At 48.7% G+C, this 143,801-nt stretch overlaps 2 protein-coding genes across 2 annotated transcripts; one reads left to right on the top strand and one right to left on the bottom strand.

Moving 5' to 3' along the window:
- The first annotated feature begins 13,798 nt into the window (after nucleotides 1–13,798).
- Pomc (proopiomelanocortin) lies at nucleotides 13,799–16,515 on the top strand. The gene is made up of 2 exons (XM_059248576.1): nucleotides 13,799–13,930; nucleotides 15,874–16,515. Exons 1-2 carry the CDS (start codon nucleotides 13,799–13,801, stop codon nucleotides 16,513–16,515), a joined length of 774 nt encoding a protein of 257 aa, XP_059104559.1.
- A 5,030-nt stretch (nucleotides 16,516–21,545) lies between these two features.
- On the bottom strand, nucleotides 21,546–62,214 carry Efr3b (EFR3 homolog B). The gene is made up of 21 exons (XM_059248424.1): nucleotides 62,094–62,214; nucleotides 55,361–55,511; nucleotides 43,937–44,058; nucleotides 42,699–42,848; nucleotides 41,374–41,508; nucleotides 40,934–41,012; nucleotides 39,995–40,130; nucleotides 39,687–39,848; nucleotides 38,436–38,547; nucleotides 38,073–38,124; nucleotides 35,377–35,549; nucleotides 34,476–34,551; nucleotides 34,041–34,202; nucleotides 32,742–32,873; nucleotides 30,407–30,474; nucleotides 29,554–29,681; nucleotides 28,691–28,782; nucleotides 26,193–26,241; nucleotides 24,932–25,038; nucleotides 23,359–23,408; nucleotides 21,546–22,546 (listed from the first exon to the last, which is right to left on the bottom strand). Exons 1-21 carry the CDS (start codon nucleotides 62,198–62,200, stop codon nucleotides 22,441–22,443), a joined length of 2,349 nt encoding a protein of 782 aa, XP_059104407.1. The 5' UTR covers nucleotides 62,201–62,214; the 3' UTR covers nucleotides 21,546–22,440.
- Nucleotides 62,215–143,801: the final 81,587 nt, after the last annotated feature.

Below are 143,801 nucleotides of genomic sequence, written 5' to 3' on the forward strand. Positions count from 1 at the left end.
TGCCTCTCTCCCCTGAATGCTGCGATCAAAGGTGTGCGCCACCACGACCCAGCTCTTAACTTCTAAACCCTCTCTCCAGCCCTGAAAGTTTTCCTTTTAAGAGCAAATAAGTTATAAGATCTTATTTACTATATCCTGTTTGTTTTTTGGAGTCCTGGCTGGTGTAGAACTTGCTATGTAGACCAGGCTGGCCCCTAACTCAGTGATCCACCCACCTCTGCCTCCTGAGTGCTGGGATTAAAGGTGTGGGCCACCATGCCTATCTGATGTTGTTTTTGAGATAGGATCACATTACATAGTCCAGGCTGATCTGGAACTGGCTGTGTAGCAAAGGCTTCCCAAGTAGTGACAATCTTCCTACCTCAGCTGTCCAGGTCCTGGGACTATAGGCATTTGCCCCCTTGTCTAGCCTTATTGACTACCTTGGAATGAAAACCATTGTACCTATAATGAAAGAAGCAATTCAGCAGAAGGATTATAACTGATACCCGGAAAAAAAAAAAAGTGACTTTGGAGTCAACTGGCCTTTTCAAGTAAGGAGTCCTCTCAAGGACCAAGGACAGCTGCCCAGGGAGCTGGTGTAGAGACTTGCTTTCCATTCTCAACAAGGTTTTGAGACACACACACACACACACACACACACACAGTAACGGACTCTTGGTTGTGTCGTGGAGCAGGTCACCCTGAGCTGCCTCTGCTAGGGCCTGGTGTTACTCATCCGGGACAGCAGGACTGAGTGAGGCTCAGTTGGGTAGCTTGATTGGAAGTCCAGGCTGCTCCGTTCCCTTGAGCAGCAGGCATGAAAAGCAGAGGACGCCAGCCGGCGGAAGCGGGGACAGGGGCCGAGCTGAGTGCCTGTAAAAAGGCCACTTCAAGCCCCATTGTGGGGACAGCAGCAGGTGGGCATGTCTGCGCTTTGAATGCCTCTTCCCGTGATGCGCTGCGCTAATGGATGTGCATTAACAGCGTCCCTTCCTCAGTCCCCGCTGGAGAACTCTGAATTCCTGAGGAAGGGCAGCAGTCAATGCCTGAGGCCCCCACAAAGGGGCCATTGTGGTCATCGCTGAGTCAGACTGGTGACTGTTGGCACCTGAGCTCAGTCAGTCTGGAGTAAGTGGTTGGCAGGGACGTCATCCGGGAGAGTGGGTTTGAGTGTAACGTCCAGGACATCTTTAGCAAAGACCTCGCCTCCAGGAAGTTCATTCTGACTGCCCAGAAACAGACCCTCGTTTTGAAAAGAGGGTTTGGGCTAAGGCAAGCTTGGGAAAGGGCACAAGAAGCTCTGCAGCGGAAAACGCCCACGCTCCGCGCAATGGAACGAGAGCGAGACGTTCTAACGTGGGCATCCTGCGTCACTGCATCACACCATCACATCATCGAGATGAAATGAATGATACAGAGACGGTGACCCGGGCTGGCTGGTCATCCACAGATGGGTTTGCCAGAAGGCCTGGTACTTAGCAAGAGATCCACCTTGCCTCCTGGCCCTAGCTTTCTCCGGGACTGAGAATGGGCAGAAAGAGCGGTTGGCCATCCCATAGAGGAGCCTTGAGTAGGTACAAAGGAGACCAGAGAGACCGGTGGACACGTGTCTAGCTCCTTGGCTCAAAGTTCAGAGGGCTTTGTTGTGTCTATTGACACGTTCCGTTTTCCTTTCTTTCCTTCCTTCCTTTGAGAGAGGGTCTCATGTAGGCCAAGGTGACCTTGAAGTCACTATATAGTTGAAGAAGATGACCTTGAACTCTTCAGTCCTCCAGTTCCCATCTCAAGAGTGCTAGAGTTTCAGGTGTGCACCACCTCACCTGGTTTTATGCAGTGCCGAGGACTGAACCCGGGACCCTGTGAGTGCTAGGCAAGAAGTGCCAGCTGGACCATATGCCCAGTCGTTTCTCTTTTTTCTCCCTACCCCCCTTCTTCTCTTTTGGTAAGGCCTTGCTATGTAGCTCAGGTTGGCCTTGAACTCATAGCAACCCTCCTACCCCGAGCCTCTCAAGGGCTGGGGTTAGAGGCATGAGCCTCCACATTCAGCTGCTCTCATTTCTTCACAGAGTTCCATTCTAGACCTGATTTGAATCCACGGAACAACTTGCCTGGAAGGGACCAAGGGCCATGGAACCCTGTCACTGTTTAGATAACAGGGGGTACAAGGCAGGGCAAGAGCCCAGGTTACCTTGTCCCTCACTGCTTCTCCCTCCAACACTCTGACTCCACTTGGGCCCCAGGGGGCTGAAAGCCAATCCAGGGGAAGAGGCTTTGCCTTGGCTGTGGGCCACTGGCCTGGACCCTTCTGCTCTGTGGGACATGCAATCCTTGCAGGCTGTGGTGGGCTCCTGCGCTAGCTAACACATGCATTAGTGGATGAAAGCCGTCTCCAGGGGCTCTTCACCAGGGCCCTTTGGCTGTAATAAAGCAAATTAAAACCCCATTCAAAGGTCAATTGAAATCTCTTTCATGCCACGTTTCCACACAAATTGATTCCTCTTTGCCCTTGGGGTCGCAGTGAATGCCATAAAGGGGCCCAGCTGTAGCTAGATGGGAACAACTTGAAAAATTGCCTCCCCTAGGGCTTTGGCAGAGTTGAGGGGGCAGTGGACCCTCCCCTTTCCCAGGACCATCTGGGGCACCAAGGGCCCTCTTCTCCAGTTTGCTCCTGGCTTTGGAACCCATCTATGGAGCTCAAATCCACTTCTTCCTCCATTCCAGCAGGCTGCCTTCAGAGGAGTCAGGATTCCCTTTAACTAAACTGCCCAGCCTGACCTCAATCTTGAGAGGCCCTTGCCCCAGCATCCTGAGTGCCTGGATGACAGACGTGAATTGTGTGTTCAGCAGATGGACCCAGTGTTTGCACTGACAATCTTTGTTTGTTTGTTTGTTTTGTTTCTCTGTGTAGCCCTGGTTGTCCTGGAACTCCCTCTGTAGAACTCAAGAGATCTACCTGCCTCTGCTTCCCAAGTGCTGCCATTAAAGGTGTGCGCTGACAATCTTAATAGCAATTGGAATGTTTCCAATCTGCTTGAACCCTGGCCAGCCCCCATGAGGTGGGCCTTTGAGAAGATCAGAGAGGTTAAGTAACTCTTCAGGGTCACAGAGCTCATGATTTTCTTCCTCACACCATTCCCCTGCTGTCTTCCCACATCCCAGAATGATGCAGTGTCTTGAGTCCCTGCCTCTGCGTCACTTTCAAATCTGACCTCCACCCTGGCTTCTACGCTTGTGACTCCCTGACAACCTTGGCTTATCTGTCCCCCTAGTGACCCTGCAGAAATGGCCAGAGGCATCATTCAAGGAGGCTTTCGGGATCTTGTCTCTGGCTTGCACCCAGTGTGGCTCTTTTCTGCACTTGGCGTTGTAAGGGAGGAGGAATCTTTGTGATCAACTTCAACAGGTTCATTTGAGACAGATCCTTGGGCTAGGAGGAGAGAAAAGCAGGTCCCGGGGTGTGGCTCGGTGGCAGAGTACTTGGTTAGTATGTGTGAGGGCCTGGATTTGACCCCTAATGAGAGAGAGAGAGAGAGAGAGAGAGAGAGAGAGAGAGAGAGAGAGAGAGAGAGAGAGAGAGGAGAGAGAAGAGAGAGTTTATTAACATGTGTTGGACTTCTGAGTGATTGTGAGAAAACTCCAAGAAAACAAGAGTTTTGTGACCTCAGTTTCTTCAAAACACAAATTATTCTTGGAATGTTATTTCAGGTTCTTCTCAGGTGTTGCGGATAGATGTGAGTTTACTTCAGATTATTCATTACACCTGGCTGTTACTTGTTTGTATGCCTCTGTGGGAAAGCATGCTTTACCACAAGCGGTTCACCTGTCCCCTGGGGCTCGCCCGCCCATGCAGTTTGACCATCACACATGCGGCTTGTCCTTGTGATTGGACACTTTACTCACGTGACTCCTCTTAACCCTCAGATCATAAACTGTCTGATGCTCTGAATAAAGTTGCCTATTGCACGAGACTTTTGTCTGCCTCATTTATCAGCTCCCTTCTCCCAGGTCCCACCACCTCTAGGTGACAACATGTATATTCTGTGTTCAGGGAATAAGAAGTGCTCATAATGGTGGCTTTGGTTCCAGTTTATATATAAAATCTTCACCTTTTTCTTTTTTCTTTTTTTTTTTTAACTCAGTTTGGCCTAGAACTTCATATATACACCAGGCTAGACTCCAACTCACAGCTCTGTCTCTGCCTCTCAAGTGCTGGGACTGAGCACATCTGGTACCCTAGCTCCACTCTAAAATGCTGGCCAGCTTTCCCCCATCCCACACCCACACCCAGAATCCAGCTTATTGCAAGGTCTGGTCCAGGCTGTTTTCTTTCTTTCTTTCTTTCTTTCTTTCTTTCTTTCTTTCTTTCTTTCTTTCTTTCTTTCTTTCTTTTTTTGGTTTTTCGAGACAGGGTTTCTCTGTGTAGCTTTGTGCCTTTCCTGGAACTCACTTGGTAGCCCAGGCTGGCCTCGAACTCACAGAGATCCGCCTGGCTCTGCCTCCCGAGCTAGGCTGTTTTCTAACCTTTCCTATCCAGGGCCCCAGGATGTATCTTTGGTCCTGGGCTGGGTAGCACACATTCTGCTTCCCATGACCTACATCCTACATCTCACATCCTGTGCCCAATACATGGGCTTCTTCCTTCCTTCCTTCCTAAGCATCAAGACACTCAGCCCATGGGTTACTTCCCAGATGGACCCTAAGTAGGTAGAAAAGCCATCCTCTGCTCCAGGCTCCTTGGTCCCCAAGGGAAGCATAGAAAGGATATTTTAGAGCTAGGGCGAAAGGCGGCACTTTGCCTCTCATTCTCTTCTCTGTACTCTCCCAGATAGCCAGGAACTTGTCATTTCCTACGTCCCTGCCAACAGTGGCACCAGTCCAGTATTTAGCACACATACACCCCTAAAACAGCAATGTGATGTCTCTCTGTCAGGGGGCCCAGAGACGGGCATAAGTGCTTCTACCCTAGGGCAGCTACTTCGGCTTTTCCATGGGGACCATGGGTCACGGCTGAGCTGGGACTTCCTTGCTTCCCGCCAAGAGTGGAGTTGGTGCTGGCTACAGCCCAGTCTCCCAAACACAGCTGGGAGAGTAGTCTCATCCCCAAGACTTTTCTCCCAGTGAGATGGCCCTAGTGCTTGGCGCCACTGGGGAGGCTGAGAGTTAGACCATCTGGTGCTCCTTCTAGCCCTTTCTTCCCAATGAGGAGGTTGCCTCTGCACCTGCTTTTGTAAACGTTCTTACACCCTGGTGCCATCTCTTTTCCAATTAAAAACCCGCAGAGGTGAAAAGCTGGATGACGAAAGTGTCTCAGCCCTGTGCCCACAGCCACCTGGTAGGACTGGAGGCAGGTGTAAGACTCCCAGGAGCCTTCACCACGCAGGAGTCACACGGCTCAGCCGGAGCCCCCTTGCGACTTGCGACTTCTCCTTCCCTGTTCCCCTCTTCCTCCTGCCCTCCTGCCAGCATTCCCATGGCATCTGGGGCAGAGCTTCCACTTGCTGCAGGCCCCGCACTGAGAACTCTCTAAACACATGACGGGCAGCGGGTGAGCCGGACAAACTGTGAAACGCCGTAGGCAGCAAGCAAGGAGAGCGGTCGGCTGTCCTTCAAGCTGTTTAGAGAAATGAAAACTAATACAGAGAAGGACCAGGATCCCCAGGGATGAGCGTTAGGGGCTCATGCCAGGCAGAGCTGCACCCTGAAGGTTCTGGGACACAGGCCAGGCTGTGTCCCAACATTTCCTCTGACTGGGAACCCCTGCATCGTTTCTGATCCCCTTTCTGAGCAGGATGGTCTCTATTTATTCCTCACCTGTGCAGTGAATGTGTGTGGGGTGTTTGTGAAGGGAAACTGTCTCTTCGATGTTATAGTTCTTTAGTTTTAGGAACACGTACACGGCCCTGGCTCTGAGGCCGCCCCCACCCACCCCCACAAACACCCCCCAAGCCAGTAAAACTGTCCGTGAGTTCTGGGGACTTGAAGTTGAGCCCATAAGGAGTGTGAAGTGAAGGTCTGGAGGGAGGGGACGAACTCCCTTTGCATTTAAAGTGGAAAGATTGGATTTTCGCAAGAGCTGCAGCCCACCCACCTGCTTCCTTGCCTCCTTCCCTTCCTTCCTTCTCCTCGTCTCTGCCCCTCCCCCACCCCTTCTTCCACAAGGTCTCACTATGGAATTCACACTGTAGATCAGGCTGGCTTCAAACTCGGAGATCCCCCTGCCTCTGTCTCTCTAATGCTGGGATCAAAGGCGTGTGCCACCACGCTCTCCAACCACGTATCCTTTTGATGTGCCGCCAATGTGCCCTCCTAGAAAGCTGGAGTCATTTTTCCTTTCCCTTATAGCTGAGTGGGATGTGTGATAACCTCAACCAATAAAGGGCAAGAGTGCTTCTGTGAAACTCCCAAGGCTAGACAGACCATAAGGCTAGGCAACCATGACCTCTACCTGGCTCCCAAACCCATGCTCAGGAGGCCTGGGCCTAGACGTGAGAAGCCCAGCTGTTCTTCAGCTACTGAGAACCCCATGCCCAAGTTCCATAGAGATGGAAGTGGGGGGGGGATCCCAGAAGCCTTAACACTCCCCCCATCCCTGCTCCCCCTGATTTGAGCATTCTCAGCCCAGGAGCCAGAGCTGTGAGCAAGCAGCTTCTGGAGCTATAGACCTCAGGCTCCAAGCTGCCCCACAGTGGAGCAGGGCCCTGATGGTCCTGCTGAACCCTACTTGTCGTGCGAGTACCCGAGCAAATTAAACACTGTTGCTGCAAACCATTTACCATCGGGTGGGCTGTGACTCACCTAGACAACCAGAGCAACCTTCATTAACACTTGGTCCATTTTCCTCCCCGTCTCTGCTTCTGTCCACGCCTTTACCTATATCTATATATCTTTTATTTCCCCCACTTAATATCCAATGGTGATGATGATGATGATGATTAATGGTTTTTTCGAGACAGGGTTTCTCTATGTAGCTTTGGAGCCTGTCCTGGAACTCACTCTAGAGACCAGGCTGGCCTGGAACTCACAGAGATCTACCTGCTTCTGCCTCACAAGGTGCAGGTATTAAAGGTGTGCGCCACCACCCCCCCTCCCCCCGGCCCAAAGATTATTTTTATGTTGAGGAATAGCCCCATTTAAAAAAAAAGATTTATTCTTATAACTTTTAATGTGTGTGTATCTCTGTTTAAGAACGTGCACATGAGTGCAGGTGTCTACAGAGGCCAGGAGTATTGGGTCCCTTGGAGCTGGAATTATAGGCAGTTATGAACTGACCAACACAGGTGCTTGGGTCTCTATAAGAACAGTACATGATCTTATCTACCAAGCCATCTTTTTTTTATGTTAGTACTTTTTTTTTTTAAGATTTATTTATTTATTATGTATACAGTGTTCTGTATACAGTGTTCTGCCTGCACATATCCCTTCAGGCCAGAAGAAGGCACCAGATCTCATTACAGATGGTTGTGAACCACCATGTGGTTGCTGGGAATTGAACTCAGTACCTTTGAAAGAACAAGCAGTGCTCTTAACCTCTGAGCCATCTCTCCAGGCCCTGCCAAGCCATCTTTCCAGCCCCCCACTGTTATTTTAAATAGTCACAGACTATTCCACTGTATGACGTCACTATAATTCTTATAACTGCATCTTTAGCATTGGTTTTTATTTTATTGTTGTGATAACTGATATAGAAATGGTCTTGAAGAAAATTTAGTAGAACTGCTAGACCGTTTCTTGGGATAAGTCTTAAGAAATGCTGAGTCACAAGGTTAAAGACCTGATATCTAGAAAACCCATTCATCTCCCTCTGGTTTAGCCTACCAGTCCACTTGTATCTTATATCTCCTCCTCCTCCTCCCCCTTCTTTTTTATCCTGTTATAGCAGAGAAAGCACCCCCCCACCCCACCCCCACCCCCGACACACACACATACTCCAGCTGTGTTCAATGATTAGCTTCATTTTCTAGATTCCATCTCTGGTTTGCTTAAGACATATAGTACTTGCTTTTCTCATTAGCAACAATAACGTTCCCCTGCTCCTGGGTTTTTTCCCCTCAGAAAACAAAAACAAACAAACAAACAAAAAAAGCAAGCCGTACAAGGGATACTCATCATCATTAAATTGGACTTCTTTGAAAGCACAGTACATTCAACATTGGAAAAGCAATCAACAATGTGATAAGAATTCACTACCGTATTAGACTAAAAGAGGGAAACTGTGTTGTTTTTGAGACCTTCAGAGGCACTTGCTCCAGGCTTTCAAAGAGGAACTATTGATATTAAGATGTAAAACAATGGTGATTTTTTTTTTTTCTGGTGACACTCATGTTCAATGCCTGTCTGATGATGGTGTCCTCTTGACCCTGGTTCTGTTCTGGGTTTTTCTAAAGCTTTTTCCAGAAAATGTATTTTTATTTTATATATATTGGTGTTTTGCCTGCATATGTATGTATGTATGAGGGTGTCAAATCCCCTGGAGCTGGAGTTACAGACAGTTGTGAGCTGCCATGTAGGTGCTGAGAATTGAAACATGGGACCTCTGGAAGAGCAGCCAGTGCTCTTAACCACTGAGCCATCTCCCCAGCCCCGGTTTTCTTTCTTTACTGGATCAAGTGGCCTGATTTTGGCCATGATTCCAGCCACCCTTTTCTCCTGCTTTTTTTTTTTTTTTTTTTAACATCCTATAATTAAACCAGTGTTTCCTAATATGGTTCAATGACTTTTCAGTTCACATTGACTAAAGTAAGTTCTTCTATACATAATTAGGAACTCAAATGATTGGCCAATCCAAATTTATCTTGGTTTGACTTTTTTTTTTTTTTTTTTTTTTTTTGAGACAGGGTTTCCCTGTGTCACAGTCCCAGTTGTCCTGGAACTTGCTTTGTAGACAAGGCTGGTCTCGAACTCACAGAGATCCACCTGCTCTGCCTCCCAAGTGCTGGGATTCAAGGCCAGCACCACCACCTGGTCCTGGTTTGACTCTGATGCCACCACCAGCGGCCTCCTAAAGTTACAACAGTAATGCGAAGGGAAATAAGACAAAGTCGCCATCCCATCAAAAGGCGTCGACAGGCCTGGCGGCGGGAAGGGCAGAGGTGGATGGAAGGGAGGACAGAAGACAGAAGGGAACTGGATCAAGCACGATAAGCCACTTATCCAGGTGAGACAGGGATGGGATTCCCTGCAGAGCAGACATCATCTCTCAGGCTCCTGGCAGAAACAACAGCCAAAAGGAGCTAAATGGGAACTGGGTGATGACGGAGAGCTAGATCTTTCTTTTTCTTTTATTTTTTTGAGAGCTAGATCTTAATATGAATCTGAGTTACCTCACTGGAGGGAGGAAGGGTGCTTAGCTTGCGGGGAACACTGGGGGAAGTAGAGGCAGAAAGTAGCGTTTATGGAGTATGAATGTTTGGGAATGGGTGAAGTCCAGGATACAAGATGGACAGCAGGTTACAACCCTGCAAAGAGGCCAAAGCCTGGTGCCACACGTCTTGTTCTCCGTTAGGGAGCTCAGTGCTCTACTGTGGCACAAAAGGAAAGGAGCTTTGGATGCAGAGTTGGTGCTGCCAATCAGAAAGGCTGAACTCTCAAGGAAGTCCTGGGGTCTGCCCCCTCCCCCAAAGGGCATCTAACTGGGGGGATAAAGTTCCTCCCATTGGCAGATTAAGCAGGCACCCTGATTCTGCCAGCCACACCTCTCCTCACAAGTTTGTTTTGCTTTGTCCAGGGTCAGGTAGATGCCACTGCAGGTCTCTCTGTCCTGGTCTGGCCTGGCCTGTGAGAGCTTACAGCTAAGCCAGAATGCCTGGGCCTGGCCACATGGTGAAGGCTGGCCCACAGTCCCCAGACCATCCTGCCAGCTCTCAGCCCAGAGAGGAGCCTGTTTCGGTAGACCTCCTCAGAACACTGCACCTCCTGGTTAATAGTCTGAGGCTGGGAGTCTTCCTTGGAGTTTGGGCACAGAAGCGCATCTGTCCTGGCCTAGGCCTTGGGGACCGAGGCAGGCTGTCCAACTCACTTGCACCCTCCCCAACCCCAAGAGGTAGCCTGCCTTGGGTTGCTGTGGGTGACCCCCGACAGCCTGTCGGCTGCCTTTCCAAAATGGAACAGGTAGATTTTGATCCCACACGACCATCACACTTCCCCAACATTGGGGAAAATCTGAGGCATAAGAGACTCACTCCTCCTTAGTGATATTTACTTCCAAATGCCAGGAAGGCAGTTGGACGCACACAGGTAATTTCACTCCGATCTGCGTGACCTCAGAGCTAGGCCTGCCTCGCACCAGGATGCTAAGCCTCTGCCCTGTCCGAAGTGGAGATCCAACACCATGCTTAATTAAGTTCTTCCTGACCACCGGCCGCAGGTGTGCGCTTCTGCGGGTCTGTGCTAATGCCAGCCTCCTCCGCGCTTTCCAGGCACATCTGCCCTGAGCTCAGCCTCCACCGGGAAGCCTCCCCTCCCGCGGCCCGCCCCCCCCCCCCCTTCACGTGGCCCGGGATTCGCCTGTTGCGCGCTGCAGAAGCGCTGCCAGGAAGGTCACGTCCAACGCTCACCCACCCAGCCCCGCAAGTATAAAAGGAGGGAGGAGAGCGACAGGATCCAAACCGGCGGCGAAGGAGGAGAAGGAGGTTAAAGAGCAGTGACCAAGAGAGGCCACCAAACATCTTTGTCCCCGGAGAGCTGCCTTTCCGCGACAGGTAAGGGTGCCACAGCTCGGGACAGCTCTTCCACACTGAGCTCTGCCCCTGGGCCTTGGGATGCTCCGCAGGCGGGAATGCAGACTGGCGCTCTAGCTTGTCGGGGACCTGAGCTCTTCGCAAACTTTTTGAGAGAGAGAGAGAGAGAGAACTGAGCCGGCACGATGGGGTGACAGGCTGTAACGCTCCAGAAAGCAGGTGGTTTGGAGATTCCGGGGATCGCTGCCGTCGGGGAAGGGGGTAGTCTTGGGGTCTGCACGGAGAAACGAAGCATTGGGATGCTTAGGATCATCTTAGAGTTCGACCAGCTCCTGGGGAGATCTTGGGAGAATTCCCCTGTTTCTCTTCCCGATTGTTCGGACTGGTGTATATATTTGTATTGAATATAAATACACGTTGGAAAGGCAGTGGGAGAGAAGGCCAAGTCACAATAAGCTCCTAAGAGTGGGGCTCTTTTGTTGTTGCTGCTGCAGACCCCAAATCCTGCTTTCCCCGCGCATCTTAGTGGATCGGAGGCGGCTGCATTGCGGTAATTATGTGGGTTACGGGATAGGACAGTAGGCATTCCTTCCAAGATCCAGCCCCGGTTAAAATACCGAGAAGGGAGGGAACTGTCCAAGGTTCTGAGCTACCTGTCTAGTTTCGGAAGCCCTCAAAAGTACTGTAGGGAGGTGCGGCATTTGAAAGGACCATGCTCGGGCACAGGACATTTCAAATGAAGGAGAGACGGATCCCCCAAATTCTCCATGTATAAATAAAGCAGGTGAGGTTTTCACAGAATGGCTGGGAGGAGTCAAGGAAAATGAAAGTAAGCAGTATATGTTTGTGTTTTTCAGTTTGTGAAGTATGCGCAGATCATGGCTAATTCAATGGCTTGTTTCCTTTGAGTATTATAGAAGCTGAGGCATGTGCACGATGTATGGATGAAGTCGCATCTCCATGCCTCCCGGAGAGGGCTTTACAGAGAGAGGACTATGTCGGTGGCTCTCCTGAGTTCAGAGAACCCCCCTGTACATGGGGTCCTAATAGGTGTAGCTGTGTCAAATGAATAAATTGCAACTTTCTATCTTCCAGGGCTTTTAATGACTGGAATCCTACGCTCTCCCACCTATGAGAAGCACAGAGTTTGACACTTCCCCCACTACTTTTAGTTTCTCAAAAAAAAAAAAAAAAAAAAAAAAAAGATACAAATAAGATATTTGTTTCACTGTGAGAAAAGGGGGAAATACATATGAGAAAACACATAGCAAGTTGCTCTCAGGAGCCATCTAACCGGGAGCTCCTGGAGGAGGAGGAGGAAGAGGAGGAGGAGGAGGAGGAGGAGGAGGAGGAGGAGGAGGAGGAGGATTTTAGTCCACAGCGGGTGGCTAGGAGGAGAGGGCAGGCTTTTGAAGGCCTGCCCTCTTTTGTGACTCCTTCAAATATAAACCTCATTCCACAGTCATCCAGCTTTGAGGACAGTTGAAACTTAGTTGAGATGACTATTAGATTTGTATGATCTTATTTTTCTTTACGGACATGTTTTCATGCTAGTTATCATTTTTCTGGGGGGAATTTGTGATCTCAGCATTTTGGGCTAATTGTGTGCCTGTCTGAGCCTGAGCACCGAGAAGGTGAATAAGGTTGCTTCTGGGCTGAGGTGTGGTCCCCACAGTTCAGTGGCTGCCAGCGCCCACTAATGGTGGCTCTGAAAAAAAAACAAAAAACCAAAAAACTCAAAGCTTGTACTACAATCAGCTCTTGCAGAATGGTACAGGGGTGGAGCAGACAGGGGAAGAGATTCTTGAAGGAAGACTTTCACTTCCAAATCATCTCTCTCAAAAATAAAGGCTAGGCTCATGTCTCTCCAAATGAGATTTTCTGCCACATTCATTTTAAAATGCAAATGTTTGTTAGGAGTGACAGACACTTTAGTTATTTAAATCTTTTTTAATTAACAATTTTTTGCTTTGTTTTTCAAGATGGGGTGTTTCTCTGTGTTGCTCAGGCTGTCCTGGAACTCACTCTGTAGACCAGGCTGGCCTCCAACTCAGAGATCCATCTGCGCTGCCTTCTGAGTGCTGGGATTAAAGGCGTGTGCCACTACCGCCTGGCTGTCCTTCACATCTTACTGTGAACTAATTTTTCTAATCTAGTGTCACCCTAACAGCTGGTAATCTGGAGTCCAGAATGGGTGTAGAGTTGGTGAGGAACATTAGATTGGGTGACATCAGGGATCCTTGGTGAGGGGGAGCAGGTGTAACATTCTAGAGCTAGCAGTGGAGCTGGGAAGAGCTGGACACCAGGGGGTCAAGGCAGTGTGAGTGTTCTCTTCTGCCTATTGGGCTCTTGACCTTGGCATGTGCCCAAAGGTGCTTTCTGCATTCTCCAACAGTGTCTCCAGCGGCTCCTCACTGCAGAGAAAGCTTCCTTTCAGCCTCCTGCCTTCCTTGTATCAACAGCCTCTAAGTTGGTATATTTCAGGCTATGAGAGGTATGGTGCATGGTATGTAAGTTTAGAAAACAGGACAGTTTAAGAGAACTGGGATCTGCTTTAAAAAGACATCTTCCCAGCCCTGGGTGTGGTGGCACACACCTTTTTACTCTTAGCACTTCGGGAGGCAGAGGCAGGTGGATCTCTCTGAGTTCGAGGCCTTTGTCTTCCTGTCGGATATGGAGTGTTGAACTGTAGCTTCACCCAGGCAGTAAACTTAGAAAGCTCTCTGGGAATGCAGGAGAACTTACCTTTACTTCATCATGAACACAAATGATTTTTTTCTTTGGCTTCAGCTTTCCCGCCTCTCCGATGAGCGATTGGACCACGTGATCACCAAATAGCCTCATCTCTAATTCCTCATTTCTTTAAGGGTCTGGTTTCAACAGGAAATGGGGGGGGCGGGGGAAAACTGCCCATAGCTGTGTTGAGCTCTTCTTCTCTTATCCTGCCCTTGATAGCTCCACGCACACCTTCCAACTTCTGAGCATTGCTCCTGTCCTCAGAAAGCCTTGGACGGCACAAGTGAGAGCTGTTAGTGTTGGCCCGGAGTCCTTCCTGGTGACCAGCCAACATTGTTCTGCTCCTTGCAGGGGTCCCACCAATCTCGTTTGCCTCTGCGGAGCCGCAGCCTGTCGCCTGGAAGATGCCGAGGTCCTGCGGCAGTCGCTCAGGGCTCCTGCTGCTGGCCTTGCTGCTTCAGACCTCCGTGGAAGTGTGGGGCTGGTGCCTGGACAGCAGGCAATGTCGGGACCTCACCACAGAAAGCAACCTGCTGGTATGTGGCCCACGGGATACCTCCTCGGTTTGGGTAGAAGACGGCCCTGGGCTTAGGACAGCTCCAGAGGAAGAGCAGTGTGGGGCTGGGGGACGTCATCTCCGTTGATTGGAGCGACCCAGAGCAGTTACAGAACTTTTCCCATAAGGTTGGAACTAGGCAAAGGTGACGGGGGAGGTGGCTTCAGAGAAGAAGGGGTCTGGTCCATGATTTGTGCTCTATTGTCCTCACTCTGTTTTCTGTGAAAAACCCCTTACCATATACTCAATTTAGACAGTGCCACATTAACCATGATTGCTCCCTTAACTGATCCTGTATCTCCAACCATTTACTTCCCAAATTAGCCCCCCTTTAGGAAGTGAAAACTTACAATTTCACTTCAAATGTCTTTATTTTCTTCCAGTTACAAGGCCATTGCCAGTTAGGCATTTCCATACAACATCTCCAGAAGGAGCAGGAAAGACCGAAGTACTGTGTGTGTGTGTGTGTGTGTGTGTGTGTGTGTGTGTGTGTAACTGGTGCCAAACATCTCATGCTGCTTCTAGAAGGCTTCCTGCCAAGTTCCTTTCTGGTCTTTCCAGAAGCATGTACAAGCCCTCTGGGACAGGCTGGAGCTCCGTCCAGGTCACCACATGTGTGCACACAAATGCCGGGTGCCTGCGGGTGCCTGTCCTGCTATCGACAGACAGCTGAGGCTAGATGATGGGAGAGACCTCCTCAAGACGTAAGAGCAAGGTTCATACATAGTGTGTTTTAGACTCAGAGGACCCAAGGAACCTTTGGGAGAATCCAGTTCGGAAAAACCTAAGACTGTTGATTTTTGAGACACATTGCATAGCTTCTCCTGAGGAGATCTCATCAGAAAGGTGTGTGTGTGTGTGTGTGTGTGTGTGTGTGTGCGCGTGCGCGCGTGCGCGTGCTAAATAAGGTCAGAGTCATAGGTTCTGTCCCCACCTCTGACACCAATGAGCAGGGGCACCTTGATCAGATATTTTTCTCTTTCTGAGCACTCCCACCCCATTTCATTATATGTCCTGGGGGAAAGGTACTTAAATTACATTGTTTTTATCATCCACTGTTAACATTCTGCAGTATTATAATTCTGAATCTCTGGTGTAGAAACCCCTCAACTGAAAAGAGTGGGTGAGAGCTTTCTGTCTTCTCCTCGGCAACTCCCAAGGATCTAAAAAAAAAACCTTAAGGATGCAGGCTATGGGTAAATAAAGCCCCCTAGTCGAATTCTCTAGGGCCAGAGTGCAGAGGCACAAGCATAGCATTCGTGGTGGAAATACACCTCCACCCCCACCCCGGCCTTCCAGCCTTCCTTCAAGTTAGAATAATGAGGCAGAGAAATGGATCAACTTGTCTCAAAATTCTGATGGAGACCATACGAGAGCAACACACAGAGTAAAGGAATTAGTGGACGCCAGGAAGTTTTGAGACTGGGGGCAACGGTACAGGGCTGGAGCAGGCATGAAACTGTAGATTACTGGGGTAAGATTGAGGCATTGTTGAAAATTTAGGCCCCAGAAGTCAGACATCTATAACTAGGAAAGATTCTCTCTCAAACTCCAGTCCCATGCCCCGTCTGTACTTAAACGGAGCCACACTTTGCCATCATTAAATGACAACACCCCCTTTTGGTGCACATAATAGCAAGGTCCTGATAGTAAGAGCTAAAGAAGACAAGTAGGCAAGGAATGGGTATGGGGTGCTTGCAGCCGTCTGGGCAGAATCATGCAAGGGCAAGAAGAGCTCTGTGCAAGACGTCGGCGGGACCTGGGAGACCGGGTGCCCACGTGCAGGTGTCCACGTGCTGGGGGTGCGATGGCCTCCAGGCTCCAAGTGGCTCTGCGTCCAGGGCAGGGGACGGTGGCCCGCAGGCCCTGGCCGGGCTCACGTGTGGGTGGGGCTCTCTCTTTCTCTCTCTCTCTCTCCAACAGGCTTGCATCCGAGCCTGCAAACCTGACCTCTCGGCGGAGACGCCCGTGTTCCCAGGCAACGGGGACGAGCAGCCGCTGACCGAGAACCCCCGGAAGTACGTCATGGGCCACTTCCGCTGGGATCGCTTCGGCCCCAGGAACGGCAGCGGCGCGGCGCAGAGGCGCGCGGAGGAGGAGGAGGAGGATGCAGCTGCAGCTGCAGCTGCAGCGGCTGCTGCGGCTGCGGCGGCGGCGGCGGCGGCGGCGGCGGGGGAAGCCGGTCGCTCGGAGCCCGGCCTGCGCGAGGGCAAGCGCTCCTACTCCATGGAGCACTTCCGCTGGGGCAAGCCGGTGGGCAAGAAGCGACGGCCAGTGAAGGTGTACCCCAACGTCGCCGAGAACGAGTCGGCGGAGGCCTTTCCCCTGGAGTTCAGGAGGGCGCTGGCGGGCGAGCGGCCCGACGGCTTGGAGCACGTCCTGCAGCCCGACGCCGACGCCGACGGCGCGGCAGACGGGCCCTATCGGATGGAGCGCTTCCGCTGGGGCAGCCCGCCCAAGGACAAGCGCTACGGCGGCTTCATGACCTCCGAGAAGAGCCAGACGCCCCTGGTGACCCTCTTTAAGAACGCCATCGTCAAGAACGCTCACAAGAAGGGCCAGTGAGGGCGCGCGCGCGCGGGGGGGGGGGTGTCTCCTCACCGCAAGCCTCCATCCCTGCATGGGCGAGCTGCTCGCCGCCGCAGACCTCAAGCCTCCTAGAGCTGCCTGTAGTTAGAGGAAATAAAACCTTTCAGATTTCACAGATGGCTCCGGCCTTCAATGCAGACCGCGTGAATAAAGTCAAAGCACACACAGCCATCCAATTACACCACCATGTGACCAGGTGGTAGCGTTAAGAAAACATATCTCTACCCATTTGCCCCCAGCAAACGACTCCGGGGTAGGGTGTGGGTGCAAAGAGTTTGGATTGGCTCAGGGTTGGTTCTCTAGCCAACATTCCTAGGATGTGCTTAGCTGTGAGCCTGTCCCCAAAGCATGAGTCCTACAAGAGTGATGACCTTAGGGGCTCGAAGCCGGGTGGCACCACCAAGGCCCACTCCCCATTGGAAAGGGCTTTGGGCTGTCACTCAGGAAGCTCCGGATATTCCTTGCTGTGTTGAGTCCTGATCTGTGACCTCAGGCAGGTCCCTGTACCCTCCCAGGATTTAGTTATCTCACCTGCCCCTTCCTTCTTGACCTAAGGACAAGGATAAGAGAAAAGAGACGTCATTATTTGATCAGGAACATGTAAGGGTTGACAGCGGTTTCAATTTGGTTATTCACATATACTCAAGGCACATGATCTTACCCTCTCCCGTACACACCACGGGGATAGATGCACCGTCCCTCCAGGCTCTAGTCTTGAGGGCTCTGGTTTCCTGCTTTGCTGTGTCTCCCCAGCTCTCCCTGTTGTCCGACTTCAGCCCTTCATTCTCAAGTTCTCCCTGAAGACCTCCACTATCCGAGTGCGTTAACCAGCCGGCCTCCAGTTGCTCCCTATGCCGATGATCCGAATTAATACAGATATTTAAAAAGAGCTTGTTGGTCTCATAGTCCCTGGCCCACCAACCAAAACAGCGCCCCCTACATCCCAATTTCCTTCCCATCAGGTGCAAACTTTTGGGGCAAAGTATGTAGAGCCCATGTTAGCCGTGTTCACTCTCCTACCAAGCTTTTCAGCTCGTGTTTCCTGGGATGAAGGTCCTGTTTCATGTCTGTTGGTCTCATTGCCGCCCTTCAGTTCTTCACGGCCTGGACCCCATCCCCAACGGCACCTTTGCCCACCTTACATCATCTTGCCTCTTTCAATGCAAGCCTAGGCTCGAGACCACCTCCTCCAGGCCAGTCATACTCTCATCCAGTGACTCTGCTCATTTTCAGGGCTCCGGTAGTCACCCCCCTCTGTGCTGGAGGGAATGCTGTCTGTCCAGGATGGCAAGCTACTTGCTGTGTGTCTGTTTTGTCCCCTCCTCTTAGAGAAACTCCAAGCTCTGCTGGCTGGCATTATATTTTCTGTCTCCTTGTGGGGTCAGAATGCTGGGGTCAGAGTTTTGCAGCCCCATGTCTACAATCTCAGGGGATGAACACAAACCTGTCATTTAGATTAGATGTCCATGGGCCACATACATCAAAGCCCGGTGTATTTGTTCATAACCCCTTATATTTGATAGATGTTCACAAAAACATGATGAGCCCTGGGAGTCCTGGTGTGAGGTGAGTCAGAAACCCCGACGAAGCTCTCCCTAATGTAGGTCATGGGAAATGAGCTACAACGAAGAACAGCCTGGCCCCTCCTGAGGATGCTCCCTCGCTGGGGATCCTCACTTAGTTCCATCTCTAACATCTTTCCCTGCCCCCTCAATTTCATTAGAACCAGGTAAAGCAAGGGTCAGTGGGGGTGGTTAAATGCCACTGGCACACTGTTGATATTTTCAGATTCCGATTTTATCTAAGGCAAAAACAAAAAAACCCCAGCCATTTCCTTTTAAGAATTCAAAGAGACAGCCATATGGTGACAACATTAACATTTATTTGAAAAGGGCATTGTGAAGTCTCATTGGGAAACCACGACTAATAGTCCTAAAGAATGACTTTGGAATAGTCCTTCCAACACCCCCTGCCTCCCCGGAAGGAAAACTAATTTGATTCAACAAGTTTAAAATACAGAGAACTGCCACAGGTGCCGATTCTGTACTCACAAATAAATAAGTCGGCTAGTATATACACAACGTTGGCAACTACTAACTACATTAAACACATGCATGGACATAGGCACATACACACTCAGCCAGGTCATGAAGGTCTAAAAGAACTCAGACACATTGAGATGGATGGGCTGCAGCATCTATGGGTGTTCAGTGCCCGCCTTTAATCCTAGCAGATCTCAGAGATCTCAAGGCCAGCCTGGTCTATAGAGTGAGTTCCAGGACAGCCAGGGCTGTTACACAGAGAAACTCTGTCTCAACCCCCCCCCCCCACCACCACCAAAGAAAGGGCAAGTGCTGGGCTCAGGAGACCCTATGCTCCCTGAAGGAGCCAGGCTGGTGCCAGGGGGCAGCCAACAGGACCATGAAGTTCTTCCCTCTTGCCCACGGCTTCTCCTTATCATTCCCCCACATATCCAGGATCAAGACCTCCCATGATTCCCCTTCTGCAGTCTTTAGCTGTAGACCCAGCTTGGGTTATGGAGCCATAGAAACCATATTAAAGAGATAGAAGCAACAGTTTTCCTTGAACCTTTCCCCCAGATTCCAGAGGACAGGACCCCTGTTGCCAGAGGTCAAGGGAAGCAGACGTAGCCTGCCTAATACGACTCTCTCCCACCTTCCAGCCTGCTTTTAAACAACATTCAGACCCACAGCTCAAGACGTCCCTTTCCCCCAGGCCCCCAAACACAGCCAGCCACTCATTCTCAGCAGCATCTCTGCAGCAGGTTGGGAGGCCTACGACAACAGGTCACTGGAAGGCACCATGCCCCAGGGATCCCCCCAACCCAAAGATATCTGGAGGAACCTTAGGGCTTTTCCAAATCCCATTCCAGCTGAACTGTGTCCTGTGGGCCCGGGAACAGCCTGTGCACAGGTAGTAAGTATACAGGACAGGGCTGCTCTTACCAGGGTCCTTGGCCCAGGCCTATGTTCCCCTGCACTGTGTAGGTTGGGGCCCAGTCACAGGACATTTTTAGGTTTTCTTATGTGGTCATTGAGGAGTCATGAAACCATTTATTTCTAGTCTTCAAAGTAAAGAAGAAACAGGCTCAGTGCAGGGGAAAGAGCAGCTGCTTCTGGGTCACAGGTATTTTCTGTCAATCCACTTCTTACACTTGTTTATGATCGACCAAACTAACTTCTGAACCTCAAACACACTCGTGCCCATTAGAGTCTGTCATCAGGAGGCCACCCTCTGGCCCTGGCCTATGAGGCCGGAGCCCTGGGTGGTGGTGGTGGTGGGCTGGGGGCCAGTTGGCCTTAAAGAGTTGGCTGGCTCCTTTTGGCTCTGGCTTACAGCAGAGAGAGGGTGTACAGAGAGTCCCACCGGGTTCCTCCCCAGCTCCCACCCACTCTGCTTTTGCCTCTCTTCCCCAGCCTTGTTTGGAGTGACAGACCCCTGTGATCACCATCTAGACTTCCTGACTCCGAGGCATACTCGGCCAGGATCGGATTTCGTTCCCTGTCAACAGGCACCCCAATATCTTCCTGAATATCAACTTAAATCTACCCAGAAGAGGGCACACCAATGGCCAGCTCTCTAGAAGCAGCATGTCCCCGCTAAGCAGCCTGGGTGTGGAGAAAAAGAGGATGTACAGAGAGAGGGACTGAGGAGGAGCAGATGAGTCCGCAGAATTGGAACTCGGTCCCCTTTCTCCTGTTGCCGGCCAGGGCTGAGGGACAGAAGTATCTGAGTGGGGCCTGTGTAGGCCCCTCATGCTCTAGGAAGTCTCCAAGGAAGTGGCTCTCACAACCCACAATCAGGGTCAAGATACCTCAGGGGTGGACACTGATGTCACTCAGGAACAAGAAAAAAACTGGTGAACTCTTATCCAAGCCAGGCCTGATATAAAGGATGTGGCAGGCAGGTGAAGGAAGGTGTTTTTAGCTCAAACCTTAGATTTTCTTAGTTTCTAAAGGGTTACTTGCCTTCGTGCTTTTTTTAAAATTTGACTTCTTACTAAAGAGATATTAAGGAAAAAAACCTAAGTCCATGCTTACAAAGTTGGATTGAGCAACAGCCACATGGCTCCAAAGTCACGGGCGGCCTCGTCCTCAGGGACCTGAGATCATGCAGGCCATGCAGGAGCCATGAGCCCAAGCTATGGGGACAGGGTCAGACGGGCCCCATCTGTGACATTTAGCACGTGTGCAACGGGGAGGTCCATGTGTTCCAGTTCTCCTAATTCTGGAAAATGTTCCCACTTGTCCTAGTGAGCGGACTGTCATCATGCGGGGTCATAGGCAGGGCTGTGATCTAGAGCGTCCCGAGAAGCCCTCAGCAGAAATGGCTCCTTTATGACCCCAGGTCACACTGCCTAAAATTACACCCTGGAAAGGACTCCTGCAGGTCACCAGATCTCCTCCCTCTTCCTAAGAAGCAACATCTCTCGAGGCAGTTTGAGAGGAAAACAGCTCAGCAAAACTTATGGGAAGTTTAAAAGGGAAAGAAAGGACTGTCCTGGACCATAGGGCTCCCACTGGAGGAGGCCTGGGGCGCTGCCAGAGGCCTCCTGGGAGGCACAAAGGCACCCAGAGGGGCATCAGGAAAGGGTCGAGTGGTCCTTTCTGTACCCACCCAGTCCTGGGTTAGCGGCTCCCGGCACACGAGTCACATAGGCACAGGTAGGTGGCACAGAGGGAAAACAGAGCCAAAGGGATTTCCACCACCTCTACCCAGGCCACAGCAAGGCCAATTAATTGTCCCCAATGTCTCAGACTTTGCCCAGAGAGGGAAAATATCATTTCAATCCTAGCTGTTAAATCTCTTTCCTTGAACCCCAAAGTGACATTTGCTCAATTGCTCCCTCCTTTGTCCCCAACCCCCCCCAACTCCCAACCTCCCAACCTCCCAACCAACACAGTCCTTCTGGGAGCATCTTCCAGGAAGCGATGTGAACCAGCCTCAGGGCCCCAGCATCCTTTCCCCTCTTTTCCAGTCCCCTAGAACCAGCTAGTTTGCTCAGCTTTCTCTCGAGCCAGAGGGTGTGGAAACACTGTGGGATATCTGGAAGAACGACATGACATCAGGGACCAAACTTAACTACCCGGGAAACCTCCCGAAGAGAGAGAACTGGAGAAGATCCGCCACAGGCTTCCTCTGGATAGAGGAGCTGAGAAGACACAACACCGCAGAGGCACAGACTGGTCACACTGTACCTTGCTGATGCTGCCACCCAGCCTAGGAGAAGCAGTCCCCCTCCGTGCCCAGCCTGTTGCTCTTCTGCCAGCATCTCTACCCCAGCATCTCTACCCCAGCATCTCTACCCCAGCTCCTGCTCTAAGTGCTCAGCGTTCATTGATAGTAGAAAAAAAGACACAGATAACTGGAGATTAAAGAAGAGGCCGGGCAGGACACCCGAGACTAAGAGGTGAGAGCAGACATCTCTCACACTGTCACTTCCTGATGAGGGGGGGCTTTCCTCAGCTTCCCCGAGTACCATCTATGGCTTCCTTAGACCAATCACATCTTCATCAGGCTCCTTCCCTTGGGGGTGGCTGACCCTCCCTCATAGACACATTCCCAATGGAAGCTTCCCAGGCCCCTCTGCTTCTTGGTGGAGACACCCTCATGATTCTCTGTCCCTGGCTGATACAAAAGGGAAGACAGGTGAGATGTGCATTAGCCCCAGGGGGCAGGTGGCTGGATATTCCTCATGGAAGACCAGGAGGAGGCAGGAGGGCCACAGAGGACCGGAGGCTCCGTCTTTGCTCAACTTGGGAAGAGCCACTGTCCAAGGTGACCATTTCTCAGCTCTCCCAGCTAGATTTCCAGATGGTGAGAGTGGACAGGAGGGCGGTCCTCCCACAGGGTCCTCTAAGGAGTTCCGTCTCCTGGGATTCAGTACACACACAGATCGGGAAACTTCATCTCATAGACGGGGATGGAATGGTTCTGTGGCTGGCCATAGGCTGCAGTGATGGTCCCTGAAGGGCTTGGAGGGGGCCTAGGGACACATGGAAGAGAAAGGTATGTATGAAACAGGAATTGGGGTCCTATCCTTGTGCAACTAAACCTAGCAGTCGGTTTCAGTCTCTCTCTCTCTCTCTCTCTCTCTCTCTCTCTCTCTCTCTCTCTCTCTCTCTTGTTTTTTTGAGACAAGGTTTCTCTGTGTAGCTTTGGTGCCTTTCCTGGATCTCGCTCTGTAGACCAGGCTGGCCTCGAACTCACAGAGATCCGCCTGGCTCTGCCTCCTAAGTGCTGGGATTAAAGGCATGCGCCACCGCTGCCTGGCTTTAGTTTCTCTTTAAAACTCATGCCATTCCATGAGTTCCAGATTTTCAAGATGTTCTAGAATCTTCAGTCTAGTCAAGACTATGGCAGTGGTTCTCAACCTTCCCAAAGCTGCAGCCCTTTAATACAGCTCCTCATGTTGTGGTGACTCCAACTATAAAATTATTTGGTTACTACTTCATAACTGTAATTTTGCTACTGTTATGAACCGTGATGTAAATACCTGATATGCAGGATATCTGATATGTGACCCCCCCAAAGGGGGCCGTGACCCACAGATTGAGAACCACGGCTCTATGGTGACACAGGTACTTTAGAAATCAAGTACTTGCCCGGGACACTAAGACTCCTGGCCTTCTCTAGGCCTTACTGAGCCAATCTCTTGCCCTCTTCATGGTGGCTGGGAATAGAGGTTGGGGGTGGAGGGAGGGATGTAAGCAGGTGTGAGAAGGGGTCTTAGGGTTCCGGCCCTCACCCCTGACGCTGGACACAGAGGTAGGGTCTCCCGCCCATGCTGCCACTTACCGGATGGTGATTTCAAAGATCTGGTTGAGCTTGCTCTGCAGCAGCGAGGCCTAGACACAGACAGAAGGGAAGTGAGCTTCAGGCTCCAAGAGGGTCAGCTGCCACCTCCCTGCCACCTCTAAGGACACCTGGAAGCTTCTGACTGTAGCAGCCGTGGGAGGGTAACCAGGTAGGTGTGCTCTTATCTCTGGCACCTGTCTGTTGGACTTGAACATTCAGATCAGGGACAACCACCCATCAAAGGCTGGCTGGGGACTCAAAGAGGGCCAGGAATACCAGGGAGCGTTTGGGCAGGCTTCTGCTCCTTGATACGGGGTAGCAGGGTCTGTTGGGCATGGGGTCAGGAGACCGGAGCTGACGTTACTCTTTCTTGACGTGTGTCCAGCACTTGGGCCTTCTCCAAGATCATAAAATGGGCAGTCCACCTCTCAAAGTGGGATGGGAATAACTTAGGACAGGGAGCACAGGCTTGGAAGATACGTGTTCTTACACAACTACAAAATATGTAGATCTTATATAGATAAAATTAAAGTATAAGCCACATGCCTGTAATCTCAGCACTCAGAAGTCTGAGGCAGGATGACTGAATGTTGTAACGTGAGCCTAGGTTACATAGCGAGTTCAAGGTCAGCCCCCCCCCCCCAAAAAAAACACTGGTACATCAAGACCCTCATTTAAAAGAACCTGGCTGGTAAGAGGGCTCCATGGGTAAAGTGCATGCTGCAAAAGCCTGATGGCTTGAATTCAATCCCTGGAACCCACATAACGGTGGAAAGAGAGACCAAAAGTCCTTTGATCTACATATACATACACACATACACACATAATAATAATAATATTAAAAAATTTTTGTTTTGTTGCCAGGGTACGACCCTGTCTGGCCTGGGATCATCTATGAAGACCTGTCTGGCCTTGAACTCAGATCTACTGCCTCTACCTTCTGAGTGATGGTTTAAAGGTGTGAGCCACCATAGCTAGCTGGCACCCACCTCCCTTACACCCCCCACCTCTCACCCCACCCCCACCCCCACCCCCACCCCCACTCCCTGCCTGCCTTTTTTTGAGGTCTCACTAGGTAGCTCTGGCTCTGGCCTGGGATTATCTATGTAGACCAAGCTGGCCTCGATTTTTTTGTTTGTTTGTTCTGTTTTTTTGTTCTTTCAAGACAAGGTTTCTCTGTGTAGTTTTGGTGCCTGTCCTGGAGCTCACTCTGTAGCCCAGGCTGGCCTCGAACTCACAGAGATCCGCCTGCCTCTGCCACCTCCCGAGTGCTTGGATTAAAGGCGTGTGCCACCAACACCCGGCGCTGGCCTCGATTTTACAGAGATTTGCCTGCTTCTGCCTCCTAAACGCTGGGATTAAAGGTCCAAGACAGTGAGTGCTACAGAGCAGTGCCTGGGCTCCGGGGAAGCAGTGTAGCGGAGAGCATTGGGGTAAACAGCAGTGTACTGTATACCGGAACCAAAACCCTAATTTCTGCAGGACAAAGAGCCAAGGTCTGAACCCAGCCCTGCCCTAGACCCAGGTCTGGTTTCCGATCGGTCAGGAAAGCACCCTATGGTATGCTACTCACCCGGGCCCCACAGTGGGCTGCAATCTCCTCGAAGGGCGCCTTCTGGAATTTCTCTACCACCTGTCGCCGCCGCTCACGCTCCTGTTCCTCAACTGCCACACTGTCCACTATAACACAGAGAACTGAGTTAGTGTTCAGGGATGAGTTAGGAGAAGGAGCTTGAGGGAGATGGACAGGGTGGACGCTTCAGACGAAAAGGGGGCGGAGCACGGAAAGGGGGTGGAGACCTCATGTGTCCGCATAGACCCAGATTCTTTCTGCTCGAGGCCCCGCCCTCTTGAGAATCAGTTCAAAGGACCTGCATCTGGGCTTTAAAGACCCGCGTGGCTGCGCTCCTGCTGGGGCTCTCAAGTGAGACCTCAGATAGTTGTCCCTTTTAGTACTGCCGGGGTAGTTTGAAAAAGGACCTGAACATGGCAAAGGCAGCTAGACGGTGAGAATCAACGCAGCCCCACAGCACAAGTCTGAGGAAGTTTCACTTAAGGCTTTATTCACACCACTTGCTATCCAAAGTGAGGTAGCACCAAATAAAGAAAAATAGGGAGTGGGTTTGGAGGTCAAATAATGATCACTCTGAGAGGGTTAGGGAGGCAGGCGGTGCGTACATTTAATTTTTTATTTTTATTTTTTATCTTTTCGAGACAAGCTCGCACTAGATAGCCCCGGCTATTCTGGAGCTTACTACGTAGTCAGGCTGGCTTCGAACTCACAGAGATCTGACTGCCTCTGCCTCCCAAGTGCTGGGATTAAAGGCACGCGTCACCACACCTACCTGAGTGCATCTAGAATAACAAAATACTGAAGAGTCTTCACGGAAAGCCCATTTAGCGGCTTAATCTGTCATCAGTTAGAAACAACCTCTTAATAGGAACACCTCACGGGCCAGTCATGCAGATAAAGTCTATCGCCCTCATTAAATGAACGCTAATATGACTTCTTCTCAATGTCTTTCCCTGGACATCCTGCCTTTTTGTGTCACCTTCACACACAAGGAGTTTTATTTGCACAGACCAGTCCCCTGGCTATAACCCTCGAGTGTTGGCTCTCAGAGGAAGTTGGCATTAGTAAGTGGGAAAGGGACTGCAGTGACAGGCCGTACCGACCCCCTCATCAGGGAGTGGGGACTTGCGGCTGCAGCTTTGGTGGCCGATGAGTTTACAAGAAACCCCCAGCCTCTGCCACCTGGTCCACGTCAGCCCCAGCCTCCCCCCCCACCCCCACTCCCCGCTTTCATCAGAGTTTCCCGGGGCCGCTGTCTTACCGATGGCCTTCTTCAGTGTCTCATAGGTGATCTCTTCGGCAGGCACTCGCTGAAGGAGAAGAGACAGACGTGTTCAGGAAGGTGTGGGAGAGAAGGCAACCCCTTTGCGTCTTAGGGGGATGTCCCTAGGACACCCCCATTCCCAGAGGTGTCTCTGAGCATGTATGGAGAAAAAGCAAAGGAGGCCAATTCCTCATGAGGGTCCCTCAGAATAGAATTCTATTCTTTTCCCCACCTAAGCCTGTCCTGTCAAGCTCCGTGGGAGGAAATCATCACGCGATTTAAAAAGAAATCCTCAGAGAAACAACTGGATGTAAGAGGTAGTTGAGAAATACAACCTCCAATATAAACTCCAAGAACTTCATAACATTTTGAGGGCTCATGATACTAAAGTATACCCCAAAGTGATGAATCTTAATACAGTAAGTCATAGGAGGTTAGAAATAATGGGACCTCTGCTAATGAGATTGGTCCTAAGACTGGAGGCAAAGGATCTCAACCTCTGCAGAACCTATAAAAGGAGGCAGGAAATAATGAAACCCAAAGAAGGGAATTCCGTGGATGCATGGCCTCAGGGAAGATGCCGAGGATAATAAAGTTTGGACCAGATTCCAAGAACTTCGAACCGACTATAAGCTTCTTGGTGTTAACACCCATGCTGAATCATGTGCCATTACAAGAAGTAAGGGAAAGATGTAGACGTAGACAAGAGAGAGAGATTTAACGATATAAAGTTCCAAAAGGGACACAGCTATGCTAAGTGGTTCTTTTGAGGGAGAGGAGCTTAGACAGGCCCCCCGGTGATGATTGTGTTTGGTCTCCTGATCTGAGGGTGAGGACATGGGTGCATTCACCTTGTGGATTCACAGACAGGACTGGGCTGGGCTTGTTTGCCATTTAGTAAATGTCTGTTTGACTGGAAAGGACAGATATGGGAGAAAGACATTCAGCAAATATTGCATGGACATCAATAGCATGCAGAACTCTCACTGCATCAAGAGAAGCTGCCAATTTGTTAATAGAAGAATTACATGCAAGAGAGTCTGAGGATTCAGCCTATGTACACCATCTATCATCTATCCATTCATCATCCATCCACCCATCATCCATCCACCCATCATCCATCCATCCATCATCCATCCATCATCCATTCATCCATCATCCATCCAACATCTATTCATCCATCCATTATCCATCCAACATCCACCCATCATCCATCCATCCACTCATCATCCATTCACCCACCCATCACCCATCCATCTATGTCAGTGAAGACCAATGTAGATGAACTACAGGCATTAAGGAACCTCAGGGTAAAGGAAAGTAAAAGCAAGTTCTCCAAATGAGAGCTGGTAGAGAGATGTGCATGAGGAAATGGGATCTGGCTGGGCTTCAAGGAACAAGCACTCCATAGGTCCAAAGGTCTAAGCACCTACACGAAGAAGAAGGCAGATTCTGGGAGGGTTTTTGCACCAGTATACTTGTGCAGATAGATGACTGAGTGTGGCACAGAGAAATGGAGCAGTGCCACCGTGCCACAAGAGGTGGTAAGGGAAATAAAATGAACCTGGCAGGGCACAGGGGCACAGGGATTAAGGTTTGACCACATCAGCATTGATTCATCACTCAGAGCACAGTCACCCGGCACAGGATCCTGAACCAGGACATCATGGGCTGAAACGGTGTTGTAGCGTGGCACGGGGAGGGCATAGCCCTGCATCAGTTACCAGGACACCCCTGGCTAAGCTGACTCAAGGAAAGAACCAATGTGAGTGTCCCAGGAGGCCACCAGTGAGTAGGGGGCACTAGCTTGGTAAGCATTTCTTCTCCTTAGCTTCACTTAACTACAAAAGGCCTCAGAACTTAGGATAGGAGACATCCCCTCTGCAGTGTGGGGAAGCAGTCAGCTAACTCCAAGACTATGACACGAGGTTCTCTCTTTCATGACTGGAAACGTCTGAGGGCCCCCACTTCCACGTCCTCACTTTGCTTGCCTAATTAGCCAGGGTCAGAGCTTCCTGCCTTCCACAGGAATGTTCCAGACCAGCTCTGAAGGTCCAGGTTTAAAGCTTGGCCCTGGTTACAGAGATCCTTAATCCCAGCCTGTAAGGGCTTGTCTATACTCTGATCACACTTTGGGAAAGATCCAGCGTCCTCCACAGCTGCCCTCAGATGCCCCCTGAGTTTTCTTGTCCCAGTCCCTGTCAGATGCGGCTCCTCTTTACTTTGTGTGAGTCTTGCCTCATGCCTGCCATTTCCCTAATTTGTATGAGGAGGAAACAGAGCAAGCCTTTCTAGAGTGATTTTTTTTTTTTTAAATGATAGTCTCATGGTAGAAGAAGCACATTACTCTCTTAGCTGGAAATACCACTAATGCACACATGAGCAGAGTCAGTAAGAAAATGGATGTACCGGAGAAACTAATTCCCACGGACACTTTGATGCACTGTAAAGAGCTTTGGAGCACTTAACATCCAGAGTAGTGACAAAACACTCACTTCCTCTTTCTCTGGGCTGTTCCTCGATTCCACCTCCACCTGAAGGGAAATGGTTTCTCCAATGCTCTTCCTCTTGGACAAGCGATCTTCATCTGGAAAAGAAGAGCCCAGAAGCTGTGATTCCCAGTCCTTGCTAAGCCACTGGTCCCACCCTCCTCTGTGCCTTGGTCCACAGTCCTCAATGGCTCAGTACATACGTAGGTTACACTTGGAGCTTCCAGAAGCTTCTATCTGCGGTGGGCTTTCTCCACCCATCTTAGGGCAGTCAGGTTGCCTCTTTGGATTAAGATTTTTGCAACCATGTGTGGAAACAAAGAAGCTGCTTAGGACCAGAAAGCATATCTCAACTAGCATAAGCTGGTTGCATTCACTATCAGTACCAGTAATGGTCATGTGTGCAGTGTTCCCTAAGAGCATTTGACTTCATTACACAACACACCTCCACTTAATTCCGGGAATATGTGGGATTAGGGAATAACTCCTCTAATCTGAGAATTTTGTAAATTTTGTAGTCAAGTAACTCTGAGATTTTCAGAGACTTGCCCAAGGTGTTTTCAGAGAAGTAAGTAGGACAGACATCTTGAAATGGGTCCCTGGTTCTGTAGCCCATGCATGCTCTTTCCAGTACTATGGACCAGCCCTCCACAAACCAGGTTATCTCATGGCCCAGTTACTTTCTGAGATTCCAAACCGAGGAAGAAGAGCATTGAAATAGGGATCGCATCATAAATTCTGCTTTCAGCTCTTATATAACTTCTAAGACGCCGCCACAAGTGATTCAGGTGTCCACACCCCCTTACTCTAGGGCTCTTATGTGGTAGGGAAGGCAGAGGTAAGTTGGAAGCCTTGCCCAGAGCTCATACCTGTCAGCTGAGGGATGTAGGGCAGGCAGAGCCTGTCTGAATTGTAACCGCTTCCTCCCAGGACTTCACTGATTTTACTCTGACGGAAGAGAAACTCTATCACCACGCCGTCTAAATTTTGAGACAGCCTGAGGAACAAAGAGGCAGAGCAGAACCGTGGGTAGCTATAACAATTCCTGGATGACGTTATCACAATAGCAATATCGTCACTGTGCAAAATGACAGAGAAATAGAAGAAAATCCCCCTAGTCCCTTTTCCAAGGGCACCCAATAGTCTACATTTTATGCAGAACCCTTTGGTTGCATACATTTGTGCCCACAGATAAATGCTCCCTTCCCTAACACACTGTTCTGTGACTAATTTTTGTGTGTGTGTGTGCACACACACAGGTGTACATGCATATGTGTGCATGCAGATATGTGGGGACCAGAGGTCAATGGAGAGGCCACAGTTTAGAAGGTTAAGTCCTGTTGCTGGACACCTGGTATTTCAGAGTATCTTCCCCTTGAGTTCCTCTCACGTGGAAGCCATACTGGTCCACAGCACTGTCTGAAGGCAGCTGAAGGCAGGATCCTGTCGGGGTGACTCCTCTAGGCTGCACTCCCCCCTGGGTTTGACCAAAGCTCCTGGAGACTGCATCACCTATGCGGGACAACACTCCCAGCTCATCACAGCCTGCCCGAGGCTTGATGGTAGGGCAGCCGTGGAAGGAGTACGGTAATGTGATGGGGGTCAAACTCTGCTCAGGGCTTGGCGATCTCAGGCAGGGTCTAAGTCTCCTGATGTGTGTCCTTGCCTGGCCTCATACTGCCCACTCTCCCGTTTTGACCGCACCCCCGGTACCGCCCTTACCTGGGCCTTTCCACAAACACGTCTTCGGGCAGCATGTATGGCGCTTCTTTCTTCCTGGTCTCTATGACCTGGAGGTCGGGAAGAAACAAATGATGAGATCCGGGTCCAGCAGGAGGAAGGAAGGGCTGCCGCCTCACTTTCAGGGTCCTCCCCCACCCAGCATCCTTGGAGATGCAACACACAGAGCATCTCCAGGGAGACTCGGAGATTCCCCAGTCGCCGTCAGAGCTGCCTGGGGAGGTGAGCTGCTGCTCAAGCTGTCGCCACTGATGACGCACATTGTGTCAAGTGTCCTCAGAGTGCAGGGTGCTTCATTCCTAAGAGACTGGGCTTTCTTAGTCCTGTGCTTTCGACTCATGCCGGGGAAAAGGGAATGGGGGTAGCACCACATGCCGAGTCTGGCTGAGGTAAAAATCTGGCTGATGGGCACTGACAGCTTGAGATCTCCCCCATAGCCTTCGTCAGTGTTTTTGGAAGAGCTGTGAAAGTCTCTGAAATGGTGAGAAGCTGGAGATGGACGGTATGCAGGTGTGTGACTGCGATGTGGCAACAGACAGCCCCACTCTTTCCAGCGAAGGGGACTTCTTGTACTTCCTTATCGGCCTGGAGCCCGTGAAAGTCCAACACTCTGGGGAAGTCTTTGGTACAGTGACACAGCACCTGCCCTCATGTCCCCAAGCCAGCTTAGGCCAGCAGAGACCTGGAATTTTAAAGTTAATCCTAGACATCATATGAGCCCACCTAAAATACTTAAAAATTTTAAGTCAGAAGAAAAAATCCTTATATATATGAATGTTTTGCCTGTACGCAAGTATATGTACTAGGCTCATATGTCCGGTATCTGTGAAGGCCAAAAGAGGGATAGCTCCAGGGAAATGGAGCTATAGACAGTTGTAAGCTACCAGGTGAGTACTGGGAATGGAACCCAGGTCCTCTGCAAGAGTGGTCAGTGTTCTTAACTGCTGAGTCATCATCTCTCCAGTCCCTTCAGGAGGTTTTAAAAGACCTTTATGCAACCGCTGAGATTGATGGACTAGATTGGCTACTAGGGAACAGCAAGGTAGGGAGAGATTCAAAATTAATTAGCTAAGTGACAATGTGGCAGCCTTGGAGGGAGACGCCACTGTTCCTTCTCTCTCTCTCCCGATTCATACTGACAGGTAGGTCAAAGTCACGCAGAGGGAGCTGGAATTTGCTTTAGAATATTTCAGCAAAGGAAAAGATGATCTTGATAAGCAAACGTGAGAAATCCTGACAAGTATTTAATTTGCATAACTGTGGCTCACAGTTCTACTTCTGCTGTTGTGGTACTGGAGGGTGTTCATGACAAAAACCTTGTCTTTTTTTGTGAGACAGGCTTCTTTGCTGTTTAAATTATTTGGTGTGTGTGCCATGCCTGTGTGTGTTCATGTGTCCGTGTGTCTGTGTGTGTGTGTGTTCATGTTCGTGTGCATTCATATGTGTGTCTGTGTGTCTGTGCCTGTGTCCATGTCCGTGTGTGTGTGTTCGTGTGTGTGTGTGTGTGTGTGTGTGTGTGTGTGTGTGTGTGTGTGTGTGTGTGTAGGGGCATGCACACACCACAGTTATGTGTGGAGGCTCTGGGAGTTGGTTCTTGCCTTCACCTTGTCGGGGCCGGGTCTCTCTGGCTTTTGCCACTGCACTGTATATTCCAGGCTAGCTGGCCCACGAGGTCATGTCTCATTTTTGTCTCTGACTCCCATTTTGCCATAGGAGTGAGTGCTGGGATTTAGGTGTGTACCACTGCATTTGGATTTCTTATATGAGTTCCAGGGTCACACTCAAGTCCATCAGGCTTGCTTGCCAAGGGCTTTTACCCTAAGACAGTTCCAGTGTTGTCCAGACTAGCCTGGACTAGATATCCTCTATCAACAGCTTCCTGAATGGCTGGAATTACAAGTCTCTATCACCATGTTCAACTTCTTAAAACTTTTTTTTGGTGGGGAGGAGGTCTCATGTAGCCTAGGTTTAGCCTTAGCTTGTTATGCCAAGGTCTCCTTACCTCTGAGACTTCTTGATTATAGGCTTATGTCACCATACCCAGATTCATGTGGTCTAGGAATTGAACCTAGGGATTTACGTATGCTATGCAAGCACTCTATGATCTGAGTCACATCTCCAGCCCTTCCCCAAACTCCTACCAAGTTGCTTCCATCCACATGGTTGGAGGAGTGTGTGCCATGTGCTTCCTTAGGACAGTGGGTAGGGGGCAGGTATAAGAGACCCCTTTACTCAGGAGGCTGAGGACTGAGGATCTTTAGGCCTACGTCTAATGCTCAAGGGCTCACTGAGTTCTCAGGATCACGAGGACACCAACCTCGTGGATGTGCTGGCAGAAGGCAGGCACCGTTGTGAGCTGGCTGATGAGGTTCAGGTAGGCTGCACCCAGAGCGTAGAGCGCACAGCGGTTATAGGTAGGCAGATTCTCTTCATTGACTTGGGCCACGTCCTGCGGTAACACAGACAGGCTTCCGGAGTTTTTCCCTGACAAACCACACCAAAGTCTACATACACCCTCCCACCTGACCTCTCCTCAGTCTTCCTAGAGATGGCTCATCTTTCTAGACTAAATCTTTGACCTAGAACCTTCTGGAGGCAGGAGTCATCCTTATAAAGCTAGAGAGAATGGTCCTGGGAATAACCCATGAGCTGGAGGCTCGTGAATCCCTACTAAGCATAGAGGCAACAACCTCTGGTCGCCACTTTGTGGTTTCAGCTGTGGTGACTGCCACTGCCCAAACCCTCCTCATTAGCACTAACGCCACCATTAGCTGCCATCTCCTTCAGCCAAGCTGAAGCTTAGACGATTGTCTTGTTAAACTGGGTCCATATGCTAAAAGTTATGGGAGTCACCAGGAGATTGGGACTCAAAGGAGTCCCAAATTCTACCTCTTGGGTAAACAAAGAAAATTATAACATCTAGGTTGGCCTGCAGGATCTAGCATGGTCACAAAGATGACCTAAGACACATGTCACTAAGTTCAAGAATATGATGCCAACTTGGCTTCAGGACCCTGGAGATTGAAGCCTTTGAGGTCTGAAGGACCCACCTCGACTTCTGTGGCAATGCATTAGTATCCAGGCAGGCCTTGAAGGTCTCAGGTCCTACCTAGTACCACACTGGCTGTCTGTAAATCCCAACAGAGGCTTGTTAAAGACACAGGTCCCAGCTTGGGACACAGGCTTTGTCCAGTATGGGTAATGTACATTTTTTTTTAACAAGCACCAGTGGCAATTCTGAACAAGTAAGTCTGAGAATGAGAGAATTTTTAGATGAATGCGTTTGTTTCAGGATCACTTGGGGGCTTCTGGATGCCCCCTTGGGAATTTTTGGTGTAGCACTCAGACCCCGTGAGGTGGTGATTCTGGGTGACCTTGTGTCCTCTTTACCTTAATGAAGAACAAGAGCCATGAATTTGTTTCTGGGGCTTCCCAGACAAGAACATGGTTTGGGGGTCTTCACGGAGGAATGACCAACCAGAGTACAATGTCCTCAGACAAAGAACTGCCAGGTAAGTGCAGCAGAGTATCTCTATCTGTGCCTGCTAGACAGGCCCCTCCCTGTGATGCTCTTCCGGCACTCCCCACATCCGGCACTCCCCACATCCGGCCCCACCTGAACGGCCAGCACGAGTCGGATGAGGTCCACCATCACCTCCTCATTGGCCAGCTCAATGCTGATGAGTGCCAGCAGGCCGTAGAGCGCCTCGTAGTGCTTCTGGATGTTCGTCTCCTCCTTACAGCTCAGGTAGATGTGCCTGTACAGCTGCTGGGAGTGCTGGGGACAGGAGCAGGGGCAGAGGACAGCCTCGGTCAGTGGGGTGGACCCAGGGTGGGGGTAAAAGAGAACTGGGGAGGAAGGCCATCTGAAGGGAGGTGATAGCTGTGTGTACCCCATCTCCATCCTCAGCAACTGGTTAATCTGGTCAATTGAAGAGGGGAGGAGGCAGGCTCTGGGACCAGTGGTCCAACAGTGGCTTAGATGCTGGAATACTGGGACTAATAAACCTGACCTCTGCTGGGGCTCTCTGTGTCTTCTGGTCATATTCACCTTCTTCATGAAGACAGTGTCCTGCCGGGAGCATTTGTCCACTTTCAACTTCAGGACTGAGATGTCACCGAGGGTGCTGTGAAGGGACAGAGGAGCCTCTTTTTTTTTTTTTTTTTAAAGATTTATTTATTATGTATACAGTGTTCTGCTTGCATGCCAGAAGAGGGTGTCAGATCTCATTACAGATGGTTGTGAGCCACCATGTGGTTGCTGGGAATTGAACTCAGGACCTCTGCAAGAACAGCCAGTGCTCTTAACCTCTGAGCCATCTCTCCAGCCCCCCAGAGGAGCCTCTTAACCCCTGTGTGAGGCCAACCTGAGTTCACATGGTGTCACCAAGCTTTTTTTTTTTTTTTTTTTTTTTTTTTTTTAAAGATTTATTTATTTATTATGTATACAGCATGTATGACTACAGGCCAGAAGAGGGCACCAGATCTCATTACGGATGGTTGTGAGCCACCATGTGATTGCTGGGAATTGAACTCAGGACCTCTGGAAGAGCAGTCAGTGCTCTTAACCTCTGAGCCATCTCTCCAGCCCCTTAAAAATATGTTTTAAAGATTTATTTTATATGTTTGGGGGTTTTGCCTCCAGCCCGGTGTCACCAAGCTTTATCCCCAGTGGTGTAGGCTGGCCTTGGCTCTTAACCCAGTCTCCATTTCCTCCAAAGCTCTCACATTCCTGTTTCTTTCTCTTGGGTGCACACTTTCCAGCCCCCAGCCCAGGCACAAGCACGCTCTGGCTCACGCTCTCCTTGACCAAAGCCAGGGATGAACTCTAGTGGGTCTCACTGCATCCAAATTGTCCTCCCACCTGGGTGCGAGGTTACTCGCCAAGAAGACAGGTCTCTTTGGGGGGCTCCCCCATCACACATCTACCGGAGGAGAGATGTTGAGCTCACCTGATGGTAGAGAATTTGTGGCGGTTGCCATGGCGATCAATGAAGCTGATGAGAATCTCTAGGACGAAGAGGCGGATTTCTGCATCTTCCATGAGGGCGGTGGAGAGAAGACGGTCAAGGAAGTTGCTGGGCAGGGCTGACATCATGTTGTTGCACTGGAATCCTGTGGATACCTGGGAGGAAGCCCGGGACAGGCGTACTTAGGAACACTGTCACTCTCGGTGTAGAGATGAGATGAAGGAGCAGCCAGAATTCTGGTGTAAAGTGTCCCGTCCTCTGCACGGAGTCCCCTGAATATCCGCCTGGAAAATCTACTCAGTTGACATGTATGGGGACAGTATGCAGGGACAGTAAGTGTTGAAAGTGAGTAAAAGATGAACACTAGAGAAAGGCAAGAGTCAGGGACTCCCTGAAAGTTCTAGCTGGCCAGGGGACAACTGGTGAACGGCCAGCTGCTTTGTTACAACGCTTTAAGACTGGGAGTCACAAGAACTTAGAGGGCAGAGGAACGCACAGCTGGGTGGCAGAGTCCGTTCGCGCACCTGCCAGTCAGCACAGCGCTGTGATAATGGCGCCTTCCGACTCAAATCAGTCGGCACAGGTAGGTACCTCATGCATGATGCCAGATGCTCAAGAGTAGCAACAGGGCACTTTCTGTTAAGTCCACACTGCACAATGGTGCCTCTGAGGATTCGGAAGGTTTCCATGGAGCCAGCCCAGCCCCAGAGCATCAAATGTTCTGTGAATGGGGCACGTGGGCATTCCCCAGACCGTCACATAAGACACTGGGTGCAAATTAACAAGGGTCAACTCGGCAAAACTGCGGGATTACAAAGACCAAGGAGAGAATAGACAACTAGATATGGGAGGTATAGGAGCAAAAGGGCTCTGGGAAAGGACCCTGAGTGGGGCGGGAAGTATACTCAGTGGAGGGGCGTTTGCCTAACGTGTGTGAGGTCCCGGGTTCAATTCCCAGTGCTACCAAAGCAAAGCAGCCAAACAAATGCAGTAGAGGATGAGGATAGGAGAAGAGGGAAGAGAAGGCATGCATGGGGTGAGGGGTCTGTACAGACTGGCGTGCTGGGAACAGAGACGGGAGCTGGTTGGTGCAACGAACAGTCTAGAGCAGTGATTCTCAATCTTCCTAACGCTGCGACCCTTTAATACAGTTCTTCATGTTGTGCTGACCCCCAACCATAAAATTATTTTCATTGCTACTTTATAGCTATAATCTTGCTTTTTTGTTTTTTTGTTTGTTTGTTTTTTGAGACAAGGTTTCTCTGTATAGTTTTGGTGCCTGTCCTGGATCTCGCTCTATAGACCAGGCTGGCCTCGAACTCACAGAGATCTGCCTGGTTTTGCCTCCCGAGTGCTGGGATTAAAGGCGTGCGCCACCACCGCCCGGCTAATCTTGCTAATGTTATGAACCGTAATGTAAATATCTGTGTTTTCCAGTGGTCTTAGGCGACCTCAGTGAAAGGGTCCTTCAACCCCCAAACGGGTCATGTCCTACAGGTTGAGAACTGCTGGTCTAGAGAGAGGAAGGACCCTGGGAACTTTGCTCGGAAAAGTGTGAAAGTTAGATGTTCATATTAGAAATTGAGATCTCCTCTGAAATAAGGAGAGAACTGGAAATGGTATTTCCAGAAAATTCACCTGGCATTCATGATGGTTGAAGGTGGACATAGAAACATTGAGGAGAATAACCTGGTCGTGAGATGTCCAAAGTTTAGGCTAGGGCAGGCAGCTTGTTACAAAAACAAATTTCAAAGCTGGGTATGGCAGTGCACGCATTTCTGTAATCCCAGCACTTCGTGGGTCGAGGCAGGAGGATTTTGAGTGTGATGCCAGCATAGGATAAAGTTCAAGGCCAGCCAGGGCCACAGAGGGAGGCCCTAAATCTCTCTCTCTCTCTCTCTCTCTCTCTCTCTCTCTCTCTCTCTCTCTCACACACACACACACACACACACACACACACACACAAATATAGGTTTCCAGAATCTCATGGTGGCTGACCTCTCACACTCCCTAGGGACCCTACATATTTAACCCGCTGGCTGAGGGAATGGTGTTTGTGAACAACAGAACTAGACTCCAGCAACGAAGGCTGAGATGCAAAGAGGCACGTAGAAAACACAGAGGAAGAAGGTGGTGTCTGGAAGGTGACAGAGACATGAATGTCAATGGTGGAGTGGGGGGACCAGAGGGACAGGACCTAGGGAAGGGCACCAGGTGGGCAGTGGGGGAGGAGTCATCTCAAGACCCACAAGGTTATAGTGACAAGGCTACCAATCGGCACACGGAATCACCATTAAAAAAAAAAAAAAAGCATTAAGCCAGGCAAGGTGGCGCACACCTTTAACCCCAGCACTCAGGAGGCAGAGCCAGGCGGATCTCTGTGAGTTCGAGGCCAGCCTGGTCTACAGAGTGAGTTCCAGGACAGCCAGGGCTGTGACACAGAGAAACCCTGACTCAAAAAAACAAAACAAAACAAAACCAAAAGCATTCCGTTTCCACCCGGCTCCAAACAGCTCAGTGGAGGTCAGGCTGGGTTTCAGCCCCTTCCTTACCCTCTTTAATAGCGGGGCATCTGTGCAGTATGTAACACCCCTTACTGCCTTGGTTCCCTGAAAGGAGCCGTGTCCCACAGAGGCGGAGCTGGGATGGGTGTAGGGATGGGCATAGGAGGAGCTCACCTGAAGGAGAGATTTCAGCAGCATGATCTGGGTCAGCCGGTTCCTATTCTCCCTGTAGGCCAGAGATGAGCACTCTCAGCAGGATGGCAATAGGGTCCCCCCCCCCACACACACACACCACCTTCCCCATCACTTCTGCCTCCAATGAGTTTTCTCACCAGGAGGCTTATCTTGTTGGGTTACCCAGGAAGTCAAACCAGGGAACCCATGATTTCCCTGAAGTGAGGAGGGAGCCTGAGAAATTGCCATGGGACCTACAACCCCCACTGCTGAGGGGTTTTTGAGTCAAGAGCAGACCCACAGAAGTAAGGTGGGTAACCAAGAACCAGAGAGTCTAGGCTGGGAGAAAGGCAGTAGACTAACCCTGTCCTTCCAGTCTCCACTGGGTGGTGCAGGGACGGTATCGGGACTTTGCTCATGATAAAGAGGATCACCTCCGAGCGCTGATAGGTGGGCAGCGTGCTGGCAAAAGAGCCTGTGAGGGAGAGAACAGAGCATTAGACATCCCCCAGGCTCAGTATATTAGTTGAATGGGTAGAGAGTGAGGCTCACTGATGCCCAGGAGCAGTGCAGGCCCAGAGAGATCCGCCCAGGCAGACTGCTGTGAAATTGCCTCCTGGGGAAGGGAGCGTGGAGGATCCCAGAGGACTCTTCTAGACCCCACTTCTTCCCTTGTTACTGAGGCTGTGGTCACAGTTAGGGCTCCTTCACTGGAGGACAGGGACTGGGGTGCAGGGCACCTCTCTGGTTTCATTGCTCCTGCCCTGAATCTCCAGCAATGAGTCCCTGGCATAGGCACAAAGACCTCTGAGAGGAAGGAGTCCATGGTAATTGTGGTTTTATATTTCTCCAGGGCACAGATAGTCTCCATAGCTTTCTTCCTTTCCTCTTTGCTTCCTTAATCCCCACCTCCCCTCCAATGACCCCACCGTGGAAGCACTAGGCATGCCTCATGAGGACGGGGTCAACAGGAATTTGACCTTTGCAAGAAGGTCTGGTGGAGAAATCCAGGGCCAGTCAGGCATGTGTATCATAGGCTGCCTCCATTTCCCCCAATATCCCTAAATAACATAATAGCGCTAGACAGTCATACAGCAGATGCTACAATAGAGGTGTGGTCCTCTTCCTCTTACAAGGAGCATCTCTAGTCTAGGTTCCACTCCACTCTCCCAAGACCCCTTCCTTTCCTAAGTCCTTTTCCAAGGCCCCAAACTAACTCCTCCCCCTAGAATTCTTCCCCTCTCCAAGCTTGGCCAGGGTCCCTCCTTTCAGCACCGCCATATCTTGTACCACGTGCCCTGCTCGACTCAGGCCGGAGCCCTAGTGCCCTGGCAACCTCTTCCCAGACTTTCATTCCGCTCCAAGCCTCACCGGGCCCCGCCCCCTCTTAAGTCCCTCCCCCAGAGCCCCGCCCTTCCCCCCAGCCTCACCGGGTCCCTCCCCCAGAGTCCGGCCCCTTTCCAAGCCTCCCCCCACCATCTCCTCTGCCCGGGGCTGCCTTGGTTCCTAAGCTCCGCTCCCTTAGCTCCGCCTCCAGATCGTTGCTCGTCCCTCCTCTGAGCCCGCCCCCGGGCCTCCGTGGCCCCTCCCAGCCCCGCCCCACCCCCTCCCTACCGATGGTCTTGATGACCGCCTCCTGGAACATACGCTCCTCATGCTCCTTGATGATCTTGGTGCCCAGGCTCACAGCGCCGTCGTAGCTCCCGGTTAGCGCGTAGTCGATGCTGAGCCGCAGCTGCCGCAGCAACGTGTTGAACATCTCCAGCACCGTGGGCCCTGGGCGCCGGGAGGGAGGGACCCGCGAGTCAGGACGGGCATCCCTCCTGCTCTCCCTTAAACCCAAGCCGGCTCCGCCAGTCGGTCCTAAATCCAACGCCTGCTCCTCCCCGCTGCCCCTCGCCTTCTGCTCCGGACCCCCTTACCGACGGAGCCGGTGGCGGCGATAACCGCAGCTTCCGATAGGACCTCCACGATGCCGGCGCGCACGGTCGCCGCGCTGCGGCTGTTGGCGTCCAGGTGGCTCAGGAGCTGCTGGATAACCAGGTGGGAGTGCTGCGGCTGCGGGGGAAGGAAGACGTGATGGTCCCCAAATATCCACTCCAAAGGCAGCCTTCTGCGGGGACCCAGAGGCCGAGGGTGAACCAAAATGACATCCCACGGCCCGTGGACACTGAGGTGGCACCCAGACCGCGCACTCTTCTCTGTCTTGCGGCACTCCCCAACCCCCAACCCGGCCCACAAACACCGAGCCAAATCCCGGGAAATCTGTGTTTGCACACCCCCCCCCCCGCCCCCATTCCTTTTACTTCAAAGGGGGCCAGAAATCCATTTCAAAATACTGTCTTTCATTTCTCCTTGTCCCTAGGTCTCACTGGCAAGGACCCTGAGAAGCCCCATGGCTCAGCTCCGTGCTGCACAAAGTGTGGCTGGGGGTCCAGTGCCAATTCACGATCTGACTGATAGATAACACCGCTTGCTGCTGAGATGAGGGCGGGCCAGAAGGAAAGGAAGCCCGTAGTAGCCGGGAATGCTCAGCAAACCCGGGCATGCAGGCTGCTTGTCTTTGGGCGATTTAGTTTTTCTCTAGGAACTCATTTTCATTTTATTTCATAAAAATGCCGGCCTCGGATGTACTAAACATTAAACTGGCCTCCCTTTCACAGCCGGGTGATAACAGCAAGGTCTGCTGCAGCTAGGGTCTCTGGGGGAAGTCAGAGGACACGTGGTTTTCTACTTCGCGCACTGTCCCGCACCCGGAAGTGCCCTGGGGGCGGGGTACGGGAGGGGGAACGATGAGATGGGGATGGGGATACGGAGGGGTGGATGGGTGGGGACAAGCTGCATCAGGGAAGCTACCATACCTGAATTGAGTACATGACGATTTTGAAGCAACGGGTGGCGAACACCTTGGGTTCCCAAAGAGAATGGTTGTCCAGGTGGCTATGAGGGAGAAAACACGAGGGGGCCAGTGACACCTCCTGAGAGCCCCCTGGTAAGGGCTTACAGTATAGGGTCCATAGCTTGACGCAAGTAAGGAATGAAGAAGCTGGCACCTTCGTTCAGTTTGGGGTACCCTCCTGTTAATCACCACAAACTGCGGGTGGCCACTTGTGGTAGGTAGCCTTGTTGTTTGGTACAGGGTACCTTGCTTTTGGTACACCAAAAGAGGGCATCTGTGCCATCTCCTTTTCCTCTCACATTGGTAGAGGGGACCAGGGGCAGTTGGCAGGGAGATCGGGGGACCTGGACCAGTCATCTGGCAGTGGAACATTTCCAGGGTGGGGCGGGACACTCAACTCACATGAGAACAGGCTTGATGGCGTTTTTGATATTGCCGAAGGCTGCCCGGCCCAGTAGCTCCCGCAGGCACCTCTCAGCCAGCTCGGCTGGGTTCTCCTTTTCCTTCTCTGGTGCTTGGAGGGGCGAGGGAGACCGGCTGTGGAGAAGGACAAGCAGGAATTTGAGATAAGCTACACCAGGTCATAGCATAGTCATGGCTGTCAGCAATTCGACAGGGTAAGAGAGCTGGAGGTAGAAGATTGGGGGAGACAATAGAATTATTTTCATGGAGTGCCTCTGTTGGAGGCCTGCAGACCTCGAGGGTCTAAGGGTTGGGGGAGGGGGACGGAAAAGAGGAAAGACAGACAGGACGAAAGAGGGAGACGAAAGGAAAGGAACAGTGATTGGCTAGGGCGTGACCTAATGATACGCAAATCAGTGTACCTTCTCTGAACAGAACTCCCCTTCTAAGAGACCACAGCCCCAGATTGGTGAGCTGTTATATCAGAAACAGCCACCAGGGGACACACTTCCCCCTGCTGGTTTAACAGCCCAGACCCAAAGAAGTGCATTTTTACTAAGCATCTAAGCACAAAGCCAAGGTGGGGGACAGACAGCAAAGGGAACCTTTCCGTCCATTCCATTCTACAGGGGAAAGTAACGGTCAGGTAGCGGAATGAGTCTGATGCTTTTGGGGACTCTGAGATTAGAATCCAGTATCTGCAACTCCAGTGGCCATGGCTGGTCAAGCAGTCATGTTTTAAGGTCTAAAATAGCATCATGAAGGGAGACAGGAAGGTCCCCAGGGAGTCTTTAGCATTTGGAACCATAGGAGGCATTTAAACCTCCTTAGCTTGCCGCTTCCGGAGGAGCACAAGGGTGACTTGTCGCTTGTGTCCTGACCAGTTTACGAGTATACTCAGGTGGCACAGAATCATTGCTGCTCCTGCTTTTTTTTTTTTTTTTTTTTGGTTTTCCGAGACAGGGTTTCTCTGTGTAGCTTTGCGCCTTTCCTGGAACTCACTCTGTAGCCCAGGCTGGCCTCGAACTCACAGAGATCCGCCTGGCTCTGCCTCCCGAGTGCTGGGATTAAAGGCGTGTGCCACCACCACCCGGCTGCTCCTGCTTTCTTATTTGAGAACTGAAGGGGCTCAGAGGCTGGCAGAAGCCATTTCCAAAAGCGTCCAAGGAGCCAGCCTTGCACGATCGGAGAACAAGCCACAAAGCCAGGATTCCCGGCCTCGTAGCTGGGTTTTCCCCTTCCCGAAGCCCAAGCTTAGGCGTGTTCCCTCCCATAGCCTGGATGAGACCCCGGTGCTCAGAAAGGGGGGCCCCACCCCCACTCACCTCTCTGCCTCTTCCACGTGCTGCAGATTGAAGAGCAGCGACGGGACGATCTTGTCCATGTGCTGTGGGTCCCAGATGTTGGCCTGCAGCTCATCATTCACCGTCTTCCTCACGACCCCTTGCAGGCCTTTGATGCCCGACATTCGGATTCTGTAAGGAAAGAGACGGAGGGGTCTCCACACCCTGAGCATCTCTACAGCCAGGAGGGGAGCACAGTTCAAGATCTAGGGACATAACTGCCCACAGAGGCTCCTCCGTCTGCTCCTCCTCATGGGCTTTGACCTGACTGGGATACATTAATGAGCAACACGACCCTTGTCCTCCTATAGCTTAGGAGCTCGTGGGGGAGCGACAGGCAAGGGGTCAGAGACGTAAGAGGGGAGCAATGAAACTTGTTAAAGGGGATGCAAACCACGTTGGGGGGCCGGGCAGAGCAGGATACAGAAGGAATGGGATGAGTGTGGGGACAGCCAGGCAGATGTCACTGATGTGAGCAAAGCCACGGCAGAGGGGAAGCAGCGAGCTATGAGACCCATGGAAGAAGGCTTCCAACATGGCAGACTGTGCAAACGTTCTGGGGCAAGAGTATCCTGTGTGTCCTAGGCGGCATGGCAGAAGGTGAAGGAGTGGGTGGGAGCACCCGGAAGATGGAGTGAGGAAGAGTCAGCGTGAGGACTTGGACTCTATGGATGGGTGTAGACACTGGCAAGTAGGTTGTTTCTGCAAATGCACATTTTGTTAAAAATATATTTTATTTTATTTTTATGTGCATTTGTATTTTTGCCATGGGTGTCGGGGTCCCCTGAAACTGGAGTTTCAGACAGGTGTGAGCTGCCATGTGGGTGCTGGGAATTGAACTCAGGTCCTCTGGAAGAAGAGTCAGCACTCTTAACCCCTGAGCCATCTCTCCAGCCTGCAAAATGCACATTTTTAACAGAGTGCGTGGAAGGTTTGTGTGTATGCACACAGGTGTGTTTTGTTCCTGGCCCTCAAGTTCAGCTCAGGGAACCACCATTATCTTATATTTTGCCCTATTTTCTGGCTCCAAAGAGTTTTCCTTCAGAACCACCTGCCGGGAGCCCCATTCTGCTTCACACCCACCCATCCCTGGCAACGGCAGGCCAGAAGGAGAGTCAAGGAAGACAGACTGGTCAGCCAGCGCTGAAGCCCTTCAAGGCCCCTGGATGATTCTGCGGGGAGCCCCGTAGCGCCCACCCCCTCCGCTACCCGCTACTCACTTAGTCTTGATTTCCAAGTCATCATGGCTTGAGTGGCACATTTCACTGAATCGGGACACAAAGAAGTCATAGCTCCGGTGATACGACGGGGTGTCCTCTTCAATGTTGGCGAACTTCACAAACTATCAGGGCAGAGGGAGAGAATTTGCATGTGAGGCCGGCGCTCCGCCCCTGGATTCTGAGTGCCCCAAGCACCTGCGCAAAAAAAAAAAAAAAAAAAGCCACAGACCCAGGCACCTGGGGACCAGCTCCTGCCCATAACGGCACACTTAGGAGATCTGAGTTCAAATGCTGCTCAGCTTTCGTATACACAAAAGGCTGGGAACCATGACCTTTCCTGTTGCGGCAGGGCAGAGGAGGGAGGAGAAAGCAAATGATAGCTCCCCCGGCACTCTGCGGCACACACCCCTGGGGGATGAATGCACAGTGAATGAGGCACAATTCGGAGACTGAAGGAGAGCTGGGTCCACGCGTGGAGCACCTCCTTGACTGAATTCTGAGACAGGAGAGCAAATCCAAACATTTGACTTCCAAACTGTCGAGATTTTGAGTGTTTAAGGTTTGCCATTTTGGTAGCCTCCCTCCCATCCCCCGTCCTCCCTGTGTCTCTCTGTGGGACAAGATCTTATGTAGCAGATGTTGGCTTTGAACTTGAGCCCCCTACCTTTACCTCCCGAAGGTTGGGATTACAGCTGCTTGCCCCCATGCCTAGCTTTGGCTCTCATCTCCAGCAGTATTCTCAGCTGCTGGACTGTATTGCACTGTGCGTTTCCAGCTCTAAGGAGGAAATTCATTTCAATCACATCCCCCAGAGAGGCAAGCATTGCGCACAGAATAAACCGCTTGAAACTAATATAATTCGTTTTGCTTGATGTTACGTTAGTAGCCCCAAACAGCTCTAAAAGAAGATTAGATTAATGGGTTAGAGACAGCTTGATTGACAGAGTACTTATTTAGCATGCATAAGCCCCGAGCTCCACCCCCAGAACGGGATAAACTGAGTGGGGCAGCGCAGGTCTGCACTCATGGCACTCAGGAGGTGGAGGCAGGAAGGTCAGAAGTTCACAGACATCCTCGGCTACATAGCAGTTTGAGGCTAGCTTGGGCTACATAAGACCCTGTCTCAAAAAGAGAGCTTAGATTGACAATACATTATATAATTTCTCAATTATTGGTTTAATACACACACACACACACACACACACACACACTATCCTTTCTCAAGGTATCTAGTTGGTTTACTGTCATAGTATTTGATATTGATTGTTAATCTGTCTAGTTAACTACTTAAAACTTTACCATAGATGCAAACGAGCAGCTTCCAGTAGTCTTATTAGTTATTATAGTTTTACATTTTTTATTCTTTGAGAATTTCACATATGCATACACTATTTTATCCTATTAACCCCGACTCCTTCCCCCGGTTCTTCCCGGATCCACCCTCGACGCCTCCCCTCCGAACTTCATGACTGAATTATGCTGCTCATATACTCCTGGGTATGGGGCCATCCACAGGAGGATTGGATGGTCAACCTGCCAGGGCCCACACTCTTAAAAAACAAAAACAAAAACTTGACTATCCCTCCCTCAGAAGCAACCACCTAACAATAGTTCATTAGCTAGGGTTGGGCTGGTAGGCGTCTCCTGCCTCCATGCTGGAGTATGGACTGGCTTGATCATGTACAGGTCTTGAGTAGACAGCCACAGCTGCTGTGATTTGATGAACCCCATGGCCCTGTCATGCCCAGAATATGCTATTTTGCTCCAGTCCTCCCTAGCTACAGCTCTTACAATCTTCCTGTCCCCGGTTTTGAGATGCTTCCTGAGCCTTGGGGGAAGAGGGAATGATACAGACACTCCACTTGTGATTATGCGCACCGAAGATCCTTATTCTCTACCGGGATCCAGTGTGAGTTTCTGCCTTAACCACCATCCACTACACAGAGATGCTCCTCTGATGAGGACCGACAGCTGCACTAATTAATGGGTGGAGACGTAAACTTAGAGGGAGGTTTGATGCTATGTCCATTTAGCAAAACAGTCAGAGAAGGTCTGCCCCTGGGGATGGTGAGCTCCCCGGCCATAGGTTTTGAGCAAATCTACAGTAGCAGACATTGGTTTCTTCCCAATCAGAAGGCAGTGGGTTATTCCCACAACGTGTGTACCACTGTTGCACTTAGGGGCATATCTTGTAGCTCAGTCCCAGAGAATGAGCTGCTTACCACATCATCCCCACTGGGATGAACAAAACCTGAAACCACACACAAAACAACCCCTCTCCTTTAAACACGTCATGACAGACATTTTGTCACAGTGACACAGAAGTGACTAACACAAACCATAAATATGCAGCTGTTTTTCTGCTGACTGGTAGTAGTTCAACACCCAAAGTGGGTGAGGAGGTCTATCTTCCCAAGCCACAGCTGAAATACATGCACATGTACATCTGAGAATGTTCTAGTATTAGCAACAAGTAAAACTGGCATTGTTTGCATTATTGATGTGGTGATGTGGTGAGATATAGTAGGTTTGCATGTCATTCTGAGACAACTGATTCCACCCCAGTTCAGGAGTTCTGGAAACAAGGGTGAAGCAGGCCCTTGCTCTGTGGCCTTCCTAAGCCCCCCAGGTGTGCCTGTGGCCTTAGCTGAAGCATGGTTCCAGTGAAGTTCCATTTGGAGAAGGTTGCAAAGGATGCTCAGGTTCTTCAGCACTGACAGGATGTCCCCAAGTCACCTCCTCCACAACCCAAGGCCGCTGCCACCTCCTCCTCCTCTTCTCTGAGACAGGGTCTCATATGTAGGCCCGGCTGACCTGGAACATATTATGTAGATCAAGCTGGCCTGCCTCTGACTTTCAGTGCTGGGATTATGGAGTGCACCACCATGCCCAGCCTTTGAGTCTTTTTTTTTTTTCTCTAAATGCTGGCTTGTCCTAAAGTCCAGAAGAACAGACAGTGCTCTGCCTAGCATTGGTCACATCTCATTCTTGCTTTTTTTCGTGGAGCACAGGACAGGCTGTGTAACTTCTGAGTCTTTACTCCCTCAAGGCAGGCATAAGGAATATCTTAGCTACTTGGGACTCCCCTTGGCTTGGGCTATACACACACTCTCTTCAAGCTTCAAACAGTGGAAATAAATGACTCCCTCTAACATCCCCATGATAATGCCCCATTTTTATGGAGCTAGGGCCAATGGTCCCATTTGACCTAGACTACTTTTGAGGGATTGCAATAAAGCAGCCAAGCCCTCAAGAAAACTTCTAGGGTGAATCTCCCCCCCCTTTTTTTTTACCATCTTGTGCCTGTGAGTTATTGAGCATGCATAGGATTAAACTCAGATGTATTATGGTAAGGAACATGTACAAATGAGCAATGGCCTACCTAATCTAATCCTGTCAACCAAAATAGAGAAATATCCATACCGCACCCCCAAACTCCTCCAATTAAACTTAGTAAATGGACGCCCTAACATCCCTGGGCCCCAGCTCTCTTGCAGCGGATTCTAACCTATTCTACTGCTCTCCTTTAAATAGAATTTCTGGGCTACTCAGCAGTCTGTGTGGGCTTGTACTTTACTTCATTCTCAAATAAGACACCAAGACCTGGAAATACCCAGCCCAGACCCTAATGACTGGCAACACCCTTCTCTGTGAAGTGGATACAAGGCCCTACTTCATAAGGCAGTCACTAAGATGACTGAAGATACACGCAGACCAACCAGACCCGACCAGGAAACGACTCCACGGCCGTCATGGTGGTGTTTATACCCAGCTCCGTCAACTGTGGTGTAGGTTTGGATACACCGTCGCCTTTGTTATCTCCAAACCCTCGAGCCCAGAGCCTAGATAGGCAGCATGGACTGGAGTAAGCAACACCGAAATTCTGAGCTAGGAGCTGGGTGCAGTCACCCCGACCTGTCATCCCAACACTTGAGAAGTGAAAGTATGAAGGAACAGGACAAGTCCAAGGACAGTCCCCACCACAAAGTGAGTTGAGGCCATCCTTGACTACATGGGATCTCTGTCTCAAACACACATACACAAACCCCAAAACACAACAAAAATTGATACCCAGAAGGCACAGAGAAATGGAAAGGAGAGGCAGCTGCTTCTGCAGCGACGTCATACCCGAGGGTGAGTGTGAGCATGGAGCAAAGGGTGGGAGCAAGGGGTTCCATGGTGACAGCCAAGCCGCCTGGGTAGAGGTCACCTCATGCAGCAGGGCGGGGCTGAACCCAAGGGAATTCCAGGAGCCACAGCTGCACACCCCCCAGGAACTGGTTAAACCCTTGTTTTCCTCTCCTTCCATGGATCACTTCCTGGGAGAGTGAATGAAGTGGAGAAGGGTGGGATAAGAAAATCCAAGACTGTTTGAATGCAATGCATGTTATCACTTACTCTCAGGAACTTCAGCTTCCCCCGCCTCCACGAGATTCAGCTCTGCGGTCACAGGGAGTGACATTCACGGGGATGATATGATGCATACACACATTCCACGCACTACTAGGGAAACACTCCACACGCCACTCAGAAAACAGTACTCCACCCAGGCCGCCGTGCATTGCCCTACCCCACTTGATCAGTAAACCAAACTTCAGGTAGACACATCCTAATTGATGTTTGTTTGCTTTGGCTTAACTTACACCTTGCTCGGCTGAAAGCTTACAAGTATTCAAAAGACACCAAGTAAGAGTCCCTGAGGCAGCCGGGTGGTGGTGGAGCACACCTTTGATCCCAGCACTCAGGAGACAGAGGCAGGTGGATCTCTGTGAGTTCGAAGCCAGCCTGGTCTACAGAGTGAGATCCAGGATAGCCAGATCTACACAACTCTACACAACACATTGAAACCCTGTCTTGCGGGGGGAAAAAGTCCTTGAGGAAGCTGTTCAGACACAGGAGTTTCCATCACAAACAGCCAGGTCGGCCATGCCATCTTTTATTTTTTTCCAGAAGAGGTCTGGCTATATTGCCCAGGCTTACCTGGAACTCACAATCCTCCTGCTTCAGACTGTAAGTGCTGGGACTACAGGTTTGAACCGCTACACCTGCCTTCAATGCCTCCTCTAAAACGTCAGGTGTCCATGGAGCGGGAGGCGGGGCATAGGCAAAAGAGTGGTTGATGCCAATGTGCTCTGAGAGACACGTGAAATGCTCTGTGCACTTGTACTCACACACTGTGCTGTTTCTGAGGACCCGTTATGCCTGTCTTGCTCTGCCTCCTCCCATGTTACATCCCTCTACTTCTCTTATGAGACGCACAGGACAGCATTTAGAACCGCTCCAGCCCCCGAGCCCAGATAACTCAGCTCGCTCTCCAGACTCTTGAGTTACTCATGGCTGTAGACGCCCCATTCCCTCATAAAGTGACAGGTTCCAAGGCTCTGGCCACAGACATCCCGAGGGACACCATTTTCAGTCTGCTACCGACACCGTTATGTGATATTATATATATACATATATATTGGTTTTTCAAGACAAGGTTTCTCTGTGTAGCTTTGTGCCTTTCCTGGAACTCACTTTGGAGACCAGGCTGGCCTCGAACTCACAGAGATCCGCCTGGCTCTGCTTCCCGAGTGCTGGGATTAAAGGCGAGCGCCACCACCGCCCGGTGATATAATTTTCCATCAGTTAGTGAGTGTGGAAGGAGATACATACTTGCCCCATTACAAAGAAAAGGAAATCGAGGCCTTGGTGAGTGAATGGATGACTTTAGGTCAGCTCGCTTGTGACGGGTCCAACTGGGCCTCAAATTTGGGAATTCTGACTTTGCCCTCTGAATTTATAAAAACACCCTTAAAAAAAAAAAGATGAATTTTTAAATGGTGTGTGTGAGGGGGGGAGAGGGGAGAGAGAGAGCGTGAGTACACACACACACACACACACACACACACACACACACACACACACACACGTTCCCTGAATTTGTATTGAACCTACCTGGACAGCTTGTCAACTTCTGCTATCTCCCCTCCCAGGCCTACTGGATAATACCCAGGGATAGGGCTTAGGTACCTATATTTCCAGGAGCCCCTCCCCTCCACCTCCTACCCCAAGGAGTCTGGGCCAGGGACTCTACAGGCTCCGTATCCTTTGCACTAGAACGAACTTGTCCACAGCTATGGCATTGCTCAAGACTGACCACACGGATAGTTGGCCCACCTCTTCTAAAGGACGGAACTGGTATAGCTTTGAGTCGGACCAACGGTTGGATGGGTGATCCCACCATGGTTCCATCTCTGGAGGCCAGTCCTCAACCCTAAAGTCCAGGACTGCCCGGGAGGCTCCAGCCACAAGACTCAGCTGTACACCATCCCATTCTCACTCCTGCAGGGCTCCAGCTGTGACAGGGACTGGGGTGGTGTCCTTCACGCCAGTCCTGACCTCCCACACAGAGAGCACGTGCTCTCTTTCTAACATGAAGCCTGGCAAAAGGACTAGCTAAGACAGAGGCATCCTCTCCACACCGGGCTCTGCGAGCCGCATCCCTAAGACACTGTTTTGATAGTGTGGTAGAAGGCATTTCTTCTCAACCTGGAAGCCTGGTGGCTACAGGCATGGCAATCCAGTTACTCACATGACCTGGTCAGAGAGTGCCGGTCTGCGGTGTCCCTTTGGGGGGGGGCAGCTCTTAGCCCACTCCATGCTGCTCCTGAGTCCTCCAGGGGTTGATATGAGGAGCCAGAGAGGACATAATAAGGGTCTTGATTCAGGTCTCTTATGGGGTGCCTCATGGGGGCTATGGCCAAGAGGCCATACTCACGTCTAAGAGGGCCCAAACCACGCTGGGACATAGTTGGAACCTGTCTTTGCTAGAGTTTCTATTGCTGTGAAGGGACACCATGACAACTTTTTGCTTGTTTGTTTTTTTCAAGAAAGGGTTTCTCTGTGTAGCCCTGGCTGTCCTGGAACTTGCCCTATAGACCACGCTGGCCTCAAGATGAATTAAAGATGTTTGCCACCACTGCCTGGAGGACCATGGCAACTCTTAATAAGGAAAACATTTAACTGGGGCTGACTTATAGGTTCAGAAGTCTAGTCCATTATTGTCATGGCGGGAAGCATGGTGGTGAGCTGGCGGACATGGTGCTGGATCAGCAGGCAGCAGGAAGAGAGAGTGACACTGGGTCTGGCTGAAGCTTCTGAAACCTCAAAGCCCACCCCCAGTGACACACTTCCTCCAACAAGGCCACACCCCCTAATAGTGCCACTCCCTAGGAGCCTATGGGGGCCATTTTCAAACCACCACAAAATTTTATAGGGGGATTTTACCTCCTTTTCTCCTTCTTTGCTTTTTTGCAGTGCTGGGGAACAAACGCTGCTCCTTCTGCACACAAACAAGCTCTCTATCAGTGACCTGTAGCCCAGCCCTTTGTGGTTGGTTTTTTTGCTTATTTGTTTGGCTTTAAAAAACAAAAGCAAAAACAAGGTCTTGCTTTGCAGCTCAAGATGGCTTGGAATGAATGATTTTCTTGCCTCTACCTCCTAAGTGCAAAGAAATACAAGCATGGTACCACTGCAACTGGTACCCCCTATTAGTATTTTGAGGATGGGTTTGGAGCCCAACTATGCATTCAAATTCCAACTCCTCCAATTATCAGTAGGGTGACCTGCGGCAAGTTACTTATGCTTCCTTGGCCTCAACAGTCCCACCTATAAAATGGAGTTAATGAGTACTTGTCTTATAGGCACACTATGACCAGAATGACCACTCACCCTGACTGTCACTTAAAAAAAAAAGATTTATTTTTGTTCTTTATTTATGTGTTTACATGTGTCTGTGTGTGGGGATATGCACATGGATGCAGGTGCCTGAGGAGGCCAGCAGAGGGCATCAGATCTTCTCCTGGTGCTGAAGTTATAAGAGGTTGCGAGCAATCTAATGTGGGTCCTCCCAAAGAGCAATCAGTGCTCTTGACCATTGAGCCATCTTTCCAGCCTCAGACATTTTTTTTAAAGATTTATTTATTTATTATGCATACAATGTTCTGCCTGCATGTATGCCTGCAGGCCAGAAGAGGGCGCCAGATCTCATTACAGATGGTTGTGAGCCACCATGTGGTTGTTGGGAATTGAACTCAGGACCTCTGGAAGAGCAGCCAGTGCTCTTAACCTCTGAGCCATCTCTCCAGCCCTCAGACATGGTTTTTTATTAAAATACTAGTTACTTAATGTATGAAATCACCAGAGAATAAAGTCAAAATTTTGTTTCTTTTTCTTTTTTAAGACATAGCCATGATGAAGAAGGTCTCCATGACAACAAACTGACAATTCCAAACACAGGGCGTTTCAAAGGCCAGGAGCACACTGCCAGGGCCACCCTTTCAAGATCAAAGTTCTGGCTCTTTCCTTATAACAAAGGGCGCCAAGCTTGCTGGAGCAGATCACCAGTCCTCACAATGCCTCTCACAAATGTGTGGAAAGCAGAGGGTGATTAAGGGCTTGGGTAACAAAGAGCGAGTCTACTCCAGATAGTGACCCTGCACCAACAGCTCTCCCCTGGCCTGAAAAGGGAATCCGAGCCTTGCTGGGCTCACTTGGTACCAACAAAGTGTCTCCAAGCAGAGTTAGCCCTTCCCCTTTCTATAGAAGGCACTAAGTAAACTCTCTGTTGTCAAAAACAGGACAACAGAGAATCTGCGGGCAGAGGCAGGACCTCACCTCTCTTGCAGCCTGGGAGCTGCTGGGTCTTTTTCTGCGGTCCCTTCCTCTTTGCCTCGGCAAGACCATTCTAGCGCGCGCGCACGCGCGCGACAGCAGCTCTTAGAACCATTGCTGTTTTGACTTTCACGGTGTCTGCTCCTGTCGCCTTACTTTTTTTTTTGGTTGTTGAGATAAGCTCCTCCCGTGACCCTCTGAGTCCTGAGACTACAGGTGCATCCTACCACATCTGATTTCTCTTTTCTTCTCCTGGCAGCGAAATCTTCTTACTAAGTTAAAACGTGCTTCAGTGACTATACAATACACAGTTAAAAGGAGTTGGGTGCTGGGTAAAGAAGAAAGGAACCAGAACCTCTCCTTCCTCTCCCTCCATCCCCCTTAGCTCCCACAAAGCTTCAGATCCCTGTGAAGACCCTGTTGACTGACACTCCTGGGCTAAACGTCCCAAGGCAGAGCAAGGCGGACACTGGGGTCCCTGCAAATCTAAAATGATTCGAAGCTGGGCTCTTTTGGGGGTTCTTGGCGTAGATAACTGGCCACAGCATCCAAATGAAGGACAACCCTAGGAAGGGCTACCTCCAAGTAGGACTCCCAGCCCACTGCAGGTTCAGCTGAACTCTTTAGGGTTGCCACCCCCGCTCATCTCCATGGTCATAGCACAGTTATTCAGCAGCCTGCTCCCCAGCTAAGACGCTGAATCACCGGGATGTCGAATCCAGAGGAGGTGGCATTTTCAAGGCTGTAGATAATAAATACCTGCCCCTGGGCTAGGATTCCCTTTGAGAAAAACAAGAGCTGCCGGCCACCTGCTTCTGTGGCCCCCCGTGGATGCAGGGTGACTGGTTTATTTTCCATGCAGATGCTCTTTCCCAGACTGCGGTTATCTTAAACACGACAACTAAAACAGTACATGAAGCTGTTGCCCCGGCAACATGACAAAGGGCCTCGCCCTTAGCTGCTGTATATGTAATTTGTCAAAGGCAGCTGGTGGGAAGGGAAAGGCTGGCACATCGGGTCCTGCAAAGGACACTTAGGAGACGTTCTTCTAGTTAAAGCAACTCTGTCACAGAGCAGGAGAAAAGTCATGACCTATATGATTGAAAATTCAGAAATAGGGCTAGCAAGATGGTTCAGGAGGTACAGAGGCTTGCTGCCAAGCCTGACGACCTTGAGTTCAATCCCCAGGATCCAAAAGGTGTTAAGAAGAAAACTAACCTTTGTGACTTCTCCTCTGACTATGAGCTGCTCACTATGGCAAGTTCATGCCCACACACATACACCAAGGAAATCAGTAAACATTAAAAAAAAATTAAAGAAATAGTCAGAAACACCTAGCTGGGAACACAAAAGGAAAAACCTCCTACTTTTCTGTTCTCTCTGCAGAAAGATAAAGGACTCACCAAAGCCATAGAATAGTTGCATCTAAGCTTTTAAAGACCCGGAGCTTAAAGTATGCTCTAAAGGGGGTGGGGGTGGGGGGTAGGGGCTGGGACTAAGGCAAAAGGCAACAGGTAAAGAAAGCAGCCAGAACATTCGAGAACATTTAGGCACATACATTATAGTGGGACTTCTTAGCATGCCTATTACCGCTTCTCTCATAAATCATAACATGTCATGGTAGCATCCGCTTGTACTGTCACCAGCAACAGAGCCCAGGGGACCCACAGAGACCAAGTTCAACTCTCTCGAGATTTTGGTAGAAGCCCACATAAATCAGCCCGCTGGGAAGGGGCAGACCTAAACCCACAGCCCGTTTCTTGCTTCACCACAGTCTCCTCTCTTCTCTGGGGCCTTCATCTCTGTGCTCTTACCTCTATAGGACATATAACTGAGACCAGATTTCAAATGGTGACCCATGGAACACTGAGTCATAAGGGTCTTGGGCACCTCTACTCTCCACAGAATGACCCAGGTTCAGTCCTGCTTTTCTATTTCTTGGGCCCTCGTTGAAAATTATTTATGAGGACAATTTATTAGGAAAAAAAATCAGAAGTCATCAGTCTAAGGAGCAGGATCTTATTTATTATGAGATGTGGGTTTTGTTATGTAGCCTTCCCTGGCCTCGAACTCACAGAGATCCATCTGCCTTTGCCTCCCCAGTGCTGGGATGTAAAGATGTGTGCCATCCTACCCAGCCCACGAATTATATTTTATTTTTGAGATTCATTATATCGTATTTAATTACGTGCACATATGTGTGGGTCTGTGCACATGCGTGCAGATGCCTGAGGAATCCAGAGATGTCTGGAGTTACAGATGGTTGTGAGCAGCCCAAGATGGGTGTTGAGAATTAAACTCAGGTTCTCTGTAAGAGCGCTGTGTGCTCTTAACTACTGGGCCACTTCTCCAGCTCCAGCAAATTTTATTTTTAAGGACTATTTTATCATATGCTTATGCAAGTAGTATATTCACTGAAATTAAAACACAATGCCTCTTTGCTCACACAAAGAGAGACACTAAGACAAGACGTATACTGTGCATAGGGTAGCAGTTCTCAACCTGTGGGTGAGACCCCTTTGGGGGTCGCATATCAGATATCCTGCATATCAGATATTTACATTACGTTTCATAACAGCAGCAAAATTATAGCTATGAAGTAGCAATGAAATAACTTTACGGTTGGGGGTCACCACAACATGAGGACCTGTATTAAAGGGTCGCAGCGTTAGGAAGGTTGAGAACCACTTGTGTAGAATCAGAAATCGAGTGATGATGGAACAAACTGACCCAGAGGTCATCTAATCCGTCCCCAGCCCCACCCCTTACCGAGTTGGTGCCCAGGATTTGCAGGTTGGGTTTCTCCGACTCCAGCAGCTTGGCCACCATCTTAAGGAAGCTTTCCACGAAGAGGTTGATGCTCTGGCAGTGGCAGGCCATGAGCAGCTGGTCCAGCGCCTCCATGGCGATACACACGTACCTGAGGACAGAGGCAAGGTGGCTTCACTCGGTCTCGCTCTCGCCTACTATCCCACCGGGCGAGGGCCGTATCTGGGGGAGGAGATGCCTCTGTGGGCTGCCGGTGTCTGTGCCGTGCTTCTAACAAGTGCTCGCTCCAGCCCGGAACTGAGAATCAGGGTGAGACCGAGCTGCAAGGGTGCTTAAAAATGTTAAGGCTCCCTGGTCAAGTTCACGTGCTACATGTATAACTAAGAATGAGCCCAAAGACCAGTTCCTCCTCATCAATCCAGATCAAATGCATCTTTGAACCCGAGGAGGATATTTATAAACTCTTGATATTTTTGGTCTTAAAAAAAAAAAAAGTTCTGAGTCAATAAAACAAATGCCTAGGAGGAATCACCTGGCTTCCTCCAGGCCCTAACTGTACTTCTTGTGGCCGCCATCCAACCACAGAAAATTTGTAGTAAACTGCCTAAGCCCCAAACCAACTTGGCACATCCACACAAAGTCACAGAATCCATGGTGTTTTCTAAACCTGTGTTTTTTGGGTTTTGGTTTTTGTTTTTTTGTTTTTCGAGACAGGGGTTTCTCTGTGTAGCTTTGCGCCTGTCATGGAACATACTCTGTAGCCCAGGCTGGCCTCGAATTCACAGAGATCCGCCTGGCTCTGCCTCCCAAGTGCTGGGATTAAAGGTGTGTGCCACCACCACCCAGCCCTAAACCTGCCTTTAAAATTTTTTTATTTTTAAAGGTTTATTTATTTTATGCATATGAATGTTTTGCCCGCATGCATGTCTGTGCGCGGTGCCTTTGGAGGCTAGAAGAGGGCATTGGACCCCCTGGAACTGCAATTACAAATGGTTGTGAGCAGCCCTGTGGGTGCTGGAGCTCAAACCTGGGTCCTCTGGAAGAGCATCCAGTGCTCTTACCTACTGAGCCATGTCTCCAGACTCTAAATCTGTTTTTAAAAACAGCCATCGGACACCAACTACTAAAAACATCCATGCACTAACTTCTGTACAAAATAGTCATTTAAAAAAAAAAAGAAGGCTCTATACTTTGAAATCTTTTCCACTTTTATAAAATTTATTTCTTTAATCTCTATGAGCTTGAGCCAGATATTAAATCCTTGAATATTACTAAATTCAATTATTAAAGATTATGAAATAGTCATCTCTGGGTATACTAAAAAATGGATCATGTCATCCGTTTATCTATACAGTCCTTTTTCTTGAGGGGCTAGGGTGGAACCCAGGGCTTTGCACACACTTGTTAAGCACGCTAGCACTGAGCTACAGGCCCAGCACTCGGTGGTGGCTTTGGAACACAAAGGCAGCATTGCCTCTTAGAACTCATTTGGTGAGTGGGAGCCCTGGCTTGGCATTCCTCCTACCCAGGATAGGCATGCCTCACCCTCCATGACCTTGACCTCCCCAGATGGGCATAGTCAGTCACAGCTAAGACACCTCCTGCAGGCCTGGCATTTCAGAGAGTTCAAGTCACCCAAGCTGGAAAAGAAAACTGGCTGGGATCCCTGCCAGAAGGGACATGCCAGAGAGGACAGGCACGGGGCGGGGGGCGGGGTGGGGGGGTGGGGGGTGGGGGGGTGAGGGGGGTGGGGAGGCTTCCTTGTAGGGACACCTGGGCATGGCCAAGTCACCAAGCACAGTTAGAAAATAATGGTAGGCAAAGAGAAATTTCCCCCTTTTTTATGGGTCATGCCAGCGTTTTTCTACTGACATCTCACCTTTAATAGAGTTTAAACGAAATAAATAAAGGAAGGGGGTGGGGTGGGTGGCAAGAGAAGATTCCAGAAGGCCTCTCAAGTTCTCAAGCATTATTGTTTTTTTGGGGATGGAGGTGGCATCTAGATTGCCCTGATAAGAGAAAAAAGGAAAAAAGAAAAGAAAACCTATTCTTTATTAGAAAAAAACTTGGCTATTGACCGAAAGTGATTATCATAGTAGAATTGACATAGAAATGTAAAGAACATAGGGCTTAGTTCCCTAAACATGCCAACCCTCGATGCTCCATTTCTGATCCCAATGCCAAGAATGGCACGGTTTTAATTATGAACTTGAATTTGGACATCCCACCCCCCACCCCGACTACAACTGATGATCTCAGTGTTCATCCCATTTTATCACACTACCTTCCCCCATGTGCCCTGCCTGTCAGACTTACTCTCTTAGAACAGAGCATGGGACTTTCTGGGGTACTGTTCATCAACAGGATTCCCATGATGAGGTTACCATCACAGAGATCCGAGTTCAAGGGGTCCAAAGTAATAACAGGTCTGAGAGTCCAAACTGGCTTCTGTGGGTACTTGGGGCAGAGCAGACTAGGATGGAGCTGGGCCATGGGGGAAGGTATAGGCTGCTGCCGAAGCAAACATCAGCCCCAGATATGCCTTGTGGGCTTCCCACACGGAAGACGAAGAGGACAGGACACAAGTGACCAGGAATAGACTGGGAATCTCGGGCAGCAGAGGAGGATGCTGGGTAGGTTACAACCAGACGAAGTCAAGCTCAGGTACCAACACAGAAAGTGAATGACAGCCACAGAGGAAAATATCCAGAATGCCTGGTGCCTCCGTGGAGTTCCTGGGTAGGCTGGTTCTGCCTGGACACCTTGTTCCAGGTCAGAAGAAGCCAGAAAAACCAGAGAAAGGTCTGCAGCGCAAGAAGTGTGGAATGAGTAGGCTGGGAGCCCCACCCAGATGGAGAGGAAAGATGGACCTGGAGTCCCTGGATAAAGGGCCTCTTACTCCAGGCATTCTGTGTATTCTGTCTATTCTCAGCCCATTCCTGAATTCAACTTTCTGAGTTTTTTAAAAGCCCGAGAACCGGGAGACAGTTTTGGTCTCAGCTAAGGAAGAGCGAGCTGACCCTCCCCATCTAGCAGAGTCTGCAGCACACTCTTCTGAAGGGTCAAACCACTCCAAACCAGCTTCAGATCCCGCTAGAAACAATGTTGGGTCATCTTGGGCCAGGCTCCTCAACCTCCTTGTCTCCATCCTGGGTGCTGAGCCCTGGGCTGGGGCAGATCTGCAGACACTGGGGACCCCAGATACTGTCTAATAAGAAGATATCCCGCACACTGCGGTCCACGCTTGGTGCCCCCTGTGGACCTGTCTCACTCAGCACAGTCATCCCTTCCCTTGTGCCCCTGTGTCTAGGGACGCTGGGCTGATCTGGAAAGAGAATGAAAGGAAGGAGGGAAGCGTAAGAAACGCTGGGGTTTGGCTCCTTTGCCTATCACCACCCTTTATACCAACACCTTGAAGTTCGCCCATCTTCTCCCTGCTCACAGCTGACATCCTTCTGGGGCCAGACAGTCAGGAATCGGCACCCCGGACGGCAGTGACAGAGTGACAGTGGAGAAAGGCCGTGGTCATGAGAAGGTGGTTCAAGGTTCATATCCATAGAACCAAACCATAAATAGCCACCCCTAGCCGCGGCGGTGACACACACCTTTAATCCCAGCACTCGGGAGGTAGAGCGAGGCGAGTCCCTGTGAATTCAAGGCCAGCCTGGTCTACAGAGCGAGATCCAGGACAGGCACCAAAACTACACAGAGAAACCCTGTCTCCAAAAACCAAGAAAAAAAAAAAATTAGCCGCCCCTATCATGCTAGGAAGACACAGATCCTGTCACTGATGTGAAAATGCTGTTCTTCCAAGGCCCCCACCCAGGACAAGGAAGAGGCCAGGGTGTTGGGCAGGGAGCCGCAGAAGGGCAAAGAGAAAAAGAGGATCCTAACAGGCATTTCTCCAAATGTTTATGATCAAAGTCCTCCTTCAGGCTTTAAATACCTAGACGCTGAGAGGGGCTATTTTTAACAGGATGATGCCAATTTTGAATCGTCATTCCAGGAGCAGAGGCAGGATTCGAAGAGGCTCTGTCAGCTATGGACATTTTTAATCACCAGAAACATCACTGCAGAGAGCTCGGGCAGAATCGGTATTAAATGTTTAATGCTACCGCTGGCATGGTAGCGTCTGGTTCAGTCTAGGCTAAAGCCATTTTTCCTTGCTTGAAATGTGCTCTATCTACGGTCCGTCAAGGCAATGAGTTATGTAACCCGTATGCACAAGGCGTTCATGCTCCTCCTCTGATTGAGTGGCAGCCTAATTTTATTATATAGAGCATGGTCTTGGAAACGTATTAGTTCGTGTTTTTGTCTTCACATCAGAGATAGCCTGGTTTAAGATTTGCCAGAGCTGGGGGGAGAGCACATCCTTAGTATACACAAAGCCTCGGTTTGATGCCCAGCCTCCTCCCTAACCCCAGCATTTCCTGATGATCCTTGGTTTCTCAACCTGAGGACTGTTCAGCCAGTCTGTCTGGTATTGGTTATATAATAGGTGTGGTGGGCATGGCTGGGCGGTAGAAGACACACTAGAAGTTGAGGACCCTGGAGGTGATTTTTTTTGTTTTTGTTTTTGTTTTGGTTTTTTTTCAAGACAGGGTCTCACTATGTAGTCCTGGCTGTCCTGGAACTCACTCTGTAGACCAGGCTGGCCTCAAACTAATAGAGATCTGCCTGCCTCTGCCTCCTGAGTACTGGGATTAAAGGCATGCACCACCACCACCTGGCTCTGGACTTGATTCTTTTTTTTTTTTTTTCCCCGAGACAGGGTTTCTCTGTGTAGTTTTGCGCCTTTCCTGGAATTCACTTGGTAGCCCCAGGCTGGCCTCGAACTTGGGTAGCCTTTTGGCCTATGAATTATGTGATCATGGCTGCAGGGCAGGAGCAAGCACAATGCACACTGAGGTCCACTCTTCTGTTGTGGAAGTAGCACATGCCCAACAGTCAATGTGTAGGGAATGGAAAACACAATGAGACAAACAAAGTCTTCCAACTGCGTCACTCACAGATGAATGCTCTGAATACGTCGGCATTTGGACTTCACTTCTTAGCCACTGAGATTTGTTGATATATGTATATATATACACTTTAAATACTTAGTACATGGCCATTAGAGTCTAAGGTTTCCTATTTTTAATATCATTAGATAGGGATCTTTATAAACTCCATTTCTATTATCTTATCATATGATACAAACCATAACTTACTGGAGTTCTCTCTTGCCAGACGCTTAGGCCATGTCCAGCTTTTCATTGTTATAAAAAGCACTACGGTCTGGGCATGGTGTCCCACATCTGTGCTCCGGTACTTATGAGAAGGAAGCAAGAGGATCCAGAGGTCCAGGTCATCCTCAGCTGCATAGCTAGTTCGAAGGCAGCCTGGACAACCTGAGACTCCGTTGGTTTGGTTTGGGTTTTTTGAGACAGACAGAAAACACTGCAAAAACCATCTCCGTGTATAAGGTAGAGGTATTGAGATGGTTTCCTTGGGAAGCCACGGGCGGAAACGGGCTATAGTTTTGAAGATCTAGACACATATTTCATGACCTAGAAAATTTTAACCGATTTGTTCTCTTTCCAGAAAAGTGTGAAAATGCCTCCTTTTTTTTTGCCATTTCCTGATTAGTACTGGAATATTTACTTTTAGAAAAAAGTATATTAATGTGATGGGACGGTCCAGGAGTTTGGGCATGGACTGTATTCTGACTTATCTAGGCGACGCTGGCTCTCCGATTGGACCCTTTATAATCTTTTCCCTATGATGTCACTAGTGTGCAACCTTGCATCCTTCATCTTATTTGTTGTTAATATTTATCTTTGATGTTCAGTTTTAAAAATCTGATGGTTTTGGCCGAGTGGTGGTGGCACACGCCTTTGATCCCTGCAGAGGCAGGTGGATCTCTGTAAGTTTGAGGCCAGCCTCGTTTACAAAGCAAGTTCCAGAACAGCCAGGGCTACACAGAGAAACTCTGTCTCAAAAAACCAAAAACCAACAAACAAATAAATAAATAAAATCGACATCAAGATTTAAATAGCTAAATGTACTGATCATTTTAAGATTTCTTCTCTCTTGGAAACACACATAGTCCTTTCCTCTCAGAAGATGAAGATGATAAATGTCTCACTGAAGTGTACTTTTGTCTTGTTTTGAGACGGCAGCTCACATTTCCTAAGCTAGCCTTGCTCTGATGCTGGGGATGACCTAGAACTTTGGCTCTTCCTGCCTCCACCTCCCGGGTGCTAGGATCACAGAGGTGCTCCACTAGAGATTGAAGCCAAGGCTCCTAGGACATGCCAGACACTAAGCCACATCCATCCCAGCCCTTTCTCTAAAGTGTGCTTTTTAGTGGACAAACCACCCCAACCTTGCCTTCTCAGAACATGGCTGGCTCCACCTCACTGCCTCAGACAGCAAGGGGAGCCAGGTTGGTGAGAAGAAGCACCCTGAGAGTCAGACTGATCATGTAAGCTCTACGTGGCCTCACGAGGACTCGCTGATGCCAAATGGCTACTCCTGCGGAGCTAGCATGTTCCCTTCCTGAATGTCCTCAGAATCATCCAAGTTCACCTGCCTCAGGAGGAGCATGTAAACCCACCCTCCTTGGTCCTGGTCTTGTCTTCCTGAGTCTATCCAATAGCTCACCCCATACTTTTTTTTTTCTTGAAATGTTATTACACTATCTTACCCTAAAAACGTAACGCAATTTCTGAAAATCCCTCCCTTGACTTACCCATAGCGATGGCGCCCCACGTCTCGGATGAGCCTCTCTGAGAGGTAGGCACCAATGCGATCCAGCTTTTCTGGAGCCGAGAGGGCATAGAAGGTCAGCTTCTCCATGTTGGTTTTCACCAAACCATCCTGCAGAAGACAGGCAGCTTAAGGTCACCATGGCCCCCCGTACGGCGGGAAGGCTCAAGTCTGGAGCAAATACCAATTCAACTGAGCTGACGTTTACAGGGTGTCTATTATACAGGGGCCGGGCATCAGGAACATTGAAAGGATGAAAACAGCATTTCTGTCCTCCAAGCATGGGGCTGGGAAGATACCATAACAGCATGATGCTTGCTGTGTGAGGACAAGGGTCTGAGTTCAAGTTCCCCAGAACCTGTAAAAGCTGCACACAGCAGCTCTTGTGCCTGTAACCTAAACACTTCCTAAGAGCTGGGTGGGCGTGGAAACAGGGGCTCCCTGAGGCTCACTGTCCCCAGTTTAACCACAACAGCAAGCTCTAGGTTCAGTGAGAGACTTGTCTCAAAACACATGGTGGAGTGTGATAAAGGAACTTGATGTCAGTCTCTGGCCTCATACATGCATGCACAGACAAGCGTACCTGCACACATTTGCACACAGGCATACACCCCATACATACAAATATGGACAGAGGTAGGTCTGTGTGCCTGTGTGTATATGCATTAATGTATATACATGTGGGTGTAGAGACACACACTGGTGTGGATAAAGGACAAGGCATCATTAAAGGTAACTCAGAATTAAGGTGTGTGGATAGTCACCACTAAGACACAAAGGAGGCAATTCCTCAGCTCCTAGGGAATTCTCCAGAGGATAATAGAAACAGGATCCTCCAGCTGCCCATGCAGGAGAGGCCGGTAATTCTCAAATATCACGGCCAATGCATCAAATCCTGACATCCTCAGACCACAATGCATAACACAGAGTGACACACAGAGTGACAGCTTGGAAGCCAAGCAGCCAGGCCTCCTGTGCAATGCACAGCCAGACACCTGACAGATGCCAGAGGGAGCTGGGGAGAGACACGGGCTCCCGAGCCAAATGCTAGACAGGGGCACGTCTTCCCTAAGTGACGGGAAAACATTTCCATCAGGAGAGTGAGCAACTGAGACAGGGTGAGAAAGATGTGTCAACCGTACAGCCACAGCCCAACACATTCCTAACAGCCCTTCTGCACACCCAGCCTTCAAAAGAGTCAAACGTCCTCATCCTCCATGGGACAGAGCCGCTCGCCATTCTCAGGCTGAGGGCCGGGAAGAGGCATTGCCCAAAGGCCTTCCCTAGTCATCAGGCCATGTAGCCCTTAATATGACCCACCTCAGGATCTTCAGGGAAGATGTTGTCCACCAGCCTCTTGTACCTGGGTCTAAGGGCTCCGCAGCAGCCGCACACACCTGGAATGGGCGAAAACAAAAAAACAAAAAACCACAAAACTAGGAATGAAGCCTTCTCATGGGGCTGCAGAGACCAGGGATCCAGGACCTATGAGGAAAGAAACCAGGACTGATGGGCCAAGGGCCTTGTTTTTCCCAGGGTGGAGGTCTCCCACTGATTCCCACATGCGAAGACATTGGTCTTTTGTTTGTGTCTTTGGTTTAGGGATTGGGCAGAGTGGGGTGTTCAGAGGAGGAAACCAGACCTCAGAAGAACACTTGGAGGATAAGACCTCATGGGTGGGAGCTCATGTGAAAGCCAGGTGCTGCCATGCCACCACCCTACCTTTCACACACACACACACACACACACACACACACACACACACCATGAATTTCTGGGATCAGACTGTAAAACCTACCCCTGCAGCCCATGACTCTAGAATGTCCTGGGAGGATGAAGGCCACATGGGGAGGGGGGTGACTGCTCCTCCTGCCCTCACTGGCTCCCAGCTCCCTATTTCCTGAGCCTCAGTCTCCTCCAGTGTCCTTTCCTGTCCACTCCCTCTGCTGAATGGTCACGACACGATGATGAATGGACAGGATCATTAACTATTAACAGACAGTGAATTTCTAAGGCTCTTGTCTGTGGTATTTGAAATTGTGTAGAAGAGCTGGGCTAGTTCTCCATGCCAGCCCTTCCCTGGTCCCCTGGCCAAACAGAAAAACCAAGAACAATGCAGCAGGGTTTCACCAAGTTAAAATTTATTCCACCGAGAAGCCCCAAATGACCCTGTTCAGGATCTCTGAGCCTGAGAAACCAGTGGTGTCCGGAAATCACCAATAAAACCAACTGGTAAAATAACTTAATGTATCAAATGGAAGCATCTAGAAACTGTTCTCTTTAGCCTTCTCCCAGGCAAGACTGTCCTCTGCTGCATCCCAGAGCCTTTGTGCCAAGAGAGTTGGGGGTGGGTAGAAAGTGGAGGGGTATCTGTATCATACTGGAGCCTGTCAGGGCTTGGGAAAGTCCACCCCGAAAAAATGCCCCCTCCACCCGCCAATTATAAATGAGTTGTGTTTGCTCATGCCTTCTACTTGAAATGCAAATGTTCACTGGGAAGATGAGGGGTGACCGAGAAAAGAATGAATTGCTTTAGTGGGAATTCCTTCACCACACAAAGAGCTCTGCATGGGCCAGTGGAAGACGCTGTGAGGGAGCTCTGGCTGGGAAGTCTGGGTGGCATCCAGCCAGGAGGAGGAGACAGCCATGGTTTGGGCTTCAGAGTTCATGATTTGGGTATGTGGGAATGGATGTGAACTTGAGGAAGTGCAAGGTAGCCAGGGGAGGGGTAGCAGGGAACTACCCTCTGTGAGCCTCACCCCTGTCTCACAAGGCAGCCCTCAGTCACCGCTACCCCAGGCTCTTCTGGTCACCAGACACTTCCTGGGTTTGTCTTGGTTTCTCCTCCTTGCTCCTTCCTGGGCAAAAGCATTTAGGGCCATGTCCCATTGGCACCCAGGATTATTTACGATAGGACATCTCCCAAGGGGACACATTCCCTCTCGGGGTCTCAAAGACCATGGTTTAAGGCTATAGGCTACACTGTCATCTGTCTGGCCCAACTTTTTGGACACTTTCTCCAGGTGCCCAGGTAGGACACATGGCAACTTATTAAATCTTTAGAATAACTCCATGGGTGTGTGTGTGTTTATTTATCCCTGCTTTACAAATAAGGAAACTGAGACATGAAGAGGTTAAATGACCCGTCTAGAGCTGTACAGTGGCCAACCGGGATTTAGTCTCCCCAAATCCAGCTTCAGAGACCAAGCAGGTAACCATTGTACCAGGGCTGGGTGGGTTACATAGTTACCAAGCTAGGAAAATTCAGAGCACATGTGCAAAAGGGAAATACAAATGGGGTTGGGAGCAGGAGAGTGCACATGAGCTTGGGGCGGGCCCCGAGAAGCTGCATTTCCACCCATGGTTAGGCAATACTGAGGCTCATTGGCATCTCTTGGAGTCTGCAAAGCGGCAGAGCATGGTGGCTAAAAGTAATTTAGGCTCGAGAGTCAGACAGAGATGCCTGGGTTGAAACCCCAGTTCTTCTGGTTACTTACTGCATGACCTTGAATAATTTAACCCAAATCCACAATTCCTTCCAGATCTATGGTAATAGTTCCCAGTTAGGGGGGCCGTGAGAGACACTGCATCTTTCTTAACATCCTAGAAGAGGAGACACAAAGACCAGGCAGGGCCAGACCGAGGACCGCTGTGCCCAAGCTAACAGGGATCTTTGAGCGTCATCTGAGTAACAGCGACAATAAAGACCCACCCTGATGTCATATGCAGGATGGTACAGGGATGTCTAATCAGGGAGCTGTGTGGGTGGGCCACCCAAGACTAGTGACACATCAAGACAGGACAAGTGAGGTCAGAGTCCAGCAAGACATGAGTACCTCCTAGAGGCGAGAGGATAAGGTAAGAATGTAGGGTTCAGATACACAAGCAAGAAACCCAGAGTACAGTAGCGTCTCACAGAATGGGAGGAAACAGGTGTCTGTGAGAGGCCTCTAGAATGGGCCACACCCGGAAAGGCTAGGGCTGAAGTCCTGGGGGTCATCTGCCTGTGCAGGACCACCGAAGCTGCACTGTAATGCCCTGAAGCACCATCAAGCTGCCGGAGATGGGGAGGGGGGGAGGTTTAGCAGAAACAACTGCTGGGGGTGGGTGGCCTGTCATCTCTACCAGTTTTCCATAAAGCATGTCACCTTCATCCTCCTTATTTCTCTGCCTCTTTCCTAGGGTCCTCCAAACCCAGACACCGCAGCCTTCGGGTGACTTGACGCTGGTCTCCGATGGATCTCATGAACGGCCCCCGAAAACTAAATTCCCATTCCCTGAGATCATCTAATTAACCAATTCACGAGCTGCTGGCGTCTGAGAAGCAGTCTTCTAGAAGGCACATGTTTTCGGTTCGGTTTTGTTTGTTTTGTTTTAAAGCCTGGAAGGCGAAGGAAATAATCCCTAACTGTAGAACCTTCTAGACATTTGGGTGTCGGGGTGTTTATACGGGGAAAAACCGGCTCACAGGTGTCTGAGACCCATTCTGTTCTGTTGGGCGCTGGAGTTTTGTTTGTTCTTAAACCTTTACATGGTTTAAAATAAGGTAGGGATGTGAAATGAAGAACCTGGTTTAGGAGGGAGGGAACACTCGGAAACAAAACAATGATTTGGTCAGCTATTCACCACACAGTTCACCGAGTGGTAAATATAAAGCTGTGTAGCTTGGCGCATCCCAACAGAAGAGTCGACTCAGCTCAGGGCTGGGATTGTATCGGCATCTTATCTGCGTCCTTTTAGAAACTGACCAGTCACGGTCATATAGCTAGAGTGAGTTTTTCTGGAATCTCAGTCACAGGGCAGTAGGTGCTGTATAGCCTCTGTATTTCCTGGGCAACCTGGAGGTAAGGGGAAGAGCGGGGATGGGAGGTTGGGGTGGGGAGTGGGGGGTGGTGCTGGGCTCAGGCCTGGCCTCTGGGACCCAAAGCAGTTAAGGGGGGTGCTGGGAAACCCACAAGCCTCTCCCTGAGTTTTCTGCCTGCCTCAGAGCAGGTGAATTTAAAGGAGACACAATCCTGCCAAGAAAGCATTAAGATACAACTGAGAACAGTTCATTGGTACGAGAATTCAATAGGCTTGTCTATTGTTTCTTTAATCTCGCTCCTGAGAGCACTGATTCTTAATGTTCGCACACTGAGGCGGTGGAGATCAGCTCGCGGCCACGTGCCTATACTGTCCCTTTTAATCCTCACCCATTTTATTTCCAGGAGGGAACTGTTCTCCACCAGGGTCATCGCTCACTCTCTGGAGATGCCTGGCAGATGCAATTTCCATGCACCAAAGGCGACTGTCTAAAGGATGTTCTTGTCACCAAGACCTCACCCGCCTAATCTTTTTTACCTATTTTAAGGAAAGTGAAGGGAAGGTGGCCTGACCAACTTCCTGTTTTATATATATAGTATCTCTGGACACTTGAAAATCAAGCGATGAACAGAGTTTAAGAGACTGTCCGGTTACAAGGTTTCACTGGCAGCCAACAACTTGAAAATCAAGCATGGTCAGACTGTCCTGATCCCCTCTCCTCCTTTTCCCCTAGGACTCCTCAACCCAGATGCAAGAACTCTTCACAATGACATTTGCATTGAAGATTCTCCCTTACAGAATGTTCTTCCCCTTATTTTTTGGGGGGAAGGGGAGCTTCGCTCATTTCTCAAGGGGGTTTCACACAACCTAACTGGGGGAGCTTCCCTCGACTCCGTTCCCTTTATATTTCCTGCACCAGTTCATCCATTTTCATAGCATGTTCCCCAAATGACTCCCTCCATCCGTGTCCACATCATGTCCCCTGCAGGTAAGCTGGTCAAGGGTGGGGACAGTGTCTGCTCTAGCCCAGGACCAGCACAGGTGGAGGTTGGTAGGAGGTGCAGGTACATACTTCATGAATGAAAGCCAGGGCTGTGACTGAGGAAAAGCCAATGGGGTTAAACTTGTAAGCCATCAAAGACGCATTAAAACACTCGGCAACAGTTCCATAAATGCCTGCCTTGGCCTTGGAGGCTCTGGGAAGGATCTTGGCCTTGAATCCCACAGGGCTGCCACTACCTCTGACGCTCCAGTTCCAGCTCACAGTTCACGGCTCTGGGGTCCCATCTTTCTACAAAACAGGGTCTTTGAAGCGGGCATGCTGGAGACGGGGAACCGGAGATCAGAGGGGTCTCCTACCTGCCCATGCCACATACCCTGGCCTTCCCCCTACCTTCTGGCCTCTGCGTGGCCCCAGTGACCCCATCAGATGACCCTTTCCCTCTGAGGATGGGCACAGGCTTTAAATGCTCCTCAGGGACTGGTGTGCAGCCATGGTGAGGGCACTGGCCCCACTCTGGGTGTTCTGGATCTGATGGCAAACAGCCCCGGCTGCTGGCAACATCATCTGGCCAACATTGTCAGCCTTGCCAACTCCTATCCACGGCAGCCTTTTCTCCTGGGCTCCGCCTGCCCCCATCCTGGGTTCTGGACCAATCTGTTCTTTTGGCCAGAACTGCCTGGGACAAGCAGGAGATGGGAACAAAAATCCCCAATATTAAACATGGCGAACTTTTCAAAATCTAGGCCTCCTCGGGTAACGTCTTCTCAGCCCATATGACCTGCAGGTCCAGGACACAGGAGAGCCGATCCCCTCTGTATTCCTCGCCCCCTCACCTCACTGCCTCTGGCTCCCTCAGGCTCATCTGTAATATTTCAAACCCCAGGGTTTACCACTGGCTTTGGGCCAAGTGCTTCGTAAGTATTTCACGTAGAACCTGGCATGATCCTGTAAGACAGAGGGAGGATCTGAGAGATTATCTTGCCCAAGATCTCACAGCACATGTCTCTTTGCCAGGAGGCTCCCTAATTCCCTCATTACTATAACTAAGATGCATCCCCAGCCACCCCCCCCCCCACCCCACGCTCATTCTGGATTGCTCTTTGTCCCTTGATTAGAAACCCCCTAGGCGCCTGACGCTATCCTATCAATCCGGCCATTGGCCAGTCTTCTTGTTTTCATCCGTTGCTGACATAGCCTTAAGGTGACTCTGGTTTAGTTTGCTTCCCAGCGGAAGAGTTAGCGGGGCTTCCATGTCTGCATCAACATCGCAACCCTCGCACGTAGCATTCACCCAGGGAAGCCCACTCAAGGTGGAGGTCACCCTGTCCTTTAGCCGTCCTCCATGATAGGTGCTTTGTTAATTCTCTGCCTCCCAAGGCTCAGAGGCCAGACAGAACGTCCTAACAGGAACAGGGAATGGGACATGCAGTAAGTAAATGAGGTGACAGGGATGCTGGGTACAAGCTAGGGTTGGGGGGTGACCCTGACTCAGGACCTGGACCTCCCTGGACACCTCCATCCCTCACACCTCTGCCAGCAGCCATCCCTCCCCGCCCCGCGCCCCCCCCCCCCCCACCAGCTGGAGTCTGCGCATGTGTGTACTTTGCACTGAGGCACACAGGCAGAGCCCGGCCGTTCAGAATGTTATTTCAGTGATTCATCTTTTCTTCCTCTAGAAAAACTGTAAACTGCCCAGGCCTTGGGTCCTGCAACCTTGACCTCTGTACAGTATCCTGAGCACAGCAGGCCCAGAGGAAGGCTGACGGGAGGGGGACTTCACCTGCCTTTGATCGGCGTGAGACCCAGGGAAGTCCTTCCTTTCCGCTTGGCTCTCATTTTCTGTCTTAAAAACATGAGCTTCATTATCCCCGTTCTCACACACACACACACACACACACACACACACACACACACACACACAAAGCCTTTTTTGTTCAAAATAGTCCATATTTATTTTCTTCTATAATCTCCCTGTAAAAACAAGGGCTAGACTTGGTCATCCCTACCGAAACAAATGGAATTAAACACACACACACACACACACACACACACACACACACACACACACACACAGCAATTCACAATAAAGTCTAAACCCAGGGCTAACGGCACAGACAGCCCTTTCAGATGAATTGGAGGAAATGGGACAAAGTTCAGAGAGAAAGGCGCGTCACCCCCATGTGGTACGTCCCATGAGGACCCAGCTTGTGTGAATGTTGATTAAAGCCCCGCAGCTGTGGGGCACTGGCTGGGCCATGTGGCCAGGAGAAGGAAGTTCAATATAAACACATGCAGCCACCAAGGGTCCCATCCTTTAGCTGGGGACATGAGGCCCCCACAGAGTTGGTGAGTCCAAGGGTCCAGCAAACTGAAGTTATCTCTGAGTTGGATGAATCCAGAAAACCACCTAGTGAGGCCAAAGTTGGATCCTTAGCGGTAGAGCATGCAATGAAAACTCAAGCTACCTCTGGGAGAGAAACGAACCAACTTCCCTTAGCCATGGTCCCCTTTTCCCTTGCTTGAAAAAGATATCACACTCTCGGGAACACATAAAGAAGTAAAAGTGAATGAAAACCCTGTAATCACATCACTCAGAGATGATGATTGACAAGGTGGGGCTTTGGCTCTAGATTTGTCTCTGTGTTTTCACGTATTTTTAAAACACATGCATGAAATTCGGGTCCCATGGGCTACTGCTTTCTCAATTAAGGTGGCAAAGCGTACTTTCTTCTTGTACCAGGAATACCGTGACCTTCTCACTAGATATTTTTGTTGTTGTTGTTCCAAACTTTAATGGCTGCTTTTATTATTCCGTCTTTTGCCCAGATGCCGATTTATTTATTTAATCATTCCCTGTTGTTCCTGATTTCTCATTACTCAGAGTGAGGCAGCCATTTGCCCTGGGTAATTAAAGCCAGGGAGCCACACAGGCAGAGCCTGGGTCTGCTCGGTTGGTGATAAGGACAGGACAGGTATACGGTTGGGAGGCAAAACAGCGGGGTGCCATCACCAGTCTTTCACCCAGGGAAGATTATGGATGGAGAAGAACAAGAGAAGGGTCAGGTGAAAATGAATTCGGGGAAGGAGTCAGGAACTGGTTTCTAGACAGACCTCACTGAAAGAAGAATTCTGCAGCAGCTGAATTCTCCCCAGGGAGGCAGCCGAGCCAGGAGCTGGCAGTAGCAGGCTGACCTTTCACGCTCCAGAGCCTCCAAGATGCTCCCCGCTTTCCCAGCCAATCTCGGTTAATCTGATTGCCACCTTAATTGAGAATGGAAATTTTAAAAGAAACGTGTCCGATTGATTTAATGTCAGGACTTCAATTCGTTACTACCTGTGGGCTTCCCCTGGGGGTTTTAGCACCACTTTCCAAACAGATAACAAATAAAACCAAACAGAATCTCTTCCAATTGTCTGACTCTTGGGACCACAGACAGTAGGAAACGTTTATCTCAGTCGTGTCCAGGGGGGCTTGATGGCATGGTTTTTGAACCCCAGTTCCAGCTCTGATAGCTGTACAAACCAAGGCAAGGTATCTAAGCCTTTGTGTGCCTTGGCCTATGCATCTGTGAAATGGGACTGAGGAAGTCTGTTTCTCAGGGCTACGAAACCAGAGAAGCCCCTAGCACAGTTTCTGCTACAAGATAAACACTCCATTGCTATCAGCCTTCATCATCTTTATCACCATCATCATCACCACCACCACCACCACCACCACGTGGTACTGCGACAACTGATTGTTATGATTTAGATTTTTGTTCTTGTTGTTTTTTGTTTTTCAAGATAGGGTTTCTCTGTGTGTACCCCTGGCTGTCCTGGAACTTGATCTGTAGAGCAGGCTGGCCTTGAACTCACAGAGATCCACGCACACACAGACACACAATAGACACACACGCACACACAGACACACAATAGACACACACGCACAATTTCTTTCCTAACTTAGGAGAAAGGTGTCAGGGTAGAAGGGAATAAAATAGCAGAAAATGACTGGCCACCACTGCTTCCTATCTTCATTTTTATTTTTATTTACTTTGTAAAGCTATATGTATTCTATAAGAATGAGTGTTTTGCTTGCATGTATGTATGTGTACCACAAGAGTGTCTGGTATCATGGAGTTCCGAAGAGGGCATGGAATCCCTTGAAACTGGAACTAGGGTGGTTGTGAGCTACCATGTGGGTGCTGGGAACCAAACCCAGGTCCTCTGAAAGAGCAACAAGTGCTCTGAGCCACTGAGCCACCTCTCCAGCCCCTCGATATTTTATGCTTGGCCTGTGTCTTAGTTAGGGTTCTGTTGCTGTGATGAAACACCAGGACCCAAAAACAAGTTGGGGAGGAAAGGGTTTATTTGGCTTACACTTCCACATCACTGTTCATCACTGAGGGAAGTCAGGGCAGGAACCTGGAGGCAGGAGCTGATGCAGAAGCCATGGAGGGATGCTGCTTACCGGCTTGCTCTTCATGACTTACTCAGTCTGCTTTCCTATAGGATCACCAGTTCAGGGATGGCCCCACCCACAACGGGCTGGGCCCTCGCCCACTAATCAGCAATTAAGAAAATGTCTTATAGGCTTGCCCACAGCCCGATCTTATGGAGGTGTTTCTTAAGTGACATTTCCTTCTCTCAGATGACTTCAACGTGTATCAAGTTGACATGAAACTAGCCAGCACAGAGTGAAGCACAAACAGCCACTAAGAAAGCCCACCCTAACCCAGATGACACTCCTGCTCTCAGATGCCCAAGGACAAAGCCCTGTGGGGAAACAGCAGAAGGGGCAACCACAGTAGCAGGCAGCGTGTTTCAAGCTCATCTACGCTAGACACTCTGTTTTCCTTCTTTCTTCTTTCTTTCTTTCTTTCTTTCTTTCTTTCTTTCTTTCTTTCTTTCTTTCTTTCTTTCTTCTTTCTTTCCTCCCTCCCTCCCTTCTTTTCTTTCTTTTCTTTGTTTTTCGAGACAGGGTTTCTCTGTGTAGTTTTGGTGCCTGTCTGTCCTGGATCTCGCTCTATAGACCAGGCTGGCCTCGAACTCACAGAGATCCACCTGGCTCTGCTTCTCGAGTGCTGGGATTAAAGGCGTGCGCCACCACCGCCCCACTCTGCTTTCTTTTAGTTCATCTTTACCCAGTCTCTGAGGCTGGTAAAATTATTCTTATGTTCCAGATGGTGGCAAACCCAGGCTGTTCTCCAATATGCTGACTTGTGGAAATGAAAGATTTGAGGTCTCTACTGCAAATACCTCATAGCGTTGCTAGGTAAAAAGCAGAAATGCGAATATGTTCGAAAGGAGTATGAAACACATTAAAGTCAGGTTCATACACATTCAGTGTTATGCACACATAGACCAGGTTGCTGAGGAGACTGGAGCTGGGATGGGAAAAGTGTCAGGGGAGAGTAATTTTGAACATTACTTAAGAGAAGAATTCCACTGTATTGTGAGAAAAAGGCAGCGGTTAATGTAGGAGAGGGTAGAGGAAAAACACACTTCCTGAGTGCACTTGCTTTTCATTCTGTGTGTGCATTCGTGTCTGTGTCCTCACACAAATACAGATGTACATGAGTACAGGTGTTCATAGAGGCCAGAAGAGGGCATCAGGTCTTTCAGAGCTGGAGTTACAGGTCACTGGGAGCCGCCCGACATAGGTGCTGGGAACTGAACTCTGGTCCTCTGCAGGAGTAGTAAGTATGCAAATGCACTCTTAACTGCTGAGCCATAGCTGAGTGTGTATTGTTTTATGTGTCTACCTAAAACATTTTGCATTAAAACCCAAAAGTCCCATGAGGTTGTTATGCCTCCTCTTCAAATGAGAAAACCAAAAGTCCCATGAGGTTGTTATGCCTCCTCTTCAAATGAGAAAACCAAAAGGGTTAATTCATTGGCCCAAGATCCCACGAGCAAGGAAAGGGATTGGATAGCTCTCAAACTTCAGAGCCATTGTGCACAGAAAGATCTGAAGTGAGGAAGGGGATGACACACAGGTGTGGAGGAAGCGTGTTCAAGTAGAAAAAAGACAAATTCTGGGATGGAATGTTTTTTAAAAAGTTGTCCACAGCCAGGCGGTGGTGGTACATGCTTTTAATCCCAGCACTGGGGAGGCAGAGGCAGGTTTCTGAGAGTTCCAGGACAGCCAAGACTGTTACACAGAGAAACCCCGTCACAAAAACAAAACAACAACAACAAAAGTTGTCCACAAAGCTGGTGAAATGGCTCAGTGGGTAAAGGCACTTGCCACCAAGCCTGATAACTTGAGTTTGATGCCCAGAACCCACACGGTGGAAGGAGAGAACCAGCTCCCACAGGTTGTCCTCGGATTTCCACTGCTATCTGTAGCATGCTTGCACATCCCTCCCGAGACTCCCATACACACAATAAATAAACGTTCAAAGTATCTTAAGATATAAAGTTATCTATAACTGATGAAACTGAAATCCGCTTTGTGGACGGGACCAATGTCAAGTTTCTTGTATTGAGACTGAACCATAGTGACACATCACGTCAGCGCTGGAGGATGCTGGGTGAAAGGGTACATGGGACTTTTCTATGTGTTTCTTTGCAACTACCTAGTAATCTACATTCCCAAATAAAATTTTTAAGTTTAATGTAAAAAAAGGTAGAGATGGTCTGCTGGTAGAGATGGGAGCTGCCAAGGAGACTGGATATAGAACCCTCATCTACACATTAGGGGCACAAGAACACATCCCCACATCACATCACATCTTCCCCTGCCTTCTCCTTTGTGTGACAATCTAGGTTGGCCACTAGTGGGGGGTGGGGAGAAGAGGATTTGCCAATATACTGACAGTACCATGGGTCTCCACAGTGACAAGGGTCACTTGGAGATATCAAGTAGTAACAAAACACAGGATGGTCTTTGTGCCTTTCTCCCCCCAGTGACTATAAGATCCAATCAGAAATAAAACAGTGGTGGGTGCGTGCTGATGCATCTTTGGGAAAGTCCCCTGTGTTAGAGGCTCCTCGGAGAGCTTGTGCTTCTCTGGCTGGGTGACTCTCAGGGGAGGCAGAAGCCAGGCCCCATCTTGAAGGAGGCAGGACTAGCTGTGAAGAGGGAAAAGGGGTCACCCAGGCTAGAGAGGCTGCTGAGCAAAGGGTCACATGGGCAAGTGGCCTAGGAACCCAAGCTGGCTTGGGAATCCTTGCAGACTCGAAGTCCTGAGGAAGAACACACACACATACACATACACACACACACACACACACACACAGAGTTATATATATATATATATATATATATATATATATATATATATATATATATATATATATATATGGTGTGTATATATATGGTATATGTGTGGGTGTGTATATATATGTGTATATATGTGTGTGTGTGGGTGTATATATATATATATATATATACACACATATATGGTTTTCACTATATATAAGAATAGTCTACAGGTTGGAGAGATGGCTCAGAGGTTAAGAGTACTAATTGCTCTTGCAGAAGACCCTGGTTCAATTCCCAGCATCCACATGTGGTTTACAACCATCTCTAACTCCAGTTCCAGGGGATCAGACACTCTTTTCTGGCCTTCGAAGGCATCGGGCGCATACATAGTACACACATATACACGCAGGCTAACATTATACAGTCAATAAATAAAAGCACACTCCATTAATCCCAGCACTTGGGAAGTAGAGGCAAGCAGATCTGAGTTCAAGGCCAGACAAGGCTACATTGCAAGACCTTGCCTAAAACAAAAACAAAACAACAATCTAAGAACGGTATACTACATAGCAAAGCATGCCTTGGAATTCACCAAACCAGGACAGAGCTACCTGACATCAGCTACATCATTCAAGCCCTCTGTTGGCTTCCTTGTCTCCAGGAGATGCTCAAAGTAACTCCCACAATTAGCTTCCAAACATGCGGGCTTCTTCCCATTTCATACGCGTTTCCCCCCATTGTCAAGGTAGCATTCTGAATGGGTGTTTCAAACTCCGGTGAGACCCACAAGAATTACTGCATCTTTTTCAAATCTTTGACATTTATCTTGTTTACATCTTCACGCAACCGCATGACAAAGTAACGTTGGAAAGAATGTATGCCTGTACCAGTTGTTCTCATTTTTCTAGAGTATTCCCTGAGGATGGATTTCCAGAGGCCAAAGATAGAAGCAGAAGTTAAGACTCAAGCATCTGAATTGTGTCTTCGGGGGCAGGACAGATCCCAACTGTAGCAGGAGAGGACCTGAGGACTGGGGCACTTTGTTGGGCTAAGGAGGGAGAGGAAGGCAGCCTTGGGCCCGATGACTGGTGACGGGGGTGGGGGGCTGGGGGGTGGGGGTGGGGGTGGTGATGGTGGTGGTGGTTACTTCTGGGCTCTCAGAAGAGAAACCTGGCTGGCTGGATTTGAGTTTAGAGTGACTAGAAGGAGCCAGAGCCAGGATGGAGGGCTAGAGGAACGCAATGGAAAGCCCAGAGGGCCAAACCCTGGCTGATGGCATAGAGAGGTAGAAGCCAAAAGCTTGGGGCTACTGGCAAAAATGTTGACTCTCCATTTCCAACGGTGCTTGGGAAGCCACCCTGGTCCTGAGAGAGCAGGATTAGAACCCATCCCACCCACGAAGGAATGACAATATATATTTTGAAAAATCCAGCGGGTTTCAACGTTTTCAATGCATTCTGTTTACGTCTATTGTGCGTGGGAGCAGGGGCACACACGTGGAGGCCAGAACAACCGTGGGCATCAGTTCTCTCCTTCCACCGTGTGAGTCCCAGGGATCAGGCTGACGTCAACCAAGCCTGCACAGCAAGTGCCTTTACTCACTGAGCCATCTCGACAGCCCGGAACGACAATATTAATACTCCCATAGGTTTGGGAAACAGGGAAGAGACACAAGGTGAGTTGGGTCCAGAGTCTGAAAACTACCACGTAATCTGCAGGGAAAACAATGGAGAAAGGCTTCCCACATCGGTAATCTATTTTGCTGGTTCCCACTAAACATAGGCACAGGACATGCTTTCCACCGTGATGTCTGCCAACAAAGGCATTCCCAGTGAAACTTGGCCAGATGGCTGAAATGTGTTTGCATAAATAATTTAAGTGCAAACTTCACTGGCATCATTTTGAAGACAAGGGGGACACCCGGGGAAATTTCCTAGGGGTGGGGATGTTTGATTAAAAAAAAAAAAAACCATACACAAGGGACCCTGGGTGTCTGCAGTTTCTCTTTCTGAGGTTTGTTACCCAGGGTCCACCTTGGTGCACAGATACTGAACGGAAAGGTGCAGAAACAAGTAAAACTCCTAAGTTCTAGATTGCATGCTATTCTGAGTAGCATAATGAAATCTCATGGGAGGTCTCATCCCACCCAGGCCAGAATGTGAATGACCTCTTTGCCCAGCGTATCCACACTGTATATGCTACCCTCCAGATAATCACACAGCAGACATCCTGGTTGTCAGACCGACTGCCGCAATACCGTCATGCGCGTGCGCTCTACTGACCCTTTTTACTTGATAATGGACCCCAAGTGGAAAGGTAGCAATGCTGGCAGCTTACACGGGATGGGATTAAAATTGCTCTATTTTATTGTTAGCATTCATTTCTCACTGTGCCTGGTTTATAAACTACACTTATCCAAAGCATGCATTATAGGAATAAGACACAGGCTACTTAAGATTCAGTGCCACCATCATGGTTTCAGATAGCCAGTGGGGTAGTGTTTGGGATAAAAGGAGGGCATTAGACTTTCTCACTGCCATGGTAAAATACGACAAAAACTGCCTAGGGATGATTTATTTGGGGTCATGGCTTCAGAGGGGCCAGTCCATAGTCCTGGGCGCTGTGGAGTCTGGACATTAATGAAGCAGACGTTATGGCGGCAGAAGTATGCGGCAGGCGCTCCTCACTTCATGGCACCCAGAAGCAAGAGAGAAACAGGCATAACGGGGCCTGAGACAATGAGGAACGTCCTCCAACTAGATCCAACCTCCGAAGTTTCCAGAGCCTCTCAAAAGAGCAGTAGCAGCTGGGGATGGAGCCTTTGAGTCTTCTGAAAGGGACATTTCATATCTAAATGATTAACTGTATCTAATTATTAAATTAGGATAGGCGGGGCGGTGGTGGCGCACGCCTTTAATCCCAGCACTTGGGAGGCAGAGCCAGGCGGATCTCTGTGAGTTCGAGGCCAGCCTGGTCTACAGAGTGAGATCCAGGACAGACACCAAAACTATACAGAGAAACCCTGTCTTGGAAAAAAAAGAAAGAAAGAAAGAAGTCCAGTAGGGTTAATAGCACTGGAGAAAGTGCCCTGTGTCCCTCAGAAGCAGGCAGTGACGTCTCATCTCAGTATAATTTATACTGGCTTCCTCATCGTGCCACACGCCTCTTTAGACCCATTTGGACAGTGATCCTGCACACAGCAGATGATGGAGCTTTGTTTTCTTCACAGCTCCACACCCAATACCCCAATGTTTGCAGTATGTGAGCCTTTAACCCCATTGTTTAATGCTTGCGCCCCAAAATGAGTGTCGTGAGTGAACTTGAGAAATCTAACTTAAAAACAAGACCCTCGCCAGCCAGGCGAGGCAGTGCACATCTGCAGTCCCAGCATGCAGGTAGCTGAGGCAGAAGGATTGCCATGAGTTTGAGCCATCCTGGGCTACACGAGAAGACGCTGTCTCAAAAACAAAATAAGGTGCTAAGAAGCATTCTGGATCTCCCCTGGAGTCTGAGCTTAGCTCGGCCGTCAGAGGAGTGCCGTCTGCACCTGTCATCTTGATTTGTGATTAATGTCTCAGTATTTTCAGACCTCATCACCATCCCTTTGACAGCATCTAGGTGTCAGCTTCTCAGCACGGCTCTCAGCACGGCGAGCGGCAAATGACCGGAGCAGGACACGGCTGCCAGCTTCTGACCATAAAATAAATGCTGCCTCTTTGGTGGCATCTCAGACTCTCAGGGCTGACCTCACACGGGCCCCGGCCCTGCCTAGGCCAAGCAATCGGGATGGGAGAACCCAGGGCACAATATGGACATCCCGTGTCTCCACATCTGTCCCTGCCCGCTTGCCAAAGAAGCAGGTCGGGAGTGGCTTCGTTGGCTTTGTTTGGAAACAAGGCAATGCTCCTCAGGAGAGGACTAGGTCACCTAACCAGGGGACATCCATTTGGCAGCTGAAACAAATGAGACTGAGCTGTGTTACCTCTGACAGCTCCGTAAACATCCTGGTGATTCAAAGGAAAGGTGCAGGATATGCATGATACCACGGGCGTGCAACAAACCTGGCAGGTGTGTAAGTGTGTGTGTAAAATGTGCTACAAATGCAGAAAGACCCATAAGGACCCAAGCACAGTGGCAATGTTGGCCACTGGCTGCAGCTAGGCGACCAACTGATGAAGGGGAGGGGGCGGGTCTTAGAGTGCATCGTGCAGTGTGATAGTCACTTAGGTTTTTAAGTTTTATTTTACGGCTATCTGTTTATTTTTTCAGATGGGGTCTCGCTAAGTTTCTCAGGCTGGTCTCAAATTTTCAACCTTCAACTCAGTCCCCCGAGTAGCTGGCTGTACAGGGAGATAGCATCTTGCCAAGCTTTGCGGCTTCTTAAACTGAAGTAAAAACCCTGAAGCCAGGCGGTGGTGGGCACGCCTTTAGTCCCAGCACTAAAGGAGGCAGAGGTGGGCAGATCTCTGTGAGTTCAAGGCCAGCCTGGTCTAGAGAATGAGTTCCAGGACAGCCGGGACTACACAGAGAGACCCTGTCTCAAAAAGCAAAAAACAAAACAAAACTCTGCCCCTTAAGTAGATGTTTCATTTGTGTGTCCAATAGCCAGAGACGGGATGGAGGACCTGAGGGAAGATGGGATGGGAGGATGGGATGGGAAGACGGGATGGAGGACCTGAGGGAAGATGGGATGGGAGGACCTGAGGGAGGACCTGAGGGAAGATGGGATGGGAGGACCTGAGGGAGGACCTGAGGGAAGATGGGATGGGAGGATCTGAGGGAGGACCTGAGGGAAGACGGGATGGGAAGTTAGTACTAAACTACAGTTAGACCAGAGGAAGAGGTCCTGGTGTGGTACTGCAATAGGGTAGTGACAGTTAGGTTCTTATATATGTTAAAAAGCCAGAGGAAGGAGCAGAGGCAGGCAGGTCTGTGTGAGTTCAAGGCCAGCTTCATCTATATAGTAAGTTTCAGGCCAGACAGGACTACATAGTGAGATTATTATTTTTTCCTAATTTCTCCACGAAGAAATGACAGGTCCTGGAGGGCTCAAGGGATGAATGGCTCAGTGGTTAAGAGCACTTGCTGCTCTTGCCCAGGTCCCAGGTTTGGTTCCCAGCATCCACACTAGGTGGCTTAAAACCCAGTATAACTCCAGTTTCAGGGATCCAAAGCCCTCTTTTGGCTTTTGAGGGTACTGCATGCACATGGTACATATACAGACAAACAGACACAGGCACACACACACATTTTAATTAAAAAAAAAAGACAAATATTTGAACTGATAGTTTAACCTGATTTAAACATTATACAGTGTATATGTATAATTACAATGGAAATGTTACATGGTACCCCATTTAGATGTATAATCCTATGCCTTTACATATCAATTAAAGAATAAATTAAAAGTATGTTTTGAACTAAAAAAGAAAGGAAGAAAGAAAAAAAAAAAAACAAAAGCCGGGCGGTGGTGGCGCACGCCTTTAGTCCCAGCACTGGGGAGGCAGAGGCAGGTGGATCTCTGTGAGTTTAAGGCCAACCTGGTCTACAGAGCGAGATCCAGGACAGGCACCAAAGCTACACAGAGAAAACCCTGTCTCAAACAAATAAACAAACAAACAAACCCAGCCATGCAAAGCTAGTGGCTACTGTATTGAACAGCAAAAACACGTAACATTTATGTCTTTCTAGTAAGTTCCCTCAGATAGCTCTGATTTGAGGCTTTAGTTTTTAGTTGTATTTCTTTCCTCAAAAGAAAATGTTCTATAGAGTATCCATCTAAATTTAAACAAGTTTAATATCTTGCTTAAGAAATAAATAAAGTTTAATATCTCTTGTTTTCTCTTAAAGTTAAATTGAAAATCTGATAATTTTTTGTTGTTGTTGTTCAAAGATTTGGACTTCTAGAGTTACACACCCACACACACACACACACACACACACACACACACACACACACACTCTTTCTGTACTTGCTCAGCTCTTTTTTTTTTTTCCGGAGCTGAGGACCGAACCCAGGGCCTTGCGCTTGCTAGGCAAGCACTCTACCACTGAGCTAAATCCCCAGCCCCTCAGCTCTTTTCTTACTGGAACTCTGGGTTGAAGGAGCTGATCTGTGACCCGGCAGTTATTTTATCTAGTCCTGTACACGTGCATGCCACCTAAAGGCATTACGTACATTAGACACTGGTGAGGGTGGAAAGAAACAGGAAACAGTTGTGTGGCCTTGGCGTGACAGCGTGTGCAGAAGCAGCCAGAGCAAAGGGCAGTGCAAGAGCCAGGTGTGTCAGGCGGCAGCCCGGCAGGACTTCCGAGGGCAGACGTGCTTTAGGTGTGTCAGGCAGATGTGCTTTAGGTGTGGCAGACAGCAGCCCGGCAGGACTTCCGAGGGCAGACGTGCTTTAGTTCAGACATTCCCCACAGACATGGGCGTCGGCAGTGTGCCACCAAAAGGGAAAGGAAGCCTTTTCTCCACGAAGGCTCCCTCTTCCCAAATGACCCTGCTGTGTCAGGCTGACAAGAAAACCGACCAGCACAGACGGAGATGAGTGAACAAGGCTTCCAGGGGAGGCATTTAGAGGCAGGACAGGGCAGGAGATTGCAGGCAGACCCTCAAGGCATTGTTCTGGTCCCTTAGTGTGTGACATGGATGAGCTGAGCCACACAGGAAGCAGAGGCCTTTTACACAGTGAGGACATGAGGGGCCACCATGTCCTGGTAGTTGGCGGGAAAGTGAATTTCTTTCTTTCTTTCTTTCTTTCTTTCTTTCTTTCTTTCTTTCTTTCTTTTTTTTTTTTTTTTTTTTTTTTTTCCGAGACAGGGTTTCTCTATGTAGCCCTGGCTGTCCCAGAACTCACTCTGTAGACCAGGCTGGCGCCTTGAACTCAGAGATCGCCTAGCCCTGCCTTCTTAAGTGCTGGGATTAAAGGTGTGCACCACCACCACCTGGCTAAATCATTCTTTAAATATTTATTTTTATTTTTTATTTTATTTATTTTATTGTTTTTGGTTTTTCGAGACAGGGTTCCTTTGTAACAGTCCTGGCTATCCTGGAACTCGCTTTGTAGACCAGGCTGGCCTCGAACTCACTGAGATCCTCCTGCCCCTGCTTCCCAAGTGCTGAGATTAAAGGCGTGCACCACCACCGCCCGGCTAAATATTTATTTTTCATTGTTTTAAATGATGTGTCTATGTCTGTGCATGGGTATGTGCACCTGAGGCTAGTACCAGCAGAGACCAGAGGGGTTGGACCCCTGGAGCCAGAGTTCACTAGTCATTGTGAGCCACTCAAGTGGGATCCTGGATTTGAGTCCTCTGGAAAAGCAGTCCAAGTTCTTAACCACTGAGCCATCTCGGGAAAGTGAATTTCAAGAAGGAACAATGGCCAGAGAGGAAGAGACAATAAGAACAGGGAAGGAGAAGAAGGCTCTGTAGAGCCTGGCTATCGAGCATGCGCACCGCCTTCTAGAGAGGCTCTTAGGAGGGAGTGACATTGGAACTTCCAAGAGAGAAAGTAAAGAAGGGCCGGGAAAGGAGGGGAGAGTGTCATCTCAGCGGCAGTGACTGTCAACTCAAGGGGCTCACTCAAACGTCACACAAATTCCAGATGTCACAACGGCTCTGCAGACCAGGCTCTGCACGCTTCTCCAAGCTCACCCCTGGCCAGCTGTGAGTCCCTGGGACTGTAGGTTGCTTCCAAAAGCAGCTGCGCAGACCCTCGGGGGCCTATCCGCCCTGGGCCAGGATGGACTTGAGACGTGGCCCAACATCTTCTGGCTTTAACTTATAGCCTTGCGACCCCTAGCTCCTCTGGTACTGTTATGTACCAAATTACCACAGGAGAGCTGGTGTTTTACTCAATAACTGATTGCTAATAAGCACTCACTTCATAAACAGTGTTTACCACGACAGGCAGTCTATCAGTTACATCTGTGGAAGTGTTTTGTGAGCTTCTTAAGCCCTAGGATTGTCAATAAATGAGAGCTCAGATTTAAGGAATTCCATACTTGTGTGCCTAGCTCTTTGTGAGGTGATCCGAGCCTTTCACGGGGATTCATTCATCCGAGTATGTCGATACATTGCAGTACTTTATTTGTTCCTTCCAGTTCATACAAACTGTGAGGTAAAAAGCATCCCAAAAATAACTCCTAAAGAGCTCGGCGGCACCAAAAATCTACCACAAGCACTAGAGCGTTAGTAATGTCACCAGTGATTTGGTTTAACGTTGGGAGCCAGAAATCGGGATTTGGAATGGACAACACATTTCTGCTTTCCTCTTTCCTAAAATATACCCAGTTTCCTACTGTGGTCAACAGGCAGCCTATAAAAAGCAGGGTTACTCACCTCCAGTTTCCAAATGAACACACGTTTATAAATATAGAAGCCAGAGGAAGCCTCATTGTCACGGTGCCAAGTTGATTGAGGGCAAGTATAAGCATTTTAACTGTGCAGACGGGTAACAGATTTGAGACAGGGACTCTTACAGGCAGGCTAAGAATCTGAGATCAATTATTCAGACATCCAAATATAAAATCAGAGAGTCTGTTGCATCATGTGTGAGTTGCCAGAATACAAAATAGGCATTGTGCCCAGGGCAGATAAAATGTAGAAAGTTGGGGCCCAGGGTGGTCTTGGTGCCAAAGGAGATTTCAAAAGCAATGCACTTGAAATGCAAAACTGAATGAGAAGCATCAGAATTCTAGGGGAGAAAATAAAAATACTAGGTTGAGCCCTACTAAAAATGCCCAGTAAGCGGAGGCCCAGCAGAGCCAAGACCCACTTTCAAGGAAGCCCTGGTGCGCATGGGCATTCCGTTACACCTGACTGAGGAGCGAAGTCTCAGCAGATGCTGCCTACCGTAAGTAGCAGCGAAAAGCAGACAGAGCGCAAAAACAGCTCCTTCGAAAGCTCTCCATGAGGCGAGGTGCATTCTCCCGCCCAAGCAGATCATCCAGTCTCCGGGGAGGGGGCCTCATTCCTGGGACCTTGTCATCGTAAAGGACTGGCGGCTGGGAAAATGTGTAGCGGCTTCTCCTATGAACATCGACACCGTCTACCACTCGTTATCCTGACACCGTGTGTCAGGGACTGTTACGCGGTTTGAATGCCTCTTTCTTTAACCCTCCCAACGCCATCGAGGTGGGGCTGTTGTCCCATTTGACAGATGGGGAAAACGAGACACAAAGCAGATAACACTTCCAAAGACACCCAGATGCTAAGTAAAGCAGCTGAGTTCAAACCCAAAGCAATGTGTCTCTTGGAGGTCTTTATACTTATGCTGTTGGCCGAAAGGGAGACATGGAGATGTATTCATTCCAATGTGTCATTAGAGAAAAATTCATCTTCTAGCCGTGGAGACGCAGCTGTATATGGAGAGATGTCACCAGCCAGCACATTATTAAGACATTAGGTGAATGGCAAGCCCATTAACGGCCGTGCATCCTTAGAGGGATGACATCACTCTGGGCTGAACCGGTCACAAAAGCCCCAAGGAGGAAATGGAAAAGCCAGTCCTTCACACAAGCTGGCTCTGTTTAGCCACGCCAGTGTTGGGCTGAGACCCTGCTAAGGGCCTGTTAGAGGCAGGCCTTGTCGCTTCTGGTCCTCTGAAAGTCACTGCTCCCAGGGCAGACCCTCCACCCAGATGGCCGTTTGTGGGCCCTCTGCCCACTTACCCTGCCTGCACCAGCAGCCTCCCAGCTGCCAACGGACCGAACTTCCAGGGTCAGCTTCCTCCGCTTGCTGCTCAGCATGTTATTGGCCTTGTATCATGGGCTCTGCCCAACAGTTCTCAATGAGTCCTTTGACCAGGGTGCCAGGGATCATCTTGGGCTATGGGTAAAAGTCATGGTGCAGGCTGGCACAGACCCTATTTCCTAGCATACCCACTGCCTGGGCTACAGAACAGCCTTGTGATTGTCTGCCTGGTTTTTGCTTTTCCTGGATTTCCCTACTCGTTAATTATGATATTATTAACATGCAAAAGATGCACCGATTTTTAAAAGTTCAATACCATACATTTTGGCAAGTTTTTTTTTTTTTTTTTTTAAGAACTGTATAACCAACCATCCAACAGATAAGACATCTCCCAGTCCCTAAAAAATTCACCTTCCCAACCAATGCCTACATCCAACTGATGTTTGAAGCCTATCAACATAGATTTGTTCTTGCATGAATCTTTGCATAATTACTTCTTAAACATAATTAGAAGACTCTAGATAACTACCCACAAGACTGTTGGTGATGAAAAATACTTTTAATTATATTTGTGCCCTGACATTAAAATGCTCAGAATGCAAACTATGAAAAAGAAATTTAAAGTAAATTAAAATCATCCACGGTCTTCTTAGCCACGGCTGGAGCTCCAGTGTGTTTCTGTCAAGGCTAGGACCTATGCATTTATCACAGTTCCTGGGTAGGGCATTCGTTTTGTCTTCTCTCCCGACTCCTCTCTCCTCCTCTTCTTCCTCCTGCTCTCCTGCTTCCTCCAAATCTGCCGCTCACTCCAGAGCAGGCATCTACAGTTGCCCTTGCAAAGCAGCTCAGTAAAAAAATCAACCCATAATTCAAGCACCGACCCTCCTGGCTGAGTTGAAGCTGAGATCCGAATTTACGTGGATCTTCTCTCGAGAATGCCTGGTTCACCTCCTTCCCCGACAGCAGCCATGTGGGCCTCTCCTAGCATCTCAGCTCTGCTGCTCAGGATAACGGCCAGCTTCCTAGAGACGACCCCCCAGGTGAAGAGTGCATTTACTGTGAAGGCCGTCCACCCCAACACATGCCTCAAATCCGATAATCTTCCCTCTACCCATTTGCAGAAAAAATGTAGCATCGGACATGCCCTTAATCTGATTTAGGTAAAATTTTCATTTCTTTGAAAATGGCACTTTAATGGCATGCTTGATGGGAGATGGAGTTTTCCAGAAATCCGAAGAATATGAGGATGCCTGTTTCTGAGCCTCGATTTATAGACACCCCTAAACAAGAGGTGATTGTTGCTAAGTCATCAGCATGGCCATTGGTGAGGGCGTGAGCAGATCTGAAAATGGTGCCATGTGCACGCGCACACATGCTCACAAAACTTTTGTAAAATGGCGGTAAAATTTATGTAAGCTGGGTACAATAGCTTACACCTGTAGCACCCGCTGTTACTTGGGGGGGGGTTGAGGGGGGAGTAGCCTGAGCCAAGGAGCTGGAGGTCGGCGTGAGCAACTGGTGTGACACTGTATCAAAGTGGGGAAGAGGCTGGATGGCCCAGCGGTTGAGAGCACTGGCTGCCCTTCCAAAGGACCCAAGTTCAATTCCAGCACACACACACAGTGCCTCACAATGTGTATTAACTCCAGTTCAGGGAGATCCAGTGTCTCCTTCTTGGCTCTGCAGCCACTGCACACACATGGTGCACAGACATACGTGTTGCAGGCAAAGCACCCAAACACACGGAGAAACATTTTAAATTTAAATTAGGCAATACCAAACTTTCTCATTTTAATTCTTTTAAAGTGTACTTCAGTGGTATTACATCTATTCACAGCCATCACCACATCCATCTTTGCTTTTCATTAAAACAAAAACAAAACCTGACACTCTACCCACTAAACACTCCCCATTCTCTCCGCTCACGAAACAATTCTCCATTCTCCCGCATCAGGTCCACCTGTGTGGGGCGTTTACCCACCAACCCCACAGTTCCCCAGAGTTTCTTTGAGTGTGAGCAGGAAATATTAGATAGAAGGATTTATTGCGGAGATAAACAGATAGAAAATAAAGGACAGCCTCGAGAGGACCTGGAACCTATTCCAACGGGCCCCGACTGTCTCTGCCCCAGGGTTTTTATAGAGACGCCAAGGGGTGGAGCAAAAGACCTCCTCCCCCAGCACAGCCAAGTGCAGACCATCCCAGACACCTGCACTCAGGCCCGTGGTCCTAATCATCCTCTATGCGGACCTGCTGGGTAAAGCCACGAGGACCCGAGAACGGGCTCCCACACACCTGTTTGTTTGAAACAGGTTTTCTCACTTTGGAACCCCAGGGATCTACCAGTCTCCACGTCTCAGCCCTGGGGTGACCAGGCGGGCCACACTAGCTTTTGTATGTGGTTTCTGAGATTCGAACCCAGGTCTTCGTGTTTCCATGGCAAGAACTTGCCAACTGAGCTTACCGCAGCCCCTGGATCCATTCTGTTTTCTGTCCCTGTGAATTGAACAACACTAGTAGTCTGATGGGGACTTACCAGTGAAAACATCTGTCCCTTTGTGAATGTCTGTTTCCCTTTGTAGAATGTCCTTAGGGTCAATCCATGTTGGAGAATGTCGGGGTTCTCTTTTTGCTTGTTCATTTTTGCTGGGGACTGAACCCAGGGCCTGATGACTGCTAGGCATATACTCTACCACTGAGCTATATCCCTAGGACTCTTTTTTTTTCAGAACTGAGTGGCATTCTATCATATGCAAACACCACATTTTCATCAGTCATTCACCTGTCTTTAGAGGCAAAAGTTCGAAACTAAATGCAATATTCCTATCAATATCAATACTTTATCAATGAGATCGTGACCATTTGGAGCCTGACTCTAGCTACCTAAGATGTCTTACACAAACACCTAAAGCCATGGCACTTTCCAGAAACAGCCAGTCTCACAAAAAACAGCTTATACTATAAATGTTACTCCTGTCGTTCCTCAGCAAGAGTGATGAGCCCAGCCACCCACCCGGGTGTGGACTCCACACAAGCGGCTTGCAGGAAAGGATCGAAGAGCTTCCCCTTAGCAGCTGGAAAAGAGCAGCTCCCCTCTTCCAGGAGTGAGATCCCCATCTGGGAGTTCTTCAGGAGCCTCCCATCTTGTTTCTTAAGCTGTGGTCCCTCACTGGGGCTTGGAGCTTGCTGATTGGCCTAGAGATCCCCAAGGATCTTCCCGTCCTGGGCCTGGCTTTTTACATGAGAACCAGGCAAGAACTCTACCAACGGAGCTACACTCCCACCCCACGCCACCCCACGCCACCCCACGCCACCCCACGCCCAGTCCTTTCCTGGATTTTTGGAGGCAGCCGCCCTAAGGGGTCTGAAACAGCATATGGCAATGGTTTTGAGTTTCATGCGTTTGTTGGCCTCTCGCATATGAGATGAAATACCTCTACTCCCCCAACTCTCACTTTTTTTTTCTTTTGGCCAGTATACAGCCTTTAACTCTCCATCCTCCTGCCTCAGCCTCCCAGCTGCTGCACTCCCTCCCCTAGCTTCTAGAGCACTTTTCTGGGACGTCGTACCAGGATCTCTATTGGGTTTTCAGTCCGTAAGTGTAGCTGATGAAGCTGTGTTTTCTTCCGTTGTTATTTTTGCAGCATGAGGGATCGAACACACTGGGCAAGCGCTGTACCCGCCCTCCCTAGTCAAGCCTCTTGTACATTTTAAAATCAAGGGTTTTTTGTGTGTGTCTGTTGAGCTTCCGACATTCCTTATAAATTCTCTAGCTTGTCCTTTATCTAGTGTATCACCTGCCAGGATCTTCTCCCGTTTATTTTTTCCTCCTGTTTCACTGTTAGGAGTGGCGGCCTTAGTGGCACAGAGTCTTGAATTCTGGTGTAGCCCAATTGGAAATGGTGTGTTCAAGCATCCATGTGGAAGATGGATCACCGTGAGATAAAAGGCACCTGTTTTCTCCCTAATCTATGCCACCAAGTTAAGCTGTATGACTTTGCACAAGACATCTAACTTCTGAGACCTTATTATCCTTGAGGGTGGGAAGAAACCAAGAAAGGATGACTCGGGCTGGAGAGGCGGCTCAGAGGTTAGGAGCACTGACTGCTCTTCCAGAGGTCCTGAGTTCAATTCCCAGCACCCATATGGTGGCTCACAACCATCTGTAATGAGATCTGGCGCCCTCTTCTCTGTACATAATAAATAAATAAATCTTAAAAAAAAAAAAGAAAAGAAAAGAAAAGAAAGGATCACACATCAAGCAGGATTCTGGATAAGACTTGAATGTACGTAAAACAAGAAAAGTGGCCCCAGACAACGGGGCCCAGCATATGGGTCAGCATGATCATCCCATTGGTCAGGGCCAAGGACAGACAATGGGTACAAAGGTCATTATTCCTAACTTGCCAGTGAGGAAGCTGATACCTAGCCAGGCTACAAAAAGTGGCTGGTTCCCACTAAGACCATTTGTTTACACCCCTCCATCCACCCCAACCCAGCTTTGCGTGCACACCAGCCTCAGAAGCCTGGGCCCGGGGATAAACCAACTTTGCCAACCACTTCACAAGCTGTAAGGGCTTGGAAACCCTTCGAGACCATCCAGCCCAGCTCTTCCTATGTACAGATGGTAAAAACTGAAGCTGAGGGAGGTAGAGAATCCTGCCCAGATTCACACAGCAACAGAGCCTGAATCGGCTCTGATGGCCAACTCCCCGCCCCCACGCACTCCAGAAATGTCCTTGATGAAGCAGAAGGACAGTGTGGCCGATGCCCGGCACCACCCACACTTTTCCAGAACACTCAGCTCTGTTCTCCAAGAGTGCTGTCTGGAGGAGACATTTCTAGCAGTTCTAACGAGCAGCTTCCGGATGGTCAGATGGGGTTTCCTGTCTTTACCAGCTGCCAGGGTTCAGGCCTGCTAGCCGGAGCTGCATGCTCTCCGGGGTTCAATGTCACCAGAAGATCCAGTTATCACACACAGTGCACTCTTCCCAGCTCCCAGACTGAAGGTGCATGGGCCTGTCGTTTATCAGGAACATTCTGGCCAGCGCTCCCCCCCAAACCCCACCCCCACCCCCCCCACCCCGCCCCCGCTTTGTTTTGTGACAGACTACACAAGCGACAGGAACAGAAATCACAATAAAGGCCACTAGATGATTCTCCTTTTTGAACAGAAAGATTGCGGCATTAACGTTGATCTCCACAAACCACCCGGGAGGAAATACTCGAAAATGTCTGGCCTCCTTGACCACATCTCACAGGTAACCAAGGGCTGTTTGCTAAGACTGAAACCTCAAACTGGAAGAGGAAGCCAGATGATTAGACCCTGGTCTGTTCTTATATGGACTTACCAGCGGTGTGGGAAAGCCCAATGGGGACGATAACACACTGTTGCTATCATTTTCGGGATTGTCTCTGATCTCAGCGGGACTCCCAGCCCACTGCTATTCATTTCCCGGAAGCATGGGCTCGTGGGTTGCTAGGCGTATTTGCTAGGCGGATGAATGATACACGGGATGGTTTTCAAGTTCAGTGCCAACCTGTGAGTTTTCACTGCGTGCCCTGGTTCTTCACCTGGGCAAACAGAACTGAAACACGCTGGAGACCATGTGCTCCATAGAGGCTGTATGTTCAAGAGGCTCCCAGATCTGTGGTGTGAGGAAATAATGACATTCACGGTGACAATAAATGACAGACATAACAATAAAGTATCCCCGGGGGGGGGGGGGGCGTGAAGAAGGCTTGGGGGTAGAGCTCTGGATTTTCCCAGCATCGTCTCCTCTGCTTCCATTCTAGAAGTTTCTTTCATGCACGGGCTGTGAGAAGGTAGGAGACGCTGGCATTGTGTCATTTTGAGAGATCTTAAGGCAAGGTCTGTGACAAGTGTTCTTGTAATTCAGGGATAAGCCTTCACACAAGTTATAAATGAGGAAAGCTGGGCCCGGCAGGCATGGCGGTGCCTGCCTGGAATCTCAGTCTCAGTACCCAGGATGCTAAGGCAGTGTGGGTCAGCCGAGGCTACCTCCCAAGACTGTCTCAGAAACATGAATTAAGTGTCCAGAGTCCTGTGACTTGACAACGCTACTCGGTTTGTCTCTTTCCTGGTCCCAGCCAGGCCCATATAGGACATAAGTATCCCCGGTCTATGCATGAGATCCACATAGGATACAGGCCTGCTCCACATAGCCTGCTTCAAGCCCGCCTCTGAGGTAGCACTAGCTAAATCGAGTCTGCTTAGACCTGAGGTTGGAGGGCAAGTTCTAGTTCACAGGCAAACTCTCAGGGAAACAGAAGCACCTCTTGTTCCAGAAGGTTCTCTGTCCAGGACAAACACTAGCCATGAGACTTTTTTTTTTTTTCCTTAAAGCAGGCTATCATATAGGCCAGGCTGGCTTCCAACTTGATCTGAAAAAGAGGATGACCTTGAACTCCTTCTGCCTCAAGTACTGGAATGACTGGCATGCACCCCCCAGGATAGGAGTCCCCTTTAAGGGCACTGCCATCCTAACACTGTCGTCTTGAAGGTGCCAGCCCCACTCTGCTCTGTCTGCCCGGGAAACACATGTGCCGCCTCTTGCCGGAGCTCCCCATCATGGCACATCTGTTTTTGTGTCTTTCTTACTTATTCTTTAGTCCTCTGAGGTTCTTCCCTGAGCCCTTTCTCTCTGACAAAGCAAAACAATGATGAGAACGGATTCCATCCAGAAGTGAGCGTCGTCTGTCGGTGGCCTGGAACCACAGAATGGTGGTGTGTCGCTTTCTGAAACATTGTCACCCTCCGTATTGGCCGGGTCTGGGGAAGTATGGTATAGTGAGCCCCACCACGGGAGGCCTCTATCCTCTGGAAGGTTTGCATCATCTGAGGTCAGTGTGATGGCATTTGGAGTCGGAAAGCCCAAGTTCAAATCTCACCCTTATCCCCAAAATAGGTGGCCCTGGCGAGTTTATTCAACTTCCTACGTCTCAGTTTTCTCACCTTGAAAATGGAAAAGCTAATCCCAGTTTGTAGAATTTAGGCAAGATAAGAGGGTCAGCACATAGAGTCTGCTCTTACAAGTCACTTCTACGTCAGGATATTGCTGGCAGACCACAGATGACCTTCCGTCCCACCTGGCTAGATAAACTCTGTGCCATTTGCTGAGCATATATCCACGTAAAACACGCAAAAAAAAAGAAAAGAAAAGAAAAAAGAAACAATACCTATTACGTCTATTTAGTGTGTTCGTGAAGTCAGAGGACAGATAGCGGAAGTTGGTCCTCTCCTTCTACCATGTGGGTCTTGGCCTTGAACTCAAGTTTCCAGGCACGGCGGCATGCACATTTACCTACAGAGCCATCTCACTAGTTCCTGAAGTCATGATCTTGATGCAAAAGACATGGATTTTTGTGTCCCCTTTGATGCCTGTGTTATATCATACATAGCCGGTATACCACAAATAATTGGTAGTTTTTGTCTATTTTCATTCAATGCAATGCCAAGAAAATGCGAATCGCGTGATAATATCCTTAATAAACACGGCACTCACAGTCTTACAATTCATTGAAACGTAAATGCTTAAAAACACAGGAAACGTTAGTAATAAAATACAAGTTAGGGGGCTTGAGAGATGGCTCAGAGGTTAAGAGCACCGACTGATCTTCCAGAGGTCCTGAGTTCAATTCCCAGCACCCACATGGTGGCTCACAACCATCTGTAATGAGATCTGGCGCCCTCTTCCATATACATAATAAATAAATAAATCTTAAAAAAAAAATACAAGTTAGGGGGGGAGGGAGATGGTTCAGTTGGTGAAGGGCTTGCCATGTAAACATGGGGACCTGACTTAGGGTTCTCAGCACCCACCTAAAAGCTGGGTATGGTAGATCGTGTCTGTAACCCCATCTCTAGGGAGGCAGTGACGGGAAGGGATCCCCTGAGCTCAATGGCAGGCAGCCTAACCAGATCAATGGACTTCAGGTTCCTGTCTCAAAAACCAAGGTGGAGGGTGACAGCGGACACTCCGTGTCAACCTGTGGCTTCTGCACACTTTTGTGCACACGTATACACACCCGATGCCTGCAGAGACTGCACACCCAGAATGCAAGTTAAAATGATACGAAGGCTTTGATCAGATTAACAAAGAAAGGAAGCGAGCCTCAGGAATGCTAAGCAATGTTCCATCAACCATATCCTTAGCCCTGAGCACTACCTGGAGCCTTAGCCTCTAGCATTAATGGGAGCCACACCCCTAATCCCTAGTATTTATTGCCTTTGAGGGTCCCAGAAGATAGGCACTCTGATAACTACCAGTAGGAGTCTTACCTACACAAACTGAAAACCACAGTTTTGACAATAGCAACAAGTCTCTAAAATGCGTATGAACTTACCTTCATTCCTTGACTATGGCCTAAGGGAAAATTCCAGAGTTCAGAAAAAAAAAAAAACTTTGGGTACCAAGTGTTTTTTCATTCCCTGTACCATACCATAGCCTTTAAAAATCAGCCTGGGAAGCCGGGCGGCAGTGGCACACGCCATTAATCCCAGCACTCGGGAGGCAGAGCCAGGTGAATCTCTGTGAGTTCGAGGCTAGCCTGGTCTACAGAGTGAGTTCCAGGCCCGCTAGGGTGTTGACACCCAGTTTAAAAAAAAAAAAAAAGCAAAGCTAGGGCTGGCAAACAGGCTCAGTGTGGGAAAGGCTCCCAGAGTTTGAGCCCCAGAATCCACGTAAACGTGGAAGGAGAGAGCCAACTCCACAGAGTAGTCCTCTGACCTCCACAAGTATGCCCTGGTACGTGTCCCCTCCTCCACATCATGTACAAACACTCAACAGTAATAACACACAAAAAATGAAAAAATGGCAGCTATCTGGTATAGGGTGACTACAGATAGTAATATTGGACCGTCTATTTCTTTAAGGTTTATTTTTTATTATTTTTACTTATATGTATGAATGTACATGCTTGTGGAGGCCAGAAAAGGGTGCTGGGTCCCCTGAAGGCCAGTGGTTCTCAACCTTCCCAATGCTATAACCCTTTAATACAGTTTCTTGTGTTGTGATGACTCCCCCAACCATAACATTATTTCGCTGTAATTTTGCTATTGTTATGAATCATAATGTAAATATTGTGCATGCAGGATATCTGATATGTGACCCCCGTGAAAGGGTCATTCGACCCCCAGGTTGAGAACAACTGTTATAGGCAGTTCTGTGTCACCTAATGTAAGTGCTGGGACTCAAACTTAGGACCTCTGGAAGAACAGCAAGTGCTCTTAACCTCTGAGCCATCTCTCCAGCCCCCAGTGTATATGAATGCATTTTAGCTAGAAGACAGGATTTTGAATGTTTTCATCACAAGGGAATGATAAGTGTTTAAGGAGCTAGACATACTTAGCCTTGAACATTATAATACACATATACTTATGTATATATCTTATGTATATATGTATGTGCGTGTAAATATCACACGGTACCCCATAAATATGTTCCTGTGTACACAGTGCTGGGGTCTGCTATACTTTAGATCTGGAATGTTCTACAAAGGCCCATAAACTGAAGGCTTGGTCCTCAGCTTGGTACTCTTGGGAAGTGTAAGCTCTGAGTCTGCCTGACGGAAGGGTCAGGCCAAGGGGGCATGACTTCCTCCTGAGAAGACACTGGCCCCTCCCATCTCTCTTGACTTCCTGGCCACTGTGGAGTTTGTGGCTTCCTTTCCAACTTCCACCATAGCAAGCTATCTCACGACAGACCCAGAAACAATGGGGCCAACTGACCACAAACTGTAACCTCTACAATTGGGTCAATAAACCTTTTCTTTTAAGTTGACTTATTACAGATTTTTCTCCACCCCCAAGACAGGGTTTCTCTGTGTAGCCCTGGCTGTCCTGGAACTCTCTGTGTAGACCAGGCCGGCCTCGAACTCAGAGATCCACCTGCTTCTGCCTCCCTGGTGCTGGGATTAGAGGTGTGGGCCACCACAACCCAGCTATCACAGATTTTTAATGTAGCAACAGGGAGCTAAGTAATAACTGAATGCAGGGCATCAGGACTTAACCACTGAGTTATAATAACCCATACTCAAATATCTATTTTAAGTGGCAACTGGCAAATTTTCATTAATTTGGGGCTGGGGAAGGATGCAAATATGCCATTTGGTTAAAAAAAACAGAACATGAAATTGTATAAAATGAGTAATCTAACCACGTAAACAAATGCATAGAACAAGTATCAAGACATTGGTTATAGCTAGCTGTATTTTCAGCTTTTCTAGAAAGATCATTGTTAATAGCAGTAATAAAGGAAAATAAAGGTCCTTTTAAGAAATTAAGTTTCCATTGTTTGAATTGGGGAATAACATAACAAGCATTGTTCTTAAGCTAAGAGGCTTAAGTTTTTGTTTGATTTGGTTCTATCTATCTATCTATCTATCTATCTATCTATCTATCTATCTGTCTGTCTGTCTGTCTGTCTGTCTGTCTGTCTCTATCTCTTTCCTTTGATATTTCAAGACAGGGTTTCTCTTGAAATCCCAGCCCTGTCTGCCCTGGAACTCACTCTGTAGAGCAACCTGGCCTTGAACTCAGAGATCCGCCTGCCTCTGCCTCCTAAGTTCTGGGATTAAAGATGTGCACCATGGCCTCCCAGCCCTCTTTTCTTAAATTAAGAAGCAAAGGAGTATAGGTAGGGAAACGGCTCAGAGGGTAAAACGCTTCTTGCCATGCACAGGGGAAGACCTGAGTTCAGATCTCCAGAACCTACAGCCAGGCATGGCAGCACACATCTGTAGTCCCAGCACTCTCACGGTGAGGTCTCAGTCAGAGACAGGATAGACTCTGGAAGCTCACAGGCCAGCTAGCCTGGCACACACAGCAAAGGGGTAAACAAGACAAGATGGGAGTCAAGGACTAATACCTGAGGCTACCTCCACACATGTGCCGTGGATGCCCCCCACCATATACACCTATACCATACATGCATACACACAAACAATAAAATTAAGAAGCAGAGAAGATTCGAGGAAAGGAGAAAAATGCAGGCAGCTCTCATTCAAATTAATTTCCATGGTGAGGTGGGCGTTCTTTTTAGAGCGTGTGTGTGTGTGTGTGTGTGTGTGTGTGTGTGTGTGTGTGTGTGTGCGCGTGCGTGCGCGCACGCCTGTGCCCTCCAGCGCACTAAGAGAAGCTCTAGTTCAAGGTTACCTGAGGGGAAGAGCTGGGGTCAGAGCTGGGGTAGGGGGTCCTCAGTGCTCTTTCTCTGTTGCTGGCTTAGAGTTAACAAACACAGCAGATCCAGAAGGAAAGGAAAGGGCAAAGGATTTGGGCGGGTGGCAAAATCATAGCATCCGTGTGCACTACAACCCAGCAACCGGAGGGCTTGGGGGGTTTTGTTCAGTCGTTCATTCTTTTTGTTGTTTTGTTTTTTTAGACAGGGTCTCCCTGTGTAACCCAGGCTGTCCTGGAACTCACTCTGTAGACCAGGCTGGCCTCGAACTGAGAGATGTGCCTGCCTCTGCCTCCGGAGTGCTGGGCTAAAGGACTGCGCCACCACCGCCCGGCTCAATAGTTTGTTCTTTAGGGTTTGTTTGTTTATTCTGTTTTGTCATGCTGGGAATCAAGCCTCAGACTCTACCACTGAGCTAGTCCCAAGCCCAAAAGATAGGTCTGAATGAGCAGCAGTGAAGGGATGATTCCCCCCCCCCCTTTCTCTCTTTTCCAGATCTTCTGGAAGGTGATATTAACTTCTTGTTTTTAATTGACACGAAAGAACAACACTGCAACAGGCTGAATGACTGAACCATGAGCTGCAAGGGACAGAAAACAGGCTGTACCCACGGGGCCTCTTCCGAAGGAGAGTAAAGACGGGGTATAGGTACACGGAGGGCATGCAGCTGAAGCCATGTGTGGTACCACGAGCTGCAGGAGGCTCAAGGTTTGCAGCGGAGGTCAGTGTCGCCGTGTGTGTGAGTGTGTGTGTGTGTGTGTGTGTGTGTGTGTGTGTGTGTGTGTAAGAGAGAGAGAGAGAGAAACAGAAACAGAGACAGACAGGCAGGCAGATTTCTGCAAAGGTGAGTCTGCACCTCAGAGAGAATCAGCCTGCTTGGTCCTGTGGTTTCTCTGCTCCATTTACGACAGCTATATGGAGTATGTTGGATGCGCTGAGCACCGTTCTAAAACCCAGACACCCCTGCTTTCCCTACAGTGAGCATTCTCCCTCGCAAAGCAGGAAGGGAGGCCCGAGCTGAGCATACAGAGGAACTGCTCAGAGCAGCTTTGGCTCCAGGGGGACCAGCATGCCCAGACCACAGTGCGGTAGGGAAATCCTCTCTCTTCTCTCTACTCTTAGTGGCCAGCTGCCCTTGGTCTCTTGAGGCATCTTTCTCAGGAAGCTCGAACTGACCTCAGGAATGGGATGCCCTCATGACTCTGGCGCAGGTAAGAGGAATAGGTTAAATCCTAGTTACATAATCCCAATCAAAAGAAAACGGGATCCACTTTTGCACAGAATTTGTCTGGTGACCCTCCCTCCCCAGGACAAAATGCTTTGCTCCTCCATGGCTCTTGTTAATCCACATTCATAGATATAATCACAGGGCCAGGTGGCGGTGGTGGGGGCGCACGCCTTTGATCCCAGCACTTAGGAGACAGAGGCAAGCAAATCTTTGAGTTCCAGGCCAAGCCTGGTCTACGGAGTGAGTTCCAGGACAGCCTGGGCTACACAGAGAAACCCTGTCTCAGAAAACAAACAAGAAAAGACTGTAGGAAGTAATAGGTGTCCCTTTGGAGAGCCATTTCAGAAAGTGACTCTGGGTTAGGATTGAGTGAATGGTAGTGCAGTCTGGGTGGGTCAGGAAATGGAAAAGAAAACACTTCAGGCTGAGTGTAGTTCCATGTGAGTAATCCCACCACTTGGGAGGCAAAGGCGGGAATATGAGGAAGAATTCAAGGCTAACTTAGGATACATGGTGTGACCCTTGTCTCAAAAAAGAAGAAAAGGAAGGGGTGTGGGGAGCTGTTTAGTGGCCCATAGTTAGCAAGGTCAAGGTAATATGTGTTGAGGTTTCTTGTTTCTCCTCCAGGCCAGTTCCTGCACATACAAGAAGCCCCAAGAGGACCCAAAAGGGACAGGCTCTTCTGTGCCCTGTCATGCAAATGTAGAACCACTGTTGCTTGGCTTTTGAGGTACACAACAGACCTGGGAGGGAGGGAGGCATTTCACCGTTTTATAGAGAAATAGAATTCGGAGCCAGGACTGCGCCTGCCTAAGGCCAGAGAGCATGCATGGCTCTTGGGTTGAGATCCACGGACCTCAGGTCTAGGATCCCACTGTGCCCCCCAGGAAAGACAAAAGACTTTTGGCCTCCTATAGGGCAAAGGAAGGAGATGGACTGAACCCCCAGAAGATGACTGAGCTGGGGAGGGCGAAGGTATAAGGTAGACACTGACAAGAGAGAAATGAAGATCTGTCTGAAGTTGGCCTGAGGCAAGGACAGAGCCTGAGGACAGGACAGGGCATAGTTCATGGATCTGAATTTATAATGGATTGAGTCACCACGGTGGGTGCCCAAAGGTCACCTTTATCTAAAGCTCTTAAGTAGCTTCTGGTTCTGAATGTCCTTACTATCTATCAGTTCATAAGATGCCCGGTGGCATCTTATACGACGTATTCACCGGAGACATTAGGGGAAGGGGGACAGGGGGCCAGCACTGACACTGAGGTGTCACCCTGCCTTACTCCACCATGTCACCCTGGACAAGTCACGTAGAAAATCAGGGGAAAAGATAATCCATAGGAAGTCCACAGTGCCGTGTGCCTCTCACCACCCCACTCACATCTTTTGCCTTTTTTTTTTTTTTTTTCTTTTTTAGCTAGCCTCTCCCTACGCAGCCCTGCTAAGCTGGAACTCACTCTGTAGCCCAGGCTGTTCTCAAACCTGCAGTGACCCTTCTGTCCCTGCCTCTAGAATGCTTGCACACACACACACACACACACACACACACACACACACACTCCTATGCTACTCACATCCCTTTTCATCACTGACTTCTAGGGAGAGAATGTAACAGCTTCTTTCTTCTCACCAAGGCAAGACCACGCTAGAATGCAGGCAGACAAGTGAGCCTCCTCTGGAGAGAAGGTTCCCAAACTCCAGAGACCTGGTTTGGCGAGGGGGGGGGAGCAGCTCCCTCCCAGCACTGACGTGACTTCCCTGGGCCGTAGGCAACTACCCCGAGGAGGCCTTCATCACAATCTTTCTATGAATCACTCAGGGTCAAGTCCCTGCTCTGTTTGCATCTGGGGAAATAGAAACATTATTAAAGAGAATTGAAATTTTGTGGTGCCTCTGAAAATAGCACGCCAGTAAGGCTTGGCTCCTCAGTTCCTCCTTCTGTTCTAGCCAGCTCTTCCAACAGGAGCAGACCTGGAACCCCCACACCCCAGTTCTCAGGCACCCTCAGGAAGTTACCGCATTATCGACTAGCTGTAACGTGGTGACCCAGGGCTGCTAATTCTGGCCCATACGGACGGGCCTGTCCTAACTCCTTCGCCGCTGCAGGTGCTCCTGGAGTCACATGTTTCTATCAAGTGATCTGCAGCTTCAGGCTGCACCCTCTGCAGAAAAGAACGGGGCGGAGGGGGGGGGGGTGGCGGGGAGAGGTAGACAGAATAAAAGAGGTATATGGCTCTTTTATCCTCCCAACAGGCAAATGCACAAGTCCAGGCACCTTCCTTCAGAGTCCCCACTGGTTATGGGTCCAGCCTCTGAGCTCAGGCCGCCCCTCCCCCACTTGGTCCACCCAAGAGAATTAATGCACGCCGGGAGGACCTGCTGATATCTTTACAGGGATCATAATGTGGCGGTGTAATCGGCTGGGCAGGGAAGGAGATGCGAAAGTTGAGCCTTTGTCTTCTAAACAGGGGGCCCACCAACTGCCCAGCCCTTCCAGCATGCTCTCAGCTTCCTCTGTGCCAACAAACTTTGTGACTCATGGTCTGTTTGCAGAGGCAGCCAGCAGCCTTAGAGATGGGTTAAATTGGGAACACACTCTTCTAGATCACTCACCCCTCAGGTGCAACCCGAGTTCCTACCCTGCAGTAGGAGAGGGAGTGAGCACGGCTCCAATTCTTTTGCTGGCCCCAGAATAACTACCAGAGACCTGGGTTCTAAATAGTCTGTCCATAGGAATACAGGCACGCGCACGCACACACACACACACACACACACACACACACACACACACACACCTGGTAGGCTCTGCAAGGCAGCCCATTCCTAGACTGGTCCAGATCGCCAGTGTTCTCCACTCTTTTGAGCTGCCAAGTGGGACCCAAGGAGAGCTTTCCTCATCCACACTGCCTGCAGAACCAGAGGAATTCCTGATAAATGAGCAAGCAGAGCCGTGCACACTGAGGGTCTTGGAACTGTCACACATCCGTGAGGACGATGCCTGTGGAATTGAGGGAGACCCTCGAAGCTACATCTCTTCCCTTCAGCCCTCCGCAGGGCCAGCCTAGAAGTTGGGAAGCCTGCATCCCACCGGTAGCCGGATTAGGTAGAGGCCAAGTCCACCCAGCTCGCAGAGATGAGGCTTCAGCGCCGGTTTGCTCCCCAGCTCCTGCACCGCCGGCGCCACCTCCCACATCAGGCAGGCGGCGAGCCCGGCATCAGGCTTGCAGCGAGCAGCTCCCCTCTACCTTGGACCAGTTTCGCGCATCAAACTCCCAGGCACAAGCCTCTTTGTTAATTCTGCAAACACTGTCACACGATCGCCTCCACCAACACTCCTTGTCGGCTCAGCTCCGGAGACACTCGCTTTTCCCAAAGCCAGGTGCCTCTCCACCGCCAGAGTCCCTACCCGGGGACGGACCACCGCCCCTTAGCGCCTGCACACGCCGGCCCGAAAGACCTCAGGGGACCAGATAGTCCCCCGGCCCGAGACATCTTTGTCCTCTCTGGCACAGACGCGCGCTCACAGGGCGACTGAAACAGCCAGCCTGGCACCAAGTCGGCGCTCTCGCTTTTGGCCCGGGGCCACTCCGGGGGACAAAGGTCCGCGTCCTGGAAGTTTGCGGGCCCGAGCCGGGGCGCCCAGCCCTCCTTACCGTACATCTCCGCGGGGAGCGCGCCTCCCGGGAGGCCGGCGTCGCCGCGTCGCTGGCAGCTAGTCCTCGGCCGCGCCTGCCTTTCATTCACAGCCCGGCGGGCTCAGGCGGATGCGGGCGGAGACCCGGGCGCGACGGGAGCAGCCGATGGGGGGCTGGCGGCGGGCGGGACGGAGCGGGATGCCACCCGCCCATTCAGCGCAGAGGTTGGCCGCCGCCTCCCAGTCTGGTCCGCAGGCTAGGCGGCGCGCAGGGGGCGGAGCTGTGTCCTGCCACGCCCCTCCCTCTTGGCCACTGGTGGGCTGCCTCAAGAACCCCGCCTCCATCCCTGCCCCCTCCTTTCCCTCCCCAGCCTGGGGCGCGCCTTTTGCCAGCCCGACGCCCCCAGGAGCCAGGATTCTGGTTGCTGAGGTCACCCGGTGAATCACCCACCTGAATTCCAGCTCCTGACTCAACAACCCTTAACACTGGTCTCTGAGGTGTTCCCCAACCTGAGGACCCCTCCGAGGTCAGCAGGGAGCTTGAAGCGGCAGGTGCACCCCTCCTCCAACTCTATCCAGGATGCTCAGACTAAGCCACGGGCTCCAGGGAGCAGGAATTGAGTCATAACCCTCATTTTTTCCGTGGGTCCCCACATTCTAGCCCAATCCTTCGTCTCTCTGGCCAGGTGCTTGCTACCTGGGCCAAGTATGCAGGAAATGGAGCGCACCTCCAACCCCCAAGGGCTGAAGGAAGTCCGCTTGATTTTTTTTCCCCCCTCTAGATTTATTCCTGTAATTTGCAAGCTTTGCAGCCAGCATCCTCTCCAGCGGTGCCCCAGAGCCGATTTGAATTCGGTATCTTCCACCTGACCTGACAGAGTTAAGAAGCAGACACAAAGGGGCAGAAACCTCAGGCCAACGCCCCAAGCCCTGGAGATCTCTGCCTTCTGTTTCCCCAGCCTTTCTGTATGTTTTAATTTCTCCACTTGCCCCCGGGTGGAGGCTTTTCATTTTCTTCCCGACCATAGAAATTAGAGAAGGGCCTGAAAGATAATGTAATGGCCTTCATTTTATTAATACTTCATTTAACCTTGAGAAGTTAATTTGTGTTCTGTTTCCTATATGTCCTATGCTGTGAGCCTGATAGGATAGGTCAGTGCACTACCCTCTTCAAGTCTTGCTTCCTACAGGGCTGTTGAGAAATCCCCTGAAACCTACAGTACATAACACCCACACATTTACTTTCCATCCTTCTTTGGAAAGACAAGGATAAAATCAGAGAGAGACAGAGAGTGAGAGCCAGTACATGTATCTGGAGACATTGCTCACCGTACCCCAAACCTGTATTTTCTATTTTTCTCTGGCTTCCTTCTCCCAGACACACTCACCCACCCACACCTCCCCCATCCTCTTTCAGTTTCTGTGGTGGTTTGAACAGGAATGGCCCCCACACACTCATGTGTTTGAATGCTTGGCCCATAGAGAGTGACACTATTAGGAGGTGTGGCCTTATTGAAGTAGGTGTAGCCTTCCTGGAGGAAGTGTGTCACTGTAGAGGTGGGCTTTGAGGTCTCATATACTCAAGCTAGGCCTAGTGTGGCATACAGTCTCTGCCTGCAGATCAAGATGTAGAACTCTCAGCTCCTTCTCCAGCACCATGTCTGCCGGCATGCTGCCGTGCTTCTTGCCATGATGATAATGGACTGAACCTCTGAAACTGTAAGCCAGCCCCAATTAAAAATTTTCCTTTATAAGAGTTGCTGTAAGGCCCTGTGGCAGTGGTGGCACACACCTTTAATCCCAGTACTTGGGAGGCAGAGGCAGGCGGACCTCTGTGAGTTTGAGGCCAGCCTGGGCTACAGAGTGAGTTCCAGGACAGCCAGATCTACACAGAGAAAGTCTGTCTCAAAAAAAAAAAAAAAAAAAAAAGAGTTACCATGGCCATGGTGTCTCTCTTCATAGCAATAGAAACCTTAACTAAGACAGTTTCTGTTGTTGTGATAAACTGGATGACCAAAAACCACTTGGGGAGGAAAGGGTTTACGTCATATTAAACTTTACAGCACATCATTGAGGGAAGTTGTGATAGTTTGAATGAGAGTGGTCCCCCATAGGCTCATATATTTGAATACTTGGTCCCTAGTTAGTGGAACTGTTCGGGAAGGATCAGGAGGTGTGGCCTCGTTAGGGAGGTGTGTCACTGGGGGTGGGCTTTGAGGTTTAAAAAGCCCACACTAAAGCCTAGCCGGTGGTGGCGCACACCTTTAATCCCAGCACTCGGGAGGCAGAGTCAGGTGGATCTCTGTGAGTTCGAGGCCAGCCTGATCTACAGAGCGAGATATAGGACAGGCACCAAAACTACACAGAGAAAACCCTGTCTCAAAAAACCAAAAGAAAAAAATAATAAACCCCACACTATTCCAGTTGGCTTTCTCTCTGCCTCATGCTCACGGGTCAGATATAAACTCTGATCCAGAGCCATGCCTACTGTGCTCCTCACCATGATGGTTGTAGATTCTGCTACCCTCTGGAAATGGGAGCCCCCCATTGAATGCTTTCTAAGTTGCCTTGGTGATGGTGTCTTATCACAGCAATAAAAAAAGTAACTGAGGCAGGGTTCATCCCTAAAGTTATCTGGCCAGTAAGCAATTGCTGGAGGAGGGAGAGGAGAATTCTCAGGTGGTGTAGCTGCCTGTATGTTGTCCGAGAGGTACTAGTGAGGCAGATTTTTTTTTTAATTTTTTTTTTTTTTAGACAGGGTCTCTCTGTGTAGCTTTGGTGCCTTTTCTGGAACCCACTCTGTAGCCCAGGCTGGCCTCAAACTCACAGAGATCCACCTGGCTCTGCCTTCCAAGTACTGGGATTAAAGGCGTGCTCCACCACCTCCTGGCTTTAGTGAGGCAGACTTAGAGTCATCCATCCCCCATGTTGGTTGGGTTTTCCAGTGATGCAACTACCTAGTTACCAGCTCTCCTGTAAGTGACCAAAGCAAACTCCTCGATTCACCAAGAGAGCTTGGATGGGATTGTTTCTTTGGTCCAGCGATAGCCACACTATCTGGGTTGAATAGAAAGAAACTCTCGGGGGGGGGGGGGGGGGAGAATAATGCACCAGATAACAGTGTAAAACCAAAGGGCCGAATTCAAGAGTCCCAGCCGCCAGAGCAGTGTGACTGTCTGGGAGGTGGCAGAACAGAAATCAGCTACTTGGGGGAACTGTGGGATACTGGGAAGTCAGAATTGGGATTTCTATCTTCAATAGTTCCTCTTTCCTTACAGAAACCTCAAATAAGGTTATGGGTTTGAACAGAAAGTAAAGTGAAAGAAATTGCGTTTATGAATGACGGCCCAATTGCAATGCGTCTATGTCAGGCCGGCTCTTACATAGACTGTCTGCCCCTTGACTTATGATGGCCAGACTTTACATTCTGTGCAGGTAATACATCTTCTGTAGAAACTGTTCTTGCAATTTTGATCTTTTCTCAGCCTAGCAATATATAGCGCTGTAGTCTTTCTTGCTCCTGGGCAGTGACAATGGGCCACCAGTTCTGTCAGCCCTGGTTCATGAGGAGAGGTAAGCAGTAGCCTCCAGCGCACTGTGTTCCGAGTTATGACACAGGTAGGCAGAAGTAAGTGAATTTTCTACTCACAATGTTTTTATTTTTCTTGGTGTGTACGTGTGTGCTGTGCATGCATGTTGTGGTGGGGGAGGCATACACATGTGTGCACATGATGTCAGTTTTTTTTTTTCTGTTGCTCTCCATCTTAGTCATTGAGGCAGGGTCCCTCATTTGAACTCAGAACTTGCTCATTAGACACCCATCTTGCTCCAGGGACCCCCGGCTCCTCTTCCCAAGAGCTGGAATTACAAGCAGGCTGCCGATCTGAGCCAGCATGTACACGGCTGCTGTGGATCCAAACTCTGGTCCTCGCATTAGCTCAGCAAGCGCTTGGCCAGCTGACCTACATCCCCAGCAGCTCCTACAGTGATTTTATCAGGATGTAACACCATGGTCAGCCAAGGAGCATCTAGACTCCTCTTTCTGCCTTATGGCTGGGAGATTGAGGTGCAGAGAGATCAGATAGCTTTCCAGCAAGAGGCTGAGTAGGGGGTTCAAGCTCAGAACACTGCCTAAGATGATTCCTAACCAGCATGAAGCCTTGCAGTGCACACTGATACACAGGATTGTATCTTCCTGGGGTGGTTCTTCCTGGCAGTTGGGATAGCCTGCCTCCTTCTCTCCCTCTACCTGTATTAATTCCCCTGCCTTATGTGCTCTGGCTGTCTCTACCAAACGGGGTCCTTTCATTTGCACCCTTCCTAGATCTGCCAGTTCTGGCTTCTGTGGTGCTGGCTGGGGGCTGGGTGCCTCTTAAGACTGGTTTGCAGGGCTGGAGAGATGGCTCAGCAGTTCAGGGCACTGGCTGCTCTTCCGATGGACCTGGGGTCAATTCCCAGCATCCACACGGCAGCTCACAACTGTCTTTAGCTCCAGTTGCAGGGGATCCAACACCCTCACACAGACACACATGCAGGCAAAACACCAATGCACATAAAATAAAAATTTGGGGCTGGAGAGATGGCTCAGTGGTTAAGAGCACTGACTGCTCTTCCAGAGGTCCTGAGTTCAATTCCCAGCAACCACATGGTGGCTCACAATCACCTGTAGTGAGATCTGATGCCCTCTTCTGGCCTGCTGGGACACATGCAGGCAGAATGCTATATACATAATAAATAAATCTTAAAAAATATATATAAAAAAAAAAATAAATAAAAAAAATAAAAATTAAAAAAAAAAAGACTGGTTTGCTCAGGCCTAAGACAAGATGCTTGGTCTTTAGTCAGACTGCACCCTGCTCCATGTGGTTTCCCTTTAACAGTGCCCTTTGTGGTGACAGCTCCAATGGTCCCCTCTGCTAGAGTTTCCATTCGAACCAGAGTTTCTCTGTGTTCCACAGAAGGAAGACTTAGAAGCAGAAGGCAAGCTATAGCCATCACGCATAGTCCAGGAACCTTCTCTTTCACCCGGACATCAATATCCGTGCAATATCCCCTAGGCCTGTCTTCTAGCATTCTGACAGCTAGCTTCGCCAGGCCCCGTCACTCAGCTGTGTCCACTCAAAGCCTCTAATCTCTCCATCAGCTGCCATTCTCATCCTCATCCTTGCTCCAGGCACCAGCAGTGAGCAGGGGACAGCTTTAAAGCACTACCTCCCAGATGAAGGGGAGAGAGAGAGAGAGAGAGAGAGAGAGAGAGAGAGAGAGAGAGAGAAAGAAGACAGCCCCAGGGGGATGCAGCTTCAGGGGAAAAAAAAAAAAAAAGGAAAGAAATCCTGAGACCTAAAGCCAGCTCAGCAAGACCCGGAGGGGAGAATGCACCGGGAGGATTGCCATGCAGCTGTTAGCTCGGAACCTGAAAATAGAATTCAAGAGTCCTGACACCGGGCTGGATTTCTTGAACCCTGGCACTTCTCCCTAAAGCAGGTTAGCTACCTTGACCTACTTTTTGAAGGCCATAAGGAAAGAACAGCCTATTGAAAGAAAGAAAGAAAGAAAGAAAGAAAGAAAGAAAGAAAGAAAGAAAGAAAGAAAGAAAGAAAGAAAGACAATGCACACATACAGGAGTAGAGGTCTCCAAGGGCTAAAGAATGGTCTCCACAACACACACTCCAACAGCTCGGCATCCAGGTAGGAGGCAGGGTGTGCTCTGGTCACCAAGGTGCTATGGGCAACCTTGGGCTGCAGCAGGGACGGAGGCAGAGCTGCAGGGAAGTGAGTAGACCTAAATACATGGGGCCACAGACCAGATTTTAGAATCCGATTTGACCAGGGTGCTAGGGGCGTCTGAGATGTTAGCGACTGGCATATGGAGGTATAAAAACCCTGCCTTCGGCTTCCCTGTGTTTCCCCTACAAGGCAGGGTTAGTCCCACTTCTCTCTTTTTGTTTTTGTTTTGAGGTTTTGAGACAGAGTATCTCTATGTAGCCCTGGCTGTCCTAAAACGATCTGTAGACTAGGCTGTTCTTGAACTCACAGATACAGCTGCCTTTGTTCCCCCTCCCCCCCCCCAGTGCTGAGATTAAAGACGTGTGCTACCACACCCTGCTCAGTCCCTCTGCTCTGGCTACTACTCCTTCTGGTCCCCGGAGACCCTTTTCTCACATGACGTTCAAATTTATAACCATTTGTTTCTGGCAACACACAGTCATTGCAAACCCATGGCCCAGCTCAGATGAAGACCAGGGAGATCCCATTTCCTGACTTCCAGCTGTAGGAAGTACTTTCTCTCCATGGCCACCGTAATTTCTGATCCCTCTGGGAGACCCAAGCCTACCCACGCTCAGAAGAAGGACAAGTCTACAGTGTCATTTCCATCTTACTCTTTTTTTACGTTCTTTTTTTGGGGGGTTGTTGTTGTTGTCGTTGTTGTTGTTTTGTTTTTCGGAGCTGAGGACCGAACCCAGGGCCTTGTGCTTGCTAAGCAAGCGCTCTACCATTGAGCTAAATCCCCAACCCCCTCCATCTTACTCTTAATAGACATGGTTTGCGATTGAAAAAAGAACTGGAACAGAACAGCCGCTCAGAGAGCTGGCTACAGCTCTCTAGCCCACAGAAGAGGAAAGCCGCATCTTACCATAGCTGGGGGGGCCGGGGTGGGCTGAAGGGTGGTGATCCTGACCGAAAGATGGCTCAAACACATGCAAGGGACCCAACAACTGTAAACTTGGCTCCAAGAATACAGAGGAGTTGCCCTGAGCAACTTGAGCCAAGCCATGCTTCCCAGACCCTGTGTGTATGCTGTCACACGTTAGTCTTGGACTCAAAAATCACTCTTCTTCCTCACTACAGGATGCCGATGTTTACCCTCACCTGCTTGGTCGTTGATAACTCTGCAGTTAGACAGCCCCGGCCATGTGCACTGTCTCTCAGAGACCCTGGCTCTGTTTGGCCACCGGACTAACTCATCTTTGATATTCAGCTCCAGTTATCTATCAGCTTCTAAATTTTTTGGCCTACACCTCACTTTCCCGGCTCACAAGCAGCAGCTCATTTCAGCCATACAACCTAGTTTAAAGGATGCTTGAAAACAATTCAAGCCGTGCTGAAGAGGGGCCCCTCAGACTGCAGACTGGCAGGAATTCTGCTCCTGCAGGCACTGGCCCTGTCGCTACCACTAAAGGTACTTCTAACTAAATTTCTATTGTTCTATTACAAATAAGACTTGAGATTCAAAGGCTGGGGTGAAAACCTGCTAGCCCAGAGAGGTTGAGTAGCCTAGCTGACCTTGTCTCCTTGCAGGCGGCTCCCAAAGAGTGTCCTTCCTCTCCACCAAACAAAAAAAAGCTGTGCCACTCAAAATCTCTCCCTGCTACTTCTGGTGTGTCTCTCTGTCTCTTCCAGATGCCCTCTGATGCTTTATGATTACTTCCTGTCAACTAGTTGCTAACTCAGCCCCCTGATCCAAGGATAATTTTTATTAAATTAATACAAATGAAAACTTGGGGTTTACAGTGTGATCAAAAATCCCCCAACAGGTTGGCCTGTGGACATGTCTGTGGAAGACTATCTTGATAAACAAAAGAAGGTACCTAATGTCTATGAAGCCCTGGGTTTGCTCTCTGGCACTACATAAACTAGGAGTGGTGGTGCACACCTTTAATCTCAGAAGATGGAGCCTAGAGGATCAGGAGTTCAGGGTCATCCTTAGCTATGAGATTTTGAGGCCAGCCCAGGGTAAATGAGATTCTGTCTTAAAAAAAAAAAAAGAGGGTCCTGGGGGAAGCTGAGAGAAGGGAGTGGAGTGGTAAGGAATGAGGGAGACTTCCAAAAGAGATGAGCTGTGGAGAGGTGGGAATGTAGGTTTTACAGAATATAATGAACAAAGGTAGATGCTGGGAATTCACCTTATGAGCAAAGACATATGATTCATTTCGTTAGAACATATGCCAACCAAAGGGAGATGGTGAGAGAACCAGTAAGAAAGGTGGGTGCTGACCCAGCCGTGAGGGCCTGGGATGCCGGAAAAGGAGTGGGACCTTCATTCCATGAGGAGAGTTTTCCCAGTAGCTAGAAACGGAACTGGGGCACCAACAGTGTGAACTGCTGAACCCAGATAGAGAAGAGAGGGCAGTTCTTATGCAACAGTGAGGTCATGGTAACCAGACCTGACTCATGACAGACATACTCTGTGAGAGAGAGAGAGAGAGAGAGAGAGAGAGAGAGAGAGAGAGAGAGAGAGAGAGAGAGAGAGAGCGCCTAGGATCAAAAGCACCAAAGAAGCTCGGCACACTGGCACACACCTGTTAACTCCAGTACTCGGGAGACTGAGACAGGTAGACCATGAGTTTAAGACCAGCCCGAGCTAAAGAGCAAAACCTGTCAATATATACATATATATGTAAAGATGCATAACACGGTTGTACAGAACATTTTCTCCCTTCCCAATCTTTTCAGAAAGGAGTGGGAAGGGATTATAAAGCTCATCTTCTTTCCCGTACATTCCCTTTCTCCCCCACTAAGGAAGTGGCGCTTAGCATGGCAAGAAATGAGTCATACTGTCTACCTGGGAGGCCCTTTGGGTTTTAGAGGTCTCGGTCAGGATCAGGAGACAGGAAATGACGCACTCTTCGGAGCTGCCTCTGGCTCCCAGCTCCCTGGGTAAGAGATTTTCTGGCTTCTATACTACCTCCAGTAAGTTTCTTACTGGAGGTCTCAACCCCCATCCAAGGCCCACTTGGAAAGACCTCTGACATAGAGTAATATAGATAGTCAGACTCAGACCTGACTTTCACAGTAGACCCCAAACAACTCTCCAAGAGTTATAAATCCTAACCAGCAGGCCTAGGAATTTCAGTCCAACTCGTAAGTGAAAGACCAGGACACATCAGACCGTCACAGCTGAATACCATTGGATACATTGACCCATGTCCCTTGTTACTCTGTCTTACCACAATCTTCTGGATAAGCTTTATCACTCATAATGCCCCAAAGACACTGCTTTATCCCAGACCTTCCCCAGCTTTTGGCTCTTACAATCTTTCTGCCTCCTCATCTATAACGTTCTCTGAACCTTAGAGCAAAGTTATTAAATATACAAGTCTTGCTCATGGTTGAGCATGCCAAACTCATTCTCTGCACTTTGACCAGTCGTAAGTTTCTGTGTTAACCACTGTCCACTGCACAGAGAGGCTTTTCTGATGAGGACTGAGAGCCACACGGATCTATGGGTATAGAAATGGGAACTTAGAAGGCAGGTTGATATGATGCCCATTTAGCAAAATAATAATAGTAGGTTTGCTCCTGGGGACCTCTAAGCCCCATGGGTTCTTGGTCAGATTTACAGTATTTCCTCTTATGGAATAGGCTTTAAAAGCAATAAAAAAGCAGTTGGCTACCCCCCTAACATCTGTGCCACTATGGGCATATCTTGCCAGGCTGGTTATCATTATAGTTTGCAAAGTTCACATATCTGCCTGTGTTGGTCTCTGTATGTGTCTGAATATGTGTTTGTATCTATGTGTAAATATGTTTGCCAGTTAATTTTTTGTTAACTTGAGTCATTTGGGAAGAGGAATCTTAAACGAGAAGATGCCTCTGATTGCCTGTAAGCAAGTCTCTGGGGCATTTTTTGGATTAATGATTAATGTAGGAGGCAGTGTGGTTCTAAGTCACACAAGAAAGCAAGCTGAGCAAGCCGTGGAGGAAAAGTCTGTAAGCAGCATTTCTCCACGGCCTCTGCTTCAGTCCTTGTCTCTAGGCCCCTGCCCTGCCTGAGTTCCTGCCTCGGCTTTCCTCAGTGATGGATCATGGGAATCTATAAGATAAATAAAAGTTTTCTTTCCTAAGTTGTTTTTGGTCAGTGTTTTATCACACTGGCAGAAAGCAAGCTAAAATAATGTATGTCTGTGTGTCTGTGTAGGCCTGTATTGGTCTGTGTGTGTGTGTGTGTGTGTGTGTGTGTGTGTGTGTGTGTGTTGTGTGTGTGTGTGTGTGTGTGTGTACCTGTGTGCATGTCTCTGTGTGTGTGGTGGTTTGAATGAGAATGGACCCCCATAGGCTCATATTTGAATGCTGTCCTTAGTCGGTGGAACTATTTGGGAAGGGTTAGGAGGTGTGGCCTTGTTGGAGGAGGTCTGTCACTGGGGGTGAGCTTTGAGGTTTCCTAGTTCTCTCTCTCTCTCTCTCTCTCTCTCTCTCTCTCTCTCTCTCTCTCTCTCTCTCTCTCTCCCTGCTGCCATGCTCTCTGCCATGATGGCCATGGACTCACCCTCTGAAACTGTAAGCAAGACCTCCAGTTAAATGCTTTCTTTTATAAAGCATTTTATACTTACTGTTGTAACTGCAATAGAAAAGTAACTAAGAAGGTGTGTGTGTGTGTGTGTGTGTGTGTGTGTGTGTGTGTGTGCATGCTCATGTGTGTCTGTGTCTCTCTGTGTTTCTCTTTCTCTCTGTGTGTGCCTTGTGCACAGTGTGTGCTAGCCATTACCTCTTGGGTTATGCTTGATAATTGGCCTCCTGGGCATGCTGGCCCCTAATGTGAGTTACACGCTTGGAGATAATGAGGATTGGAGGATACCGATAATTGGTTTCCTTCTGCAAGGGAGCAAGCTGAGGTCCCTTAGGTTCATCGTCATGGACAGCAACAGCAGCCTCATTAGACATTGGACAAGGCTCTGTTTTGCTTGGTGATGGAGACAGTGTGGCTGGTCCAGAGTGTCCCAGGTCCTTCTAATATGTGTGTGTTATCATTCCAGGTCATGAGAGACGATGCTTGCCTGACCAGTGTCCTGATATCCAGAGACTTGGTGAGCTATGGATTCGGCTGACTTTGTAACTCACAGAACTGGCTCCCATTCTTCTCCATCGCATGTCTCTAAGAAATTAGATTCCAAGCCGGGCGGTGGTGGTGCACGCCTTTAATCCCAGCACTCAGGAGGCAGAGCCAGGCGGATCTCTGTGAGTTCGAGGCCAGCCTGGGCTACCAAGTGAGTTCCAGGAAAAGGTGCAAAGCTACACAGAGAAACCCTGTCTCGAAAAACCAAAAAAAAAAAAAAAAAAAGAAATTAGATTCCTTTTTATTTTACTTTATATATTCTTTTGAGACAGGGCCTCTCTTTGTAGCCCTGGCTGTCCTGGAACTCACTATGTAGACCAGGTTGGCCTCGAACTCAGAGATCCACCTGTGTCAGCTTCCCAAGTGATGGGGTTAAAGGCGTGTGCCACCACACCCAGGTGAAATTAGATTTCTTTTGGAACTGTCTTTGAAAGTGCCTTAAATCAGTGGTTCTCAACCTTCCTAATGCTGTGGCCCTTTAATACAGTTCCTCATGTTGTGGTGACCCCCCCAACCATAAAATTATTTTCACTGCTACTTCATAACTGTAATTTTGCTACTGTTATGAATCCTAATGTAAATATTTGTGTTTTCCAATGGTCTTGGGAGACCCCTGTGAAAGGCCTTAGAGGTTGAGGGTGGGGCTCAGTGAGAGAGTGCCTGTGTAGTATGCACAAGGTCCAGGGTTCCATCCCCAGTGCGGCAAAAAATAAAAACAGAGACGACTGTCTAGTGCATATGGTAGCATATGCCTCTAATGCCAGTACTCAGAGGCGGAGGCAGGAGGATCAGAAGTCGGGTCAGCGTCTACATAGTGAGTTCAGACCACCTTGGTCTACACAGCAAGTGCCAGGCCAGCCAGGGCTACACAGTGAAACTTTGTCTCATGAAAGAGAGGGGAGAGCAGAGACTAAAAATGAAAAAAAAAAAAAAGAGAGAGAGAGAGAGAGAGATTAAAAAGAAAGTGGGCCTGTGTCAGCCTGGATTAGGATCTAAGCCTCTAAGCACCTGAATTTGTTCATTTTTGTGTCAGTAGATTGGAGCCAGTAAAAGAACTCTCTGGCCTTCTTTGATTTTCCTCTAGTTGAAGGAAGAAATAGTTAATGAGCACGAATCACAGGTCATTTTTGCCTGTTCATTTTTTTACCATCGTATAGCATGGAGGGTATCATCCTATATGCTAACATTTAGAGTTTTGGTTTTTTTTTTTTTTAATTTAAGAAATTTATTCCTCAGGGCTCTTAAGTGACCAGCCAATCTCAGATCCCCTCTCTTATCATCTCTAAGATTCTCCTTGTTAGCATTTAGGTATCTGTACTGGCCTGGCCTTAGGGTCCTGACAGGATAGACCTCAGCTGCAGCTACTAAGAACAACCCCTGTACACATTTGCTGTGCTTCCTTATAAAAGGCGGGCTGTGTACACCTCCTGTGTCTGTCTGTCTGTCTGTCTGTCTGTCTGTCTCTTGCTTTGCTCTCATCCCCAGGGACCAGTCTCTGCCCTTTTCTCTGCCCCTTCTTTCCATAATTCACAGGCCCTGAATTGCATTTGGATCTGATCTGATAGTCAAAGCTCATCCATCAGACACCCAAGAAAGGCCTAACATGGCAGACAGACAAAACAAAACAGACAGACAGACTCGCAGGAGGTCAAGAATGAGATTGCTTTGGGAGCTTCACAGATAAACAGGTAGATGAGCCTAGATTTTTGAGCTTTGGTTAATTTCCTGTTTATATTAATATGCGTTACAAAAACACGTAGTTAGCCAGTTAGACTCTTGATTTCCCAGTTGGTGTTGTTGAAGACGGATCCAGACACTTGAGTTTTTAAAAGAAAGACAAATAAAAATAGTAAGCCGCTGGTATTCCGGTGGCGTCTGGAGACGGGCTGGTGGGAAGCTGAATATGAGTCGCCGCTCAGCCCAGTAGACAATGTCCCCCTGCTCTCCAGCCGCTTTCAACGTTTCTTTGCAGGGTTTGCCTCCAGTCTTGTCCTCTCTTGTCTTGTTCTTGGAATTTCTCCTCTGCCTAGATGTGAACAGCTTTCTCTCCTCACCTCAGCCTCAGCTTTTGTGGTTTTCTGCCTCGTGTGAGTCTCAGGGGTCCTAGCGGCAGCGATTGAGTTTTCATTTTTATTTTTTAAAAAAAGTATACATGCAAGTCAGGCCTGGTGGCTCATGCCTGGAATCCGAGCACTTTGGAAGCTGAAGAAGGATTAAGCCGGGCGGTGGTGGCGCACGCCTTTAATCCCAGCACTCGGGAGGCAGAGCCAGGCAGATCTCTGTGAGTTCGAGGCCAGCCTGGGCTACCAAGTGAGTCCCAGGAAAGGCGCAAAGCTACACAGAGAAACCCTGTCTCGAAAAACAAAAACAAAAAAAAAAAACAAAAAAAAACAAAAAAAAAAAGTATACATGCAAGTTAGGCATGGTGGCTCATTCCTGAGCACTTTGGTAGTTGAAGAAGGATTAAGTTGGGCGGTGGTGGCGCACGCCTTTAATCCCAGCGCTCAGGAGACACAAGGAGGCAGATCTCTGAGCTTGAGACCAGCCTGGTCTACAGAGTGAGTTCCTGGACAGCCAGGGCTACACAGAGAAACTGTCTAGAAAAAAAACAAAAACAAAAACAAAAAAAAAAAAAAAAGGAGGAGGAGGAGGAGGAGGGTTGCTTTAGTTTGAGGCCAGCCTGGGCTAAAAAGGGAGACCCTGCCCAAAAAAAAAAAAAAATCCGCATACACCAAACCTTTACCAAGTCCCTTCAGTGAAGCCCAGCAACAGATGATAGCTACCTGACAACGGCCTCCATTTCCCCGCCTCCCCTCAGGCACTCCCTTCACTCAGCCCACAGGATCTCTCACAACTTCTCCATTGTTACTTCTCACCCCAGGTCACATTCCATAGCCTCCGTGGAATTGGAGCAAAGAACTCAGTTCCAGGAGCAGTCACCCGGTTCAGCCGAGCGGCCACAGCCTGTGGCTTGTCTCAGTGGCCACAGAGCATCCGTCCTCCCCACCACAGCTGCTAGGACCAGGTGGCAGATTCCAACAAGCACCGTGGAAGTGGGGACCCTTCCCAAATGTAGTAAGTGCACTCCTGCAGGTTCTACAGACAGGCAGGCAGGCAGACACACAGACAAGCATGCACACACAGAGTCACACACACACACGGAGTCACACACAGAGTTACACTCTGCCACCAGCCATAAAGATAACCTGTCTGGAGCAAGATCTGTATTTTGCCTCCAGCTTCAGGGAAGTGTGTGATGCTGGGGTCTGGTCCAGAACAGTGGGTGAAAGAGCAAGTGTCTGAGATGATTGCTAAAAATGCTTGCCTCGTTCTCCCTGTGACCCACAGGAAGCTCTACTCTGCAACCACAAGGCTTAAGGAACAACCAGAGACTTAATCCTGAGATATTACAGTGGTCACATGATCATTTAAACGCAAAAAGTGAAGGAGAAAACCAGGATGCTTGAAATGGGATATCCCAGGTGCCCCCTTGACCACAAGACCCAGGCTTTCTTCTCACCCTGAGAATAAACTCAGGCGGCAGGAATTGTAGAGCTAAGGTGGAAGTTTCCAGAGGTGGTGGAACTCACTAGGAAGAATTCACAAGTGAGTTTTTACCATCCTTCTGAACATTTAATAAATCCGATAAAAAAACATAATTGAATGGTTCTAAAAAGGAAGACCACAGAAAGTGAAGGTGATTTATTCAGGACAAATATCTCATGAAAGCTTACATTCCTTCAAAACAGAGTTCATCACATTTTGTGAGGTCAAGCCTTAGCTACTTGTCAAATGACCAGGGTATAAAAGGATAAGAATAGATAGTTTCGTATGTTAGAATATATGGGATGTGACTAAATCAGTGGAAATTCGATGAAGGCGCATCCAAACATCTCAGAGGTTGTCCGCCATTTCCCTGAAAGACGAACAAAAGATGAAATACTGCAACTGAAAGCCAGCATCAGTGGATTGAAAATAAAGAATTCAAGAGGAAAGAGAAACAGCTTATTTGCACAATAATGAATCCATGGTATTACTTACAATATTTGCAATAACTTAGATGCAATACCCGAGGCTCTCACAATAAAGATATGATTAAGTAAAAAAAAAAAAAAATGGCATGCTGATAGAATGAATACTTATATAGCCACTAAAAGAGAATGAGTGTGATGATCATTGAAGTGTGTATATTTGAAAAAAAATGTAGACAGGCAAGGAGTACATAAGCATAAATTTCAAGTGAAGATAGACCTGGTAATGAGAGTTGAAAGCGAGTTCAGAGGGGCTAGTTGGTAAGCAGATTCATTGTCTGTCAAGCGAGTTCATAAGGAAGAGTGTGTAGTCCTACATAACGAGGTGTGTGTGTGTGTGTGTGTGTGTGTGTGTGTGTGTGTGTGTGTTGGGGGGTTCTTCCTCTTTGCTTCCCAGAGAGAGAGCTATGAGGGTGAATTAAGTGTTTTTGAACTTCTTGGATCAAATTATTAGAAGCTAGAATAAGCAGGCAGTTAGATTCGTCTCGGAAGTATTTAAAAATACCCGTCTGTCAAGTGTTAACCATGCCTTTGCATTCATTTAATGACACTGGAAAATGATTATAATTAGTGCTGGATTTTTATTTTGTTTTGGTTTTAAAAGATTATAGAATACTCCCTCCTGAATGATTCTTTGTTGTAGGCCCCCTCCTTTGCTCCCTCTCACTTTCTCCCCTCCCCCAAAATCAAACATTAAAATCATACTTATTTATTTAGCTTTAATAAAAAAAGCGAAGGGAAGGCGTCTCTGAAGGAACTGCCATGTGTGCCCAAGCACCTGATATTTTTAGTTCACTTCCCCCTTGACTGTCTTTCATGGTTCGCTCACGTGCACACACACACTGCTGTCCCACCACCGCCACGGTCAACAGTAGAGGACCACAAACTAAGATTCTAAACACATGACTTCCCCTTTTCTCCACCTTGCTGTTTCCTCAGCAGGTGCTCATGACGTCCCTGGCCAGCCTTACATCAGAACATGAAGGCATGGGCAAAGTTTCGTCCAGTTACTTGAAAAAAAAATTTTTTTAAGCTGGGCAGTGATGGAGAATGCCTTTAATCCCAGCACTCTGGAAGCAGAGGCAGGCTGATCTCTATGAGTTCAAGGATGGCCTGGTCTACATAGTGAGTTCCAGGATAGACAGGGCCACACAGAGAAAACATGTCTAAGAAAAACTAATAAACAAAACAAAACAAAAGTTCATTTTTCCCCCAATTATATGGAGCTACAAATAGTGATAAACATATTTCCCTATTTCAATTTTGGCAAGCAGGGGAGTGGGGTGGGAGCAGGGGTGGGGGGTAGGGGGTGGGAGGTGCCACCTCTGGATCAGGCAGAGGCAGATGGCATGCAGCAGCAGGTGTTTTTTGGGGAGTGGGTTTTTAAGAAGAAAAAGGGGGAGTCTGTTTTAGGGTGAGTTGGTAAATCCTGATTGGACAAGTTAGTCAAATAATGAATTTTGACTGTTGGACCATGGTGTTTAGTCTTAGAAATGACTCAGTGGTGGGGCTGAAGAGATGGTTCAGTGGTTAAGAGTCCTGCCTGTTCTTCCAGAGGTCCTGAGTTCAACTCCTAGCACCCACATGGTGGCTCACAACCATCTCTAGTGGGACCTGATGCTCTCTTCTGGCATAAAGTTGTACATGCAGATAAAGCACTCACATATACATAAATAAATAATTTAAAAAGAAAAGAAATGAGTCAGTATCTAAATAAGGGAACAGTCTGTGTGGGCTAGCTTCAGGAATGCAATCTAATGGTTTTTAGCAAGGGCAGGGGAAAAGGGGAAAACCTGACAAAGCCATGCTTCCATGCTCAGGCCTGCTAGGGAGCCCTACAGTGTGGGTTCTGGGAACCCAAACCAGGTCCTCTAGAAGAACAGCCAGTGCTCTCACATGTTGGGCCATCTTTCCAGTCTCCCCATATTTCATTTTAATGTTATGTTTATCCAGTGTTTAATATGTCTTAAATATTGAGGGCTATTAAGCGTGAGCTCCATAATGACATCCAAATCATGTAAAATTCTGTCAAAGAACAAGGAGCTGAAGTCATGTCAAGGGTAAAGGACTTACTCAGTATAGGTCAGGCCCCAGGTGTTATTTATTAAGCAGCACAATGTTTACCGTACGAGAGAAGCCACGAGGTACACCAAAACCCACTATAAGAGTTTGTTAAGGGAAGGGAATAGAAAGGGTGTGCATAGGCCTGTGGAATGACCATGCAGGAAGAGAGGGAAGGAATAGGTGGAACCCACTTTTATAGGTACACCCCTCCCTCCCCCCCGCATATGCGCATATGGGCTTATGTACCTATGCCACACATGCGCATAGATTGCGTGATCCTGCTGCACACAGGTTATGTAGGACATAAGGCCCTAGGATGATTAAGCGTCTTGCCTGGCTACTGGACAGCTTGTGCACCTGTGGTCATGTAGCTGGGGGAGTGGCTAGAAATTCTAACACCGGATTCAACCCCAGTACCACCAAAACAAATGCATACATAAAGCAAGAATGACAGAAAGGCAATCTGTCCCATTACGCCCCCAAAGAATGCTCAACTTATTAAATAAAAAAAAAAAAATCGTAATACAAAAGTATGTGTATGATGAGGGTCCATGGTGAGGAACACAGGTATCTCCATATCCATTCAAAGAAATGTTAATGGTGGCTGCTGGTAAAAGGATAGAGTTGTAAGTTAAAGATTTTTCCTTCCACATAGTTTCCAAATTTTTCTACCATAAAAATGTGCTAGCTCTACAACAAAGAGAAAACTCGGAGTTATTAATAGAAAGCAATATCCAAGAGTCTGGGAAGACGCTCTCACGACAACGACGTCAAGGGCAGACGGGTCAGGAAGGGGCAGACGGCAGCTGCAGTGTCTAGAGTAATGTTCAGGGAAGGCCTTTCTGAGCCCAGAACAGCGGCCTCGAGAGAGAGTGTCCAAAGAGAAGGGAACGGAAATTGAGCCCCAGAGACTGGAAAGGCAGACTTGACAAATCTCATTATCGCTTAGCTCAGGTGACTCCCAATGACATTAGAAAGGAGAGGTGACCAGGACCACGCACCTGGAAAAAGGGCTCCTCAAGCATGTCTGCCTTTGTGTTTCCGAAGAAGAGCCTCTTAGGCACTAACCCCCTTCCCTCCCAGCTGCCCCATGTGGAGCCAGCATCTAAGTTCCCAGCCTCTCATAGGGGTCAGTTAAACCACATTAAGACTTCCGCCACTGGCTGGGCGGTGGTGGCGCACGCCTTTAATCCCAGCATTTGGGAGGCAGAGGCAGGCGGATCTCTGTGAGTTCAAGGCCAGCCTGGTCTACAGAGCAAGCTCCAGGAAAGGCACAAAGCTACACAGAGAAACCCTGTCTCGAAAAACCAAAAAAAAAAAAAAAAAAAAAAAAGATTTCTGCCACTATGAGTATTGTGAAAGTGTGCCATATAATCTTTGCTCTGGACTGGAAACTGACCTCACTCCAAGTGGGTCCTGGCGATGGTTGATTTTGAAAGCCAACTTGATTTAGAATCGCCCCAGGGGCTAAAGGGATTACTCAGTGGTTACTGCTCTCCCAGAGGACCTGAGCTCAGTTCCCAGCACCAACGTTAGATGACTCACAGCTGCCTGTAACTCCAGATTCAGGGGGACCTGGTACCTCTTCTGCCCTCCGTGGGCAGCGCCCCCACCTCAGACACATAAATAAGAACAAATAGAATCACCATGGAAACAAATATTGGGCCCTGTCTGTGAGACATTATCTACATGAAGTTAATTAAGGAGGGAAGGCCCACCCTGACTGCGGGCAGCATCATAGGCTGGGTCTCATTGGCTCAGCCATGAGATTAGTAACTAGGACAGTATCCGAACACTATCCCAGATTGGGACAGATTCCATGTATCTCTTTATTTCTCTTGACTCTAACCCCTCTCCTATACAATGAACTGCGTCCCTCCAAAATGCCTCTGCTGAATCCTGCCCCGCTCTGTGGCATGGAATTAGGTGGAAATTAGATAAGGAGGCTGCGGCCCTGATAAAAGGAGCCCCAGAGAACCTTCTCATCATGTCTCTGCGATGTGAAGGCAGCAACAATATCGACAACCCACGGGAGACTCCTGACAGACCTCAGACACGCTGGCACCCTGACCTTGGAGCCTCCAGGCCATACTGTTCTGCAGCGGCAGCCGGGACCAACTAAGCCCGCTGATTAAGCTGCTGTCATGGGGCTGGCTTCCATTTAATTCTTCTCCTTTTCATTCTTTTTTTTAAAATAGTATCTAAACATTCAAAAGCTCTGAAGAGCAGTTCAGGAACTCCATGTGTCTTTATCCGAATGCAAAGATCAATAGCATTTTGGATCACCCTTACCTGTCCAGTGTGATATACGTACAAGTCACAATCCTGTAAAAACATCTGTATCATATATGTATGTAGCCATACACTGCACTTTTTCCTGAAGTTCTGAAAGTAGACTGGCAATATCCCAATCCTTTATTCCTTAAGTTCCTAGCACCATACAAGAATAAAAGCAGCCGGGGAGTGGTGGTGCATGCCTTTAATCCCAGCACTCGGGAGGCAGAGCAGGAGGATCTCTGTGAGTTCGAGGCCAGCCTGGGCTACAGAGTGAGTTCCAGGAAAGGCGCAAAGCTACACAGAGAAACCCTGTCTCTAAAAACCAAAAAAAAATTAAAAATAAATAAATAAATAGAAGCATCCTTGGGCTGTGGGGACTGTTCAATAGGTAATATGCTTGCACCACAAGCATGAGGACTTGACTTTCAATCCTAGAACATACATAAACATGCCAAGAGTGGGGCTGGATGGCTCAGTGGTTAAGAGCACTTGTTTTTGGCTGTCTTAGAACTCGCTCTGTAGACCAGGCTGGCCTCAAACTCACAGAGATTCACTTGCCTCTGCTTCCCAAGCTCTGGGATTTAAAAGGTGCTCCACCACGCCCAGCCATGAATGCCCAGCCTCACTTGTTCTTCCAGAGGACCCAAGTTTGATTCCCAGAAGCAACATGGCCGTTCACAACCGTCGGCAACTCCAGCTTCAGAAATCCAAGCCCCTCTTCCGACTTCTGTGGACATCAGGCATGCACATCGCACACAGACATACATGAACGCAAAAACACTCAAACACATTGTTCAGCTGGAACAGCTTGCCCCAGCTGAGAAAGCCCCATTCCTGCCTCCCCAAACCTCCCCCAGTTCCCCAGCGCGGCACCGGGAGATCCCACCCAAAAGCTTACCACAGCACAACCCACCTTGGTGTACGTCATCACTCCACGCTCCTACAGGGTATTTAAATCAGGCCCTTTAGACCGGCCATGTGATTTCTCTCCTGCCCCCTTTCCCGAGAGTCACCTGGGAGTGCTTTGCTCAGATCAAACCTGGTTCTTTTTTTTTTTAATTCGGCTCAGTTTGGCTAACTGCGTCGGTGGAGAAACTTACTACTGGGGATACAAAACAAAACAAAACAAAAAAACAAAAAAACTGTCACACATAAAATAATAAAATAAATAAATAAAAAAACTAAATTGGAGAGGATTAGATGGAGACATAGGCTTCAACCTCTAGCCTTCTCACACATGTGCATGCAGATGCACATCTGCATGTACCAGTATGCACATCTGCATGCACCAGCATGCACATATGCATGTAAACACACATGTGCACTATACACATACAAGCAAATAAGTAGGGATGAATTACTAAAAAGAAAACACAAGAGAAAACAATGTATAACATTTAGCTCACATCTAAATTCTCCAGTTGTCCCCAACACGTCTTTGAGGGGGGTTTGAGTTCTCCATTAATGATCTCCTCAAGGATTACATATTTTGTAATGGGCTGGTCTCCTTTTACCTAGAGCCATCCCCTCCCATTTTATTTTCATTTTTGTTCATTATGACACTGAAGTTTTGAAGGATTTTCAACCAGTTTTCTTACATACCACCCTACACTCCGGTTGTTTCCTCAAGTTTAGACTGAGATCAACAACCATCAACTATCCCTGAGAGCTCATGCTTCTTTCTTTTGAATCACAGCAGAAGGTAGGTGGTATCGGCTTGTCCCACATGCTGAGTCTCTGACTTCCTGTAGGGCAGTGGCCCCTGGATCTTTCCATTGCAAAAGTGTGGTCTCTCCCTTTGTGCTTATCCATAGAGTGATTCTGAGATTGTGTGAGGAGTGTCTCTTTTATTGATCGTTTTAACCCCTGCCTGAACTGGGGTTGCAAAACGACTCTTTCTGATTGACGTCAGGTAGCATTTCCTTCCAGGAATTCCCATCTCACCCCCTGTGCTCTCCCGCAGCGGACTTCTGGCTTCTTCCCGCCTCCACTTCAGTTCCCCCGCGCTTGGTCTGCTGCCGGCGCGAGCATGTGTGATTGCAGATCTGGACATGCTCATGTTCAACCCTTCAGGGACACACTGGGCTCCACAAGGCTGTCATGGGACCCTGCAGTCTGGTTCCTTCCTGTCTGTTCAGGCTCACCTTTCTGTACACCTCTTTGAGTCTCTATCCAAAGGACTTTCCATTCTCCAAGCGCACCACCGTCCTGCACCCCCAACCTCTGCATGAACTGGTCTCTGTGCTTGCAAGTGCCCCCAACCCCCGACAGACACACATCTTCCAACCTCATCTGACTTCCTCCTGGCCTTAAGCTTCGCCTCAAACATCACGTCCTCTGAGGTGAGGCCCAGCAAGAACCTGCCTGAGAATGAAGCCCACTTAAGGGCAGAGAAACCCATGGAACCAATGACATGATTTAAACCTGCAAACACCCGGGAAATATCTTAAGTCAACAAATCCCTTCCTTTTTGCCTTCAAAGCAGACAGAATCTTAATAAAGGCAAGCATTCTAGAACTTTCTGTCCTTGGTTAAGCAAGCAAACAGAATTGGGTAAGAAGAATTTTATTTTCATTTGGTCCTTTGTTTAAAATAATAATAATAATAATAATAATAATAATAATAATAATAATAAGGATAGGCCAGCAGAATGGCTCAGTGGGTAAAGGCACTTGCTGCCAAGCCTGACTACCTGAGTTCAGTACTTGGGACCCACATGGTGCAAAGAGAGAACTGAACCAGCTCTTCCAAGTTGTCTACATGTCCACTATAGCACGCCTGTGTGCTCACACACATCCATCTAAACAAATAAATAAGAAAGTTTAAGCTTTTGAGAGAGAGAGAGTCTTACCACATAGCTCAGGCTGACCTCTAGCCTTACCATATGGTGCAAGCTGACCTCCATCTCATGATCCTCCTGCCTCATCCTCCCAAGTGCTAGGACTAAAGGTGTGTGTACCATCACACCTGGCTTCTTTCTTGCTCCTGGAGAACCATGCAGAGGCTTGCACCAACACCATCTCTGGAGCCCTGGAGCTCATCTCTCCAGCACTTCCCGCCTCTACCCAGAACTCTGGTGCCAGGCGGAAAGACAGTGTTTATCTAGCTGTCTGTTACCTCAGAAAGAAAAAGTGTATTTGGGGGCCTGGTGCTTATCTTCATGTTGCCCCCCTGTTGCGGAATATCTGTACACTGTGTGAAGATGTGTTGCTGTGATTGGTGTGATAAAAAGCTGAATGGCCAATAGCTAGGCAGGAGAGATAGGCGGGACTTCCGGGCAGAGAGAAAGGAAGAGGAGGAGGAATCTAGGTGTGTGGGAGATGCCAGGAGACACAGAGAGGAAACAGGAGGTACAAGATGGAAGAGAGGTAACACCATGAAATAGAATGTAGAGTAATACAAATGGATTAATTTAAGTTATAAGAGCTAGTTAGGAACAAGCCTAAGCTAAGGCCAAGCTTTCATAATTAATTAGAGGTCTTCGTGTCATTATTTGAGATCTGGCTGGGGGGACTGAGAAAGACTTGCTCCATTCCCCGTGTCTCTTCCAAAGGAGGGAAGCAGTCTTAGGTGGCGTGCTAGGAATGTTGAATAGCCAGGATGGTTACTGATTCTGTTCCAGCAGTCTGTTGAACCCTCCTTACCACATACAGCCATCACATCTTTCTCCCGAGGTGTACAGCAATCTACCTCTGGCCCTGGATGTCCAGAATCACGAGGATGGGGAAGAGGAGTGGGAAGGCACAGGGTTATCTATGGACATCTGCCCAACACCCCCTGAGTTTACAGTGTCAAGTGCCCTTCTAAGCACCCTTAACCGAGATGTTTTCTAGACTTCTCCTAAAGCTCTATATCATTTCTTACTAATGAATGGTTTAAAACATATTTTTTGGTGGGATGGTGCATGCCTTTAGTGCTACCCAGTACTCTGGAGGCAGAGGCAGGAAGATACTTTAAGTTAAGGGAAAGCCTGGGCTACGTGCCGACATAGTTCAGAGTAAATCGGACTATATAGTAAGACCCTGTCAGAGAGAAAAGGGGAGGGTATGATTCTCTCCTGTTAGACTAGCTGAGTATCCTGCATGGGTATTTCTAGGAGGGAGGAGAAATAGCCAAGTTCTTTAAGGAGAGTGGTTTTCAGGGCTGTAATTTGAATTAGCTTAATTAGATGCTTTTCTCATAAATACCAGCTAAAAGAAACCGCCCCATGGGAACCAGTTATGAAGTATAGAAGGACAAAGAAGGCATTTGACATGTGAGCTCCTGCTCTCCAGGTCTGGTGCTAGTGTTTCTAGAGAGTGTATGTGGAGCACAAACTTCCCTGGGTGGAAGAAAATCTGAAAAGGAAACCAGTGCAAAGGGATGGGGGCCAGGCACAAAAAAAAGGGGGACACTGTGGTAAACGACAATCACTGTGTAACTTCACTGCTGGGGGAGGGGCCAGTCTCCCCAAATGTCCGTTTAGAGATGCAAGGATGAATGTTGTAAGAGTCCAGTCTTCAGGTCTCTGTGTTTGGGTGGGGAGACTGTTATTTATTAAGCAGCGCAATGTTATTTATTAAGCGGTGCTGTTTACTGTGGAAAGAGAAGCCACAGGCACAACAAAACCCACTATAAGAGTTTATTAAGGGCCAGGTGGTGGTGGCGGCAGCGCACGCCTTTAATCCCAGCACTCGGGAGGCAGAGGCAGGCGGATCTCTGTGAGTTTGAGGCCAGCCTGGTCTACAGAGTGAGTTCCAGGACAGGCACCAAAACTACACAGAGAAACCCTGTCTCGAAAAACCAAAAAAAAAAAAAAGAGTGTATTAAGGGAAGGGAACAGAAGGGGTATGCACAGCCAAGGAATAGGTGGAACCCGCTTTTATAGGTACCCCCCCACACATGCGCATATGGGCTTGTGTAGCTGTGCCATACATGCACATAGATTACGTGATTACACAGCTCACGGATCAGGTAGGATGCAAGGCCCTGGGATGACTAAGTGTCTTGCCTGGCCACTGGACAGCGCATGTGCGGTCATGTAGCTGAGGGAGTGGCTAGGAACTCTAACAGAGATGGCCATGTCCACCTTCCTCTCCTAGGTCCTACGAGCTTGGACCTCCATTTTTCAAACAACTGCCACAAGTTTTCATCCCTAGGGAAGAGGCAGAACTCTGGCTCTGAGCGACGCAGACAGATGGAAGTAGGGAGAGTTTATTTCTTCGGACTGCTTCTGGAGTCCATCCTGGAGCCTAGAATTACAGTTCTAGCCTGCAAATGTGGAAAGCCACACCTTTCTAAGCCCTTGCTAGCACCACCACACTTTTATTTTTAAAAAAAGATAGTGTCTCACTAGGTGTAGTGGTTCACAGCTTTAATCCCAGCACTCAGAAGGCAGAGGCTGGTGGATCTCTGAGTTCTAGGATAGCCTGGTCTACAGAGAGAGTTCCAGGACAAACAGTGATACATGGAAAAACCCTGTCTGGAAAAACCAAACCAAACCAAAAACCTGAAACCAACCAAACAACAAAAAGATAGGGTCTCACAAAGCCCACACTGACCAGCCTCAAACTCGCTGTCTAGCTGAGGAAGGCCTTGCACTCTGCTCCTCCAGCCTCCACTTGCCCAGTGCTGGGATTGCTGGCCTGCATCATCATGCCCAGCTTAGGCAAGATCCAATCCAGAGCCTCCTGTGTGCTAGGCAAGCACTCTATTAACTGAGCTGCGGCCCCAGCCTGTGTCCCCTTCGCCCCAGTTCTGACATGGGCTATTAGTTGAAGAGGATGCTAAGGGGGCAAACCTGAATTTCATAAATCAGCCTCCAAGGGGGCTGGGAATGGAGCATGGAGACCGGGAGAAAGGAAAGCCCATCATCTTTCTGCGCTGACTGCTTCCTCCGAGCAGCATTGACTGCCTTCTCTGAGCCCTTCCTTGATACGATTTGAGCAAAGGGGATTCCAGAGCACAGCCTCACGTGGAATGTTAAAGAAGGGTCATCGTGCTCCTTCCCCAGGGGAGGCCGGAGCACTGGGAACTGAGACAGCAGAGAGAGGAGGGCGGACGAAGGCTGGTGTGGGTGCTGCAGATGGTGAATTTGCCCTTTATGTCCTGCCTGTCCCTGGTGACACCCCAAGGATGTCATTAGCCTCACAGCTGTTGCATTCGTTCCCTTGCTTAGTGCAGCACCCTCTGAGTCTCTGGGTGGCTGCTCCTCCCTGCTTCCTGCATAGCCACCAGCACCAGCATCAGCATCAGCATCAGCACCAGCACCAGCACCAGCATCAGCACCAGCATCAGCATCAGCATCAGCATCAGCACCAGCATCAGCATCAGCATCAGCACCAGCATCAGCACCAGTATCAGCACCAGCATCAGCACCAGCATCAGCACCAGCACCAGCACCAGCATCAGCATCAGCACCAGCATCAGCATCAGCACCAGCATCAGCACCAGTATCAGCACCAGCATCAGCACCAGCATCAGCACCAGCACCAGCACCAGCACCAGCACCAGCATCAGCATCAGCATCAGCATCAGCATCAGCACCAGCATCAGCATCAGCATCAGCACCAGCATCAGCACCAGCATCAGCATCATCACCAGCATCAGCATCAGCACCAGCATCAGCATCAGCACCAGCATCAGCATCAGCACCAGCATCAGCATCAGCACCAGCATCAGCACCAGCACCAGCATCAGCACCAGCACCAGCACCAGCATCAGCATCAGCACCAGCACCAGCATCAGCACCAACATCAGCACCAGCACCAGCACCAGCATCAGCACCAGCATTAGCATCAGCATCAGCATCAGCATCAGCATCAGCACCAGCATCAGCACCAGCATTAGCATCAGCATCAGCATCAGCACCAGCATCAGCACCAGCATTAGCATCAGCATCAGCACCAGCACCAGCATCAGCACCAGCACCAGCACCAGCATCAGCACCAGCATTAGCATCAGCATCAGCATCAGCATCAGCATCAGCACCAGCATCAGCACCAGCATTAGCATCAGCATCAGCACCAGCACCAGCATCAGCACCAGCATCAGCACCAGCATCAGCACCGGCAGCCAGCGCTGATTCTCCCCAGGCCACCGCTGTCACTGCCCTTGGTCTCAGCAACTCTGAAGCACACAGGTTGTGCCAGCTGCGGGAGCTCTTTCTCTCTGATCTCCCCAGATGTCCCCAGACAGCCAGAGGAAGGCTGAGCCCACATCCCTGACTAATGATCACGCCTTCAAGACTGGAGGCAGCCTGTGACTCAAACTGTGGAGGCACACACAGCAAGGGGAAGCAAGAGTGGGAGGGAGAGAAGGGAGAGGAGCATGGGGGAGACTGAAGCCTGGGGAGGAGGGAGGAAGAATGCAAAGGGACCGGAGTGCGTGAGTTTTGCCTCTATAAGTGTTGTGACTGCATCTTGAGACCCTCAAGCAGGACCATCCAGAGCCGATGTCCAATGCAAAACACAAAGGGGTTTATTGATAACAAGCAAGCCCAGGCTTGGTCTGCATTCAACACACTGGCTAGCCAGGTGAAGGAGGACAGCCCTGAGCTCCCAGAGTGAAGGTTTTTTAAAGGGAAAAACCACAAGCTGGGTGACACAAACCTTTGTGTCATATGATTGGGTGAGGGTGTGTAACCTTTGAATTTATTGGTTGGGGGTTACAGTTATCATTTGGGGGCAGGCCTGGACAAGTCCCAGGCTCTGTCCTTGAGCTGCCATGGGGGCTGGCTGGCCTCACATGTTCACATTGACCCATGCACGTAGCTCTAAGTTGGCGAGGGGTCCCAGACAGTAAACAACTGGCTGAACCTTGAGCAGTCAGAGTACAGGCAGAAAGGGAGCAACTGCAAGGACTATGTTTTTTGTTCATGGCCCTCCCAGAAACTGCTTGCTTAAGTGTCAGGAAACTGAAATCGAGGCCTGATCTCTGAGAGAAGACTGAGCAGCCTGTTATGGCGTCTGCCATAACAGATTCTTTCGTAAGGACCTTCTTCACTGTGGCCTCTGCTCTGCAGCCTTGCTCCATCAGCCCAGCAGTCCACTTGATAGGACTTTGAAAGGAAGAGGGGACTAAGACTATAAAGGGTATTGTAATTGCAGGTGATGTAATTGGTAACATGGTCTCATGCATACCCTACATCCAAATTCAGACTTCTGTGGCCTGGGAACTCCCAAGGAGCCAGAACCATGGATCCTTTTACCACACAGAAGTGATTGTGTGCTCCAGCTGTCCTGGTTTAGTCCTGGTCAAGAATATGAGTCTGGGGCTGGAGAGATGGTTCAGTCTTTAAGAACATCGGCTGCTCTTCCAGAGGACCCAGGTTCAATTCCCAGCACCCACATGGCAGCTCACAACTGTCTGTAACTCCAGTTCCAGAGGATCTGACACCCTCACACAGACATGCATGCAGGCAAAACACCAATCAATGCTCATAAAATAAAAATAAATAAATAATAATCATTTTTTAAAAAAAGAATACGAGTCTAGCTGCATGGTGGTGGCACATCCAAATACTCAGGAGGCAGAGGCAGATGGATCTCTGTGAGTTCAAGGCTAGCCTGGTCTACAGAGCGAGTTCCAGGACAGCCAGAGCTGCACAGAGAAACCCTGTCTCAGGGGAAAAAAAAAAGAATCAGAGTCTATCTGGAAAGGATATAGGTTATTTTGAGGAGAATTAAGTTCAGTCTTGGCACAGGACAGTGTCATGTTGTAGGAGCTACCATTTGACATCTGTCATATTTGAGGACTGTTTATCGTAGCTATGTTAGAAGAGGCAATTTCTCTGAATGCAGTATCTGTAGACACATAGGGGGAATGCCTATAAGTCCATAGGCTTATTTAAAGTATTATTTAATTTGGGCATGGTGGCACAAGCTTATAAACCTGGTACTCAGAAGGCTGAGGTAGGATGATTGCAAGAATAAGGCCAGCCTAGATTTTACAGTTTTTGCCTTGAGGTCTCTGACCCATCTTGAATTAATCTTTGTATGTGATGTTAGGTAATGGTCCAGGCTCATTCTTTTGCATGAAGATAGCCAGTCTTCTCAGTGTTATTGGTTGCAGAGACTGCTCACCACTGAAGGGTCTTGGAACTCCTCTTAAATATTATTTGACAGTATACATGAGCGTTAACTTCTGGGCTCTCTATTCGCTTCTGTTGGTCTATACATCTGTCCTTATGCCAATACCACACCGTTCTTGTTTACTGTAGCTTTTAATAAGTTTTCATTTAAGAAACTGACTCCTTAACTCTTTTCTTTTAAGATTTTATATATATCTATATATTTATAATATATATTTATTTCTATATATGTATATCCATACACACAATTCTATGCACTTTGTTGGAATTAGACTGAATCTGTCAATCATTTTAGCTAGTAATAATGTCTTAGCCATTTTAAGTCTTACAACCCTTGAACACAGAGATGTTTTTCCATTTATTTAATACATCCCCCTTTTGAATTTTTAACCACTATATCAAACTTTTTTTTTGGAGGGGGGATAAAGAACTAGTTCTCTAAACTCTAAGGTATTGCTCTATGCCCCTGTAGTGATTTGAATGAAACTGTCCCGCATAGGCTCAGACATTAGAACCCTTGGTTCCCAGTGGAAGGTGCTGTTTAGGGGAGGTTTAGGTGGTTCAGCCTTACTGGAGGAAGTTCATCGTGGGGGAGGAAGGGGTTGAGGTTAAAAGCCTCACACCACTTCTAGTTCACACTCTCTGCTTTGTCCTTGTGGTTGAAGATGTGAGCTCTCAGCTTCCTGTCCCTGCTGCCATGCCTGTGACCTGGATGTGATCCGACCGTGACTTGCTGCTGTGGTCCCTGTCATGATGGACTCTTAGCCCTTTGGAACTGTAGGCCAAATAAATTCTTCCTCTGTAAGTTGCCTTGATCATAATCTTTTATCACAGCAACAGAAACGTAACTAATAGAACCCCCAAATCCTACTCTTTCCCTCTGCCCGTCTCAAAGTTCCGCATCAGGAAACGGGTCCCTTCTTAATGGTTTCTAAGAGATGAGATGGCCTTCTCACAGCAGGAGAAAACTCCAGCAAGAAAGCTAATGAGGTGATTTGAGGGTTAAGTGAGATGGAGAACTTGCTGACTTACAAACTTTTCTCCAATTCAAGATCCCAAAATGGCTTTTATTTTCTCTTTAGAATGTAGAGCACAAAGCATTTAAAATTAACATCCATGATATACTTTAGGTTTTGCTGGCAACAGAATCTCAGTCACAACACTGCAATTGCCAATATCCTGTGACAGAAGACAGAACCAGGACAAGAAGCACCGATGTTGCCACGCAAAAGATGGACCCTGAGAAAAGTATGCTAAGTGAAAAGGGCTGACACCAAAAGTGAATATTGTTGTGGGTCTACTTATAAGAAACACCTGAAAGAGGTGAATCTACACACACAGGGAGCAGATTAGTGCTTTCTGTGGGCTGGGAAATTGTAGAAAATGGGAATGACTGTTAACGAGTGTTTACGGCTCTAGAGGCAATGGGACCCGGGAGAATGGAGCCAATAAATGAGGCAGACTAAAGTCTCATGCAGTAGCCAACTTTATTCAGAGCATCAGACAATTTACACTCTGAGGGTTAAGAGGAGTCACCTGAGAAAAATGTCCAACCACAAGGACAAGCCACATGTGCGTGGCAAAAACATGCTTCCCCATAGAGGTGTATAAACAAATAACAATGGCCAGTTGTAATGACTGATCTGAAGTAACCTTACTATCTGCTGTATGCGGGAGGGGCACAAAAGTGTAAACCAAGAACAGTTCCCTGCTCTGGAAGAAACTGAGGTCACAAGACTCGTGTCTTCTTGGAGATTTTTCACAAGCACTCAGAATTCTCCTCACAGGACTCCATTCCTGGACGGTGTTCCGACAAATGGGTACAGGGTTTCTTCGGGGAATAATGAACATGTAATTAATATCAGATGGCAATAGTAGTTACAGAACTCTGCATACATTGAAAACCCCCGAATTGCAAGCTTTAAAGAGTGAATCCACGATATGTGAAATTCCTCGATAATTTTAAAGTCATAGTCATGTGTGTACAAAATGGGAATGTTTGTGTTCCAATAAAATCGTATTTATAAAAATAGTAGATTTGCCGGGCGGTAGTGGCACACGCCTTTAATCCCAGCACTCGGGAGGCAGAGCCAGGCGGATTTCTGTGAGTTCGAGGTCAGCCTGGGCTATAGAGTGAGGTCCAGGGCTATAAGAGTGAGGTCCAGGACAGGCTCCAAAGCTACACAGAGAAACCCTGTCTCAAAAAACCAAAAGAAAAAAAAAAAAAAAAAAAAACGGTAGATTTGGCTGACACGTCGTATTTTGCTGGGCCCTGTCCTAGACCTTAGCATTCATACCATAACAGATTGTACCTTACTTTAAACTGATTTCTAGTACCCAATATAATCTCTTCCAAGTAAGTATGTATCAATGTAATATTTGCTGAGTGAATGAATGAATGAACCTGAAGGTTCTGTGTGGTCAGCACGGAGCTGTGTCTGCTGCTCACTTCTCAGCAGCCCATCCTTCTTGGCCCCGCCTTTTCCAAGATGACGTCATTTGCTCACATCACTCTACCTACTGCTATCCAACAGGCTCAGTTCTTCTCTCTACATACTGCCTGGCTCTCCTAGGTTTTCATCTCTTCCTTTGATTCTCCACACTATTTCATTTACTCAATATAGCACAAATTGTTAAAAGGTCTTATTCATAAAAACAAACCCGGTGCCAGGTATTGGGATGAATGCTGGAAGATCAGAGAAGCAGAACAAGCCACAGCTAACCTCACCCTGCCAAATTCCTCAGCTGATCCTGTTTCCTCAGACTGGAAGCCTCTGAGTCCTCATCCAGAATGAATCTCAGCTGAACTGCCGCTCAAAAGCCTAAAAGCTTAACCAGCTCTAGTTCCTGGTCCTCACGCCTTACATACCTTTCTGCTTCCTGCCATCACTTCCTGGGATTAAAGGCGTGTGTCACCATGTCTGGCTGTTTCCAGTGTGGCTTTGAACTTATAGAGATCCAGACAGATCTCCGCCTTTGGAATGCTAGGATTAAAGACGTGTGTGCCACCATCTTCTGGCCTCTATATCTAGTGGCTGTTCTGTTCTCTGACCCCAGATAAGTTTATTAGGGTGCACAATATTTTGGGGAACACAGTATCACCACAACGCTTTATTCATTCAACAGGCATTCTTAAAGCATGAAATATTGCCTCTAACTTAAAAAGAATCTCTCTGTGTGTACATGTATGACATGACCATGTGTGTTTGTCAGTGAGGGTGCATGTGTGTCCATGTGGAAGTCTGAGGACATTGCCAGGTGTTGGTCTTCACACTCTGCCTGGTTTGAGGCGGGGTCTCTTCTTGCTACTGCATACATGAACTTCCAGGGATTCTCCTGTCTCCAGCTCCCATATAGCTGAGAGCACAGTCTCACGCTACCGAGTCTGACTTTGGCTTCTAGGGATCCAACCCCAAGTCCTTACACTTGAACTTTTCCCACTGAGCCTTCTCCCCAGCCCTGCCTCTGACTTTTAATCCCCACTGCTTCCAATAATGTGGCATAGGTTGAAGGTGAACTTGAGTTCCGTGGTCCTACTCTTTGCACAGAGTCAAACTCTATTAAAGTCCAAAAAACAGACATTTGAAAGAAATTCAAATTCCACCCTTCCTCATGATTCCGTGTCTCCTCCCTGTCTCTACTCTTTCCCTGTCCCCTGAGTCAAATATCTGTGGCTCTTTACAAAGAGTGAAACGTATCAGCGTGGGCCATCCATTCTTCTTTCATGGTTATACAGCAATATCTTTATCCAGCTTGGAGAGTACAGTTCTCTTTGGAAGCCTCTAGGGCTGACACCAGATTCTTAGCTGTTCATAGTCTGTGTCTAAAAACCCTTAACACTAAGGATCGGGGGACTCTACAGAAGTGGCTTTGCCATATACAAGAGAGAATATCTCCGCTGGGTAAAGTCCTCAATAGGCTCTGACTGGATGGTCCTTTGTCATGACTAAAGCAATATGTGAAGCACCGCCGTTTTCCCGAGGTCCAGACCGGGCCAATGAATCGGGACCTGGAAAACGCCAAGGCACCAGTGGCCACATATTCACCGAAAGTAAGTCAGGCTGTGGCATCTCCAACGTGAACCGCGTGGCTCTCCAGGGCTCTTTTATAGGGGCTGCTGCACAGCCACAGAGTACTAGGAGCCGCTGCTCAGAGAGCCCGCTTAAGGGGTGTATGCGTCTATGTCCCTTTCTTGGCTGCTTCGGCTGTATTTTCTCAACCTGTCTCCTTTTTCCTAAGGGTCGTCTTGTTTCTTTATCATTTCTTTAGCCCTCAAAAAAAAAAAAATCACCAATTGTGAGATTTCAGTGAGGCCTTGGAGATTGTGATGTCTTTATTAAATATCTTTACTCAAAAATATTTTACTCTTAGCTGGGCGGTGGTGGTGCACGCCTTTAGTCCAAGCACTCAGGAGGCAGAGGCAGGCAGATCTCTGAGTTCGAGGCCAGCCTGATCTATATGGTCTACAGAGCAAGTCCAGGACAGCCAAGGCTACACAGAGAAACCGTGTCTGGGAAAACCAATAAATAAAATAAATAAATAATTTAATTAAAAATTTTACTCCTTACATGAACTCCACCAAAGTGCCCTTTATCTCTCAGGCCTGTTCCATAGACCCCTTGAGATAGCCTACCCCAGACCTGACTGAATCTATTTTCCTTTTCTTGATGACACATGCTTGTGAATTTGACATGTGTACCCTGCCCCCACCCCCCAAAATTATCCATCCCTCTGGCTATATTTTCTTAGAGAGTCAAGAAGCTCCATACCAAACGAATACGTTTTCTGGTGTGAAGCCTGTGACCCCCTGGCAGGGAAACCCTGGAGTTGTTGCCTGGCTTGAGGTCATTTCTCAGCCTCCGAAGCTTTCCGTTCCTACAGCACAGCATTGGCATGTGTTGACTTTTCTAGTATCCTCGCTTTTCTGATGCACCTCTCTAGTTCCTGGTGCCCACTGGCCTGAAGCAGCAGTTCAGTGCCTCCTTGATGTTGTCTCCATGGTGAAGCCAGCAGAGGTCACCGACTTCTCTCTCTGGCTGAAGCAGGTAACAATCTACGGTCTGGGTTGCAACTACGCAAGGAGATGGTTTTGCTTCCCCGGTTTCGGGTGTCTATTAGTTTGATTCTCTTTCTGTAATAACTGGTGTTAAGTAATCTGTTCTCGCTCAGATGCGAGTTGGACACGGGCATCTTTTAAAGAGGTCTTTACTTTCGCCGTGGTGGCTTGGTCTCATGCCTCCTCTGCTTCCCACGGAAGTTCAAAGTCTCCTTGGTCAGGCTGAAAGGTCTGCACTGAACTGCATTTCATGGTTGCCTGAATGAGGAGCAGGCTGTCCCCTGCTAGTATTCTGTTTGATCTCCTAAGATAGAGTACAGAAATCAAAATTCTGTTCTTTACCATCCTCTGACTTACTGTTTGCTTACAATATCTTTATTTCTTATTATTTTTTAAACATTAATTTTTTTGAACAATCAAAGCACAAGATACAAAATTCTGTTCAACAAAGAATATATCTCTAAGGCTGGAGAGATGGCTCAGAGGTAAAGAGCACTGACTGCTCTTCCAGAGGTCCTGAGTTCAATTCCCAGCAACCACATGGTGGCTCACCAGTGATCTATAATGAGACCTGGTGCCCTCTTCTGGCCTGCAGACATACATGCAGGCATAACACTATATACACAATGAATAAATCTTTTTAAAAAAAAGAAAGAAAGAAACTAATGAAACACTACAATTCAAGTTTTTTTTAAAGTATATCTTCAATGCTTTGTCATTGTTTTTTATTGTATTGAGGTAGGATCTCACACTGTAGCTCAGGCTGGCTGAAACTCACTATATAGCTGAGGATGACCTTGAACTTCTAATTATCCTGCCTCTACCTCATTGTGTAGCCCAGGCTGGCCTTGAACTTGTGTCAATCCTGACTCAGCCTCCCAAGGGCTGGGATTACAGGTGTCAGATATCATTATCTCCAAATTCTTCGTCCTTCTCTTCAGGGAACCTACAACTCCCTGCTGTCTCTCTGTTTGCTCAGAACCACACATACACTTATTCTTAGGACCGACAAGGGAAATCACACACGCTGTTCTGAACCTTAGCTTTTTCTTGTCCGTCCCAAAGCTGATGGATAGTTCCCTCCAGAAACATGGAGCTGCCTCCTTTTCTTCCACTAGCTGTCCAGGGTTGTGCCCTAAAGCCAGCCGAACCCCTTCTGATGGGCACGGAGGTTTCCTGAACATCCAGTCCTCGGTTTGCATGGACAAATGATTAAACAGACCAAGAGAAGCAAAGCAGCGCCTGTGTGCCCCTCATTCAAGGCTCTCACTGAATCCGTGAGGCTTCGTCAGACCACAGGGCCTCACAGTCGCTGGGTGAGTGTTCAGTGGCTCCTGCAGGCTTCCTGTCAGATCTTCCGAGCACACTCAAGAAGACTGCCGTGCCGATGAGGTAGATAGATGAGGCCTCCCTGTGGCTAACTCTGAACATTCCTGTCCCTTTCTACCTCTCCATTTCCATGCTATGTGTGATAAAAATATGAAACCGACAGCAGAGAGTAAAAAAATAGCATAGACCAGGCAGGCTGGCACAGGCCTGAAATCTCAGCACTCAGCAGGCTGAGTCAGGGATTTGTGAGTTCAAGGCCAAGCCGGGGCTGCACAGCAAGAAAAAGTGGCATAAAAGCTTGGAGGAAGGTGGGAAGGTTTCAGTGTGTGTCGGCAGTCCTATTTAGTGTCTGATACAAAGACGGGAGTTGGTGAATAAAAGGCAAGGAAAACAGAGTAAAAGCAGAGGGCGCAACAGCCCGAACTTAGTGTGAGAAGATGCAGTGGATGGGGACAAAGGCATCATGCTAAGGAGCAAGGGGACATGACAGAGGGCAGACAAGGAGGACCGTGGTGATGCCGGGGCCGAATACACAGGTGATAAACCCTTATCTACTCTCGGAAGAGTTAAAATGTGTCTTCCTATCTGGTAGGGTGTGTTTCCCCCAACACATCCTTTTTTCAGACATATCCTATTATCAAACCTTTGTTCTTCATGCATAACTTATAATCATCTCATCAGGTCCTTTTTTGGGATTGTGCTTATAACAGCATTGACTCTGTGGACGAAGAGGAAGTGATATTTGTTTATTTGTTTAGTTATCCATTGGGTAGGTGTGTGCTGGGGGTTGAACCCATGGCCCCGTACATTGCCATTTTTGTACTTTTTTTTTTTTTTTGGCTTTTCGAGACAGGGTTTCTCTGTGCAGCTTTGGAGCCTGTCCTGGATCTCACTTTGTAGATCAGGCTGGACTCGCTCGAACTCACAGAGATCCGCCTGCCTCTGCCTCCCAAGTGCTGGGATTAAAGGCCTGTGCCACGACCACCCAACTTCAATTTTTTTTTTTAATGGTGATGAACATGGTTTATCTCTCCATTTACCTAAGCATTCTTTACTGGCCCTCGGTGGAGTTTATCTTCTCTTACAGGTTGTAACTGAGCTTGTACCCTGCAGCAAGCCTTGTTCTAAGTGCCTGGAATACAGATAAACAGGAGAGACCCAAGGAGTTTGCTGCCTAGTGAAGGGGACAGCCTAGTGACATAACAATTACACTCCAGTGTGACAAGCACCATTGGAGAGGAAGTTCCCTGGGCTTATAGAAGCCCACTGAAGCAAACTTGGGGTCCGTGGATACAAAACAGGGGTCAGACATGGTTTCCCGAAGGAAGAAGCTTACAGCCTCATTGCCCGCTGCCCATCGGTTGCAACTTTCGGCCGTCAATCTTTCTATGGCTTCTCTTTCCTTCAAGGCCCCCCGTTAAGCTTCTTCCTAGGCCTCCCACAGGCTCTCGTCTCCTTATGACAAAGATACTAATTCAGTCCAGAGGCCAGGCCAATTCAGACTCAGGTTTCCGTGTGTGCACACTTGTGCACACAGTGATGAGGCTGAGTCATACAAAAATCACTGAATATTTAACCATTTTTAGCCCACAAAAAAAAAAGGCAATTCCATATGGCTCAACCATATGACTTGAAAACTTGGCCTGGAGCTTTCCCTCTGTAAATCCACACGCAAACTTAGAGTTTCGCTCGAAGAACTAACCTCAGAAGTGGCCGAAAATGCTCTCTCACGTTTTCTTCAGCCTCACAAACATGGATGCTCTCATTTGCATATTTTATATGCCATTTCACACACATACATACACTTGCAAAATGACAAACTCATTCACAAATGTCCTCACATACCACCCGTACGGTTTACACACACAAAACCAACAGATGCGCAGGGCCCAAATGTGTACGGCTCTTTTACACACGTTCGTTATAACCAACACAGCGGCGTACATAGACGCCTACGTGTGTGCTTGCCTACACAAACTTACCCGCAGACACATCCAGAACAAGTCTCAAACACCGTGAAGCACCCTTGGGAGAATTTCACCCACCCACTGCTAATGTGTCTTTTGGTAGGCCCAGAAAAATCAAGGAACAAGGTGCTGTATGTTTAAAATAGGAATTAATAAGCTCTGAAGAACTCTCCTGAGCAAAGAGTGTGTGCTTAGCACATGGCTCCTGAATGCTCACGATGGCTATTCCGGGACCTTTAGGGTCCCCTTCAGAGCTGAGGCCTGGAATTGGTTTAGGGGTGTGAACATTGACAGGCAGGAATGAACTGTGTGTGCCGAGTCACACTGGCAGGCAGCTGGCTGAGGGTGAGTGGGATCGGAGCCCGAGGGAGAAGTCTCGTTGGCAGTCTGTTTTCCATTGCATGTGCTGTGCTTCTCAGGCTCTGCTTCTTTCTTTCTTGTTTCCACGCTGTCTCTGTCTGGTTGCCATGGACACCGAGATCTGTGACAGCATCAGCGTGAGAAACTCGGCAGAGACAAACATCAGGCCCAGCCCTCTCTCGAAGTCTCACGAAAATCAGGTAGAAATTGTTTCTGCAATGGTTTTGAATTAAAGGTGTGATACGTTAAAGTGCGTGGTTGTCATACCACTGTGTTCCTGCAAAGTGAACACATCTGTGTAACCACGGCCAGATTAAGACATAGACCATGTCAGGCTTGGTGGTACGCGTCTGAAATTCCAGTGTGGGAGATGCTGAGGCAGGGGAATCAGAAGAAGTTAAGAACCAGCCTCAACTACATAGTAAAATGCTGTCAAAATAAAAGAGAAAGAAAGAAAGAAAGAAAGAAAGAAAGAAAGAAAGAAAGAAAGAAAGAAAGAAAGAAAGAAAGAAAGGAAGGAAGGAAGGAAGGAAAGAAGGAAGGAAGAGAAAAGCAATAATAACAAAAATGGAACATGACCAGCACTCACAAACTCATCTTATACTTCTTCATCCACTGTCCCCAAGACAACCACACCCACATTCCTCATATGTGGATGAGTTTAGCCTGGCTTAAACATGATATGACAAAACAAATTCATTTGTATCTGTTGTTTTTCTGTCAACTTAGAGACTACACCTGAATCTACTGATATTTTAGCTACCCTCTCTGCCCCTTCCCCAGGTCAGTGCCCTGCCACTTACTTAGGCCTCAGCCTGAAGGGACTTCTGGTTCCTCCAGGCAGCGGCAGCCAGCTCTGCCGCTGCAGCCAAGTCTCTATTATGTTCCATTTACCAATAAAGACTCAGGAGTCAGATGTTGGGGTGAAAACCTGCTAGCTCAGAGGGGCCAAGAAGCAACCGGCTGACCTTCCTTTTTGGCTGGAGACCCAGCAAGAGAACCTGTCTTTCCAGCTGTCCCAAACCAAAAAGACCTCGAAACTCCAAGTCCAACCCTACTCCTTCCTGTGCATCTCTCTATCCATCTTCCTGGCTCCTCTGTACTCTCTATGGCTAATTCCTGTCAACTAGTTGCTGGCTCTACCCCGCCCCCCACCCAAGGTTGATTTTAGTAACAAAGTCTCGGGTTTCATAGTGTGATCAACTATTCTGCAACAACCTATCTTTTTAAATTTGACATTATATTTATGAGATTCATAACAGTAGTAGATAGTAATATCTAGCAACAGTATAGAATTGCAAGCCAGGGCAGTGGTCACATCTATAATCCCAGTACTCAGAAGGCTAAGGCAGGAAGGTTGATGAGAATTTGAGGCTAACTCTTAACAAGTTTTTTGGGGGGCATGATTGGACACCGGATGGCCAGGTGCATTCGTGTGGGTGCTGGGAATTGAACCTGGGTCCTCTGGAACATTAGTCAGTGCTCTTAACCACTGAGCCATCTCTCTCCTCTTATAGAACAAGTTTTGAGCTATCCTGGACTATATAGAGTGAGACCCTGTCTAAAACAAACAAATAAACAGAAAACAAAAGAGGAATTACATTCTAAGTATATAGGTTAGGTTGCGCATCTCCACTCCAAATATCCCAAATCCAAAATTCTCCTAAATCTAAAACCTGTTGAGAAATGACAGGAAGCCACGAGTGGAGAGCGTCACACTACAAACTTCCTTTCTGCTGTATGATTATTATTTAGTGTATAAAATTATCTTTGGGGGCTGAGAGGTGACTCACTTGGTAAAGGGTTTGCAGCAAAAGTGTGAGGACCTGAGTTTTTTTTTTAAAAAAAGCATTTTTAGATTTATTTACGTAGGTGAGTGTTTTGCCTGCACGTAAGTACAGATACCACGTGTATGCCTAGTGCCCGTGGAGGTCAGAAGAGAGTGCTGGATCTCTTAGAACTGGAGTTACAGATGGTTATGGAACCACTATATGAATGCTGGGCACTGAACCTTGGTTCTCTGCAAGAGCAACAAGCACTCTCAACCACTGAGCCAGGTCTTTAGACCCAGGACCTTGAGTTTACATACCCAGCAGCCACGTAAAAGTTGTGCTCTGAGTGTGAGCTTGTGAACCCAGCATTGGAGGGCGTGGCAGGTAAATTCCTGGAGGTAACTGGCCAGTCAACCTAACCGAATCTATGAGCTCCAGACTCAGTAAGAGACCCTGTGTCAAAAAATAAAGTGGAAAGCAACTGAGGAAGATACCTAGTGTGGATCTCTGGTCTTCACAATTACATGCATGTGCATACATGCAGATAGACACAAACACATGAAATATACATACACTACACACACATACTAATTACCTTCAAGCTGTGTGTACAAAATGTATATGAAATATAAGTTAATTTCATGCTTAGGCTTGGTCCCTACCCGCAAGAGATATTATACATACATACATACATACACACACACACACACACACACACACACACACCCCAAAAAAACCACAGGTAAAACAAAACAAAAAGCCTGGGGCTGGAGAGGTGGTTCAGCAGTTAAGAGCATATACTGCTCTTGCAGGAGACCCAAGTTTGGTTCCCTGAACCCGTGACAAGTAGATCCAATGCCTCTGGCCTCTGAGGACATTTCCATTGGCATGCATGCTCACATGTACACACACACACACACACACACACACACACACACACACACGCATTCATAATTTTTAAAAAATATATTTAATGAAAAATCTAAACTCCAAAACTCTTCTGGTCCTAAGCATTTCCAATGAGAGATACCCAATCTGTGTATGACACAGTTTACCCATTCTGCCACTGCTGGAAAGATGGCCTCCAGTGTGTTCCTTTTTTTTTTTGCATGTGTATACATGTGTATGCATGTTCATATATGTATAAGTTCATGTGTGTACACGTGCATGTTGAGATTGACATCCACCAAGGCAGGGTCTCCCATTTGACCCTAGCAGCCCATGAGGTATCCCAGAATGCCTCCAAAGAACCTGGCACCCTGTCCTGGGCACCTGTCCACCAGTTCCTTGGTGGGTGAATGGAAATTTCTCATAAATATCACTGTCCCTTGTCATGTGTGCCTTACTGATATACCCACGACTTACTGGCATCAGATTTTCATTGCCTGGCATTTCCAAGATGGCTTAATCCCAGGGCTGGCAAGTAAGGCTGCTTGTCATATGTGAACTTAGCTGTGAGTGTGGGTGTGGGTGCAGGAGTTTCAACTCCTGCCTCGATGGTCCTCTCCATGACCTTTGAGGACTTCTTGTCTGGTGGCTGAATTCTAAGGTGGGCATTACAAGAAAGCCTGAAAGATATTGCGTGGTCTTTTAAGACCAAGTTGAAGAGGTGGTATAATGTCAATGATACTGTCACAAGAACTTCCAGATTCATTGGAATGGAAGAATTGTCCCTCTACCTCTCAAAGACTCAGCCCTGTTAGAAGACCATGTAAGGAGAACTTTAAAGATATGACACTATGGAAAACAGACTGCCCATGAAAGGACAGATGCTATGCGATTCCACTTATATGAGGTATCTAGAGTTAAGTTCACAGAAGCAGAAGTAAAACAAGAGTTTCCGGGGCTGGAGAGATGGCTCAGAGGTTAAGAGCACTGTTTGTTCTTCCAAAGGTCCTGAGTTCAATTCCCAGCAACCACATGGTGGCTCACAACCATCTGTAGTGAGATCTGGCACCCTCTTCTGGCCTGCAGGGATATGTGCAGACAGAACACTGTATACATAATAAATAAATAAATCTTAAAAAACAAAAAAAACAAAAAAAAACAAGAGTTTCCAGGCAAGGATAGAGTGTAGAGTTTCAATATGGGAGGATGAAAAAGTTTGGGGCATGGATGGCAGTGATGGTCATACAATATCACATAATGCCACAGAACTGTGCTTTTGTGTGTGTGTATGTGTGTATGTGTGTGTGTGTGTGTGTGTTTGAGACAGGGTTTCTCTGTGTAACAGACCTGGCTGTCCTGGCATCTGCTTTGTAGCCCAGGCTGGCCTCGAACTTAGAGAGATCCGCCTGCCTCTGCCTCCCAAGTGCTGGGATTAAAGGCAGAGGCCACCACCACCCAGGCAGAACTGTGCATTTTTAAATTCTGAAAATTGGGCTGGGGATGTAGCGCAGTTGGTAGAGTGCTTGCCTAGTATGTGTGAGGTTCTTGGTTCACTTCCCAGCACTGCAGAACTCGATCTGGTGCCACACATTCGCAAGCCCAGCATCGGGAAGGTGGAGACCGGAGGATCAGAAGTTCAAAGTCATCCTTGACTGCATAGCAAGTTAGAGACGAGTCTGGGATACATGAGACCTTTTCCCAAAAATAAAGAAGAACTGAGGAGATAGCTCAGTCAGTAAACAAGGACCTGAGTTCAATCCTCAGAACCTATGTTAAACTAAAACAAACAAAACACTCAGATGCCATAGTGCATGCTCGTAATCCCAGTGCTGGGGAGGTGGCAATGGGTGGATCCTTGGGTCTCACTGGGCAGGCAAATTTCAGGCCAACAAGAGACCCTGCCTGTTCCTACAGAAAAAAAAAAAAAAAGGTGGATGGCTTCTGAGGAATAAAACCTAAGGTTGTTCTCTGGCCTCTGTATTCACACATATGTGCACATACACATACATATTAAAAAGACAGTAAATGGTTAAGTAATCCATACTACAATATACAATACACATATTTTTTCCATGATGAAAAATAGTCATCTGGAACTAGAGCCATTGTGACAGGCATTTTCAGAAAAGACAAACTGTCACACACTCGTTGGAATGGTCAATGACAGGCGTGACTGCTGTCTGGAGGGTAACACTAATCTCCATCTCTGTCTCCCTTTTCTGTGGCTGTGATAAAATACTCTGATAGAACCAACTCAAGGGAGAAATGGTTTGCTTGCCTCACAGCTCAAGGTGCAGCCCATCATGGTGGGGAAGTCAAGGCAGGGGGTGCTTGAAGCAGCTCAACACCTCAAATCCACAGTCAGGAAACAGAGAGAAGCTGGCCATAGCGCCCCACGCCTTTTATCCCAGCACTTCAGAGGCAGAGGCAGAGACAGGTCGATCTCTGTGAGTTCCAGGCTAGCCTGGACTACATAGGGAGTTCCAGGATAGCCAGAGCTATATAGTGAGACCCTGTTTCAGAGAGAGAGAGAGAGAGAGAGAGAGAGAGAGAGAGAGAGAGACAGACAGACAGACAGACAGACAGACAGACAGAGGAGAGAGAGAGTGCGTGTGCAATGCATGCTGGTGCTCAAGTCACTTTCTGCCCTCTGTACAATCCAGGATCCCTGCTGAGGGACTAGCCCTGTACACAGTCAAGATGGTTCTTCCCATATCAATTGACATAATCAAGATAATCTATGCTAACATCCTGTTAAACCGACTGACAGTTGACACTAACCATCATATCCTATGATTTGGTCAGAATTTACTCAGAACGAAACCCCATACAAGAGCAAGACAGAAAGCACTTATCAGGGCCAGGATGTTCCAAGGACCTTGTATTGGTGGGAGAAATCCATCCTTTTGCCAGCTACTTCCCCAAGCTTTTCCTCCCCGCCACCATCTGCCGGGCTTCTAGGCAAGTGCTCCACCACTGAGTTAGGGCCCCGGCTCAGCTGCTGATTTCCATCTCCAGACTCCCTAGGGCACTGTTTTTCCCTTCTAACCAGAACTTGTAGTACTTGGTGGGAGAGTTGGCCCAGAGGGCTTTCACCGCCATCCTGGAAGCAGATCTCCTCAGGAAATGGAATTTGTAGCCATTAAAAAAACCTGCTTCACCAACAGGAATTCATGCTAACTTTTCAGTGAGTTGATTAGTTTCCCACCGGAGCAAACCAGATCACCACAAAGGTAACAGCTTCAAGCCTTAGACACTTAATGTTTTCAAGTTTGACAGCTCAGAGGTCCAA

This window comes from Peromyscus eremicus, chromosome 22 (assembly GCF_949786415.1).
Source record: "Peromyscus eremicus chromosome 22, PerEre_H2_v1, whole genome shotgun sequence".
Classification (NCBI taxonomy): Eukaryota; Metazoa; Chordata; class Mammalia; order Rodentia; family Cricetidae; genus Peromyscus; species Peromyscus eremicus.

Bases quoted from the DNA above. Each gene is read 5' to 3' on its own strand.
- Pomc (XM_059248576.1), top strand. From the start codon at position 13,799: ATGCCGAGGTCCTGCGGCAGTCGCTCAGGGCTCCTGCTGCTGGCCTTG. The intron at 13,931-15,873 runs GTATGTGGCCCA...TCTCTCCAACAG, and splicing joins CCACAGAAAGCAACCTGCTG to GCTTGCATCCGAGCCTGCAA.
- Efr3b (XM_059248424.1), bottom strand. From the start codon at position 62,200: ATGGAGAAGCTGACCTTCTATGCCCTCTCGGCTCCAGAAAAGCTGGAT. The intron at 40,131-40,933 runs GTATGGTAGCTT...CTTCCCCCGCAG, and splicing joins TCGTCATGTACTCAATTCAG to CCGCAGCACTCCCACCTGGT. The intron at 35,550-38,072 runs GTGAGCTCCTCC...GCTTCCTCCCAG, and splicing joins TGCTGAAATCTCTCCTTCAG to GTATCCACAGGATTCCAGTG.